Raw genomic sequence first — 144,179 nt, 5'->3', positions numbered from 1 at the left:
AGGTGCGGAGAGCAGTGACCCAGAAGTTATGGGGGCACAGGGGACGCAGGGCCTCTCCCTGGAGGAGCTTTGAGCTGAGCCTTGAAGTCGAGCAGGCACTGGGGTAGCACAGCCGAGGGCCTGACTTGGGGGCGCCCTCACACTCGCTCTCACACGTGCACACCACGAGTGGGCGCGAAGCTCGCATGGCTCACGGATCGGTACCGGGGGTGAGTGGGTGCCGCCGTTCGGGCGGGGGAGGAAGGCAGACAGCGAGGCGAGGGCTGTGCCCGCGGCCCGGCAGAGCTGGCAGGATCCCAAGCCCCTCCAGGCTCCCAAGGCTGGGGCCTCGCCAGCCCCTGTAGCTCCAGGAACCAGGAGCTCCCCTCCTTCCAAGGTCAACTCAGCCTGACTTTCTCTCCTGCCAGGCTCCAGGGACAGGGGGTGGGTGGGGCTGATGGGGAGAGAGGTGGGAGCGTGGCCCGGGGCGCCTCTGCACCTGTTCAAAACTGCCTTCTCTCCCAGATGCTGTTTGGAGGTCTGCCTACCAGCAGTGTCTAACCTAGGAGGGGTGAGACCAGCCTCCTCGAGGCCCAGCTCTGGGACTACTGTCCCTTCTGCCCCTGTTAGACCCCACCCTTGACTGCCAGCTCCGAGGACAACCTCATCACAGGTGCCTTTTCCCTCGGGCTCCGTGTGAAAGTGGAAGAGCAAGGTGGCGCCCGGCGAGGTGGAGACACGCCTCGCAGGTCCTGCCAGTTTTACTTCTTACCAAGCTCTCCAGTCCAGCCCCTCCTCCCCAGCCCTCCCCACCTCAGCCCTCCTCTGTCCCCGGGCTTCCGTCGCCACCCAACCCCCATCCCTCCGCAATTCCTAATCTTTCCTGCATCCGCTCTGCAGCCCTCGGGAGAGGTCACTGCCACCTTCTCACCACATTCCAGCCCCCTCTCTTCTCACACCTGCTTTCAATCCACATCCAGCAAGAAGCCTCTCGAGTCCTTATGTTTGCTGAAGCTGTGCCTTCTGCCTGGAATGCCTTCTCCCCCTTGTCTGAGAGGCTGATTTGAATATGTCCTTCAAGACTCAGATCAAGTGCCACCTCTGGGAACCGAGGTGCCCTGACTCCCCCTCCAGCCCGCACCAAGCTCTACCACTGAAACCACTGCCCCTGGACCCCAACCTCCCTGAGAGCAGGGCTGCGCATCTTTGTTCTCTAAGTGAAAACACAGTGCTCGCTCTCCAGGGCAAAACCCAAGAGGCAAGCAAGGCAGAAAACGCAATTTCAAGCAGAAACTGGCTGCAAATTAAGAAGGCAACGCAATCAATCTAAGAGAAGATGGCTCATTAGTTTAGAAAATAACTTGAGGGCTTCCCTGGTGGCGCAGTGGTTGAGAGTCCGCCTGCCGATACAGGGGACACGGGTTCGTGCCCCGGTCCGGGAAGATCCCACATGCCGCGGAGCGGCTGGGCCCGTGAGCCATGGCCGCTGAGCCTGCGCATCCGGAGCCTGTGCTCCGCAACGGGAGAGGCCACAGCAGTGAGAGGCCCGCGTACCGCAAAAAAAAAAAAAAAAGAAAAAAGAAAAGAACTTGAAAGAACTCAGTGGAAATGCAGCAAGTCCCCCATCCCCATACAATGTACAAACTGGCATACGCGGACGTGGACACACACACACACAGGCCACATGGGCGTGATCTAAAGGTGAGGGGAAAATGAAATAGTGCTCAATTGCTCCGTTCTCAGGCATGGCGGGGGTGGGGTGGGGTGGGCGGGAGGGCAGGATCTTGGGAAAGCAGAAAAGAGAGCAGGAGAAGGGGGTCAAGGTCGTGGCAAGTAGGGCAGCAAGCTGACCTCTGAGGAGAGACGGGCGGAGAGAAACTGCTTGAGGCCAGGACGCTAGAGGAGCCCTTCACATTGTCATTTCTTCACTGTTCGTCTCAAACACTCAGGAAAGCCTGTTTTACGGCACCACCCTGTGCTGGCGGTGCCCTGGGATGGGGGTGATCCGGGGCAAGCACAGAGCAGTAGGGTTATCAGCAGAGTGAGGGGAGAGTGGTAGGCGGGGCGCGGTTTAGCCCATATGAATACGAGGAAAGCAAGTGGCCCAGGACGCTGGGGTCTTGGGACTGTGCAGGTCCCACATTGCGGGGACGTCCTCCCCAGTCCTACTGTCACCCAGGGTCACCATTGTGGGCTCCACTGCTCACTGGCATGCAATCATGGGCAGGGTACTTACCCTCCATACTGCAGGTTTTGCCTGCAAAGCGAGGATAAGTCACAGAAGTGTGTCTCCAACACGGTTTTTCCTAGTGAATGAAATCACCCAGGTGCCATGTCTAGCAGCGTCCAGCCCACAGTGAAAGTATTAATATTCAGGTGGCCAGTTCTGCAACTGTGCCCTCACTGTCCAGTCCAGGGACAGGCAGAAAATAGACACAGTGTTTGTTGAATGAATGATCTGAGGACTTCGTCTCTGCCTCTGAATCCTTCAAGCACAATGTGTCGGGGAGAACAGAACTCACTCTGCAAAGCCACCCTGAACCCGCAGTGCCCAACCCACCAGCAGGTGCAGGGCCCTGGGAGCAACAGTCCCTCCCGCTCTGTGTTCCCAGGACACACTCGGGCTCTGGTGTCAGGGGCTGGCCTGCACCCAGGACCAGAGAGCAGGTCTGGTGCCAAGGGCCCCAGGTGGGGAGACCTGCCATGGAGGGGCACCTGAGGGGCTGGGAGGGGGTCAGCAGCCTGGACGAGACTTAAGGGGAGGGTGGCTAGATGCCCTTAGAACACTAGGGTTCCTGCAGTGCACTGCGTTTTCTCAACCCCCCAAATTTTCATTTTAGTTTTCCCGTAATGTGCAGACTTTTTTAGACCTTTGGCCCTGAGACCGTTTGCTCGTGAGTTTCCAGGAGTTGTACGACAATGAGCAAACAGAATAGGTAGCAAACTTTGAGTCAGCAGGGAGCCTTGTGTCCTCGGGGAAGGGGATGATCTAGAAGGAGAGGCTGGGCAGAACAGAGTAAGGCAGAGAGTAAGACCTAGGAAGAGGTGAGATGAAGGTCTGACACAGGGCTTGGGGGAGGGGGCAGAGGTGGACACGGATTCCCTTACAGCAAACGGGACTGGCCCCCATCCTGCCACAGCACAGAGCCAGGCTCCCCACAAGAAGGTGACGGGCAAGGACATCACCAGGCAAGAGGAGATTCAACCACCACCACAGCCCGAATGACAAGTACCGTTTATTAGCTACATGAATGGGCCCAGCCATGGGTTGAGCGCCGTCCCATGGACCAGCAGAGATGAGCACAGTCACAGCCCCTTCTCCACCCGGGAGTCGTGTCCCGTCACACACTCCGGCAGAAAGTCTCTGTATGGAACACACCACACAAGTTCCCTTCGTTGGGCAGGGCGTCTCTCCGAATCACAGACGGTCCCCCCTCGGAGTGGCCAACAGAGCAGCTGGAATGCTGTCAAATTAAATAAGCAACCACAGGAGTTCCCAGGAGCCAGGGCTGGGGGTCTCTGGTCCCAACAAAGGTGTCTGAGAGGCAGGCCTTGGCCCCAGGCCTCCATGGGGCACATGGCCTCGGATCAAACTGGACTGGGGCTGACACAGCTTCATCACCATTTAGGAGACTGTCCTTTGAACTTGGCAACACGGAAATTTACATCAGGCCTTGTATAACCGTGCATGAACCTACCAATCTCCAGAATAATTTCAGCAAAGACAAAAAACAAAAAACCAAACAAACCAGAGGGACTCTGGCCCCAGAATCCCTCCCCACGAGAAAGATGAAGGCACAGAGCTTTTAGCCAAGTTTCCCAATATCGTTGGCGTTTAGCGAAAAGGCTGGTCACGGCCACAAGACCAGCACAGAAAGAAGCAAAGGCAGTAGAGTTCACATGGCTACTTTATATTAAAGTTTATTACATTTGGAAAATCTACTGTACAGGGAAAAACCCATTGGATTAAGCAGAGTTTTGCCAAAAGCAAAAGACTATCAACTCTTTGGAACATTCCTGATTCCAGCCCAGAGTTGGGCCACAGGAGCTAATCAAAGTGAACCTGGTCCTTCGTGGGGCAGCTCAGTGGCAGGTAGGGCCAAGACCCCTCTCGTCACCTTCCAGGAGAAAGTGTGCCCCAGAGATGGCATCAAAGGAAGGGCTTGGTCCTCTCTCCTCGATCCCCAAGCCTGAGGCTCCAGGATTCAATTCTCACACAGGCTCCCCAGCATCCCAGCCACTTGGGCCATGGCCCTGGCCCCGAGTTCATGGACACAGGCATGACTGCTCAAAGAGGTGACCACCCACGGCAGCCGGGATGGGCCAGCCCACCAACAGGGCCACCCAACAGACATTCCATACCCTGTTGCACACGTGAGTGACAAACTCAAGAGACAACACAGAACTAAGCCTATATGTTGGCTTCTGGATTTGGTTCTCCTAGTCCCCCCCCCAAAAAAAAAAAGTCTTCTTAACCCTGATGCTGTCTCCTGACCATAGATTAGGGAAGCAGGATGGGGGTAACCAAATCAATTTACTTAACTTACCTCTGAAGTAACAAAGTCTACTGGGCTATAAACAAAGAAACTAGAGGAAACATGTGCAAAAACAAATTGACACCTAACTTAGACCTCTCCACAAAACAAAGTGAATTCCGACAGAGCCCTGACCTCCGGTCCCCACCACTCAGCGGGACACACCCCCAGCCAGGCCCGCTGGTCTCTACCAGTAAGTGCTACAGACGTGTCAGCCCTCAGCCACAGCATCTTCCAGCCATCCGGGTCCCGAGCAGCGGGGTCCCCTTCTCTCCAGAGTTGGGCCTGGGGACGGGCTGCTCCGGTTTGGAGAAACTGAGTCAGCGTGGTGGGCTGCCAGGTGCCGGCTGTGATGGAAAGGTCGGTCATATGCGAGAAAGCCCTTGTGCCCAAGTCTCCAGGCGGAAGTCAGAGAAGCGGAGACGAGCCCTCTCCCGGGCACGCCCAGGACTCGGCGGGGAGGGAGCCGCCGGCGGGGCTGGGTGCGCCAGGAAGGAGGCGTGGTGGAGGAGCGCAGGGTCTGCAGTTCTTCACAGAAAAGGCAAGTGGGGGCCTAGCGAGTGGCAGGAGGAGGGGAGGGGTACCCCCCCATCAGGCGTAGAACTCCTCCTGTTTGCTGGGCTTCTGGTAGGCCCCGCCGTTGGCTTGTTTCGGCTCCTCCAAGGAGTAGCTCCCCTCGTCTTTCTTCTTCATCCGGTACAGCATGAAACCCACCAGGCACACAGCAAAGATGAGTCCCACGAGGCCTCCGGCAATGACCCCTGGGCGGGCGGGAAGGACAGAGGCCAGGTGAGCTCAGCTGCGCCTTGGGCTGAGTGGCGGCCCCGCCAGGGCTGAAGACAGCCCCCCGCCCCCAGAGCAGCAGTCTGTCCCCCATGCTACCCTTCGGAGAGAAAACTCACCTCCCAGCACCTCCTTCCTGTCCAGGAAGCCCTGCGAGGCCCCCGCGTCCCCGGGATCCCCTGGGGGCCCATTCCGCTGGTCAGGTTCCACCGTGGCCCCGGCTGAGTTCTCCACGGACACGTCAAAGGTGAAGTCCTAGGGGAGGGCAGGTGTGGGGTCAGGTTTGGGCGACCACAGCGAAGGCTGCGTCCAGGTCCGCTCCCAGCTTCCCTGGTCACCTCTGCCATCGGCTCAGACACACCCCAACCCAGGCCCCTCTTGCCACATCGCACTGGGCCCTGCTGGACTGTGGCCAAGGTACCCCATCAAGTGATAGAAAGCCCACTTTTTTTTTTTTTTTTGCGGTATGCGGGCCTCTCACTGTTGTGGCCTCTCCCGTTGCGGAGCACAGGCTCCGGACGCGCAGGCTCAGCGGCCATGGCTCACGGGCCCAGCCGCTCCGTGGCAGGTGGGATCTTCCCGGACCGGGGCACGAACCCGCGTCCCCTGCATCGGCAGGCGGACTCTCAACCGCTGCGCCACCAGGGAAGCCCAAGCCCACGTTTTTATGTGAAAATAAATAGGCTCATTTTAGTGTAAAGTGTAACATGACCACGATGCTATGAGACGAAAAGTAAGACCTGGTAGAACTTTCACACTTGCCGCAGAGGCGTGAGTTTTAGGACGCCCTCTCTTCGGGGATCCTGAGGGGCCCTTTTGCACTGGTCTCGTACTTAGTCTATCCCGCCCTGGGCTCAGCCCTGGGGGCGGGGCGGAGGATGGGCCCTCGGGACCCTGCCTTCACTGTGGGGATTACGACGTGCTCACAGGGCGTAGGGGGTTGGCTGTGCCGGGTGTCCAGGCCAGTGCCCCCCACCCAATGCACTGTGCCCCACCAGGCACTAAGGGCCACCCTACCCACTGGCCACCCGGCATCCCAGGAAATGCAGAGGACGACAGTGGGCCGACACCCACCTGCTCGCCAGAGCCCTCTCCTTCTGGGAGCTGGGTGGGGGCTTCATCCTCAGCAGCCTTCTCGGTGGCAGCAGAACCTCCATCCTCCACGCTGGGAGCCTGAGGCTCGAGCTGACCGTGACCTGTGGGAGCTGAGGTCTCATGGTGGTCAGGCTGCATGTCCCTGTGGGGATGGGAGGTGGCAGGCCCCTGGGCCGTGGTGGCTCTGGCTGTTGATGCCCGCTGGGTGGTTGGGTGCAGCGTGGTCCCACTGGGTGGGTGGGTGGCCTCCTTCTCCTGGGCGGTGAGGCTAGGTTCCAGCTCTGCTAGGAGCACCAGCTCTCCCTCCTCAGGCTGCTCTGCAGTCGGCAGGATGGAGGTGGACGTGGAGGTGACGGTGGTATCCGGGCGGCTGGGCTTTGGAGCCGTGGGCGTGGCCGTCAGGAGCCCCTTGTCCTTCCAGGTGGAGGGGGTCTGCTGTGACAAGGTGATATCTGGCAGAGCGCCTGCAGGGCCAGAAGCAGAGCGTGTGGGGTGAGGGAGGCCCCTGAACATCAAGACCCGCCAAGCTCAGGCCATGAGGAAGGCCTGGCTGAGGACCCGAGGCTTTGATTTCCAGGCCAGCACAGCAAACCCTTTCTTCCGTGAGAAGCTGTGTTTCCCGGGGCAGAGCGAGCTAAGGCGAAACTCAACTTTGGAAAATGAACCAGCAAAGCTGCCCTTTTCTGCTGCACGTGCCTGGGGACAGCTTGGTCTCTGGAGCCATCTGGGAAGGGATCTTTCCTGCGGCCGCTGAAGCCCGCGCCCTGGGTGGGGGCATCCTTAGGGGCCTGAACGCCATATCCCCATACACACACCTCTCTGGCCCCCTCCCTGATCCACCTGTCCTCTCCCCAGCCTCCCAAGTACAGAGGCCTGTGTCTTACGTCCTAGCTCCTGGGCCCCTGCCTAGGCCACTTTCCCCAGGGATGACCGTAGCCCTCCCTCTTCTGAGGTCTAGTTCAAGAGCACCTCCTCAGAGAGCCTCCCTGACCACCTCTAGGCTCAAGGATTTCATTCCCCCAGGGAAAGGGGAAATAGGGAAGATAAAGGAACATTTATACTCCAGTAGGCTCTGCGCCGCCTAATAGCTCCCAACAGCCTTATGAAGTCAGGATGTTATTCCCATTGTACAGATGAGGAAATAGAGGCTCGGAGAAGTCAAATCACCTTCCAAAGATTGCCCAGTGAGTTAAAAATAAGAACACGAGCCCAAGTCTGTCTGCAGCAGGCAGCCCCCAGGACCTCATGGAATCCACATCCTTCCCACCTCAACCCACACACGTTTTCTCCTTGCAGCACGGTCCCCATTCTCTTCCCTAGCATCACCCTTCTGGCCCAGCTAGGAGGGCTGTCTGACCACCATCCCCAGCCCACGGCCTGCTGCCATCTTGGGGTGGAGCCCTCATGCCCACTTACCTGCGCCCGAGCCAGAGAAGTTGTCAGAGTCATCTCCAGAGCCATCCTGATCTTCGGGGGGCACATTTATAGCCACAGTTTGCTGGAAAATAATCAGAAAAGGATATGAGTGGAGGTTTGGCTGGGGCCCTGCTATTCTGGGGTCCCCATCCTAGGTAGTTGGGTAAATCATGCACCCCCCTGCTCCCAAAACACACACACCACTACACACAGCACAGGAAGGAAGCCCTCGTGTGTGGCTCTGGAACCCTCGGTTCCCCGCCAACACACACACACACACACCCTAGAAGCTCAGTCTGCTCAGGGCGTCCCAGGCCTCTCAGAGGAGCAGACAGACAACACCATTGGTGGGAACAGAGACTGTGGCCCCCCTGGGACCAAAGCCCACCCTACACTGAGAACCAGGTCCCGGGGGCCACTGACCAGGGAGCTTCAGGGTCCAAGAGTGGGGCTTTCAAGGACCCCCCGGAACAACATCACAACCACCTGGCTCCAGGGAGGCCGCCTCCCGGCATGCTGAGCACCAGGGTGCAGGGCCCCATGGCAGGGAGGGGCAGGGATGAGCGCAGGGTGAGTTGTCTGTGCCGAGGCGGGCCTGGCCACAGTGCTCCTTCCCACACTCAGCCTGTTTTCTCATCCACTGGAAAAACTGGGTCCAGACCCACTTGGGGAAGGAAGGACAGGACATCCATCAGCCTGGGGATAGATGAGGCTGATCTAGAAGGGACCCTGCACTGAGGAGGCAAGTGGTCTGTGAGCCTGGGATGGGCCCTGTGTGCCAAGAGCCGCCCCAGGAATGCTGCCTGCCTGGCCGAGCCTAAGAGGCTGCAGGTGCCGGAGTGCAAACATATACCCAGGCCCTGAAGCAGGGGCTGTGCCAGCAGGGCCAGGGAGTGGGACCAGGCGGAGGCAGGACACACCACACACAGCCGAGCTGGCCTGCGCGGAAACCCGGCGGCCGGGGGAACCACCCCCACCCCTAACACTGGCTCCAGGACAGCAGATGGGGAAGGGAGGACCCAGCAGCCAGGTGGCAGGAAGAGTAGCCGTAAGTATCCTGTTCAGCAACAAGACTTTGACCCAAATGACCCTGTGCTGCAGTCCCAATGTCAAGGGCCAGAACAAAGAACGAATGAAGAAGCAGAACAGCCTAGTTCAGAGCACATGGGCTCTGCAAGCCCCCCTGACCTCTTCCACTTCCTAGCTGGATGGCCCTGAGGACATCTTGGAACCTCCTACGACCTCAGTCTTCCCATCTGTAAAATGGGGACGGCAGTAATATCTACATCCCAGGACTGCTGCAGAAGTTTAATGAGGTTATTATGCATGAAGAGACCCTAACAGAGCCTGGTTCACAGTAAGGGTCCCACCAACAGTGGTGGCTGCTCTAAGTTGGGGGAGCAAGAGCCACGCAGCCTGGGGAACAGGATTCTGGGGCCTGTCTAGGAAGAGGGCGGGTGGAGGTTGGTAGGGTTTCAGGAGAAGAGGGGCAGAAGGGAGCCAGTTCACGGGCAGCTCTGTGCAGACTCGTCACAGGGCAGGCCCTGCCCAAGGCTGGGCTCCAGGGAATGGGCCTCCTCAGCCCAAGAGGCCTCGCCAGGTCCTGGCCACGGGCCACGGGGCCTCCCTCTTGAGTGGCGCAGGGCAGGGAGGGAGAGGCAAGACCTTTGGCCTCCTGAGGCAGAGCTGGATCGGGGGAGGCTCCATCCCAGGGCCCAGGTCAGGGGGAAGCTCCAGAAACGTGTAGAAACCGTGAGGCTCGAAATACCACTGAGCTTCCTTTGAAAGTACAAAACCCACACTGTACCTCCTCCCCTCTCCACCGGCCCCCCGCCCCCCAAGAGAAACGTTTTGGCCGCAGCAGGGCCTGTATGAGCTGCCACGGCCTATCCACAATGCACAGTCACAGTCCCTGGCCTCCACCTGCACCTCAGGCCACATCCTGTCTGTACTGTCCCCAGGTGGCACTTCAAACACCTGTCCTGCCTCCACGGAGCTTCGGTCGAAGCTGACCCTCGCCTCCCCAAAGCTCACCCCCTCCAGTAACAAAGAACACTGTCCCCCAGGCAGGCGCAGAGTGGGTACCCACACCCTAACATACCCGCGCCCCAGGCCCACGGCAGATGCTCCCAACAGGGCAGCTTGAGGGGGACAAGCATTCAGGGGTCACGCCCCACCCACACGCACCAAGACCCCCTTTCACTTCGCCCAACACCCTCGCAGCTCTGGAGGAGACCCTAGGCGGCAGTGCTCCAATTCCCAGCCTTGGGCAGGAAGCTGGACCTGGAGCAGGGGGCCAGGGCCGCAGCCATACCAGCCTCGGCCGTACACTGTGAAGCAGAAGCCAGGGTCCCCGGGCCCAGGCCCTGTTTCACAGACAGGGGCACTGAGGCCTGCAGAGAACACAACGCACCAGGACCCCGTCCACCTTGGAGGCACCGTCCAAGATGCAGGCAAAACCAGGGAGGCCCGGCCTCTCACCTACACAGAGAGGCCCCAACAGGTTAGCAGTTTCCCAGGAGAAGGGCTTCTCTCAGGACTAGGTAAGACTTTGGATATGCCCAGTCCCTAAAACAATTTGTCCCCTCATCTTATCGCGATCTTGTTTATACTAACACGCTCTTAAGCAAACACTTTCTCCCCTGAAACCAGCTCCCAGGCCTCAGGGCAGCCTCTCCTTTGGGGCTGGGTCTCCACCAAGGGGATAGGCTGTAGTGATCTCCCAGACCTCCAGCTTGAACCTCCAGTGACAGCCTCAGCTCTCTGGGGAGGAAGTTAGCAGAAACTGCTGAGGGTGAACTTGGATCACCAGGTGCCAGCTGACTCTGGAGTTTGGGGTGAGACTTCCGGTTTCACCAGCAGGCCTGCTGTGCTAAGAGCCTGTGGTCAGCTGCCTCCAAGGCCCCATATGGGGCTCTCCTCGGCACGGCCTCTGACACTGTTCTGAGACCACACTGGCCACAACTCGGGGATGCCAGGGGTGGGTTGGCCCAGTTTGGAACCCACTTCAAAGAGCCTGGGAAGACAAAGGCGAGCCAGCTGTACCTTTAATGGGGCCCTTTAACCTCTGTAAGGCCCAGGAAAATCAGTTCTTTGTACAACAAATCAAAAGCCATATGAGGAGGTCTAGATGTTCACACCTTGGGTCTGCTCAGGGCAAAGGCCAATTTGGTCCTTCCCACACACAGCACGGACCCTGGAAGCCCAGGGCCTGAAAGGCCAAAGCCAAATTGCCCCAAATTGTTTTTAGGGACTGGGCATATCCAAAGTCTTACCTAGTCCCGAGAGAAGCCCTTCTCCTGGGAAACTGCTAACCTGTTGGGGCCTCTCTGTGTAGGCGAGAGCCTGGGCCTCCCCGGTTTTGCCGGCATCTTTCGCTCAGGTCGGGGGGCAGACACGTGGAGGCTGGGGGACAAGGAACACGGGGAACACAAGGAACACAAGGCCAGCCCATCTCATCTCAGCCACACTGGTCTCCGGACCACACCTGGGGTGGCGTGAGGAGGACACCCCGAGAGAGGACCTGGGCTCAGGGGTCTGGCGGAGCAGGAAAGGGAGTGTGAGCGGAGGGAGGCCTTCTCTGACACTGGAAGCATTTTCCATCCCTTTCCTACCATTATCCTCTGATTTGAGGCAGGCAGGGCTGAGATCAGCATCTCCCAGAGATAAGGGTGAGGGTCTTGCCAAGGGTCACCGGGCAGTGAAGTATCTGCAGACTTGCAGGCAGTGTTTGCTCCCTTCACCTGCCATTTCTCTCCCTCCCCTGCCCCGAAGGACCACCTTCCCTGATGGTCCAGCTGTTTTAAGGGAAACTTGCCTAAATCTCCTCAATGCACCGCAGTCCCCAGGAGCCATGGGATGAGCATGTCATCCTCACCAAGTAAGAGTTCCTGGGCTTCCCTGGTGGCGCAGCGGTTAAGAATCCACCTGCCAATGCAGGGGACACAGGTTCGAGCCCTGGTCCGGGAAGATCCCATACGCCACGGAGCAACTAAGCCCGTGCTCCACAACTACCGAGTCTGTGCTCTAGAGCCCACGAGCCACAACTACCGAAGCCCGTGCGCCTAGAGCCCGTGCTCTACAACGAGAAGCCACCCACGCACCACAACGAAGGGTGGCCCCCACTCAGCGCAACTCGAGAAAGGCCCGCGCACGGCAACGAAGACCCAATGAAGCCCAAAATAAATAAATAAAATAAATAAATGTTTTAAAAAGGCAAACCACTAAAAAGAAAAAAAGAGTTCCTGACCCCTGCCAGCAGCTGAGACCAAGATGCCAGCCCAGCTTCAGAGGTGGAGACAGGAGGGTATGGACAAGCAGGGTCAGGGCTACCAGGGGGCTAAGGGTGTCCATCACCAGGTTGTCAGCCATTCCCAAGAGCATGTCGGTAGTCTGCGGGCAGAGGGCTGGCAGAGGAAGCTTCAAGAAGGCAGCCTCAAGCCCACTCCTGCCATCTCTCACCCCACACTGGCCATAGGAGGGCCACCTCCATCTGAGCAGACCTCTGCCCAGGCTGGCCCAGGGGGCCTGGGGCTGTGTTGCAGCATCCCTCCAAGACACCTTAGGCATAAGCATGAAAGTTCCTTGGGAGGGTCACAAGTCAGGATACCAAGTGGGCATCTCAGAGATGTTCAGGTGAGGGGCTTCTAACTCCAGGCTGACTGAAGAGGTTGCCTGTCTGACCCCTGACCCCAGCACCCCATCAACCCGCAGCCATCAGATCCAAAGACCTGTGGTTTCCAACCCACACCCTGAATCACTGATGTGTTACCAGCTGCTTGATCTAAGTGATGGATAAACACAAATCCTTTCAAAAGCATTACTGAAGGGACTTCCCTGGTGGCGAAGTGGCTAACAGTCTGCGCTTCCAATGCAGGGGGCCTGGGTTCGATCTCTGGTCAGGGAACTAGATCCCACATGCTTGTCGCGCCTAACAGTTCACATGCCACAACGAAGACCACCTGACACAACTAAGACCTGGCACAACCAAATAAATTAATTAAAAAAAAAAAAAAAGCATTACTGAGGTCACATGCCGAAAGTACAATATCATGCAAGGTCCTTTGATAGTAAAGAGGGTCTTCAACTTCAAAACTCAGGGGACCATCATCCAGGGGTTTTGGGGAGAAGAGCGGGTAAGAAATGCTCTTGTCTTGGCCTTGGTGAGCTCCCAGGTATAGCCCCCACTCCAGGACGCTTCTGGAAGGGGGAGCTGCACAGGATGGGGTACAGAGGGTCACCCTACTGGGGACGCTAGGGCCGGCAGATGAAGCCTCCAGCCAGACCCCGGAGAGGTTAGAACAACGTTCGGCCCTGAGTCACAGCGTCGGCGACGCTGGGGCCTCACTGGTGTGGCGGCCTCCGCAGCAAAGTGGGAAAGGGAGGTTTAGGTATCTGTTGGTTGGAAGGCTTGGGTGTGGCGATAGAAGCCCTGGCTGCCGTGGTGGGAGCTCAGTCGCTGAACCCACAAGGATAAAGAGCTGCCCCTTGTCACAGTGCCCAGGTCAAAGCCTTTCCCAAGCAGCCAGCCTTGGTGCCCGTGCTGGGGCTGAAGACAGCGGGTGGAGGGTAGGGGCCCAACTTGTTCCATGAGCCCAGGCTGAGGAGTCTAAAGGCAGGCGGGCCACACAATCACACCAGGATAAACACCCCTCGTTCCCATCCCACCAAAATCTCACCCAACAGCAGGCATCCTCGGGAGGCTGAAATGAGATTCATGGTTTTTTGACATCTTTTTTACCCGCCTCGGTTTCCTGGCCAGATCTACGGATCTAAGGGAAAAGAGCTGATTCCCCCAACCCCACACAACTCTCGGGGGCTGAGGTGTCTGGGCTACAGGACCTCAGCCTTTGCCCCTGACCTGTGTATCAAGATGCCAAACTGGCCAGGGTGACATTCACACCATCACCTGCCTCCAGGCCAGGGGCTCTCTTCTTTGGGGTCCCTAAGCATCACCAGGAGACTGTTGGAGATGAAGTCTTCCAAGCTCCATCCCTGAGGCTGATTCAGTGGGTTTGGGGCAAAGGCCTTGGACTCTGCACGTTGCAAGCTCCAGCTCCTGTAGGTGGTCTGCAGACTGCATGTGGAGAACGACAGTCTGGACAGGAGAAGGCGTCGCCCAGAGTGGCCTGGGGGCTGGGGGAGGCAAGACCCCCCTCCCAGACCCACTCAGGTCCAGTGTTCAAAGAAGAGGTACCAAGTAGCCCCGAAAACAAGGCCTAGGGACAAAGTGATCCGAGAAAGTTCTAGAACATTCTCTCTACATTTCTGATACATCCACTCTCTATAGTCAGTACACTGTGGTGCCTGCCCGGTCTGAGGAAGAGGCCTCGCCGCAGAGCTGGGAGAACCCCTCAATTCCCAGTAGTGCTAGAAACAGGAAACAAAGAAAAGCAACACTCGACTGTCCTGAAGCTGAGCTGAGCCTGCATCCTGCCTGCCCGGGGCTGAGCAGGACCTCCTCGATTCTCCGGGCAACTCTCATCCCGTCAGCTGGCCTGATGCAGTGACCAGGCTGAAACCAACAGGAGCCGCGCAGAGCCGCTGATGCCCTCTCTGGGGTGGGGGTGGGGGCACCACCAACAAGGCCAAGGAGCAGAGAGGGGATGGGGAGCTGCAGAGCCTCGGTGCCGTTGGCCCGGGGTACCTGCCCGCCTAGGGGTGGCAGGGGAAGAGAATGTTACAAATACCCAGCCCCCTCCCGTGGCCCACCAAACGCCCTGGTGCCCGGCAGCAGTGGGGTTTGTGACTCTTGCTTTCCCTCATCGGGGGGATCATTTGTACTCCCTCCCTCAGCCCTTGCTAACACGGCCTAAGCACGGACCTGAGGGGCCAAGCGGGCCAAAGCATCTTGGATCAAGGGTCTCCAGGAAAGGACCAGAGCTAAGGATGCCGGGGGAAGAGAGCCCTGACCAGGGGGGCCCACCCCAGGCGGAGGTCCTGCTCTACTGTTCCCTTGCTGGGGGACCTGGTTCCCGCCTGGACAACACAAGGGGCTTGGCTGAAGAGCCCTAAACCCTCTCAGGGTTCTGACAGGCTAGGCTGGGCCCTGCGGCCCCAATCCCTTACCAGTGAGGCCAGAGTGGCGTGGTGGGGGTGATACACTGGCCATGGACGGCCATGGCGGGGTGGGAGGGAGGGCAGGACCGCAGCCCAGGGCCCAGGAAGACGCTGGGCTCCCCCCGGCCCAGGAGGTCACGGTGGTGACTGGAGAAATCACCTCCTCTCTGAATGCTGCTTTCCTCACTTGGGAGCTGCCAGGGAGGCCTGCCGAGGCCACCGAGGAGGCCCGGATCTCCCGGCTTTGGCCTCAAGACCCTGAAATCTTCCCCCCACCCCGCTCTACTTCCAGGAGGGAGGGGCCCCACCGGTGCCTCGGGGCAGCATCAGCATTTCCTGGCCTGACAGGCATGGTGATTTATCAGCTCACCAAGAACTAAGTCAGGCTGGGACCTGCAGAGGGGTGACGGGTACAGCTCAAGGCGGGAGGGGCCCGGGAACAGACAGGCAGGGGGGAGGGGGCTTCTTCTGCCCTCACCCTGAGAACGAGCATCGGTGAGGGCCCCCGCAGGGCCCCTGAGGAGGAAGGCCTTGCAGGGGACCTCCTGGGCACGCACCTTTCCCCCCCATACACACACACCACCCCACCGCAGCTGTTCCCACCCTGCCCCTAGGAGACAGACTTCACCGCTCTGGGGGATTCCAGGACAGGGCCGGGGTGCAGGGCGCCATCCACACTTGGCTTAAAGACCCTTTGCAGTAGCATTTCCCAGGGCACTGCACGTCAGGGCTTTCACAAGGGAAACCCGAGGTCAAGGTCATAGAGCCTTTCTTCCTTGGAGTACCCCAGGGGTCAGGCTTGTGTTGAAGGAGGGGGGATCCTGGCAGCCAGCTCCAGCCCCGATGCCCAAGCCAGGTCACAGCTGCCACCAGCACCCCCTACCCACCCCTCCGGAGAGCTGGCGCCTGCCTCACTGCCCGCATGCCGAGGCTCGTCTTAGAACAGGCCCAGCTGAGGGCTGGGTGTGAGGCCAGGAGCTGGAAGACCAGTTCCTCTGCTTTTCCCCACCTGCCAGAACCTGGGCCAGGCAGGGTAGGATTCCACTTGGGCGTTCAGCAAGGCCGCCTGGCCCGGCCCAGCCAGCCTCTGTGCCCAGCACTGTCCTGGGAGCCAGACAAGGGCTGGCCAGGTTAGAGTGACTAGACCTGGTACTGGAAAACCTGGGCTCTACTTCCAACTTACTGGATGACCTTGAAGAGACTTTGCCTCAGGCTGCCTTTCTGCACGACAGAGGCTTGGCCAAGAGGTTGCAATGGGGGTCCAAGTCCCAAGTCTGTGGGTGGCGACTCAAGGCCCGCCCTGGAGGGGCAGCCAACCACCAACATGGCACTCAGCAGGGGGAGGACCCGCAATGGCAAGTGGGGGGAGGGGTACTTGATCACAGTGACTCGGGATCACCGCTCTCCGCTTCCCAAGGGCATGATGGCCTAGGCAGGATGCTGGAGATGTCCCACATCAGTGACTCTGGAGATGGCAACTGTCAACCCACGGGGACAGAACGAGCAGCCAAAGCCCCCCGAGCCTCTCCCCCCCTCCCCCAGCCCTGGCTGTCCCAACGAGACAGCTAAGGCCAGAAGCTCATGGCAGGATCCCCCAGTCGGACCCCATGAGGGCCGCTGGAGCTGCTCTCTAGCTGATTAATCCCCAAACTCCGCCTGGCTTGGGGGCCTGACCCCCAAGGGGGCATATGGGCTTCTAGAGACATCCTCCCCCAGATCTGGCTAAATAAAGTGTCTTCAAGTTTCAAGGAGGCAGAAACTTGCAGCTTTTGACACACCTGCAGCCGCTGGTCAGGGCGCCAGCTGTGTGTATGTGGAGGGAGGGGGCGAACTTTATCCTCCAGATCTCCCCGGTGGTGTCCCTGCAGTTAGAGTATCCCTTTTAAGATGAAAATGCCTCTGGGAGGGCTAAGGGGAGCTAGTCACTCACACTAGAGCAGAAACTAGCTCCATGGGGGAAGGGTAGTTTTGGAACTGGGGCACTGGGGATGTGTAGGGGCTTTGGAAGATGGGAAAGGATTGCAAAAAGGAGGCTGAAAGATGCCAAGAGCAAAGTTTTTAACCGGTGTCAGAACGTGGCTGCCAGCCAACCCCATACCCAAGAACGAACGACGAAATTCCCTTTGCTCCTGCTTAAGCCACAGGTGTACACGGCTTCTCCTCCCACGTCCAGAAGAATAATGGGCTAGTCTGGGAACCTGCCTCTGGGATAAAGTACGATTCAGACCAAGTAGGCACTGAGGCTGCTGGAGCCCAAAGAAAAAGGTCAGAGTGTCCTTGAAGGGGTCCAGTGGCAGAGCAGAGCTGGTACTTTCCGGCCTGAGTGCTGGGAGGCAGGATTTCCTGTGAAGGCCAGATCTCAATAGGCTGGGCCTGTTCCCCAGATTACTGGTGGGACCCCCGCCAATAAGGAGCAAAGCAGCCTGGGCCCCTTCACTGTCAGGATGCCCTCCTCCAGTGGCTCCCTGATGGCTACAAGGTTCGCACAGCTTCAAATGCCCGGCACTGAGTTCCCAGGCCCTGGCAGCCTCTGTACACAGTAGGTGCTAAGGCAGTTAAAAGGAGGACTGTGGATGCAGCCCCAGTCTTATGAACTCAGAGAAACCTCAGAAAGGGGAGGAAGCCCTAACACCTGCCCAGGACTCAGGACAGTCGTGGGGCGGAAGGAAGAACCCAAGGATCTGACCTGGGCTGGAGGGTTGGGGGGGTCACTTGAAACATAGAAATATCGGAACTAGGTCTTGGGGGGAAAAATAGTAATCGCGGCTAGTATGTCTTGAGTACTACGTGCTAGGCACTAATCCAGGCACTTTACCTGAATGAATTCATTTACACCTCATGATAACCTTAGAGTCTAGTACCAAACCCATCTTACAGACGAGAAAATTGAGGCAAAGGAGACGAGTCATCTGTCCCAGGGCACACAGCCACTGAAGTGCTTAGAGAGGGGGTCTGGGGCCAGGCAGTCTTGCTCCAGGCATGCAGTCAGCCACCCCATCACACGGAGGACTGCGGGCTCTCTGACCCTCAGGGAGAAAACAGCCCTCATTTCCACTGGAGGCGGCACAGGAGAAAGTGCAGAAGGAAGGAGGACCCAGGGGTGGGGCCCCCTCCCCCTCCCTCCCCCTCCCTCCCCCTCCCCCCTGCAGCCTAGCCCCGCTCCCACTCCAGGGCACCCCTCAGTCAGCAGTTCTGGGCACAGGCCATGGGTCCCCCACAGCCAGGGGGGCCTGCTCAGCTGGCCTGAGACCCCCACCAGGTACCCAGGCATCTGGCTTCACCGGGCCTCTTCCCACTGCCTACCAACCTAGCCCACACCTCCTCGGGGCAGGAGCCGGCCCCTGGCAAAGGCTCAGGCAGAGGCGAGCAAAGTCTGGCCTGACAGGGAAGGCTCCTATTTCTGAGAAGGGGCAAAAGCCGTGTTTGTAGGTCCTGCTACATCAGTACCCTGGGGTAAGACCAGCTGGCCATTCACACTGAGTGCTGACTACACAGGTCAGGTCAGACTGTGCCCCTCCCCCCAGTCACAGCCACAGGGGGCTCTCCCCAGGGGACTCCCTAAGCAGCGGCAGCCCCAAAGCTCTCCCAGACTTGCTCCTCTGAGCCCAGACAAGGAAGAGGTTCCCAATCACACCACACAGGTTATTTCACAGGATCTTTTCAAAAGCCCTCCGAAGCAGGACTTAAAAAATCCCATTTTACGTGTAAAGAAACTGAAGCTTCGAGGCAGGGGATGAAACCTGCCCAGGATGCTCCGGGGAGGAAGCGGTGGAGCCTGGTAATGATGTGGGCTGGCCAGACTCCACGTCCTGTGCTCTTCCGGCCTCTGCACAGCACCTCTCTCTGCGCCAGCCCCAGGTGGGACTAACCAAGGCAGACTGACCAGTCAGTTCTGGGTCCCACCTCACCTGCCCAGGCCCAAGGTTTCAGGACCCCAGACGGGGCCGCAAATCCACTCCACAGGCAGGCAGACTCAGACATTCAGGCTCAGGCTGCCGCCACTACCCTGGGAAGAGAGCTGGACCAGGTGGACGCCCAGCCCCTAGATGAGGCTCTGGAAGGATGATCTTGTTCCACAGAGGGGTGGAAGGGAGAAGGGGTTAGGCTGGGGGCTTTCTGCTATTCACACAATTCCCAGAACCCAGGTGGCCTCAGCCACTCCTTCAGAGTTACCATGAAGACCTCAGGTCCGACTTCCTGGCCTGAGCCCTCCCGGGACTTCACAACAACCAGGCCTGCCCCAGGGAAACTCGGCACCTATGCTCACCCTCCGACCCCTGTCCCCTGCTCCCCAGTGCCTGTGGGGGGCAGGGAGGAGAGGCAGGGGCAGCACCCGAGGATCTCAGCTCAGCCCCAGGGGGCCCGTTCTCCCAGCCCGGGAGGCCCTGGCCAGCCTGGAGGTCGTGCTGCCCAGGCCCTTCCCCTACGGCATCCTGGAGGAGTGTGGTCACCAGCGACAGCAGTATGGCCCCCAGCGGTTTTCTCCGGGAGAAGCTGGAGTGACCGCAGCCTTTACTATAGTCTCAGAGGTTCCTGAAACACCCTGCGAGCCCAAACCTGACCACATGTCCATCCGGGACACTCCCCAGAGATGGGACTCCAAGGCCCCAGACAGTGTTGTGGGCAGCAGGGGTGTTGAGAAGCTACTGGAAAGAAGAGCCAATGCACTCTGTGCCCCTGCCACGGGACTGACACAGTCAAGTCCCCAAACAGGTCAGACGCGGCCAGGGCATCAGCCGTGACATGGGAACAGCAGTGCGGGTCCTCAGGTCCTCCTGAGGCCTCCCGGGGCCCAGCACGTGCTAGGAGCTGGGGTGGACAAGCCACCTCGGCCCTCCAGAAGTTCCCCCCCACCTCCCCACGCCCCACCCACCCTGGGCCAGGCCCCAGAACCCCGTCTCCTAAGCCTGCTGGAGGCAGAAGGCACCCAACAAGGGCCAGCGTGGCCACAGGAAGCGTCAGGTAGCCCAAGCGGGAAAGGTTGTGAATTCAACGTCCCGTGGTGGGACAAGTCTCTGCACTGCTCCGGAGACGAAGGGAGCCCAAGAGGGGTCCCAGAGCAGGACTGGCAGTCTCCGCCACTCCCGCTGCCTCCATCGGGGGGCCCCCTGTCCTAACACAGAAAATGCCCTGCCTTATGGCCTGAGCTCCTGATGTGAGGGGCTCTGGGATGAACCCTTTCTCAGGCTGAAAGACCTTTGGTTGTCACTGCCCCCCTGGCCTGTCTGCACAGACCGACCCTGCCGTCTGGTCTGGTCCCAGTAATGGCCACCCTCTCTTACACGCAACCCCGGGCCAGGCGTGGACCCTTCTCCACCTGCTCAGGGCTGTGCGCACGGCAGGCAGCCAGGCTCTGGGCTTTAGATCTGGTCAAGCCAGGTAGGCTTCCCAACAACCCACGCTTGCGGCAGAACTCTCCTGAGGCAGCAGGAGCAGAGGCAGGCCCCACCCAGACGCCACCAGCCCTGTGACACAGCCACAAGACGTCACCAACATCCAAATGCGTGACCTCACCTCCGCCTCTCAGCTGCACTCCCATTTCACACGTGGACTCACTGAGCCCAAGAGAGGCCCGTGCCCAGAGTCACTCAGCGGTAAAAAGGATGGGGCTGGAAGCCAGGCCCCCGAGCCCTAGTCTTGCCTCACACACGGTGGGCTCAGGGACAAGCTGGTTGGATGAGTCTCAGGGGAGGATCTGTGGGCCTGGCACCATGATTCAGCCGATGAGTGGAGCGATAAGCACGCCTCCCTGCCCCACTGCCACAACCTGCCCGCCGCGGCTTCCGTTCCTGCGGATGAGCGGACCTGGGGTGGGTGGCCAGGAGGCCTGGGCGTGTGCAGAGAACATCACCCGGCCCTCACCCCCAGCCTGACCTTGCCCAGGGGCCTCCATCCACCTCTGGTTCCCACACTGAGCCCTAAGTCCACCTCTTCCAAGAGCAGCCTGCCGTGACTTCCACCCCACAGGTGAGCCCTCAGGCAGGCAGTGCCCCCTCGAGTCCCCAGAGGAATAATGTTGGGGGATTCTGAGCCCCCGCTAGGTCCCCCCAGTGCCACCTTCACCTTCCCCAGGACAAGGTCTCTTTGCAGCCACATGGCTGTTAGAGCTGAAGCAGGTAAGAGGGGCCCCTTGAGTGCACAGGGGAACTGAGATGCAGAGGGGCGCGGACCTGCCCAAGTCATACCATGGAGGATTAAACTGAGACTAGGCAGGACAGGGGTCCTGGCCACCCTTGTCTGTAGGAGTAACTTCCGCAGACTTTTCTAAAGCCTGGGATAGAGGAAGAGCTGCAGTTAAAAAGAGAGGGCCCTCCTCCCTGGTGGCACAGTGGTTGAGAGTCTGCCTGCCGATGCAGGGGACACGGGTTCGTGCCCTGGTCCGGGAGGATCCCACATGCTGCGGAGCAGCTGGGCCCGTGATCCATGGCCGCTGAGCCTGCGCGTCCGGAGCCTGTGCTCCGCAACGGGAGAGGCCACAGCAGTGAGAGGCCCGTGTACCAGGAAAAAAAGAAAAAAAAAAAAAAAAGGGAGGGAGGGAGGAAGACAGCTTCCTGGTTTCTGAGGAGGAAGTGGCAGACAGGTGGTGACCAGGTTTCCCAAAATCTCAGACTGCAGCCTAACCTGTGGGGAAGCCCAGTGGGGAAATCGACGGGCCAAGCAAAGCCCAGCCATAGCTGCAACCCATGCAGCGTGCGCACGCACACACGGCCTCTCGTGGGGCTGCAACCCTCACGTGAGTCACTGGGCAGAGGAGTTTCTTCCCAGGGCTGAAGGCCAGAGGAAGAGCAGCCTCTCCATATAATTAGGCAGCACCACAGAGCCATAAACGTGGGAGGGAGCCCCTCGAGCCTACCCCCTCCTGACCCGACGGCCCCGAGCCCCACGACTGCCCAGTGCCTCCACAGCCTTGAGGCCCTGCCAGACCCCCTGGCTCCCCAAACCCACAATGGCATGACAGGCTGCTGGACCCTTTCCAGAAAAAGCTTAGACCACCCTGGCCCGTGCCACCCCTCCTCTGCACCGCTCCCCCGCAGGGTACCAAGCCCCAGGGAGCTGACCAGGTGCCCCTGCCTTGGACCTGGAAATGCAGGGGACTTTCTAGTGCTGACTCCCCACCCAATGTCAGCATCTCAAGGACAGGCAGAGGTGGTAACACCACACAGACAAAGCTAGCCCTTCTGGGGGGCAGTGGAGGGGGCTCCGCACATCCACCTGGAGCTGGAAGTTGCACAGTTGCTGAAGTGACCCCGAGCGCAGGGTCGTGCCTCCGTGGGTGGGGGGATGCCCACACGCCTGCCCTCTCTCCGCACTGCCAGGGCGCTCATGGCCGCTCAGAGGGAGGTTCCAGAACGCACGCCCAACCTCTGCCGGAACAGCTGAGAGGGAAATGACACCGCACTGAATCTGTTCCAGGGTGCAGGATCCTGGCGCCAAAAGCCCTCTTTCCACAGACTCCGTTAATCCCCTTCCGTCTCTCTAGACACACTTACGCAGGCCCTCAAGGGGCGGCTTTCAACCCAAGACTCCAAAATTCGTTGTTGAAAAGAAGGAGGAAATCAGGAAATCGTTTGTTCTGTAAAAATCCCAGGGTTCCAGCACTAGAAATCATTTAATGACAATTCCTCATGTGGCTGCTCTAGCAGCGGCGGCGGGACCTGGCATTGAAGGGGCCGGGAGGTGAGCCCAGCACAGGAGCCATGAGTCCTGGGTTCTGGTTGCCCCACAGGGGCCACGGTGCCCGGCTTCGAGGCTTAAAAAAAGATCTACTAATTCCACAAATGTCTCCCCAGTGTCCATGATGAAAGTCACTGCAGGCTGGTTGTTGCCCTGAGGACAAGCACGAGGGCAAACCTTGCTGGTTTCAGCTAGTCTCCTATGCTGGGCTTGTGGGGGAGACTTGCCAGTTCTTCAATTTCTTCACGCCATACACATATGCACACACGTATGTACAAATCCTGGTTCTCCCACGTCGGCCCCTTGTAGGGGCTCACCTCTGCAGGCCTCATCCACAAAATGGGGACAGTGACATACATGGTAAAGGTTTGGGGTAGATATGAAATAGGGATGCAGGAAAAGCATCGAGCACCCAATAGCAGGCACTCAATTAAAGGTGATCCTAATTCTATCGACAGCTAACTTTCCTCTGGCGTTTTCATTACCAAACACTTTCACACCTTCATTATGAAGTGAATACGCAAATGCCAGAACGAGGACAAGAACAGGTATGATGTTCTCTTTACACAGGACATCAAGACTTGGCTGTGAAGTGACTCGCCTGAGACTACGTGGTAAATTAGTGGCGGAGCAGAGATCCAATACCGGGGGTCTACCTCATCCAAAGCTGTTTCTGGCCAGCCAAACAGTACGGGTGCACTGCCACCCGAATAAAACACAGTGTGAAAAATAGAGATAGGGCCCAAGCTAAGAAAGAGGGCCCTTCGCAGTGGTTGAGAATCTGCCTGCCAATGCAGGGGACACGGGTTCGAGCCCTGGTCCGGGAAGATCCCACATGCCGCGGAGCAAATAAGCCCGTGTGCCACAACTACTGAGCCTGCGCTCTAAAGCCCACGAGCCACAACTACTGAGCCCACATGCCACAACTACTGAAGCCTGCGTGCCTAGAGCCCGTGTTCCGCAACAAGACAAGCCACTGCAATGAGAAGCCCGCGCACCGCAACGAAGAGTAGCCCCCGCTCGCCGCAACTAGAGAAAGCCCGCGCGCAGCAACGAAGACCCAACGCAGCCAAAAATAAATTAATTAAATAAATAATTTTTTTAAAAAAAGGAGTGAGGGCCCTTGCCAACCAGGATTTAGACAGAGTTAGCCTTACTGGGTCCAGGCTACCCATGACTGGCAAGTCATTTACAACTTCAGCCAGGTGGAAGAACTTGGAATATGGGGTCATCATCAGGTGCTTACTCCAGAGGTCACTGACATCTGTTCCCCCAGGGAGCCCATAAGCACCTCCCTTGACAGCTTCTTTGTTATTCTAGGTACTATCAGGACACCACAGAGGTCATTGCTCACAGGTGAGACCCTTACTCAGCGCTGAAAACTCTTGTCTTAGAAATAATTCTAACAAATCTGACTAGTTTCTTAGTACTGCTGGAGAAAAGTGCCAGTTAGAACTGAACTGAAAAGCCGCTTGCTATACTTAGGCCCACAAGTGTCACTTTTGGCTGCTATCAGACAGGGATGGAAGAGGAAAAAGAGCAAACCAGAATTCCAAGTGCACCAACAGAAAGGCACCAGGCCCAGGGGCAAAGTGCTCTTCAGAGCTCAATAAACCCGGGAGACAAAAGCCATAACCTAACATGGTGACAGCTATGAGGACCCTGGCATCCAGAGATTAAACTATGCTTAGTACTCTTTTGTTAATAAAGGAAGGGAAATAAATATTTCAGAGTCCCGCCCAAAGTAAGAATATTTTTGAGGGTAATAAGGATTCTTAGCTTCCTGAAAAAACCTGGACACCAAGGATACCTCATTCTCAAGTGACTTCAGAATCCAAAATTCTGCGGCAATAAAAAAGATTCCTCTATAAACTACTCCAAAATTCAAGCTTTTCATTAATTCTTTCCAGGCTCCTCTCCCTCCCTTTCTTATCCCTCTCCCCACGAATCTGGGTTAATGAGGTTTTATTGAAACCCACTATGAGCCACAGGTAGAGACTTAAACCAGCCCCACCCTCCCTGTGGAGCTCAAGCCAGGAGTGACATCACCTCCAGAAGGCTCTGAGCCCAGGCGGAGGAAGTTAATGCCTCCCCCAGCCCCACCCACTCCGCCAGGCCGTCGGGAAATGTCTCTACTAGCCCCCATAATTAAGGCAAAAAGGGATTTTCTGCCTTTCAAGAAAGAGAAGAGAGAAAGAGAGGAAACAGCAAATAACTTTCCAGAACAAGCAATTTTTCTTGCATGGCAGAAACAAAAGACCATGGGAATCTCACACACACACAACCACGCGGAAACCTTTTTAGACAAACCTGTTCTCGTCTCTTGGGAGTGGTTTTGAGCAACCTCCTGCCCTAGCAGCCTTCCCTTGTCCAAAGTCAGGCGCCCAGGATCATACCCTACCTCACTGATCCCCAGGGGATTCTGACCTGCTTCCCACTGGGGCCAAAGTGAACCCCGGGAGAAGCCAGATCTCTGCAACCAGTGGACACCTTCTCCTATTTCAGCAAATCCCACTGCCTTATTTCTTTTAGTAAGAGGGTAGAAGAGGGCTCTGGGAAGGTACTTCGTGCCCCCACTTTGAACCAAATATGGACAGCCACTATAAAAGGGAGAGGAGAGGGCTGGGAAAGAGAAAACAAACTAAACTTAATAAACAAACAAACAAAAACCTAAGTTCTGAGCCGGTGTCTGACCCCAAAGCTTAGTGCTTTCAGGCTCAGCTCAAACACCCCCAGGAAGCCCTCCCACCACTGCAGCTCTAATGAGCCTCCCTCCCTTCCTCGTTTCCCCCTTGAAACTCAACTGCCCTGCCTTTCCATAATGTATCACATTTTCTAGGGTAGAAAAAAAAATGCAGCATCTGCTCCTTCCCAGCACACAGAAAAAGTCCGGGAAACGTGGCCCCCAGAGAATTTCTAATCCCATCTGCCTCCCCGTGTTAAAAGGCGCTCTGGGATCCCCGCTCAGGAATGCCAGCTTCACCTAAGGCAAGCAAAGGAACAACCACCAGCACTCCCGATTCTGGCTGGAAATAGGTGGAGTACTGCTGAGGCCCCATCTTGTGCCTGGAGGGAGGGGGGCAGCCAGGAAAGGCCAGGTGGGCCAGGGAGGTAAGCCAAACACCTTCACCTTCTTCTCCAGAGTATTAACTGTTGGTTCAAGGTGCAGTCTGAATCCCACAGAAGCCATGCTCTTCAAGAGTGAAGGAGAAGCCAGATGCCAACTTCTTGGACCTAAAAGCCAGGCGTGCTATGGAGACCCAGCTCAGAAATCCTGTCCTTCCCCATGGCTCCCCCAGATAGGGCACCCCACATGAACACTCCAACTCATCAGCAATTCAAGCGGCATTAGGGACCCTTTCCTGGACTCCAAACTGTTTCCAAGCGTAAGAGTCACCTGGGAAACAAGGAGGGCACTTCACAGATCAGCCTGAAAAGCACCTCACCTGAGCCAGACCCTGCAAAATACCGCAAGGCTCTCAATAACTGGGAGTTACTATTAATTATGGAGGGACCCGCTTTCAGAGGGTTGGCGTTGCTGAGGGACTTGTCCAGATAATACATTGTAAGTGGAGGACCGGAGTACCCACTCCCGGCAGCCGCTCCTTCCTCTCCCACGTGCCTCCTTTTGCCAGAGCTAGGGAAGTCGAGCCGTCCAGATGTGGTGGCCAGAGACGGCCACTTCCGGCACGGGAAGAGCCCCTCGGTCCGCACCTCCCCTCTCCATCCTGGGGGATGGCCGACCCGGCCCGCGGGGAGGACCCCGGGACTCTAGCAATGGGTGTGGGGACTGGGGTTGGGGGGGTGGGTGGACATGACCACCCGGCGGCCAGGGCTGACACCTGGCGGCAGCCCAGGTCCCAGCCCATATTAGGGACGGCGCTGCGGGGCGGTTCCCAGGAAAGGGTTACAGGGGCCGAGAACAAAGCGCCCCCTTTGGGGAAGGCGGGCCAGCGGACTGCGGCTGAGGCGGGAGATCACTTTCTGGGGACCCTCGGGATGCTCTTTGTCGGCCAGGTCCCTCTTCAGAGGGGACTCACCCCTCGCCAAAGGTGGATGCTGGAGTCCTACCCAAAGGCCGCCCCCCCAGCCTCGGGCTCCACATTTGTCCCCCTTTTCCTCCAGCTCCACTGGGCGGGCCAAGGGACCCGCCTTCCCTCGGCGCGGCTCCAGCACAAAGCCAGGCCGGGGGAGGGGAAGAGCCATTCGCGGGTCCACTCTCGGGGAAGCAGCCCGCGCGCCGCGGCTGTGCCCAGCGCCGGCTCGCGTCCCTCCCCGGGCAGCACAACTTCAGCAGCCCAGAAGTTGGGTTCTTGCGGGTCTCTAGCATTCCGGGCCAACTTCCCGGAACCTCCCTCTACCAGCTCGGCCCGGCTCCTCTCGGGCAGCCAACGGACAGCCGAAGACCCCGCCTCCGCCCGCCCGCCCGCCCCAGTCCCCCTCGCAGCCCTGGCTGGGGCTCCTTAGCGAACACGCCCGCCTGCTCCCGCGCCGACACCGCTGCGCCCAAACTTGCCTCCGCCCGAGAGGCCAGGAGCCGGGGCTCGGCGAGTCTGGTTTGAATTAGGGTCCGCGGACGGGGCGTAGTTGCCGCGATCACCGCATCCTCCCGGGTCACAGGCGGGGGAGCCGGCGCCGCGGCGCCCGGGGTGACCGGGTGGGAGCCGGCGACCCCAGGCGCCGCCGCAGGCTGGCGGGCCCCTTCGCCCGTGGAACCGTTTTACCTAATTGAGCGCGGAGCCCCGGCGCAGGTTCCGCTCCGCTGGGCGCCGCGGACCCCGGGTCCCCGCCCCGAACGGCGGAACTCGTGCGGCGACCCCCGACGGCGGAGGTAATTGGGGCAGGAGCCCTGATTTCGGGGCTCCGGGTACCGGGGCCCGCCGGGCTAGCGCGGGAAGAAGGGAAGTCCCCGCTTCCCCTCCCCCTCCACGTGCAGCCGCCGACATCGGCGGCTCTGCCAACCCCGGCTTCCCGCCGCCTCACAGCCCGGCCCCGGGCCACACTCACCGGGAGGGCCGGCTGCAGGCGCAGCGCCAGCGCGCAGAGCCAGAGCCAGAGCGCCGGGCGCCTCATGCTGCCCGGACCGGCGGCTGGAGCGCGGCGAGCTGCGCGGGTCAGGGCTGCGCTGCGCTACCCGGACTGCACGGGGCTCCGGGTCGGCTCCGCGGGTTGCGCTGCGCGCAGCTCCTTCGAGCGATGTCCAGCCCGCGGCTGGCTGTCCTAGGCGAGGGCTGCGGGGTCCGCCGGCTGCAATCCGCTTTCTACGGCTGGATTCCTCCCCGCTCAGCTCGGCTCCCGCCTGCACCTCTCCCGCCGAGCTCCGCCTTATAATAAAGCCGCAGGCCCGTAGCCGTTGCAAAAACTAGCCCCCCACCCCCGGCTCTCCAGGTCCTGGGGCCAGCCCCAGTCCCCACCCCCTAGGACCCCGCCCCCTGAATGGCCCGGCCCCTCAGGATCGCCCCGCCCCCGGCCCGCGGTGCGTGGGCAGAGCCTCGCCTACCTCCGGAGCCACCTTCCCAGCTGGCCGTGGTTCCGGCGTTGCAGCTCAGCTGCTCCTAGGTTCCCGGGTGGTGGGGGCCGAGCGCACTCCTTTGCGCCCCGGCCCAGGGTATTGAGGCTCCGCCCGGGAGCGTGGCGGGAGGGGCGGCAGTTGGTTGTCGACTGTGGGCGACGGTCTGCAGCGCCCTCTGGGAGTGGACACCGAGCGCCCTCCAGGTGCGTGGGACCCCCAGATCCGGGCAGGAACACTTCGAGGCTGTGCGGGGCCCCGAGGTGATGGGGCCTTAAACGGATGGACCCTTCCCTGGCTGCGGATGGGGCTGTCAGCGCCCCCCCTCCGTCCCCCCAGCACAGGTTCCCACATGCGCTCGCCTTCTGCCAGTATTGGGAACGCGGGGCCTTACTTTAAACAGCTGGACACGCTCAGGAGGGGCTGTTAAAAAATAAAAAAATTTAAGAATCTCTGGTCACCTCCGCCTGTCGAGGCGGGGTGGGGAATTAAGAAAGGACTTTTCGGTGTCTGTGTAGAAAACAGTGCTCTCTCCCTTCATCCTCCGAGCTAAAAGGAAAAATAAACGGCTTTGTGTCCAGGTGGTCTCCGGCCTGCAGGTCTGAGAAGCACCACTGAGGTTTCTGCTCCTTCACGGTTCCCGGAGAGGCCCCAGACCTCAGTCTTCCCATCACCAATCTGGAACCTCGGTGCAAAAAGACTATGGAAGACCTGCGGGTGTAGTGCAAAAGGCCCCGAAAGAAAAGGGGGGAAGAATTCCCTGGCGGTCCAGTGGTTAAGACTCCATGCTTCCACTGCAGGGAAAGAAAAGGGGAAGAACCAGCGGAGCCCTGCCGGGAATCTGGTAGGCGGGAGAGAAGGTGCCAAACGACCTTGGACCTGGAGACCAAAGATGGCGTCTTCCCCAGCCGCCCTCCCCAGGCAGAGGACAAGGCCCGCCCGGTTGGCCGGAACTAGGAACCAAAAAGCCTCCTGAGGCATCTTGGCCTCTTGGGCAGTCTCCCGTGTTTGTCTTTAAACGGATTAAACGTTCCTGGGTCCTGGGTTTTGCAAGTAGGGACAGTTGGCTGCGGGCCCCTGGATTCTTCTCCACCCACCCTGCAGGTTTGCGGTGAGCTAAGCCACCTCCTGCGTCCCCATCTTAGCCGCTCCTCCATCAGGCCACTAAAAAGTGATGCCCCACCCCCACCCCCACCCAGCACTCAGCCCTGGTTTTGCCTCTGCTCCTGTATACTTGTTTGACCTCAGGCAGCTCTCCCTTCCGGGGTCTCAGTGTCCCCGGATCTGTCTATGAGGGACGACAGATCCTCATCCGGGTTCTTGAGGCCTGATGCAGGGTCTCTTAGTGCCTCGGTTTCAAGGATCGTCCAACGGCATGGCACCAAGCAGGGCTCCTCCAAGGAGCTCAGGGGGTCCTGGTGGGGTGAAATGCCCTTTTGGTAGAAGACCATGAGTGTGTCTGCCAGGGGGTGGCTCATGGTCTGAAGTCAGCTCTCTAGCCCTTTCAACCCAATATGGAGGAAAAGTAGGTACGTTTGAAATCTTGCCTTTCTCTAATGCACAAAATAAAGAAAATTGAGGTCAGGGAGCATTTGATGGAGTCTTTTTATATTAGAAAAATGACCAGTTCACTGTTTCTTTCAAACTGAGTAAATTGGCCCCAGATCAATGTATATTTCTTTGGGCAGATTAGGAAGAGGAGGGGACTCAAGGAGGACACTTAAACAGAGAAAGGAAGTGGAGGGTCAGGGCTTGCCTTCACCCAGCTGATTCCTGGCCTGTTTGCTTCTCCTCCCAACCCAAATTCTGCAAGAAAATCTTCCTCCCAGAAGCTCTCTCAGAGTCCCATAGTACCCAGGACATGTGCCTCCTCAGATCCCCTACGACCCCTTGGAATGCCACAGGGACGTCAGCCCATATGCACTGCTGTGGCCACCCTGTCTGCACTCTCATCAGCCCCTTCCTTGGGATTCCCCCAGACCTTTATAGATCTGACAACTAAAGGGTTAATGTCTGGCTGAGCAGAGGGCCTCTAGCCTCCCATCTGGAGGCACTAAGGCAAGGCCTCCTCCTGGTTTGTGTTCCTAATAGGGGATATTAAATATTTTTAATATCATCCCTGTTGAGTCACTAACTGCCTTCAGTGTTGCCTCCTTCTCCCATGAGACAAAAGAAGTTCCTGGAAGGCAGGGCCAGTGTCCCCTCCCCTCGTTTCTGTCGTTCTTCCCACGTACACACAGGGCTTCCTTCTGGGAGAAAGGCTTGCTGTTGCCACTGGGGTGGCAGCTGGAGGCGAGAGGGTAGGAAGAGGCCGGCAGCTGTGTGTGTAGGTGGGGGCAGGGTGAACCTTGGGCACGGGGGCCGCCCCTTTGATGCATTAGTCACCTACATTGGCACAAGGATTCTCTGGGCAAAATGACATCTATCAAATCTTAAAATGCATTTATCCATTAACTCAGGAATTCTGCTTCAGTGAATTCACTCTTCATAAGTATTTTCACCAGTGCCCAAAGAGGCATGTCTAAATGTTCACTGATAAAGGAGCAGTGAAATAAATGTGGGTATTCCCACACCATGGAATACTATACAACACTTTTTTAAATTAAGAAAATGGTATGGAACATTTTTCAAAACCTATTTTTAGGTAAAAAAAGTGATGTAAACAATGATCTATATGTAGTATAGCCAACATTTTCTTAAAACAAAAACGTGTGTTTTAAAGACACAGACCTACTAGAGAATGGACTTGAGGATATGGGGAGGGGGAAGGGTAAGCTGTGACAAAGCGAAAGAGCGGCATGGACATATACACACTACCAAACATAAGGTAGGTAGCTAGTGGGAAGCAGCCGCATAGCACAGGGAGATCAGCTCGGTGCTTTGTGACCACCTAGAGGGGTGGGATAGGGAGGATGGGAGGGAGATGCAAAAGGGAGGGGATATGGGAACATATGTATATGTATAACTGATTAAATGTGTTATAAAGCAGAAACTAAAAAAAAAAAGTGTGTAAACATAGACTGCATATGTATATAGTAAAAAAGGTCTAGGGAAGGAAAATGGGATGGGGAAAGTGAAGGAGAACTTTAAAATTTTCTCAGTATTATTAAGTGTTTATAATTAGAATATATATATTACTTATCTAATTTTTTAAATTAGAAGTATTTACTCAATCAGTGAAGATGCTTTCAACCTCAACTAATAGCTTCCACTCAAGTCTCTTGAACAATAGGACATTTATTGCATGTACCTATACCTGTATTACCCACTCAACAGCCAAAAACTCCACAGCACTGGAACTTAAGCCCCTCCTACCCTTCGGCTCTGCCTTCTCCTCTGTGGTCCACCTTCAAGATGGTGGCAGAATGGCAGCGTTACAGCCACGCCCAGAACCGAGGCCACCTTCTCCTAGTGTCTTTCTTAGGAGTAAGGAAATAGTTCCTGAAGTTCACTCCCCACCACACACACACTTCTTTTCCCATCTCACTGACCTGAAGTGTGTCCCATGCCTTCATGAAGCCAGCACTAGCAAGGGGAGCTTGAATACCAGTGTGGGTGTAGCTTAACCTTCTAGGGGCTTTGATTTGGCGGAGCCAATGCCACATCCACTAAATATTTCGAGTTCTTAGAGAGTATTAGACGCATGTAAGGGCATTCTTCCAGACGATGCGTTTTCAGAGTAACTTCTTCCCATTATGAAGCATTTTAAAATACCGTTTATCGTTTTACTGTGAACCATTTCAAACATATAATAAAAAATAAGGTTCCCTTATATGTAGAATCTAAAAAAATGGTACAAATGAACTTATTTACAAAACAGAAATAGAGTCACAGATGCAGAAAACAAACTTATGGTTACCAAAGGGGGAGAGGGGTGAGGAGGGATAAACTGGGAGATTGCGATTGACATACACACACTACTATATATGGAATAGATAACTAATAAGGACCCTACTGTATAACACAGGGAACTCTACTCAATACTCTGTAATGGCCTATATGGGAAAAGTATCTAAAAAAGAGTGGATACGTGTATACGTACAACTGATTCACTTTGCTGTACAGCAGAAACTAACACAACATTGTAAATCAACTATACTGCAATAAAAATTTTTAAAAAAGAAAAATAATAATGTTCCTCAGAAAATTAAAAATAGAATTACCATATGATCTAGAAATTCCACTTCCGGATATATACCCAAAAGAATTTAAAGCAGGGACTAGAACAGATATTTGTACACCCATGTTCATGGCAGCATTATTCCCAACAGCCAAAAGGTGGAAGTAACCCAAGTGCCCACTGACAGATGTATGGATAAATAAAAGGTGGTATATAAATACAATGGAATATTATTCAGCCCTAAAAGGGAAGGAAAATCTGGTACATGCCCTAACACTGATGAACCTGGAAGATTTTCTGCTCAGTTAAATAAGCCAGTCACAAAAGGAGAAATACTGTATGATGCCACTTACATGAGGTTCCTAGGGTAGTCAGACTCATAGAGACAGAGAATAGAGTAGTGGTTGCCAGGGGCTGGAGAGGGGATAATGAGGCATTATTGTTGTTGTATTTTTTTTTTTTTTTTCTTGGCCGTACCGTGCGGCATGTGGGATCTTAGTTCCCTGAACAGGGATCAAACCCATGCCCCCTGCGGTGGAAGCACAGAGTCTTAACCACTGGATGGCCAGGGAAGTCCCCATTTTAACCATTTTAAGTGTACAGTTCAGTGGCATTAAGCACATTCACATTGTTGTGCAACCATCACCATGTATATACAGTATAGATCTTCTTTCATCTTCCCAAAATGAAACTCCATATCTATTAAACAATAATGCCTTGGACTGCTCTGGCGGTCCAGTGGTTAAGACTCTGAGCTTCCCTGGGACGAAGTGAGAGGGTGGCATGGACATATACACACTACCAAATGTAAAATAGATAGCTAGTGGGAAGCAGCCACATAGCACAGGGAGATCAGCTGGATGCTTTGTGGCCATCTAGAGGGGTGGGATAGGGAGGGTGGGAGGGAGAGGCAAGAGGGAGGAGATATGGGAGTATATGTATACGTACAGCTGATTCACTTTGTTATACAGCAGAAACTAACACACCATTGTAAAGCAATTATACTCCAATATAGATGTTAAAAAAAAAAATGACTCCACGCTTCCACTGCAGGGGGCACGGGGTTTCATCCCTTGTAGGGAACTGAAATCCCGCGCCGTCAAAAAAAAAAAAAAAAAAAGTTGTAAATTTTGTTATGTATATTTTACAGTAAAAAAGAATACAAAAAAAGAACCTTCAACTGCAATCCCGAAAAAAGAATACTATAATGAACACCTGTACAATAATAATATGATGATGAACACCCAGTTGGTCAAATCTTCACATGATGTCTTTTTCTTTTTTTATGAAACGAAACATCATAGATTCAACTGAGTCTTCTCAATTTATATTTTGAAATGTATCCATGTTGATACATGTGGTGCTGGGTCATTTATCTTAATTGCTGTATTATAATTCGTTGCATGCATATGCCACAATTTATTCATCCATGGACATGTGGTTGTTTCCAGTTTTTCAAAATTACACACAGTGCTGCAGTCAATTCTTTTTTTTTTTTACATCTTTATTGGAGTATAATTGCTTTACAATGGTGTGTTAGTTTCTGCTGTATAACAATGTGAATCAGCTATACATATACATATATCCCCATATCTCTTCCCTCTTGCGTCTCCCTCCCTCCCACTCTCCCTATCCCACCCCTCTAGGTGGTCACAAAGCACCCATCTGATCTCCCTGTGCTATATGGCTGCTTCCCACTAGCTATTTTACACTTGGTACTGTATATATGTCCATACCACTCTCTCACTTCGTCCCGGCTTACCCTTCCCCCTCCCCATGTCCTCAAGTCCATTCTCTACGTCTGCATCTTTATTCCTGTCTGCAGTCAATTCTTTTACCTTTCTCCTTGAGTGCATGTGAGGTTTTCTCTAGAAGTAGATAGAGCTCCTGGGCTATAGGTATAAATATCTTTGGTTTTCTTAGGAATTGCTCTAAGCAATTTCTCTAAACAAATCTCTAAAGCTCTCCAAAGGGCTTACAGCAATTTACACTCCCAGCAGCAATTATGAGAGTTCCCATTTTTCTACATTCTACGTCACCTGACACTTATTGGACCTTTTGTACTGTGCCAATCTGATGCATGTAAAATGATATCTCATCGCCATTTTGGTTTTGAATGGCTCTCTTGTTATGAAACATTTTGCTGAGGCCTTTTGTTGCTGACTGGACAGATGCTACTGGTTGCTTCCCACATCTGTTTTACTCCGCATTTTCAGTAAAAGAACCCCTAAGTTTCAGCTGGGCTCATGGCCCCTTGTGATAAAAACTACCTTTCCCAGCATCTCTTACAACTAGGTGTAGCCACATGATCAGTGTTTTGCTGATTAGACGTGAACAGAAGTGGTGCACCTTCAGGGAAGCGTCAAAGGGAGGAGGCATGACCTTCTCCTTCCCTTTTCCCTTTCCTTTTGGCTGGCATGCAGATATGATGGCTGCAGCTGGAGCAGTTATCTTGGACCACGAATTGAACTTGGGAACCAAAGCATGCATGGCAGAAGAACAGGTTAGAAGGAGCATGGGTCCCTGACCCATGAAGCACCACGCCAACCCTGGACTGCCCACCAAACATACTCATGATGGAGAAATAGACTTCTGCTTTGCTTCAGACACTGTTATCCTGTATTTTCTATCCCTCACCAGCTAATCCAATCTAACCATATACTGATCAATTCAGTCTTCTACACAGGACCGAAGGGAGTGTGGGAGGACGGTTGTCCCTGGGGAGGACGGAGAGAGGAATGGCTCTGAGGATGCCACCAATACGTCCCTATAGGAGGAAACCCAGCCAGTTTCCTGGTCCTGGACTGTGAGTTAAATTCTGGATTTGACTTGAGTCACCTAACAACATCCGTCCCCAAAAGAAGTATAGACAAGAAATATCTTGTTGGAGTGAGGGGGTTCTTTCAGAGTCTGAAGGGTGTTCAGACCCTTTGCTCCTCTTGGGGACTGCTCTGACAGGGTGGCAGGCAGGCATGGGGCACAGGGGCAAGTTCCTTAAGTATTCTGAACTCCAGCTGTTGTGAAGTTGAATGAGAAAATGCACATAACGACCATTAGCACCTTACCCAGTTCCAGGCCAGGTAAATAGAAATAATTTTTAGAGAAGTTAAGCATTCTAAAGCCCCCCAGGGGAGACCCTGAGGTGGGCTCTGAAGAGATTCCTGAACTCACAGCAGTTGGGCTGTAGAAAACATGGTGTTATGTGGGTGCAGGTACCTGTGTGTACACACGTGTGCGCATCTGCACACACACGTGAGCCTCACGTCCAGCCCCAGGATACATACGCAGATTCACTCCACAGACTGTGACTTTGAATTCCATCTGTTGACTGAAAAAAAGTGCACAACCTAAGAGTTGTGAGTTATGTTTCATTCGGCAGACTCACTGAGGACTTAAGCCCAGGATACACCTCTCAGATGGCTCCGATAGACAGTTCCAAGGGGGTAAGGGAGGAGCCAGGATATATAAGTTTCTGCTGAAGAAAACAAACAAACAAACAAACATGTTGTTGGACTTCAAAAGATTACTGCCAATCATAAAAAACCAGACATCTCAAGTTAAAGCTTTTAGTGCTTTTCCAGGTATGAGAAGATGCAAGAGTCTGGGCTCATTGAAATTGTTCCTTTGATCTGCATCTTAACTACCTAGGGTTAGCATCCTGTTTCTCTGAATTCCCTTCAGGGTACACCATGGGGAGGGTGGGGGAATGGCTCCCGTGGCTGATGGCTTGGTGGCTGTAACATCCTTTGTTTACCGAAATGGCAGGTGACATTCTCTGTCCACACTTTACAGAGACTGTATGAGGCAGAGGTTGCAAACTGATAGCTTCTAGGGCTGCATTTGGCCTGTAAAAGTGTTTTGCCCTCACAGTGTTTTACTTTTTGGTGGGGGAGAGGTGGCACATCACACGGCTTTCAGGATCTTAGTTCCCTGATCAGGGACTGAACCCGGGCCCCTGCAGTGAAAGCGCCGAGTCCTAACCACTGGACCGCCAGGTAATTCCCACCCTCACAGTATTTTAAAAGAGATTTCCATAAGTGATTACACATAAGAATCCAGATTTCTGCTTTCCTAGAAGAATGAGAAGAGCTAGTAACAACGGACCCACATCCCTTCATGGCAAGGACCAGCCGAAGCCTCGAGTCATGAAGTATGTGCATTTCCAGCTCATCCACCAGCTCCTGGGCCTTGCGGGGGTCTGAGTTCCAGACTCTGCCATCAGATTGGATTTGAACTCTGGCCCTGCCTCCCTGGACAAATCATACAACCTCTCTAAGCCTCAGTTTCTTCATCTGTAGAATGGGTATAATAATTGTACCTTTGTCATGCATTGTGATGAAAGTGAAATGAGATATTATATGTAAAGCACTTAGCACCTGGCCCTTAGGAAGCATGCTATACTTTCCACCTATTGCTGTTATTATTGCTTCTGGTACCAGCCCATGATTTTGGGATCAAAGCTGATCTTTATGAAGACTGGGAGGAAATTTCCCTAATTTGGTTAGCTTGTTTTCCCTGGTCTCACCCCTGCCGGTTGATAATCCCTGGGGACCGCACTGTAGGAACCAGAACTCTCTCCCCAGACCTGATGTTTCCACATGTGTACATGTTGACCACCCAATATTGTCCCCCCACATTGCCCAGACTTTTTAGGCCTAATCAGGAAAGACACTTATTGTTGACACAGAACCCCTGTGAGTTCTCATGGGGTACCATATTTGTTCATCTCCCTATCCTCCTTTTGGAATCCCAGGGTATGGAATGTTGGTGACACTGAAAAGAAATTCCTTTAAGTGAATATCAGGACTAAGCTGTGGGGTCAGTGGAGGAGGAGATGCTGTTTGCTCTCTGAGACAGATGGACATGCAGGCAGACAGACACTTATTCAGGATACTCGGCCCAATAGGAGCCAGGCAGTGAGGCCAGGCGAGTTCAGAGGAGGCCCCTGAGATGGTGGGAGCTTCTAATGACAAGTAGGCCTTGTCTCTGCAGAGCAGAAAGGGAAGGGCCCTCCAGGCAGAGGACACAGAGTGAGCAAAGTGGGAGGGGCTGGAAAGTTCCTTGTTTTACTGGAAACCAGATCACTGGGCTTATGCTGGGAAGGTGCAGTGGGCTGGGGTCGTGGAGGGCTGTGAATGCCAACGCTGGGTGGTGGTCCTGCACCTGCAGGTGGTGGAGAGCCCTCTGATGAGAAGGCAATTTTCCCACACTACTCCTGGCCTGACGGGGAGGGTCTGGGCCACCCTCCAGTCCTCTAGATGAGCCCTCTTTGGGGAGGAGACAGGCTAGGAGTGAGAGCCTGAACTTCCTGCCAAAGGGTCTCTTAATTTACCCATCTTGTTGATCCATTCAATCGCTCAGTTATTCATTCATCAAACCCTTCCTTAGAAAATGGGCTTTATTGTTATTTTAAAGTTTGCTGGTCATAATAAATTCAAACAGTGTCAAAGCAAACAACAAAACTTGAGAAGTTCCTTTAGCCCACTCCTCGAGGTAACCACTGTTAAAAGTTTGTTATGGATCCTTCCAGGTTTTTTCCTATGTATACACAGTTGCATGTGTGTGTTAATATTTAGGTTAACAATATATATTGGGCCTATTTCCAAGTCAACATATATAGATCCATCCCATTTTTAAAAAATACAAGTAACCCAAGTATATATTCAGGCTATCAAAAATTCAAACAAATTCAAACGCTACGAGAAGGGTGGGGTTTATTCAGACCTTTTCCTCTGCATTTACACACATAAATGGTACTTACACAAACATCTGCAACTCGCCTTTTTGACTTAACATGTCTTAGAAATGTCAGTATCTATAACCAGACTCAGTCTTGTGGCGATTCCCTGGTTTGGCTCTATGTTGATCTTTAACCATCTCCCTTCTGATGGGTGGTGTTGTTAAGACTTTGCTATCAAAAAATGCTGCTGAAAGGCTTCCCTGGTGGCTCAGTGGTTGAGAGTCCGCCTGCCGATGCAGGGGACACAGGTTCGTGCCCCGGTCCGGGAAGATCCCACATGCCGCGGAGCGGCTGGGCCCGTGAGCCATGGCCGCTGAGCCTGCGCGTCCGGAGCCTGTGCTCTGCAACGGGAGAGGCCGTGACGGTGAGAGGCCCGCGTACCGCAAAAACAAACAAACAAACAAACAAAGAAAACGCTGCCGAATATCCTCACATGAGCTTCTTCATGCAGGGAATAAACCTTCCTAGGATGGCAGTGGATGGGCTGCATGGAAGGAGATTCTGAGAACTCTGCTGAATTGGTCCCCCTGCAGGCTGGGCTTCCACATCCCTTCCCAGGGCTGTTAAAATGGCATTGAACACCTGTCCTGACCCAGGTCCTGGCACAGCTCTTGGCAGGGATACAGTCTTAGGGTCCTGTGATGGGGTGATTCAGGAGCCATGGCGGCCCAGAACTGAACAGGGAAGGCTTCCCAAGAGTAGAGTTTTGCTGGGCAGAGCAGCAAGCAGGAAGGTCTGTTCCAGGTGGACGAGGGCTTGCCTGCCAGGCCTGGAAGAGCCAGGGCCACCCGTGCCCTGGTGAGTATCGCTGTCCCCTTAGTGTTCAGGGCCACGGAGGAGGGGAGGGGCAGAGGTGGAGCCAAGCTAGGGAGTGTGACTGTCACCGAGGACGGTCACAGAGGGGCGTAAGCAGAGGCGCTTCAGCCCCCTTTCTCCCCCACCCACGCCTGTCGCGCCCAAGCACACGGTCAAGGCCGACCCAGGAGAGTGGGAAGGGAAAGAGGCGGGGCACTCCCGTCTGCTAAGAGCCCACAGCGCAGCAGGCCCTGTGCCAACCCCTCCTTCCTTGCTTTTGTCTAATTAATAGACTTTTTTTTTTTTTCGCGGTACGCGGGCCTCTCACCGCTGCGGCCTCTCCCGTTGCGGAGCACAGGCTCCGGACACGCAGGCTCAGCGGCCACGGCTCACGGGTCCAGCCGCCCCGCGGCATGTGGGATCTTCCCGGACCGGGGCACGAACCCGTGTCCCCTGCATCGGCAGGCAGACTCTCAACCACTGCGCCACCAGGGAAACCCAATTAATAGACTTTTAAAGAGCAGTTTTAGGTTTACAGAAAAATTGAGGAGAGAGTACAGAGAGTTCCCATATACAAGCCGCCCATAGTTTCCCCATTACTAACACCCTGCTTTACTGGGCGGGGGCGGGTTACATCTGTAACAATTGATGAACCAATATTGATACATTATTATTAACTAAAGTTCACAGTTTACATTAGGATTCATTCTTGGTGTTGTACATTCGATGAGTTCTGACAAATATATACGGTCACGTACCCACCATTATAATATCACACAGGGTAGTTCCACTGCCCTAAAAATCCCGTCTGCTCCACCTAGTCATCTCTCCCCACCACACAACCCCTAGTAAACCCTGAGCTTCTTACTGTCTCCATAGATTGACCTTTTCTAGAATGTCATATTGTTGGAATCACACAGCAGGTAGCCTTTTTTTTTTCACAGCAGCATTATTTACAATAGCCAAGACATGGAAGCAACCTAAATGTCCATCGATAGATGAATGGACAAAGAAGATGTGGTACATATATACAGTGGAATATTACTCAAGCCATTGAAAAGCATGAAATAATGCCATTTGCAGCAACATGGATGGACCTAGAGATTATCATACTAAGTGAAGTCAGACAAACTTCATGATGACGCGCATACGTGGAATCTTAAAAAAGAATACAAATGGGGCTTCCCTGGTGGCACAGTCGTTGAGAATCTGCCTGCTAATGCAGGGGACACGGGTTCGAACCCTGGTCTGGGAAGATCCCACATGCCGCAAAGCAACTGGGCCCGTGAGCCACAACTACTGAGCCTGCATGTCTGGAACCCGTGCTCCGCAACAGGAGCTCCCTAACCCTAGCCCTAAACCTAACCCTAACCCCATCCCTACACCCTACCCTAACCCGTACCCTAATCCTATCCCGTACACTAACACTAACCCGTGCCCTAACACATGCTCCTGTGCTCCACAACAGGAGAGGCCGCGATAGTGAGAGGCCCGCGCACCGCGATGAAGAGTGGCCCCTGCTCGCCACAACTGGAGAAAGCCCTTGCACAGAAAGGAAGACCCAACACAGCCAAAATAAATAAATTAATTAATAAACTCCTACCCCCCAACATCTAAAAAAAAAAACAAAAAAACAAATGAACTTATTTACAAAACAGAAACAGACTAACAGACATAGAAAACAAACTTATGGTTACCAAAGGGGAACAGGGGATAGAGGGATAAATTAGGAATTTGGGATTCACAGACATACATTACTGTATATAAAATGGATAAACAACAGAGGCCTAATGTATAGCACAGGGAACTATATTTAATATCTTGTAATAATCTATAATGGAAAAGAATATGAAAAAGAATAACTGAGTCAGTCACTTTGCTGTACACCTGAAACATTGTAAATCAACTGTACTTCAATTTTTAAAAAATTAAAAATAAAATAAAAAAATTTTAAAAATTTGTGGTAGAACCACAAGGGATTTCTTTGTGAAATAAGGTGATCAGACACCTTATCTGATCTTCCCACTTATTCTCTAATAAACATCATAAATGAACAAAGGGATGGATGAATGAATGATGTCCATCGTGATGGATTTGGCCAATGCTTGGAGAAATGTGCACATCGAGATTGTTCTTTGGCAGGTAACCCCAGGCCTAGCCCCTTTAGCCACTCAACCACACCCAAATGAAGGCAAATATTCTCTTCCTTGTTGGAAAAGACCAGAACCCACCCCCAAGCCCCCCTTAGGACAACTTGTGCACTTACCAGCATCAAATATTCTCATCCCGGCTCCACACATGACCCTGGGTTCCCACATGTTCTTCCAAAGGCAGGATTCTCCCACCACCACCCTGCCCTGCTGCTCTGGCTTGAGAATTTTTGCAGAAGAGAACCAGAATTGCCCACAAACGGCTTTGTCTTTTCTTCCCAAATCCCAGAATTGTTAGGGATTTGCCCTGGGCTACACTTGTTAGTGAAAGATTAACGAATAAGAGAAATCTCCAAAATTAACACCAACTCACCCCATTCCCCTTTTCTCATTAGACAGCGCACTTTTCTTAGAAAATAAAGTGAACATAAAGATGAGGGTGGGAAAATTCCTTCTCTCTTTTCTGTCCCAACCCAACTGGGTCTCATCTGGAAAATCACGCGTCTCCTGGAAATATCATTGGCCTCCTTTGTAAGTGAATTGATGCTCATACACCTGCAGAGACCTGTGTCTTTCCAGTTGCCAAGGGTCTCCTAGAGGCCTTGCTCTGTTCTTGCAGTTTTATTGACTTAGTCTGTTTAACCCACAATCATCTTGCAAAAAAGGGACAGTTACGGTCTGTGTTTTACCAATGAGGACACTGAGCTCACAGCACTTTGGGACTAACTTGCTCACAGTGCTGGAAGGGGCAAGGCCAGGGCTCATGGCAGGTAACCAGGCCAAATGCAGCAAACAAGGGAATGCACGAGTGTACGCTTGAAGGCCTGGATGCACACACAGCAGCCACTCGCTGAGTGCCCACCCACACCAGGTGCTGAGAATCCACAAAAGGCAGCAGGAATGTTCAACGTCCACCACGGGCCTTGCATCCAACCTCAAGTCCTGGATGTCACAGCTGGTGCTTCTCCTGGAGCCGCTGGGATGTTGTGAGGTCTGCTGAACTCTGCCTCCACAAAAACCCAGCACTCACAGGGACATCCTGATGCCATCCAGGCATCCGAAAGCCCTGATCCCCTGGAGCAGCCAGTGCCCGTTGAGCGCATCCACTCTCCAACGTTCCGGAAAGAGAAGCCAAGTTCGGTTGTGGATGATGTGGGCTCTGTCATGTGGACCTGCATGGTTTTCTAGCTTACTATCCACTCAATGAAGGAGCCGGGGCACCGGTGCTTTGCCCCTTGCTCACGGCCGTCTCCGCAGAACCATGGTAGGTGTTTAGTGCAAAGCTTCTTTTCTCCTTTCTGCTTCATCCGGTGTCACTGTCTCACACGGTGCCGCATGCAGAGGACGTAGCCTTTTCATATTGGCTTCTTTCACCAAGTAACATGCATTTCATGTTCCTCCCTGTCTTTTCATAACTTGATGGCTCATTTCTCTTTATCTTTGAAAAACATTCCATTGTCTGGATGCATTCATTTGTGTATCCATTCACCTACTGAAGGATATCTTTGTTGCTTCCAAGTTTTGGCAGAGTACAAGCTGCCATCAACATCTGTGTGCAGTTTTTTGCATGGACATCCATTTTCAGCTCATTTGGGTAAATACTTAGGAGCACCATTGCCGGGTCATGTGGTAAGACTTTATTTTCATAATAACAAATACAGTCACATAATAAAACTATCATCAAAAATCGAACAGTACTATATATAACATGAAGGTTGCACCTTGGCCCCAGCCCTGATCCTGTGCTTACCTTATTTTACAAATGAGGAAAGCGTGTCCCTGGGATGTAAGTTACTTGCTCTGGAGTCCACACCACTAAGCTGTGGGACAAACGCTTGCCCTGCAGGCCGTTGGAAGAGAGTCAAGGGTACTGGCCTGACTGCAGGTGTGAGGCTGATGGAGGTGGGGGGCTTTGCTTACCCCCTTCCCCTCCCCTTGATGCGCCCTTTAGAGCCCAGTCACCACAAAGTGAGAAAACCAGGCTGTGGGAAGAGGCCTCCGTGTGTGGCTGACAGCTGGCATCAACTGCCAGACATGTGAGAGAATTCACTGTCTTATGATTCTAGCCCCCAGCCTTCAGGCCGCCCCAGCTGACAGCAAATGCAGCAGACATGCTGCCCTGCTGATTCTGGCCCACACTGCTAATCTATGAGTGTTTTGTTTTTTTTTTTTTTGGCTGCACTGCTCAGCTTGTGGGAACTTAGTTCCCCGACCAGGGATTGAACCGGGCGGGCCTTGGCTGTGAAAACCTGGAGTCCTAACCACTGGACCACCAGGGAATTCCCCAACTAATCTATGAATTAAAAAAAAGAAGAAGAAGAAGAATTGCTGTTCTTTTAAGCTGCTGGATTTGGGGGTGGTTTATTTCACAGCAAAAATAAGCAAAATGTATTAGAATATGACAGAATATTGCAGGCTCATCTTGGACACTTCCTACTCTAGACCTGTAATTAGCCAATGAGAAATGGCACTTGAAGAGCATAGTCTGAACTCTTTGGGTGAATTGAATTTATAAATTAATTTGAGGAGAAATAACAATTTGCAACATCAAATCTTCTTATCCAGGAATATGCTGTCGCTATTTTAATCCATTCTTCTTTACCATCTTTCAATGAAAATTATTTTCTTCACATTGAAAATTTCTTATTTGCTTTTTTTCATGGTTACTTCAGAGCTTTAGGTACTATCATGAATTTTAAAAAAATTTAGCTCTTTTTGGTGGATAGAAAAGCTATAGCTATTATTAGTTGTTGTATATTAATCTTGTATCTGGCCAACTGCTTGAACTCTTAATAGTTCTAAAACTTTTTCAGTTGATTCTCTTGGATTTTTTAGGTAAACCATTCTATCATTTTTTTCCTTTCTAAAACTTATACCTCTTATGCTTTTCTTTCTTTTCTTTTTTTTAAAAAAATATTTATTTGGCTGTGTCGGGTCTTAGTTGCGGCATACAGGATCTTTAGTTGCAGCATGTGGAATCTAGTTCCCTGACCAGGGATCAAACCCAGGCCCCCTGCATTGGGAGCACAGAGTCTTAACCACTGGACCACCAGGGAAGTCCCTCTAATGCTTTTCTTAATGCATTGTCTAGGGCCCCCCCGCTTCGTGTTGAATAGCAGTGGTGATTGTGGACTTCCTTATTTGCTTCTGTCTTTAATGGGATTACTTCTAATGTTTCAACATTAAGCTTGCTGTTTGCTTTATTTATTTATAATACAAACACCAAGCCATTTTATTTTATTTTTTAATTAATTAATTAATTAATTTTTGGCTGCGTTGGATCCTCACTGCTGCATGCGGGCTTTCTCTAGCTGCAGCGAGCAGGGGCTACTCTTCACTGTGGTGCTCAGGCTTCTCATTGCGGTGGCTTCTCTTGTTGCGGAGCACAGGCTCTAGGCACACGGGATTCAGTAGCTGTGGCACACAGGCTCAGTAGTTGTGGCGCACAGGCTTAGTTGCTCCAGGCATTTGGGATCTTCCTGGACCAGGGCTCGAACCTGTGTTCCCTGCATTGGCGGACGGATTCTTAACCACTGTGTCACCAGTGAAGTCCCACTATTTGCTTTAAATTTTTGATAGATACTACTTTTTTGGTTAAGGAAGTTTCTCAACATTGTTAGCTTGTTATGAGTTTTTATCAGCAATGGGTATTGAGCTAGACACCTGAAACTAACACAACATTGTAAATCAACTATACTTCAATAAAAACTTTAAAAAAAGAAATGGGTATTGAAATTTATCAGTTGCTTTTCTTACTGATATGATGTTTTCCCTTATGTATTAATGTACTAAATTACATTAATCAAATTTCTAATGTTCAACTATCCTGAATTCCTGTGATAAAATTCTGCTTGGTCATGAAATATGACTCTGCTGGATGTGATTGGTTTACATATTACTTAAGAGTTTTGTATCTATACGCGTAAATGAAAATAGCCCACGGTTATTGTTTGTGTGCGTACTATCATTCTGTGTTGTTTTCCAGGTTATCATAGTTTTATAGAATAAGCTGGGAAACTTTCATTATTCTCCATGCTCTGTAAAGTTTATATAAACTAGGAATTACATGCTCCTTGAAGATTTACAGTAGGCTCACTGCCCAGACAGTCTGGGTTTGTGCCTTTATTTTTGGGGTATATCTTTGATACCTTCTTTTTTCTTTCTTTCTTTCCTTCCTTCTTAAACATTTTTAAGTGTACAGCTCAGTAGTGTTAAATATACTCACATTGTTGTGGAACAGATCTCTAGAGCTTTTTCATCTTGCAAAACTCAAATTCTATATTCACTTAACAGCGACTCTCCACTTCCTCCTCACCCCCCCAGTTCCTGGCAACCACTATTCTGTTTCTATGAATTTAACTATTTAAAATTCCTCATTTAAGTGGAATCATACAGTATGTCTTTTTGTGACTAGCTATTTCACTTAGCATAATGTCCTCAAGGTTTATTCATGTTGTAGCATGTGTCAAAATTTCCTTCTTTATTAAGGCTGAATAATATTCCATTGTATGTATATACCACATTTTTTTATCCATTCATCCATCATCAATGGACACTTGGATTGTTTCTGCCTTTTGGCTATTGTGAATAATGCTGCTATAAACATGGGTGTGCAAATGTCTCTTTGAGATCCTACTTTCTTTCGGATATATACCCAGAAGTGGGATTGCTGGATCATATGGTAATTCTATTTTTAATTTTTTGAGGAACCGCCGTACTGTTTTCCATAGCAGCTGCACCATTTTACATTCCCACCAGCAGTGCACAGGGCTCCAGTTTTTGTACATCCTCACTAACACTTGCTATTTTCTGTTTGATAACAGCCATTCTGATGAGCAAGGGGTAATATCTCATTGTGGTTTTGATTGGCAGTTACCTAATGGTTAGTGATGTTGAGCATTTTTTCATATGCTTGTTGGCCATTTGTATATCATCTTTGGAGAAACGTTTCTTCATGTCCTTCACCCATTTTTTAATAGGGTTGTGTTTTTTCTTCTTGAGTTGTAGTTCTTTATATATATATATATTTTTTTTTTTAAGATTTTTTTTTGATGTGGACCATTTTGAAAGTCTTTATTGAATTTGTTACAACATTGCTTCTGTTTTATGTTTTGGTTTTTTTGGCCAAGAGGCAGGTGGGCTCTTAGCTCCCCGACCAGGGATGGAACCCGCAACCCCTGCCTTGGAAGGCAAAGTCTTAACCACTGGACCACCAGGGAAGTCCCATGTATTTTGGATATTAACCCCTTATCAGATACATGGCTTGCAAATATTTTCTCCCATCCTGTAGGTTGCTTTTTCACTCTGTTGATTGTTCCCTTTGATGCAGGCATTTTAAAGTTTGATACAGTCCCATTTATCTACTTTGCTTTTGTTGCATGTACTTTTGGTGTTACATGCAAGGAATCATTGCCAAATCCAATGTCTTGAAGCTTTTCCCATATGTTTTCTTCTAGGAGTTTTATAGTTTTAGGTCTTGCATTTAGGTCTTTAATCCATGTTGAGTTAATTTTTGTACATGCTGTAAGGTAAGGTCCAACTTCATTATTTAGCATGAGGATATATCCTCTTTTCCCAACACCATTTGTTGAAAAGACTGTTCTTTCCTCTATCGAACGTTCTTGGCACTCGTGTTGAAGATAATTTGACCATATATGTGAGGCTTTATTTCTGCACTCTCTCTTCTATTCTGTTGGTTTATATGTTTGTCTTTATGCTAGTCCCACACTGTTTCTGTTTGTTTTGTCTTGTTTTGATTTTTTAAGATATAATTGACCTATAACATATTAGTTTCAGGTGTACAACATAATGATATGGTATTTGTATGTATTGCAAAATGATCACCACAATAATTCTAGTTAACATCCAAACACTGTTTTTTGCTTGCTGTAGCTTTATAAAAAGTTTTGAAATCAGGACATGTGAGACCTTCCTTCAACTTTGTTCTTTTGACCACCTTCTTAATTTCTTTTATGATTATTTGTCTGTTCAAGTTTTCTACTCTTCTTGAATCAATTCTTTTTTTATTGAAGTATAGTTGATTTACAATATTGTGTTAGTTAGCAAAGTGATTCATATATATATACACACATATATACACATATACATATATATATATTTCAGATTCTTTTCCATTATAGGTTATTACAAGATACTGTTTCCTGTGCTATACAGTAAATCCTTATTGCTTATCTATTTTATGCATAGTACTTTGTATCTGTTAATCCCATACTCCTAATTTATCCATCCCCTGCTCCCTTTCCCCTTTGGTAACCATAAGTTTGTTTCCTATGTCTGTGAGTCCGTTTCTGTTTTGTATCTCGATTCATTTCCATTATTTTTTAGATTCTACATGTAAGTGGTATCATATTTGTCTTTCTCTTGAATCAATTCTTGAACTTTATATTGCCCTAGAGAATTATCCATTTCATTTGATTTTTAATTTACAGGTAGACTTTTAATATAAAGGGTCTCCTATAATTAAAAAAAAATTTTATATCTGATTACTAATGTTTGCATCTTCCATCTTTTTTCATAACTCAAATTTGCCAAAAGCATGTCGAGTTCATTATTGTTTTTAACTGAGTCTGTTCTTTTATGTGGGGTTTATTATTAATTCCTTCTACTTATTTTTTGGTAATTATTTTATTTTACTAAATTATTAAATTATCTTCAGATATTTTTTGCTAAGCATTTTCTCTGAATAGGCTTTGGCTCGAATCCCCCAGGTTTTTTACAGCACTCTCACTATAATTAATTTTGAAGTTAGCCCAAATAGTTTATCCTAGATTAGATTAGGTCTTTTACCTAGGAGTTATTAAGAATGAACAGTATTTTAAAGATTCCTAAGATATATTTCTAGTAATAGATATATTTCTAAGAAATACTTTCAGCCTCCTTGTTAAATTCTATTCAGTGACTCCTACCGCATTCCATTCAATGAATGTGCCCTGTATGATTTCAGAACTGAGTTTCAAAGACGTAGGGGCAGGGAGGGCTCCCAAACATCCCTCCTCTCCTCTGGGTGATCCACATGCTTTCTTCCTAACCTTTGGTGTAAGATGGGCCCACCAGATGTTGAGATCCCTTGATTTTTCAAGGCTCCTTCTCATGAAAGGCCTGGGTGAGACTGAGGGGAGAGATGGGAGCTGGCAGTTGTAACGGGAATTCTTTAGCTCTGTAACTCGCAGAGCTAACTTCACCCTCCCTCCAGTTTCTCCCTACATGTGAGGCTTTGCCTATCATGTAGGTGGGTCCTTTCCAGCACTGCACTTGTCACTCCCTGCTCAAGGATTTATGACGATTTCCTATTGTTAACCACAGCATTGCTTCAAGGACCTCATTCTTTGAGGTGCTCATCAAATACAACTGTAAGAAAACATGGTAGCTGATGCCACAGCCTCAACCCCAACCTCCCACGTCCTCCTACTCATGCTAGTGTAAGTCTATTCACCTCTCCTTCCCTTTACCCGCCCAAGGCACTGCGTCCAGTGCTGTGCTTTTCACTGGTATTTACCTTTGAAATCTTGATTTCTGTCTAGATTTAAAGCTACTGAGGTAGAAACTATTTTTTTCTCAGGCTTACTCTCTTTCCAAACCATATATGGAACATAATGTTTTCTCAGCATGATCTTACTTGATCATGGAATAGATTAGTGGTGTATTCTTCTCCACTGTTTACCATTCTTTCCATAAGCCCTGTCTGGCCGTGACCTAGGTTCTGGATACACAGTAAAGACCTGGTCCTGAACTTGAAGGGAATCTCCTACTCAACTGCATGGGCACCAGCACTACTCCTAAAATGTCTGCTGAGGTGGGAAAATCACAATCTTCTCAAGCAGCCCTTGACTTGCCTAGGAAGTCAGACGGCCATGTCCATGAGGAGTTATCGGGCAGACTCTGAAGGCTGAATTCTGTGATTGGTATCAGGAGTTGGGTGAGACCCTCTGGGTTTTGGATTTCTAAATACCTACTTTGAGGAGACTTCAGCTTGTCTTAACATTGTTGTGCAGGCAGATGCCAGAGGGGTTGATTTAGAAGGCCAACAGGCATTATTGTCTCAATTAAATGCTTTCCTTGCTATAATAAGCCAAGTTGGCAGAAATTACTGAGGAGTGTTACTGTGGCTTCAAGTCACATCAGTCGGATGGACCCATACAGAATGCTTTTCCTCACTTGGCTACCACTAGAGCTCACCTCTCAAAGCAAGCAGATACCCATAAATGATCCAAAGCAGCTCTTTAATCTTACACTCAGCAAAACATCAATATAGGGCTTCCCTGGTGGCGCAGTGATTTGAGAATCTGCCTGCCAATGCAGGGGACGCGGGTTTGAGCCCTGGTCCAGGAAGATCCCACATGCCGTGGAGCAACTAAGCCCGTGCACCACAACTACTGAGCCTGCACTCTAGAGCCCGTGAGCCACAACTACTGGCCTGCGCTCTAGAGCCTTCGAGCCACAGCTACTGAAGCCCGCGCACCTAGAGCCCGTGCTCCGCAACAAGAGAAGCCACCGCAGTGAGAGGCCTGCGCACGACAATGAAGAGTAGCCCCCGGGGTTCCCTGGTGGCGCAGTGGTTGAGAGTCTGCCTGCCGATGCAGGGGACATGGGTTCGTGTCCCGGTCCCGGAGGATCCCACATGCTGCGGAGCGGCTGGGCCCCTGAGCCATGGCCGCTGAGCCTGCGCGTCCGGAGCCTGTGCTCCGCAATGGGAGAGGCCACAACAGTGAGAGGCCCGCGTACCGCAAAAAAAAAAAAAAAAAGAGTAGCCCCCGCTCGCCGCAACTAGAGAAAGCCCGCATGCAGCAATGAAGACACAACACAGCCAAAAATAAATAAAATAAATAAATTTTAAAAAGGAATCAATATATTGGCAGACCACTCATTTTACTGAAGCATAATCCCAGAACCAAGGGCTCCCAAACTACTCAGTGAAAATGATGCAAGGGATGGGTGTGAGGAATGGCAGAGACCAAAAACCTCAGTGGCTTCTGAGCCTCTAATATGCTTTCCTAGGTGTGTGTTTTTGTGAGATAGATTTTCCCACCACATTGCCTTTGATTTCCTCACGTTGGCTCCATCCTGGCAGCCATACACATCAGGGCAAAGTACCAAAAAAAAAAAAAAACAAAAACTAACTGTACCAAGAAAAAGAATTAAAGTGCTGTAAAGTTCCTTACTCATATTTTCAGTAGTTTTCCTACTTAGTGATTTATCTGCAGCTTGAATCGAGAGCTCATTTGCAGAAACGTGAGCTCCACGCCAAATGTTCTGAGGTTGTATGTAGGCAAATTAAAAACAAAAATCCCTTTTCAGTTAACTGTAACAGGAGGCACCGAGTACTCACTGCCCCTGCATATCACACATATTTTCATTTAATCCTCACAATTTTAGGAGGCAGGTATTTCTTCCCTTGCCTACACATGAGGAAATTAAGGCTTAAAAGATGAAAGTGCTTGCCTAACCATGTAAAACTAAAGGTACCTGGGCAGTCTAGTTCCAGAATCCAAACTGAACCATTACAAGCTAATGCCCAGGAAAATTTGAATCTTAAGGTAGCCAATTTCTTTCTTAAACTATCAAATAGAATACAGAGCTATTTCACTTAAGGTCCTGGTAAATATTTAGAAAAGAAAGTTGTATGACTGGAACATAAACAAGAAATTATCTACAGGATGTGGAGGTAATAAAGTTCAACAAATACTCAACCTAATTTTGAGCTTCCCACAGGATCCATCCTGTAGTTGGAAGGTTCTTAGTATCGAAAGTACTCTCAGATCTGAGGTTCTGTGGGAAGTCAGGATATTATTCCTACTGTACAGATAGATAACTTAAAGGCCGAAAGGGTTACCACACAGACCACACGCCTCAGTGCCCAACCTAGGCCTGACCCACTCCTTTTCCCTCGGCAGTGCCTTCCAGAGGCCCACTGCAGCCTCTTCCAAGTGGGCACTGTGCCTTCTCACCTCTGTCTAGAGATGAATTTACTAAATGTCCGTAGCATCCAAATCCCATCAGATATATTAACCGATGGGTAAGGCAGACCGTGAACGCTGCTGCTCAGGGCTCTCTCTGCCCTCCCCTACTCGCCCACCCCCTTCTGAGAAACCACTGCCATTAGGGCAAATAGTAACTACCCAGGTCACTTTAGGAAACTACTTTTCTGAAGTGGATAAGCTAGGGTGGGAGGACACGACATTTATTTCCTTTTTAGGATCTTTAATTTCATCACTACACGTGGCGCAAGTCAACAACTCCGGAGGGGCTTTCAGTTTGGAATAGAACCAAACCAGGATAAAATTAAAATGGAGGATAAACAATGTGTACGATGCAAACTCCTTTTCCCATTTAGTTTTATAAGATCACCATTTTGGATTCTACTGAATTATCTGTATAGATTAAAAAAAAATTAGCTATAGAAGGGACAGGAAAATGGGAACAGTATTAGCAGCGGTTGAGAATTAGGTTCTAGGTATCTTTTAATATATATTCTCAATTCTTAAAACCATGGATTTAAAAATAGTTCCATCTCATAGTAAAGATGAAGGCACTGAGGCTGAGATAACACACCCAAGTTCACAAGGTTTGTAAACAGTGAGGTTAACTTTAAATCCATGCCTGAACCCAAACTGTACTTAGTCTCCTGAAGTGCATGTGAAAAGGAAACAAACACGTGTGGGTAAAGATATGTGATTTAATTTGATCCTCAAAAACCATCATTTTATCAGTATCATCTTATCAGTAAGGAAACAGGCTTAAAGTTTCATCATATGAGGTGTGTAATCACGCTATGTAATTAGATTATGAATATTAAAAGACAGAATTAATACCATCAGTGTAATCAGTGGCCCTAGACTAGCATCCATGTGATAAAGATATTTTTGTTTTCCTTCAATCAGAGTAAACCTGAATGGTCAATGGAACTGTAATTGAGGTACAGAGGGGTATTTTATCTAGAGAAAAACACAAGACCAGGTTTATTTCATACAATGTTATTCACACATTTTTCATTTTCTAATTTATACATAATATACAAAGAAGTGAAGATAACATTATTTCATATGAACCAATAAGAGCCAGGACTTAAGACAAACTGGTCCAGAAACAACCCATATCAAGACACCCAAGAGTAAAGCCTAAGTGGTTCTGCCCAATTAAGTTTATTCTGAAATGTCATTTTCAGAGTATACCAAAACTCCATGCCAATTTATTAAAAGGTGGAATTAGAGAGGTGGGCACCAAAAATAGCAGACCGCAAAATTTCTAGAAAATAAAATAAACCCTAAAATACTGGGGAGATTGGTTGTCAACACTGGGATACATGGGAACATCAGGAACCCAAGACAACTGTTCAGTTTCCCAATGTGCCATTCTCTAGGACTTTCTAAATTTGCAGAAATAATCTGCCTGTGTGAACAGAAGATAAGGATAAAGGAAAACCAGGAATTCAACTGTGCAAATCCAGGAAAGTCACCACCAATCCGCAACAAGGACAACTTTGATCCTGAAACCATGAGCTGATACTGGGAACAAAAGTTCAACACAGGTCCAAGACATTCTGAGGCTGGCAAAACAAAGTGGGGAAGAGTGGCAGAGAGCAGTTCTGTACGGAGGGAAAAAAGCTCTGTTACTGTGACTGGGACATGCTGATGAACTAGTGTGAGTATGAGAAGGGACCGTGACAGTGATAAGTGGTTAAATTTTATGGCCTCAACATGGAATGTTGGGTTAGAAAACTAGAAGAACTCAACATCAAACAGGAAGAAGTACGCCTGGCGCCCAAACTCCATGCCGCTAGTCTTAGGTTCATGATAGGAACAGCTATGTGAAAAAACCTTTATATTCAATATTGTGCTCAGAAGATTGCTTTTCTTCTGCAGACTTCTAATAAAAAAATCCCTCACATGTTCAAATTGAAAGAGATAGCATGGTTCATTAGTTTTTAGCATTAAACATAAGTGGGTCAACATAAAAGTTTTATACAAAATACTGACTTCAACAAAATACAAAGCACTTTCTTTATCTTTCAGAAACTGAATATACAAAGCAAGTTTTTTTTCCAAAATATTTTCATAGGCAAAGGATTAAAAACGATTTTAATTATACACATATGGTCACAATTTTGCCTTAAAAAGATTGTTGGGAAATGTACATAAGGCCGCTTGTAAATGTACATCATGTTACTGTTATGTCTTATGTCCAGAGAAAAAATGTTATCATACAGATTTGCTATTACTTGGGAGTAGGCTATTCAAAAATACAGTACTCTTCTGTACAAAGAAAAAAGTCACATCACATTTAATAAGATGGAAAAAGCATTGGCCTCCATGGTAACCAAATATCTCAGTCCAATACTTTCTATTATGCACAGTACCCTGACTTCTTGAAAGTGATCCAAATCCTAGCATGTCCATATTAACAGAGTCAACAACTATGTTATAAAACAAAATGTTTTTCACAATAATAAAAAGAAAGCTGGTTCATACTTCTGAAACCATATAAAGATAAAAAATTTTTAAAAAATCACTCTTGATTTGGAGAAATAAATTTACATTATACAACACTATATGCCAGGTCAGAGGGCAGGGACATAAATGTACACTAAAATGCAAATGTTTCCCAAAGAGATAAAACAAATTCCATTTACAGCATTAAGGTTTACAAATGTACACCTGTACAGCCAAAGAAAACATCATTACTAAATTAGCAAGGCTTTTTATAATAAACATTGAAACAAGATTTGCTTTCAAAGTGTAAACTTACATCTATTACTACACACACACAATGCATATATTTATAGGAAGCAAAAAAAGCTATCTGAATATGTAATCATGCTTAAATGTTGAGCTATCAAATTCACTTTTCAGTGGCCCCTTTTCACCTCTATCTGGTTCCTACTTTCTGAATCTACTATGAAAAAGCAAAATTAATCTCAACACTTTTTCAACATGTCCTTGTAATTCTATAAGCAAAACAATATACAAATCTCCACTCTTTCTCATCACAAACCAAACTGAAAAGTTAAAATGGAACTTAACTTTTCGTTTAGCCTACTTTAACTGGATGGAAGTGTCACCATGATATTGTTTTTTCTACCTCTTACAACAATTACATATGTAAGTATATACAATACTTCTGTACATTGCCAGAGACATTTTGGGGCAGTATTTGTATTAAAACCACATCTACTGTAAATAATGTAAGTTCTTTTCATTTCAAATCATTTAATTCTTGTCTGTCTTGCCGAGTTTTTATTTGCATGATAGTTTGTGAATTACCAAAATACAACTTAACTTTCTTTTTAAAAATATTAATAATATTTATGCAGTTGATTGTTAATCTGTTATAAAAGGCTTCACACAAAGGACAAAAAAAAACCCATAAGGACTATATTTCTATATACATTTCTATAAACCTGTTGTGCTATGGGGTCCATAGACCTACCAGACTGCAAGCCAGTTTATTAAAAGAATACTGTACTTTTTCCTTTAAAAACTATTTTTGTGACTTTACAAGGTAAAAATTTACAAAATATGTGACAGCATTTTTTGATACAGTTACATCATATACAGGCATTCTGTGCTTTGCCAGCAATCCAATCTGATAGGTCTCCACTCAGGGCTGAATATAATTTATAACTCACCACCCCCCACCCCCAAATATACACAAGAACCTTAAAAAATTTACAAATGGATGAATAAAGTCAATAAATAGTTTCACTTTAAAAAAAATTTGAAGATTCATAGTTGAGTTGTGTTTTGATAATTCACAAAAGAAACATTCCTCTCACATGGTTACATCATCTTCTTTTTCCTTTACAGCATTCCATTTGGTGGTCCTCCAATAGGCCCTAGATCTGGGCTATTTTTCAAATAATATTTTTCCAACTTGGCCAGTATATGCTTCCCGTATGTGTATTTGCGCAAAGTAGTAATGTGAGGTCGAATCTGAAAAATAAATGATCTGCTTAGGAAATCTAAGTTATTTTAGTTTCTGATTCCTTAAAAAAGTGCCCCCAAATCTGGGTGATTTGGAAGAATAACTGAAATTTTAAATTTCAAATCCAAAGAAAGTTGTTTGCAAAAGCAGTTCTGTTCCACTCAATCTCTCCCAACTTCTACTCTCAAAATTGTTCAATGAATAAACAAACCACTATTCCTATAAACTACTACACGTGCAAACAGTAGAGGGGCTCCAAACAGCAGAGAAGTACCACTAATGAGCTATTATATTCTTATAAGGTTTACGAGGGCAAAATTCTATAACTCTATGCAACTGGACAAAAATTCAAAACAAAATGGAGCAAAAGACATGAACAAGCAATCAGACGTGTGATAGCTAATACATTTAACATGTTCAATATCTCCTTAATTGTTTCAAAAATGCAAATGAGAAGAAACATATCATTATCTTTCCATCCAGACTGGCAAAGATTTTATAAATAATAACTGGTACTGATGAGAAGAGTAAAACAGGCACTCTTCTCAAATACTAGATAGAAAAAAAAATACTAGATAGATCTGCAAACTTGTAAAAGATTTCTGGAGAGCTACTTGGCAGAAATCTATTAAAATGTAACATGTTCACATACTCTGTGCCAGCAATTCCACAGCTAGGGATTTACCTTACAAAAACACTTAATTATGCAAAGATGTTTATATAAACACTGCTAAGAACAGTTATTAAATAATCAAAATGCCCTAAATATGATATTAAGTAATGTAGTTGTTAAAAATAAGACTGAAAAAAATGTTATATATATTCTTAAGCAGAACTACTAAATTTTTAAAAACACAGAAAATCAAGAGGGCAAAAATACTACCAGTGTTCTTTTTAACAGTACGTTTTCCTGTGGAAATTAATGATTTCTTAAAGAATCATTTGATTCTAGCAGGACAGAGAGAGAAAACAGCTTAACTCATTAAAAAAAAAAATCAAACCGATATAAATTTTCTCTTTAAGAAAATTTACTAGGTTAGTGAGAAAATTTAGTCAGATTTTAAAATAAATGTTCAGCCAATGTATTATGGCAAATCAAATATACCTAAATAAGATGGTGAAGGGAAAAACAATGCTAACGGTAGGTAAATAGATGAGAAATGAATGGGATTTTACTGAGTTGATTACCTTAAGAATTTAATAAAGGGGTATATCATACCTACATCTGCCAACGGTTTTCCACGGATTTTAATTTTTTTTCTGCAGTTGTAACAATTCTGAGGAAATTAAAGCCTAGGGAAGTTAAATGAGTAGCCTGAGGTCACACAAACTGAATCACCTATTTTAAGTGCTACAAACTGTACTACCTTGTGCATGATTATCTTTCTCTGAGCAGGCTCAGCCATGTCAATCATCTTCTGAACTACATAGTTGGCATACTGGTCCTTCATCATGGTGTATAAGGCACTGTGAGGACCGTCATTCTGGCAGCAAACTTCATCGATCAGTAATGCTCTCTCAGCACGGGAGGCATGAGTGACACACTTTTCTACTACATTGCTAGAAAATTAAAGTACACACACAAAAAGTTATTTTGTTATTTTTTAGTAGAAAAATTTCCTTGGTTTTTGAAAGTACTTGCTCAATGCACTGGAAGACAGAAGAGTCAAAATAGGATTCTCTTGTAATTCTCTTACAGTTACTTTCAAAACAGAAATTAATATCATAGAAGAACCCATATTGGATATCTGCAAGTTTAATTACAGGCCTCAAAATTATAATTAAATAATAATTAAAACTGTAATTCAAGGGGGGGGGAGTAGGTCATTAATAAGGTCTGAGGCTTTCATGAACATGCACTAAATAAATTAGATTTGCATTTATGTACACATCTTGGGAAGAAATAATTTTCCAAATACAGATCTCAAAAATGGAATATACGAGGGCAAACCCATTTGTCGTGTAGATTCTATAAGAACAAAAGCAACATTCTATTATGTACCTTTTGCCTCTATTAAAAAAGACAATATTCCAACATTATATTCTATATGCATTTCTGTGCTTACTAATAAAAGCCAGAGAGTTGAAAGACTTGACCCCTGGGATTAGAAAATAACACAATACCTGGCAAATTTGTGTTGACTCAGGGCTAAGACCTTTCCTCTGATTTCAGAAACAATTTTGCTCTTGTCTTCAGGTCGACCATGTTCCAGTACATGCTGAATAACATAATTGCCATACTGATCCTAAGTGCAGATATTAAAAAATTACTTTCCTTAAGAATAATGGTAATTCTTCAAAAAGATGTTCATCAATTTTCCAAAAATCCAATAGTACAATCAGGAGAATACAACAGGCTTTTGTCTCACTGAGTGTTTCTATAATGTGCTAACAATAAATTATATTCCCTTTTTAAAAAATCAGAATATTTTCAAAAATATATAAACATTTCAAAATATTAGGGAGTTTATACCTGTACCAACTGCTCTGTATGTTGGTGAAGTTCTTCTAAGATAGGTAAGGTCTGTTCTGCAGTGCAGTGCTCTAGGATGCGCTGGATTACTCTGCAGCCGTAAGGATGAGTTGAAAGTACAAACACCTTAAGACAATTAGAAGAAATAAATTTCCATTTTGTGACATTTTTGGAAGGACATGTTTTTGATAACATGCTGAATTAATTTAAAATAGAATGGGAAATTCACATTTATTGATAATATGCCAACTGTCATGTGACAAAGGCTGGGAAGCAGGGTACTGAATTTAGGAGCTAACGGATATCCTTTTGGTTTGTTTTTATACTGATTTTTAAAAAACTCTCTGTTTTATACTGGAGTATAGCCGATTAACAATGGTGTGACAGTTTCAGGTACACAGCAAAGCAAATCAGCCATGATACGCATGTATCCGTTCTCCCCCAAACTTCCCTCCTATCCACGCTGCCACATACCATTAAGCAGAGTTCCCTGTGTTATACAGTAGGTCTTGGTTATCCATCTGATATACAGCAGTGTGTACATGTCAATCCCACGCTCCCTAACTATCCCTTCCCCCACCGCCGGTAACCATAAGTTCACTAACGGATATTTTGATCAAAAGGAACCTAATCAGAAGATGGAAGGCATGTAATAATGACAAAGAATGGATTGTGCAGTAGGGGTAGTGCATGTTGTAATTAGAAGCTATTAATTATTATGTAATTAATTACTGATATTTATTTTGCCTTTTATTATACAGTCCTAAGTCTTCTTCCCTCCTCTCCCTCTCCCAGAAAATTTGGAAAACACTGTTGGGTTTACAATAGTGGTAAGTAGTTGTCTTTACTTCTTAGAGTAATATAAATTAAACTCATATTTCTACATTTTTCAGCTGCAAAAAATGAAGCTATCTATTGACTCTATGAAAGAGGCAGAAATTAATGCACATTCAGTATTTATCTCCTATTTTTGTATGAAAGTACTGGGTATTATCTTTTGATTTATAAAAACTATGTCAGTTAACACTCAAATTCTAACTAATTAGAAGCCAAAAATCAATCTTACTTGTCCTTTGAAAGCATCAATGATGAACTGTAGTGACTGTGGCTGAACACATTCAATACATTTTTGTACAACATGGTTTCCATTTTGATCTTTCACACATTTGAGTACATGACCATCTAGCTCCTTTACCATTTCACTCTGCAAAAGAGAAGACATTTAAATTACCTCACCAAACAGCACAGAAGGATTTTACATAAAAGTACTGAGATAGGAACAAAAGTATACTCAAAAATTTGTTTGCAATTTTTTATATGTCAAAGTTTAAAATTCCCCAAAGTGTAATAAGCAGAAGCCACTGAGGGTGAGAATTACTAAAACATTTTACAGGATTATAATGTAAATGATATCTGCTGAAATATAACTTAGTGGTACTCAATTTGCTATATACTACTATCTTCACTGTGTACATCATCCACTTATCTTTCTCAACTGACAACTAATATAATGATTTTAGAATTCTACGTTTTTTTATCTACGTAGCATATCCCTTCCCCCAAATAATAATCATCATTATCATTTTTTGGCTGTGCCACACAGCATGCAGGATCTTAGTTCCCCGACCAGGGATTGAACCTGTGCCCCCTGCAGTGGAAGCAAGGAGTCCTAACCACTGAACTGCCAGGGAATGCCCCCAAGTAATTATTTGTGATGGCTCCTTGAGTTTATCAAGTGCCCGGAAAAGGGTAAGAAGCTGAGCGAGCACTGATGGGCTATGTGATTTTCACGTAATATTTCAATTATGAGAAGAAATTATTGTTGAGCACTTTTACTCTTCTTTTTAATAATCTTATAACAAAGAACTTGATTCAGGGAATTCCTTGGCAGTCGAGTCGTTAGGACTCCGAGCTTCCATTGCTGGGGCCTGTGTTTGATCCTTGGTTGGGGAAATAAGATCCTGCAAGCCGCTTGGTGTGGCCAAAAAAAAAAAAATAATAAGAACCTGACTCAATATAACTTTCCTTTATCATTTGATACCTTCTTCAGGGACAGATTCTCAGGCGATTTTAGATTTTTGCTCATTTAATGGGCAAAAATGACACCTTTCAATTTATATTTGATTACTAATAAGGTTAAACTTATTTACAGTAAGGTTTATTTACTAAGTGCATTTTCTTTTAACTAACAATCTTAATATTTTTCTCATAAGTTTGTAAGACTTCATTAAATAAACATCTTAATCCTTAGGGAAAAATATAGGTAGCCACACAATAACCTGCGTGCCTTATTAGTGCAGTAGGAAATAGCATTGTGAAGAAATGGAGTACACCTAGTGTAAACATATTCACAGTTTTTTTTTTTTGGCTGCGCCGTGCAGCATGCAGGGTTTTAGTTCCCTGACCAGGGATCGAACCCATGTCCCCTGCAGTGGAAGTGCAGAGCCCTAACCACTGGACCACCAGGGCATTCCCGGTATTCACATTTAAAATATCTCTCACCCAGGGACTTCCCTGGTGGCGGAGAGGTTAAGAATCCACCTGCCAATGCAGGGGACACGGGTTTTTGATCCCTCGTCTGGGAAGATCCCACATGCCACGGAGCAACTAAGCCTGTGCGCCACAACTACGGAGCCTGCGCTCTAGAGCCCACGAGACACAAATACGGAGCCCGCATGCCACGACTACTGAAGCTCACACGCTCTAGGGCCCGCATGCTGCAACTACCGAAGCCCGCACGCCTAGAGCCCGTGCTTGGCAACAAAGGAAGCCACTGCAATGAGAAGCCGCACACCACAACAAAGAGTAGCACCTGCTTACTGCAACCAGAGAAAGCCCACGCGCAGGAACGGAAACCCAACGCAGCCAAAAAAATCCCCACAACTCTCTCACCCAAAAAACTCTCAACTGTATTCTGACATAACTAGAGGAATCCTTGAAGTCAAGATATCACACAAATGTTAGTTATAAACTAAAAATATGGACTAAATTACAAAATCAAATGTACTTAAGAATCCAAACAGGAGGGAATTCCCTGGTGGTCCAGAGGTTAGGACCCTGCACTCTCACTGCTGAGGGCCTGGGTTCGATCCCTTGTCAAGGAACTAAAATCCCATAAGCCATGGAGAGCGGGGTGGGGGAAGAATCCAAATAGGAAATGTAATACCATTAATCATCTGAAGCTTACTCCCAATGCTTTATATTTTCAAATATTAAAGACACGTAACATATCGTTGTTTTTATTTATTTATTTATTTTGCGGTACGCGGGCCTCTCACTGCTGTGGCCTCTCCCGTTGCGGAGCACAAGCTCCGGACGCGCAGGCTCAGTGGCCATGGCTCACGGGCCCAGCCGCCCCGCGGCATGTGGGATCCTCCTGGACTGGGGCACGAACCCGTGTCCCCTGCATCGGCAGGCAGACTCTCAACCACTGCGCCACCAGGGAAGCCCTCGTTTTTTTTTTTTAAAAGAAAGAATTGGAAAATTTTACTCAAGCCAAACTTGAGGATTATAACCTGGGAAGGGAATCTCAGAAAGCTCTGAGAACTGTTCCCAAAATAAAGTATCTATACCAGTCTGAGAGTTAAGAGCAGAGAAGTTCTAAGTACCAATACAGTCAAACTGTTAATCTAATCTCTCTCCATTATGACACATCTTCAATGACTCCAAAACTCAGAATTTCCTCAAGAGGAACAATGCTATTTTCTCACAGATGTTCACTGCTGTGATTAATGTATATACATAACACATACATATCCATCCATATACATTATTGCCTTTAATTCTCGAATTTATCATATGAATGTAGGTTGAAAGTCAAAGCCAATCTCTTTCCAAACTAATTACCAATACCTTTTAAAAAATAATTATTTTCTTTACTCTTATTATATTTTATTGTAATATATAAACCAGTTATATACAGTATCTATGGGAGGTTATGAATTTCATTTTAAAAGTCTGTTTACCTCATGCGCAAACCATGCTAATTGATTAGTGGTGCTACACAGTTTCTTTTTTTTTTTTTTTTAAAGTAAGCACAATAGCTAACGTTTATTATGCTTTTATTTATTTATTTATTTAAATTAATTTATTTATTTATGGCTGTGTTGGGTCTTTGTTTCTGTGCGAGGGCTTTCTCTAGTTGTGGCAAGCGGGGGCCACTCTTCATCGCGGTGCGTGGGCCTCTCTCTATCGCAGCCTCTCTAGTTGCGGAGCACAAGCTCCAGACGAGCTCCAGTAGTTGTGGCTCACGGGCCTAATTGCTCCGTGGCATGTGGGATCTTCCCAGACCAGGGCTCGAACCCGTGTCCCCTGCATTAGCAGGCAGACTCTCAACCACTGCGCCACCAGGGAAGCCCAAGAATAGAGTTACTACTTTTTGTTGGTTTGTTTGTTTGTTTTTGCGGTACGCGGGCCTCTCACTGTTGTGGCCTCTCCCGTTGCGGAGCACAGGCTCCGGACACGCAGGCTCAGCAGCCATGGCTCACGGGCCCAGCCGCTCCTTGGCATGTGGGATCTTCCTGGACCGGGGCACGAACCCGTGTCCCCTGCATCAGCAGGCGGACTCTCAACCACTGCGCCACCAGGGAAGCCCGCTACACAGTTTCTTTAAAAAATCTAGTGGATAAGCAATTTTCCTCATCCCCTACTCTCCTTAATATCTTTGTCTATTTAAAATAATTTAAAAATTTATTTTGATCATTTACAAGAAAATTCCTATGAGTACATAATTGGAATTGTACTAATCTCTTTTTTACTTAAAATACTTAGAACTTTCCATCCAAGAACATGGTATACTTCCCAATTAATTTATATGTGCTCTCTTTTCTCTTAAAGAACTGTACATCTTGTTAAGAGGATGCTTAGGCTACTTTTCCTGTTGAATGAAATTTTTAAAACTTTGTATATACTTTTTTTTTTTTTGGCCACGTCGCACAGCTTGTGGGATCTTAGCTCCCCGACCAGGAACTGAACCAATCCCTCAGCAGTGAAAGCGCGGAGTCCTAACCACTGGACCACCAGGGAATTCCCTGTATATACATTTTTAACTGGCATATAGGAATGCAATTGGTTTTAAAATATTTATTCTTACGATAGAAGTTTAAGTGTAATCCAAATAAACACTGGGAATAGTAAAATGTATTCCTGATACTACAGAAAATCAAATGAGCAGTGGTAGCAGAAACACCCACCATCTAGCACTCTGCTTGACATACAGTAGGTACTCAAATACTTTCACTTAGAAATGAAAAGATGAAGAAAATGAACAGAGGACAGATCAAAGATGTGTTGTGTAACTTTCAATTAATTACATACTGTTTGAGATAGATTTTAAAAAATATTTTAGTCTGTGGAAATATTTAACATTTCACTCCAAGATTACTGTAAGATAAAAATTTAAAAATTGGATAAAATAATACAAAAATTTTGTCTTAACTTACAATTACCTGCTGGTCAGATGAAATAGACTCTAATGCTTTCTGAATAACACGGCAGCCATACATCTGCAATGCTAAGGGTAGAACATGACCACGAATACGAGTAGCCAGGGCTAATTTTTGATCCAAACTCCCAAACTGACAGAAAAAAAAATTAATAAAAATGACTATAATATTACTTTGTTAAACTTGAATAACCCACTGTTTGCACTCTATTTAATCTATTTATAAAATATCACATTTGGCAAGTATGTAGGGAGAAGGCATTTAGGTAAAAGCGAATTAAGATAGACCAAGAGATGCTTGAAATAATATCACTTTTTAGAGGGTAAGTCATTCTATCTACTATTTCCTTTTTACTAACATATTAACCACCTGTTATTCTTTTAAAGTAAACATCTTCACTCTTCATTTCAAACAAACACCCCCACTGTCTTTTAAAAAAACGAATTTCTGAGGCATACATTCAGACCAAATAATTCTCAACTATATTCTGACTGTGGAGGAAATCTGTTAAGTCAAGCTACAACATAGATGTTTAGTTATAAACTAAAAAATTTGCTGAATTACAAAATAAATGACACCTAACAAATCCACATAAAGACTGTACTACTATTCATTAATTGTTTCACGTAAGACTTACTCCTAATGCTTTATATTTTCAAATATATTTCAAATATTAATCAGGATTCGTATTAAACTTCTCATTTAATATAAGACCATACACTTAAAAAATATATACCATTAAAATATGACATTTTAACCATTTTTAATTCAGTGGCATTGACTATATTCTCACCATGTGCAATCACCACCACAATCTGATTCCAAATCTCTTCCATTGCCCCAAACAGAAACACTGTACTCTTTAAGCAATATCCCCCTATTCCCCCTCTTACCCCAACCGGTCTACTAGTAAGACTAGGAAACCCTAGTTGACTTTATGTCCTTATGAATTTGCTTTTTCTAGGTATTTCACATAAATGGAGCCCTGTAATGTTTGTTCTTTTGTACCTGGCTTATTTCACTTAGTTCCATCCATGTGTAAGCATGTATCAAAGCTTCATTCCTTCTTATGGCTGAACAATATTCTACTGCATGTATATACCACATTCTGTTTATACATTCATCTGCTGGATTGTTTCCACCTTTTGGCTATTATAAACAATGCTGAAATGAACACTGGTGTTTAAGTCCTTGTTTTCAATCCTTTTGGGTATATACCTAGGATGGAATTGCTGGGTTATATGGTAATTTTATGTTTAGTTTTTTGAGGAACTGCCAAACTTTTCCACAGTGGCTGCACCATTTTACATTCCCACCAACAATGTACAAGGGTTCTCATTTCTCCACATCTTCACCAACATTTGTTATTTTCTGTTTTTTAAATTACAGCCATCCCACTAGATGTAAAATAGACTCTCCTTGTGGTTTTCATTTGCATTTCCCTAATGACTAAGGGTGCTGAGCTTCTTTTCATGTGCTTACTGCACATTTGAATATCTCCTATGGAGAAATATCTATTCAAGCCCTTTGTCCATTTTTTAACTGAGCTGTCTTTCCGTTGTTGAGTTTCAGGAATTCTTCATATATTCTGGATATAAAATCTTTATCAGATTTTTGATCTGCAAATATTTTCTCCCAAGCTCACATATTTTTATATGAAAATAAACTCATCCAACTTTCAGAGCTTTTCTAAGCATTAAGCATATACAAACATGTATGTGTGCTTACCTCAAAAAATTTCTGTATAACATAGTTGCCAAAAACATCTGTCATTAATTGATAGGCTGCTTGTAGAATTTCATTAAATACCATCTGTCGCTCAGCTGGAGTAGCTCTCTCTAGCTTTTGCTGTATGAATCTATGTGGGAAATATTTTAATGCCATGACAGTATATTGATAATAAGCTCTGGCAATATCCAAATCTGACTCAAGTATTATACACCCCGATATATATTGGATATATACATATATATATGTGGATACATACATATCCACATAAATAAAATCATTTCCAGAAATAGTACTAATACATTTTATTCAATTTAAAATAAAAAGAACAAAGCATTTCTTTGTTAACACCTTAATTTAAAATAACTTCTAGTTAGACTGGCAAAAAATCTGGACATGAAGATGTTTAATGCCTCTTAAGTTAGTTCTGGTTGTATTATAATCAATGAAAAACTACAAAGATATTACTGGTATTCATTTATTTTTAATAATCATATTATTACTAAGTATTTTTAGAACATAATAAAAGAAACCTTTAGAAATAAAATTCATGAGACACAACTTAATTCCTAACTAAGCTAGCTACTGTGGACTTCCTTGGTGGTCCAGTGGTTAAGACTCCATGCTCCCAATGTAGGGGGCATGGGTTCGATCCCTGGTTGGGGAAGATCCCGCATGCCATGGCCAAAAAAAGAAGCTAGCCATTGTGAGTGACACATGGTCGATTTGCTACTCTTAAGGAACTTTAAGAACTTTCAACCATAGGGAGATAAAATTTGTATGCAACTATATAATCAAAAATGATTTTAAAAAATTTTAGATTTACTTTAAAAAGATACCTCAAATTTAATAAATGTGTTAGAATTCTACTACTATTTTCCTTTCTGTGTATTATCTTGAGAACACTAATTTGCATGTACCTCAAGCATTAGAGTACATGTGGTCTGTTTAATGTAAACTTTGTTTTAAATATTTTTTTAGACAAAGTATATATCAGGGACACAAGTCCATAAATGTAATTTGGAGCATTATTTTCAAAAGCAAATTTGAAGAAATTAAATGTATTCTGTCAATGTAATAAAGATAATCCAATAAAAGGACAGTGCTATACTTTTACTACAGAAAACTGAAGAACCATAAAAAATAAATTAAAAACCTGTATTTTTACAGTTCATCCTAACAGGAAAGAAAAATCCATATTGGATATTTATTTTTTAAACAATTCTAACTTTTATAAAGGTTAAATCATTCTAGTCAAGAAAAACTTTGGCTCTTTCAAAGCAAAAATGCAATAGAAAGTATCATAAATAATAATCACCTACCTAGAACCATGCTGGTCTTGAGAAAACTCAACTATGTGTCCAATCAAGTCTCTAAGTTGAAGGTTTGGGAAGCGGTTGTTTCTGAAATCTTCCAATAATCTACTTCGGCCAGAAGGCATAATATCAGACCTATTATACCGAAGCCGAGAAGGAGGAAAGAGCTGGCTGCTGGAGCTAAACAGACTGGAAGTGCCTGAAGCACTTCGATATTTTGCTTCTGCTCCAGGTGCTGCAGAGATATATCGACCACTACCATTTGTCAGTCCTCCTACAACAAAGCAGCTGTGGTCAGCAAATATTTCTGACAAAGTCATTCCTCAAATAAAAGTCATTTAAACCAAAAAGTCAGTCAATATAGAAATATTCACCCCACTAATTCCTATACGGTATAACAGAAAATTAAAGTTGAAGGAGAAACCTCACACATTTACTTAATGTGTCTGGCTATAATATGGGGGAAAAAGAGACTAGAAAACATGAGCAAAATAAACCTGTATTTGTTCTTGGCAGTTTAGTTTAAAAACGTCTAATGTCATACACAAAACCTGTATTTGTTCTTGGAAGCTTAGTTTAAAACATAATTATAACAACTAATGTCATACATACTAGCATCAATACCTGAATACTGAAACCACCAACAAAATTTTCAGTTACATTAACAAGCAAGTTACAAACAGCTAGCAAATTCAGATTTTAAGCCACTGAAAGTTTAATTGAAATTTTTTACTCACAGAGTTAATAGAACACCAACTAAATCTGTACTTTTTTGGAATATATACAAATTCATTAAGTCATATATACTTGTATGTAAAGAAAAATGATTTCTTAGTTAACCCGATTAAATTTCAAACTTAAAAACCCCACAATATCAGATAATAAAGCCAAATTACACACTATTTAAATTTTTTATTTAAAAAATACTCTCCATAAAATACTACTGTTTTACAGACAAGAAATAGTAGCAGTAAACATATTTATTATTCCTAGAGCTTTAATGTTGACCATTTAAAACAAATGAATACAAAGCCTTTTTAACTTATATCCTATTCCAAAGAATACTACTAAAGGGCAGTTGATAAAAACAAAAATAAATAGAAGCAGGTAATTGTTCTTATTACAAATAACCATTTAAAAGTACTTGACAGTGTCCTTTTAAAAAAGAAAAATGTATAGAAAATTGTAAAATGCAGATTTAGTAGTTCAGATAAACAAAACCCACCGCCAGCTTTCACTATTGTATATCACTTCTATTTAGAGTAGTGCTGTATGTACAATCCAGGCCACAAAGTATAGATGGTGCCAAGGACACACTGTCAGTGCAAAGTTATAGAGAGGCATTAAAGGCCAAAAAGAGTTACAGGGACAAGGAGCAGTAAAAGAGTTATAATCCTGGAGAGTGAAGCGGGTTACAATATCCCTCTTTTACTTTCAGTCCCCACTGCCCTAGCTTTATTTTTCTTCATTAAATTTCCCATCATCCAGTATATTATACATATTTATTATTTATTTGAATCCTCAGCCCCATTTCCAATGTAAGTGCCATAGAATTACATTCGCCTACGTGCATCTGATACGTGGTACCTAAAACGATGCCTCATAGACAGTGAGTACACAAATATTTATACATATTTAATGTAATATCAACTGCCTACGGTCTAGTTCTGTAATATCTTTCTTAAAAATGTGTAACTTTAACAAGCCATTTTATACACCAAAGTCACTGACATCAAATTCTCATGTTCATTCCAGTTCTACATAAACTCGTGCTCATGTGTGAAAAGTCTAAAAAGTAAAAGAATTCAGTTTTTTAATACTGTCTCGATCTCTTCACTATTAATCCTCCTAGCCCCCTATTTTTATTTCTGTTTATAGTACCATCAACCGTTCACAATAGTAACTGATCATTAGCCCATTCGAGTCTCGATAACAATTCTTTAACCTTTTTGTAGGGTAGGGGTGCTCTGCCTATCATTCCAATCTGTTTTCATAAACAACAATTATATCTTCCCATTCAAAGGCCACTTTGATGATGTCATTTTATACTAAAAACCTACAGCATCCTGCTAGAGTACCTTCTCTATATTCTTCAGCTTACTTTTCAAGTCATTATTCCAAACCTACTTTTCACATGAATTTCCTAATAGTACCCTAATTGTTCACTTCTCTCCTTCTTATTCATTACTATCTCTGTACCACTGCTTATCACTACCTGAAACAAGGCCTAATCCTACCTCTTTATTCTTAATGCACTAAAGATTTCAACACCAAATTCAAAATACATACTTACCCCAGAAAACGACAATTTTATTTGGTACCTTCCAAGTAGTCCTATCAATATCCAACAGGAATTCCTCCTGTGTCTAGATATTTCTTGATTATATTCTATCAGCTCCTAATACACCAAACTCGTGATGCACTTTAACAACTTAAAATGTCTAATGATGCCAAACTGCCTTGAGTTTTAAAAAATCTTGGAATTTCAGTTCTAGAAGCTTAATTATAATCAGCACTTTCATTTATAAAGCTGAAAAATTAATCTCACAAAGGGCCAGGATACCTTCGTTTCCTTACAAATTAATTAAATAAGCATTTCAACTCAATGTAAAATATATATTAAACATTTAAAATTTGGTTTTTTAGGGAATTCCCTGGCGGTCCAGTGGTTAGGACTCCTCACTTTCACTGCTGAGGGCCTGGGTTCAATCCCGGGTCAGGAAACTAAGATCCCACAAGCCACGTGGGAAAAAAAAAACCCAAAAACTGGTTGTTTTTAAACACTGAAAGCATGTCATCCAAAACTATTTTGGGATTGAGGAATATTTTTAAAAATTGGCCTATACCTTTCAAAAATGTTGAGGTCATAAAAGACTGAGAAATAGTTCAAGATTAGTAAGAGTCATGACAAATAAATGTCATGTGTGAGCCCCCAAATCAATCAATCGCCCTCTCCGCCCCAATGCCCCCCCGATCTTTCTTATGAAGGAAATCAATGAGACAACTGGCAAAGTGAATAAAGTCGGCTGATTTGATAGTAGTAGTGTTAAGTTCCTGACTTTGACAAAAGAGTGTCCTTACTTTCAGGACACACACACACACTGATATGTTCATGAGTAAGGGACACTGTGTCTACAACTTCCTTTCAAAAGTTATCAGGGAAAAAAATGGGTGTGAAGGGACAGGCAAATGCAGAGAGGGGAAGCGAGGAGAGGGAAACAACAATAAAGCAAATTCAGTTAAATAACATTTGGAGAATCGGGGGATAAGCTAGGTTTTTTTTTTTTAATTGTTAATGATTTCCTCTTAAGTCTGAAATTATTTCAAAATTAGTTAAAAACAAACATACAAATTGGTCATCTATATTCATACCATTGCTACTGGTGATCTAAAAGATGTGTTCTGCACCAAATGTGTTAAACGGTAACAGTCCCTTCAACTTATCACTGACCTCACCCCTATCATTTATCACTTCTTAATCACTAGCTTAATAAGAGTGTATGGGACATGGAGATCTGTACTATTATTTCACAGATGAAGTCACTATAGTTCAAAGGTGATGTGACATGCAGCTAGGCAACCAGGAGTCTTAGGCCAGAGTTCATCACACAGTAGTGTGCTGCCCCTTATACGCTATTTACATAGGTATCTATCAAGTTCATTCATGACAACTGAATGAAGGCAAACACCTCATAACTATCCTAGTAGAAATAATATGATTTTATAAGTTTTCATTAATTTCCTTGAGAAGTCCATTGTTTTAGAATCCTTCCCTATTTAATGCCAGAAATCAAAAAGATCTTAATACTGTGAAAAACACAGGGGAGAAAATATAAAACAACTGAAACCGCCACAAAATAAATCTCTCAAGTTTTTTCTTTTCATTATTTTCCACCTCCCTGGGATCTTGAATAACAACTCCTGAGCCTATTATTTATTTATTTTTTCTATTTTTTAAAAAATAAAGATTCTCAAATCTTTCCCAGTGGATAGTTTTTATTTTAAAAAAAAGAGTCTACCTGAAGATTATTCTGATAGAGGTTTGGAGGCCAATAAATTAGAATCAAGATAAATTAAGGTTTCATTTTAGAGCAAGTTGTCAACTACTAATTTCAAATAAAAATGGTAATCCAAGTAGATTCACAGTCCCGAAAAGGGTACAACTACATATAGGCTACTAGGCAGAGTCCCTTTCAGAAGGCGAGGCTCTGGAAAGCTCAAGAATGGTAAGATGATAATGAAAGATGACTAGTTAGTTGGAGTGGGCAAAGAATAAATGATAAAGAATGCACAGTTGGAAAAAGTCTAAAATGAGGATGACCTATTTCACTTTAAGGTATTACCTTCAGTTACTTCTAATCCAGAGCCCATACACTTAGTACTTTCAGTTCGTTATTTTTTTTCTCTGATTACTTTTCAAAAGAAATGTATGGAACATTCAGAGTAGACTGTAACAGCCATGTAACTCCTTTCTTCCTTCCAATTTCTGCCTTTTGCAAATGGGACTGTCTAACCTATGCCTGTCCCATGACTATATTTTGGAGGCAGATAACTTGTTTCCTAGGTTTCACAGACCCAAAGATGGAGAGGAATTTTGCCACAGGATGGACCACATTCAGAATCTCACCTGATTTAGAAAATAAGATTTGGGATTTTTGGAATGGTTCAAGACTCTTGGGGATGCTGGAATGGGGTGAATGTATTTTGCATGTGGGCTGAATGTGAATTTTGGGGGACCAGAGTTTAGACGGTACTGGGCTGAACTGGGCTTCCCCAAAAGATATGTTCAAGTCTTAACTCCTGGTACTTGTGGATTTGACTTTATTCGGAAATAGTATCTTTGCAAATGTAATCAAGTTAAAATGAGGTGTCATGCTGGAGTAGGTTGGGCTCTTATCCAATGACTGTTGTCCTTATAAGAGAAGGAAAATTAGGACAGACACATAGGGAGAATGCCAGGTAATGACGGAGGCGGAGACTGGCGTGCTGTGTCTACAAGCCAAAGAATGTTAAGTGTTATCAGCAACCATCAGAAGCCAGAAAAAGGCAAGGAAGGCTTGTGCTCACAGCCTTCAAGGGGAGTATGGCCCTGCTGACACCTTAATTTGACTTCTAACCTTCAGAACTGTGAGACAATAAATCTGTTTTAAGCCACTTAGTTGTAATTTTTAACAACAGCCTTAGAACATTAATATGTAATGCTATCTTAACAACACTCTGAGACAAGGATATTATCTCCATTTTACTTGTGACACAATAGGCTTAAAGAAGCTAAATCCTTAATAAATCCTTATTCAAGGATGCATAGCTAATAACTAGACTGAGGGTTTTTTTAAACTATTATATCTGAATAATTCCCTTAAAGCTTTCGGTTATATTCTGCTATACCTCATGAAGGACATTTAATGCCACATACCATACTTAAATGTGGGATATGCTTGAGGTTACATGGGAGAATAAACCATGTAAATTTTTTAACTATATATTTGCTATATAAAGACACAAAATTTTTACTCAGGAAAAACCAAGGCTTCAATGAATTAAAAAACCTACATAATTCTAGTTAAAAGTATAATCTTCCACATCACCTTAAAAGACTAATATAAAAAGCAAAAAGCATAAATATGTCAAGTGTGCTATCTTAAATTTGTACGTTTTATGACCATATGTAAGCAAACAATATCAGGTGCAAACTAAAACCAAAATAAAAATCTGTTGTCTCCATTTCAATTGCTCGTAATTCTTTTCTAAAAGCAACTAAGTAATTAATCTACCTTTTAGCATCTAGTGCTTCAACTTTTTAAAAATATAAAGGTAAGAGGGAGGCCATCTTCACAGAAGATACTTAATAATCTTCCCTCATTCATCAAAGAGCATTTAAACAGACTGAGTTTTTAACATATGAACTATGTAGTTAAGACTAGTATTATATCTCACTTCTACCTCTACTCACCTTGTCAATTTCCATTATTCCATCAAAAAAGGCTTGTATGATTTCAAGAACTGTCTGAATCTTACATCTTTACTGAAAACTAAACTACTTCTGTGATTACTGAACATGAGGACACTCTAAAAACCCACCCCTACCCCAAACCAAAGAACACACACAGGCAAAAATAAAAACTCACAACCGTCATAAAACTTCTCAAAGTGCACTACTCTACAGAGTATGATCTTAACACACTGATCAGAGAACACACTACCAGTCAAACAATGCTTTAATGTAGAAATCTATGTAGGATGTAAAATAATTTTTTTAAACAAGTAGCTAGTGTCCAAAAATAAATTCATCGATAAAACAGAAAGAAACAAAGCCACTCAAATTACTCCAACCATTTTGTTGAGATCTGAATACAGTTGACCCTTGAACAACACGGGGGTTAGGAGCATCGACTCCCACCCCACCGAAGTATATGTATAAACTGTGACTCCCCCCAGACTTAACTACTAGTAGCCAGCCTACTGTTGACCAGAAGCCTTACCAGTAACATACAGTCTATTAACACGTTATATGCTATATATATAATTATAATTTTATGCATTCATGAAATACCTAACTTTAAAATTTTTTTGATATTTCTATGCAGTCTGCGAATTTTTTCAAGTTGCAAATCTCCAAAAAAATTTCCCAATTTTCCCCATTTTTTGGGGGGAAAACAATCCATGTATAAGTGAACCTGGGCCATTCAAACCTGTGTTGTTCAAGGGTCAACTGTACTGTTAAAGCTGTGGAGAATGGTTTCAGCTTTCTTGTTTCTAATCTAGTAGGGAGAAAAAACCCAGAAACAACTCTAATATAATCTAGTCTGTGGTTAATTTGGTACAGAAAGGACAGATAATAATTCTAATGGAGAGAATCACTGTGTTAAATAAAGTGCAATAAGGCAATAGCATTACAATCATTATACTGTTGGTTTACTCATCTGTATTCACCACAAAAAATCAAACCTGATGATGGTGGGTAGAATGATGTTTTCTTCAACGGTGTCTCTCAAGTCAAGCACAGTCTGGCATATAGGGATTTGACATTGGTTGAATAAATTAAGTGAATTAATTAAGCAAAATAAATTAATTAAATAAAAACTTTCATGAGACCCCAGAATTCTTAAATTGGGGGCCAATAAAACTACACATAAAAGATAAACATAAAATAGGGATTAGTTTCAGTATAAATTAAGCTTATTACTATCCTATTTAGAATATCATGTAAAGACCCTTATCTGATCAGTTTTAATTTAAAAATTAGCAATAAAATATTATGAGATCCTTGAAGTAAGAATTATTTAATTTAGATTAAAAGTCAAATGCAGGGGGACTTCCCTGGTGATGCAGTGATTAAGAATCAATGCAGGGGACACGGGTTCAAGCCCTGGGCCAGGAAGATCCCACATGCCGACGCTGCGGAGCAGCTAAGCCCGTGCGCCACGTCTACTGGGCCTGCTCTCTAGAGCATGCGAGCCACAACTGCTGAGCCTGTGTGCTACAACTACTGAAGCCTGTGCGCCTAGAGCCTGTGCTCCACAAGTGAAGCCACCACAGTGAGAAGCCCGCGCACCACAAGGAAGAGGAGCCCCCGCTCGCCGCAACTAGAGAAAGCCCGCGCGCAGCAATGAAGACCCAAAGGAGCCAAAAAAAAAAAAGTCAATTGCAGGCAAGTGAAAAATGCCAATATACTGACACATTCAAACTCACTTTCCTCACCAACTCACAATAGGCTAAATTATATTTTACCACAATTTTATAAAAAGTTCACAAAAATTCTAAACTTAGGGAATAGGAAAAGATCCTTTATTTATTTAGGGCGATAGTAGACAGAAACAAAAGCATTCTTTGAGAAGCAGTGTGACACCCTGGAATGAACCAGGTAGACCTGGACTCAAAATTTTTGTTCCTTACTAACTTCATGACTACAAACAAGTTCCTTGATTGCTTTGAGAATGAAGTTGTGTGTGTGTGTGTGTGTGTGTGTGTGTTTGTGTGTGTGTAGTGTGAAAGAGGAGTCAAAGTTAATTTCTCCCCATTTGGATATTCAATTGCTCTACTTGAACTTATTGAAAAGACCATCCTTCCTAAATACACCAGAGTGGCACTGTGGCCACAAATCAGGTAACTAAACGAGCAGGTCTATTTCTGGATCCTCTATTCCACCAATCTATTTCTCTACCCTTGTGCCAATACCACAATTTTAGTAAAACTACCACTGCAGTTTTAATAAGTTTGATATCTGGCCAAGTTATTAAATTCTAAATTTGTTCTTCAAGACTGTCTTGACTACTCTTGGCTCTGTTTTTCCATTCATATTAAATAAATCAGCTTGTCAATTTCTTTTAAAAAGCCTGAAAAATTCTTATTGAGATCGTGCTAAATCTATACATCAATTAGAAGACAGTTGGTATCTTTATAATACTGAGTCTTTCAAGCCACAAACATGACATGTCCTTTCATTTATTTGCCTTCTTTAACTTCAGTCATTGCTTTTATGGTTTACAGTGTAAAGATTTTGCCCTTCCTCCAATGGACTTATTCCTGGTTAAGGAAACAGTCTCATGTAAAAATATGCTAAACATAAGTCAATTTTCAGTATTACCCCATGAGACCCATGCTGCATTCATTTTTAAAGGTTATTTGGCTAAAGCTGCAGATCTCTCATGAAGCACATCTGCCTATATTTTAAGAGTTAGTTTTTTGATCCTATGTCTACTTAATGTACATTATTTAGTGTATAAACAGTGCAATGATGTAAGTTCTTGGTGAATTCTTGATAGACTGTTTTTAAGGCACATGAAGACTTATTTGATATCAGTAAGAAGGAAAGGTAGAGAAACAATTGAGGGAGGAGCTGCAATGCAAATATGAAGGAAAGGTAGAGCCAGTGAATAAAAAGTAAAACAACCAAATGATAGTAAATATGATATACAGAATTACAGTCAACAACATTAAAGAAATGGCTCCAATTTGCAAAACACATATCAAGGAAAAAAGTATTTTAAAACATATTCAGTAAGAGACCAGACTTTTCTATTTTCTCTCATCCCATAAGCTTTTTTTCAAAAATTTAAAATATACAATGGCAAGCAGACTTCAGGTCAATAGAAGGAAACAAGGCAGGAAGAAAGAAATCCATTAGGGAGATGATGGGGGACAAGATCAAAGGCTCATATAACACACTAGAGATCCAGGAATTATGAGTTACAAAGAAGTGTGAACTGGAGTAACGCCTTATATAAACTATGAATTGTTCCAAGGTGTCTCTCTTCACCTGAGTGCTATTGGAAATTCCAGTGGGATAATCCTTTTTAAATGAAAAGTTTAGCATCTGGCTGCTGGGTATTTAATGTCCACAGAATCCCCACAGTCATGATGATAAGCAAGAACTGTTGCCACACATTTCCAAATCGTTCACCTCCTCATTCTAGGTATTTTAAACAAGCACTCCAAGTGATTCTGGTATGGTAAACCACTGAATCGAATCATCAAGTATTTTTCAGTCTCAAATCTGAGATTACCTTAACTGAATTAGCTGGTGAAAACATTCTCAGTCATTAGAAGCACAAAGTCATAGATAACATTATTAGAGGATAATGGATAAAACGTAAGGGCAAAAATTAATCATTGTGACCCCAAAGCAGGACTAAGACTAATGAATTTGTACACAGAAATGAAAAATAAGATAAAATAATAAATTCTTCCACACAAGTAATAATTTTAGAACTTTTCCACAACATATTTCATACTTTTCAACAAATAAATGACTTTTAGATGCACCAATGGGTTGAAGCAGTGATTTCATTTACACCACCATGAGAACCTGTAAATAATATTCTGTTGAGTGCTGAGTATGTTGTCCTATCTATTCAGTCCTGTTGTCCAACACATATTCAGTCCCTGAGTGGCCTGCCTTATGAGTAACACATATTCTTATTTCATACAGTAGATAAGAGCATCTCTATAAATCTCAAGAATAACTGAGAAAGGGATCTAGAAGTCTAGTAATCTTATATACACATTTTAAAAACACATAACCTACACCATTGTGAGGTTAAATTTGAGAGGCTGAGAATATTGTTATTGATATACTTTGTAAAATTGTTCAATTCATTATAGAATAGCAGAACAGAAAAAGAAAAGATAGTATCAGGAGTCAGAACAGTGTTCTAGCTTCAGTTCTGCCATTTACTGGTTTGGGCAAGTCTCTTGGGCTCATATGACCTATAACTGTCTCATCTTTAATGGGCAGATCACTCAGCCAGTTTATGTTAACAATTAGGATGAAATGAAATAATGAATATGAAAGTGCTTTACAAAACTATCAAATGCTATTCAGTTACAGGGAACTTGCTACTTAAAGGATAATAATACTTTCAATGAAAACTTCAAAATAATTTATATTGTTTTCTGCTTTAAGGACCATATATGAAACTCACAAAAACTGCACAAAGCCTTACAACCAATTTGGCCATACTTGTTTTAATTCTCAAACATCTCATTCTAAGAGAAGCGGATGACCAAATCTGCCAAAGGTCAGCAATTTCAACAGATTAACTACTACTGAACAGGGAAAATGACTCTAACAGTTAATATTACCATATCTATGTTTCATATAAAATTTTCTGTGATTAGGAGAGAAGATAGGTTATAAAGTTTTTTAATCTACTGCAAGTTAAAGCACTGTGTGACTACTGAATACATGACATTAAGGAATCTTCAAAACTGACAGCCACCTTTGAATTAACTGATTTCACTGAGTTCAAAGCTGGAATTAGACTTTTTATCACCCTTTTCTTAAGAAAAAACAAGCCAGTTTAAAAATGAAGAGGTACAAGGGAAGAAGCCATTAGTTTGTCAAACCCTAAGTTAAATAAAAACACAAAATGTTACTTTATACCCAAGAAGTTCCATATCAATCTATTATGAGCATAAAGATTAGAGTAAATAAGAAATCACTAACATATTTTAAACGTTTACTCAAAGAAGAAAAAGAAAACAAGGAAGGAAAGAACTAGTTAGCTAGCTCCAGGTAGATGAATAAAATAATACTTGAAATATTTCATCTTCTTTTACTGGGAGTAACGTATCTCAAAATAAGAGACTGACTTCTATCATAAAGAATTATAAAAAACAACTACAGGTAGAAGATTTTTTCCCCCCAACTCTATACATCAGTATAACATGAGAAAATAATTCACTTAATATTCAAGGCTGAACTTGAAGCCCAGAATTTTACATAGCTCTTTGCATTTCAAGATAAAAAACACTAATCTTAAAGTTGTTCCCCTTCCTTATTCTTTTCCACTTGTTTCTCTGATCAGTATTTTAAGCACTGCTTTTAACAAGCTGTAGTCAACGTGGGAACCAATCTGAAGGGACTCCAAATGGCCAAAGATAGTAATATTTTAGCATCAAGAAAAGGTATAAAAAGTGTTATCTCCCAGTCTGCAATGGACTGAAACATAACAACCATCCTAAAATCCATCAATTTACACTATAGGGAACAATGATGATTTAAACACAAAAACAAAAAAACCCTGCAAGTCACCTTTAGAAGTTGCTAGGGCATCAACTCATTCTCATTCTCAATTCTCATTTCCCAAGGTCAGAAAACAAAGGAAAAGAAATCAAGCATCATCCTGACTCCTATATGAACTATATATTTTAGGGTAACCTCACAATTGATGAAAGTTCTTTTCCATAGAAAAATTCCAGCTAACAAATGTAAAAGGAATGACAGAGCATCACCATTTTGCAACCTCTGAAGAAATACGTAGGTGATGATCAAAGGCTGCTAAGCCATTAGGTGGATTTGGCAGACAACCTGACAAAGGAAATAACCAGACATGTGTCTCCTGATACGGTGCAGCAGAAATACAGAACCAAATAGCAAAGCAAACAACCAACCAGATCAAACCCCTAAATTCCATTTTACAGGAAATTCAGAGAATAGAGGACATGTTAAATACCACCATGGAGAAGAAACCATCGAGGTCCAGAATGTGGGATATTCGACAGGACAAAGTTTCTTCAACAAATAAATGTGAAGGTAAAAAAAAAGAGGATGGGGAAATGGTTCCATATTAAAAGACATCAAACAAATGACGGACCTTATTTGGACCCTGATGGAAACACAACAACTGTCAAAAGACATTTAAGTCAATTAGGGAAATTAGAGTAATGAGAATTTATAAATTTTAAAAGGTATGATAATGATTTTGTGGCTATAATTGTTTTTAAAAAAGGAATCTCTATCTCTTAGAAATTTCATACTAGAATATGGCAAGATAAAATTACTTTTTCATGTTTCTGACTTCAATGTATTTAAAAAGCAACAAGGCTGCAAATCTTAAAAAGAATATTTTAGGTTATAAAAAAATGAACCACCAAAATTCATCAGTTGAAATACTTGTTCTTCAATCACAAAGTGACTACTGGTCATCCTGCTAAAAATACTTATGTTGATCAAATGACAACTATTTTTAAAAAATGAAACATCTTTTTTGGAAAGCCAGAAGTACACAATGTTGCTATTCACTTTTTCTGTGAATCAAGTAACTAGCATGAGCAAAGGCATAGGTGGTTAAAAAAAAAAAAAAGTTACCTGTTTCATCCAATATTTTAAGAATATCGATATCCAGACCTACCAATAACTATAATGGCTACGTATCTTAAAAAAATCTCATAAGAAAATCAGCTGGAACTAATTAATTCCAACCAATTCTAATGAAACTGAGAATTTATCCCTATTTTATGATATTATATTCTTAATATGTGAGCAGAGTAAGATTATTTTTTAAATGGCTATGCAAATTCATTTTCATAGGTATTTTATCAATTAGCAGCCTTGATAACTTGATTCATGAAGAAATCCACTTCAGGGATATACAATTTAAAATATATATTTTTTAGGGCTTCCTTGGTGGCGCACTGGTTGAGAGTCCACCTGCCGATGCAGGGGACACAGGTTCATGCCCCAGTCCGGGAAGATCCCACATGCCGCGGAGCGGCTGGGCCCGTGAGCCATGGACGCTGAGCCTGCGCGTCCGGAGCCTGTGCTCCGCAACGGGAAAGGCCATAACAGTGAGAGGCCCACATACCGCAAAAAAAAAAAAATATATATATATATATATATATATATATTTAGACCAGAGAGCATGTAAGTCTTGCATCGTGATTCAATGACATGAAAACGAAAGATAGATTATTTCCATGAACACTATACAAAGAGCAAACTCATGAAATCTACTTAATTATTTTCAACTTGGCAGGGTCTATTCCTTGTTAACAAACAAGGTTGCTAGTTATAATATGACTAAAGCTAAAAGAAACTGGGGAATCACAAAAGAAAATAATCTACAGACAATTTCAGTCAGAGGTGTGTTTAAATACTAGATTTCAAGGTGAAGCTAAACTAAGGAGTTCAGCTTAAACTATGGGTACAAAAGTATCAGGCTACAATGTAGAACTGCTGGCCCACACGATGATTACTTCTCATAATTGACTAGAATTCCTTCTAGAAGCATCTACATGCCTGGGTTCTTTATAGTCAAAAAAAATCTAGATTGCTATTTAATTAGAGACATCTAAAAAGTCATTTATAATCCAATTTCTAAGCCAGCTATGTAGAATAATTAATGCCATTTACACAGGCACTAAAGCACAACGTAAGCAGTAACAGCTGACAGAAATCTGATCTGAAACTTATCTATGAAAAAAATGACAGGACGTGACAAATATAATCTTAACGAATAAAACACAAAACTATTACGAAAGGTCTATTTTTAGGTTTGCTTTGTTCCAAATTTTGGTGTCAATTTCAAAGTCTCAAAGGCATGTTTTATATGGGAGTGGTAGGAGTGGGTCAATAGAAATAATAAAAATCAGGAATTGAGAAGCTCCTATGACTAAGAAAAGATAAATGAAGGAAAGTGGTAGGCTAAAAACGGATAAGTTTACACAAACAGTGCTGCAAAGCAGATCTTAGGACCCCACTCAGATAAATTAATTGGTTGTATACAGTCAATATCCCCAAAAAGAGCAAAGGCCAGAATTTGGGGTGGAGGACCAGTCTTTAAAAAAGAAATCTAGCCCACTTTGTAATAACATAAATCTAAATGATGATCACTGTAAAATATTCCTTTGTTACGTGGAAACTTACTATATTACTGAGCTTTAGGAAAAAATAACTGTAGCCTTATGATGGGGGTGGCGGGGTCAAACATAATCACTAATTTATAATATATCTGCTTACAAAAGCAACATTACTTTTTAAATCACAAGCTGATTTAAATCTTCCTAAGCACATAAGAATCAGCAATAGAATCTCTCAGTTTTAGCTGAAATGACTAGAATTATAAAAATCCAGAATCTAATTTTAATAAAATACTTTCTTTGAAAGACAGGGAGGGATTCATACACAGCCTCTGATATCCAAAAACCCTTCAAAATATACTGTTAACTACATGGCTAAATACTTCCTGGAGTGGGAAAAAGGTAACCACCAATTCAAATAATCTTGGGGTGGGGGCGATTTTAATATACAGATATAAACCAAAGTTCTAAATGTTCCGATTTCAAGGGTACAGCAAGCCTAGAACATTTTTTTTCTTAAACAATGTGTTCAAAAGTAAGAGAACTACATGGACCAAACCCATACATAATAAGATTCTCTAACTCACAAACATACTCAATTCATATACCCTGATATAACCCTGTGGTAAAATGGCCAGGCATTCATTCAAAGGCCAAAGGAAAAACCATTATACTAAACTAAATTATTTAAAGTTCAATAACTTTGTGACTAATGATTGCTTTTGGTGTGCACAAACTTTTTTTTTGAATTTTATTTTATTTTTTTATACAGCAGGTTCTTATTACTTATCCATTTTATATGGTGTGCACAAACTTTTGATCGTGAAATTTCTTTCACTATCACGTATAAATAATTGACTTTTCAGATGATCTAAAACACACACAAATCAAAAGCACAGACGAGAAAAAAAAACACACCACTGTATTTCATAAAAGGAACACAAGATACAATAGGGGTCTTTACCTTACTGTACATTAGACCCTCACTTTCAATTTTCACAAAAGTAGAACTTTTTCAAAAGGCTAATATCCACAAGCAAAAGCAATTTGGCATGTTTTATCCAACATTAAATATTTTACACATATTATAAAACACACACACAAACACACTCACATGTATACATACAAATAAAAAGGGTTTTGGTTTTTTTTTTTTACCTAAATGCAAACTGGATGAGGATCCATGTGATGAAAGTGATGGCGGTGGCGTAAGTGAATGTCCTGGAGTTTGGCTTGGCAGAGGCATGCCTATTGGACTTGGAGAGGAGGAAAATCCCAGACTATTGTAAAATGGTTGCCCTATGGGTGCTAGGCTGCTACTAGATCTTTTGTACAAGTCAGAGCTAGTAGATAGAGACTCTCTCCTTGTGGCACTACTACTTGCAGAACTGCCAACTGAAGAAGAAATAAAAAAAACCCTAATTACATACAGTGTTAACTGAATAAAACCTATCCCCAACTCTTGCTGGGAAATAACAGAAGTGATCACAATAATTATTTTTAGAAACATTATAGAGAAGATAATTACTGTGATAACTATACATACTAACTTATTAATCATAAAAGGGTATAAATGCACCCCAAGAAAATAACCAAATATTTAAGAGCGGTCACTCATATGTTCATTATTTCACACATATTTACCATTGACACATATGATTACTGTGCTTTAATACCCTGGTATGATTTATAAACCCTGAAATTGTAAGTTGTCTGCTTTAGGATATGCTAGAGATTAAATTCCAATAAGGTTAAATTTTGGTAGTATCCTAATCTCTGGAACCAAGTTCTTAAACTTCAACCCAATGCCAAGAAAAGATTATACTGATAAACAGAATATTAATACATTTCCCTCACCATTCACATTTGATTTGGCTTCCAGCTTGTGTTCAAATCATAGTCCTTTAAAGTCCATATTGGCCCGAATATTAGTCAGCTGTGAAGTATAGATGGCAGCTAACTCCTCAGTACTTTTCACACTACACATCCTCCCTATCCTTCAGCAACTAAATTACAAAATACATATGGAAAAATCAAACTTTCTCTTAGAAAACTGATAGCTCTCATTACTGTTATCAACCAAAGACATGTGTTCACTTACCCCTCAGGATCTTCCATTCCTAAGATTCTATTTCTGGCCTCATGAGCCCCTTACTCAGGTAAAGACTGATCAGCCTTTGTTTTCTTATATGGTATACAATTATATCACATCCCTTATTGTACTACATACCAATTTTTTTTGTTTTTCACTTAATCCCCAATTCAACTATTAACCTTCTAGTTTTCTTTTGTACTTCATAAAATCATAAAAAAATGGTAGGTTCACATTACCATGTAGCTATGCATGCTCAGAAAAGCAACAAGATCTGGCTGTTAATCAACATATATTTGGATAATCAAATTCTTTACTAAGTGTTTAAAAGGATTGTCCAAAACTCCCAATTCATAAGTCTCACTTAGAGCCCATATTTTCAAGTATGTTTTTTTACTGTTTCTAAGCCTTTTTAAACTGAAGCCTTTTACATCCAAAATAATTTCATAATACATTTCTTAACCTATCAAGTGTTTTAAGGACAAGCTCTATATTCGGACCAATATGGTAATTCTTTTCAAGAGAATTTTAAAGTTTCTATTAGGTTGTGGTTTTCTAATAGCAAGTCAATTATAAATAGATCATAAGGGTACAGATTAAAGAGAAAAATTAAGCAGAGCACATGATGGTAGACCAAGTTAAGCTTATTAATACAGATAGGAAACTTAATTACATTGGTTTTACCAAATTTAAAATTCTATAAAGGAAAAATACCAGGCTCACACTACTGTATTAAGCAAAATATTATATAAACAGTATTCAACCTTTTAAACCAGTGAGTGCAGTTTCTGGAAGACTGATCATGTTTTATTGAAATTCTCACTTTTTAAGATATATTACAGGGAAATACTGGTAACTATATGCATTTTTAATAGCAAAAAATAAACACTATTGTAAGAATGGTTTTGGCAAAATTGTCAATGTATGCTATATTAACTATGCTAATTTAAAAGGACACTGTCAAAGTGATTTTTCTAAAACATGGCTACATTTAAAATTCCTATTTATTTCAGAAAACAATTTATATGACAAGGAAAAAGACAACAGCTCTCTAATGAGAGCAGCAGCACTATCATTCCCCTGGCAAATAATCAAAGAAACCATAGTTTTGACACATGCGATATTATTTTCCTCTAAAAAGGAGAAGCCAAGCCGAACATTTAAAAGTAATTCAGAAATAGCTTTACTTTAAACCTAACAAGCTGGCTCCTTAAATTTTACTATATGCCTAAATTATCTGCAACAGTATGACTACAAAATATAAAACAAAGTATACCTAAAATATCTAAGTGGCTAGACAGTGGAGTCACTAATCATTTATCAACTGTGGATAAAATGTTAAATTACAAACTTTCAATTGTAAAAGAACGTTCTAATGGGTCACAGAAATGGTGATTTAATTACTTTATTACAATGGCTAAGCTTCCTGGTGAGCTGAGTTATAAACTGGGGTATTTAACACTACTAAGCATTAATAATTTCATTATATGGGTAAAAGAATGATTGTGTATATGTTACTGTGTGTGTACATGAGCACATAAACACATTATATTTTAGATTTCATATAGGTATGGAATTGCCATAATGTAAAAAGGCAATGCGTAGACTTCGAAGAGTACCTAAGTGTAGCACTTGAATGAATGCTCATGAAATGTCCAAGAGGAGGGAGATGACAGGTTATTTACTGGTATTTAGGGGTGGCAACTGTTAATGTCCTCTGAAGCAAGGTAAAACAGAGGTACCCCAAACTGGAAATCAGAATGGAGTAAGCAATGCTCATAAATAAGGGAGGAATGAAGATGATCAGTTTTTGGGAAAGAGGCATCTGCAGGGGACATGTGTAGAGAACAGAATGTTGATGGCTCACCAGTTCCTGAAGGCAGGGGGAAGGCTCTTAACAACTAAGAGACAAATGGGAATTTGGAGTTCTTACAAATCTATACCAGACCATCAGTGACATTTTATTAGAAAAGGGAACATGAGATTTATCAGGTCTTTTCTCTATTTTTCCTGGATTATTTAGGGTCTACAATCTATAGAAACTAGTTATTTCCACACAAAAATTTTTTTTAATAAAGTTATATGTTCTTTTGATTTTCTCCAGCAATCTAGGATTATTTGTGGAAAATGCTTTTCAATTGTGTTAGAAACAAAAAAATGAGTCTATGGGAGCACTTGGGCGAGAGATAAAAAGACTAAGCTCCAAAAGGAATGAAAAAAAATCAAACAGGAAAATTAAGACTAAACAGTCTCTATGTTCACTAGACTTTTCCTCGGAAGTTCCCATGCCCATTTCTTTAGGTAATTTTGTATTAGGCAAGTATATTTCCCTTTTGAATTTCATTGCAACAAAAAAGCATTCTGCACCTAAAAGTTTATAGTTGTTCTAGACCATCATATTTATAAATATGAATGTTCAAGAAGTTCAGAAGATATTGTCTTAGAAAATTGGCAAGCACAGTTAGTAATGACTGGCATGTGTTAGTTTTGCCATTTTTCACACCAGAAAAGAATATAATTTAATGTGGTGGGAAAACAGAGAACCAGATTTTAAGATTCAAGGACACGAGAGGAATAAAAATCCTCTTGAGGTGTGAATAAATGGCCCTGCCCCTCATAAAGAAAAGGCTGTCAACTGTACCAAGAGAATGAGAGTAAGCTGTTTTTTCCCTGTTTCCTGAATACTCTGGCAACACCAGAGACTGATAATACAATGTGTGTCAACAGGGTGTCAGTGTGGGCCTCTTCTGATTTCAGCTCTTCCTCAGTTACAAAATCAGTTTGTGTGGGTAAATTATTTATTTTGTGAAGCTATTTAAAATTTGGATTTCTTAAGGATTATATATAAAACTGGGATATGGGGAAAAAAAGTCCTTTTAAATGAACTTTTAGTGATAAAGGCTAAGTTGTTTAATATAAAGATAGGCATATTTATCTTAGGGGCTTCTGTTTAGAACATTACATCATAATTTATTTTTATATATTATACCAAATAAAGATCATTAACAACCATTAGCATTTAATAAGAATAAATCATCTGATGAGCATACAAAGATTATTTTAAAACACCAGAAACTTAAGATGGCAAAAATATTTACTTCCTCGAACATTAATATTATAGAGCAAAGGGAAGAGCTAGTAATTAGCATAATATATATTATCCCAAACAAACCTTACTAAAACAAAAATTACAGTAATATAATTCTTAAAGCCAGGGGAAAATATATTATATCTGAGTAAAGCATGGGCTGCTTGAAATGAGTTAAGCATTCCTAAATGTTATAGGAGGTGGTTTTTCAGCTACCAAACTAAACCAATAAACCAGTACCTTATTCCTGTCCTTTCTATACCACAAGCTATTACTGTTTATATTAATATTAAAAACAAATACATATACCTCATGTCCACTTAGCAGAGTACACTCATCTTAAAAAGAAACTTACCTGATGAACCAAATCCACTGAGGGCTGAGCCTATAGCAGCACCCAAAGAGCTACTGCTTCCAAAGCCAAGAGATGTACTTCCAGGTTGGCCAGGTCCGTGAGAAAATAAAGAACTGCTCTGGGAACTATTAGTCAAAGAAGTGCTCCCATAAAATGAATTAGACTGCAGATTAGTGCTTGGCTGCTGTGGCTGCTGCTGCTGCGGTGGTGGCTGAGTGCCAAGTGGCCGGAAGAGGCCATTTGTGCTGCCTGTGAGACTATTTGCAGTTCCTCCAGCTGCTGCTGCCGCTGCTGTAAATTAAATTTCAGACACTTCTTAAAACTACTCAGAAAACCATTTTCTATTTTTGAAACATCTCAAACAACACCAGAAAAATATTATCCCTGAAAATGTCAGTTACACTTACCAGCTTGTGCTGCTGCTGAACTAATTAAAACAGGTGTTGGAGCCATTAATCGAACTGGAGCTCCAAGGCCAGTTCTCGCTCCAGGGCCAACCACTAAGGCACCAGTCTGATCATAATAGGCAGTTGGAGTTAGTACTTGATAGCCTAGATAATATTAAAATAAATGTTTACCAATGAAAACATTTATTATAGAAAACATGTATTTATTTTCCCCCACATTTGTGTTTTTATCAACCAGAAAACACAGCTATTTATACTGTATTACTAAATACATGAAAATGTACTAAAGCACAAGTAAATATTTTTCCTAAATTTTAACAGAGATGCCTCTCACTTATGGACAACAAAATGATGAGATATATTCCTTGATATTGAAACCATAGGTAATCAAGGGCTGATGCTTGAAAGTTATTACCATTTAGTCAGTTGTCCTGAGAGGAGAATGGATAGAAAGACTAAGGGAAGTGAGGGAGAACACTGTACGATTTATTATGCAATTTTAGTAAATTTCTAAACCAAGTGCCTCATTACCAGCATTCCCTTAGATTTTCATTTGTAAGCAGCCCTTTCAAAATTAAATCATGATATAAACAGATAACTCAAAATCATAAGGTCTAACAGTCAATTTGTAAAGGTTCTCAAGCTGGAGTCTGAATAAAAACCACATAGGCATTAGTTTTATTACAGCCTTGACCACAAGGCAGGTGACAATTTGCATTATTCACAATGACAGGTGAGTGAAGTTTATCTCTTCATAGACCTTCTCAGTAGGGACTCCTCATCTGAACCACAGAACAGAAAATGACTATTTGAACAGAAAAGTGACTATTTTGCCAATTCTCTCAAGGATGGTGCATAGTAAGTACCACTCAAGATGCATGGGAGAGAAGTTAACTATATATATATATATACATATATATATATATATGTATATATATATATATATACACACAGTGGATACTTCAAGGCAATAGGGCTTATTCTCTCCCAGAACGCAGGTTGAGAAAGGCTGTCTTATACAGCAACAGAGACTCAGGCTCAAAAGTCTGAGGATCACTTGCAAAACTGCACTGGCAGCCTTGGATACTTTTAAATTTAAACACTACTTTCCCTACTAAGACCAAAACTTTCACATGCAAAGGCTGTTTTAATTAAATACAGTAGTTCTGCTTCGCAAATACCATTTTACTAATACAATGGATATGAATTAGGAGGACCAGCCAAATGAAGAGAAGCATCCGGCAAAACCTAGGAGGGAATGTAGAGCTTTCAAGCCCTCTCCTCATGGAGTGAACATGATGAATGAGAAGATTATTAGATATCTAACTGTAACTGTCACATAGGATATGCAAGTCTAGAGTTCAGGAGAGCGGTTCAGGCTGGAATTATAAATATGGGAGTGGTCAAGATACGGATGGTATAAGCTAAAAAGGACAAAATCACCAAGAAAATAAAAGGGCAGGGCTTACGGCCTGAGGGTACTTTACATTAAGAGGTTGGAGAGAGCAGGAACAGGGGAAGAGACTGAGAGGAAACAGCCAGTAAAGAAAGAAAATTCAAACAATTTGGTCAAAGAAAAAAGAATTTGAACGAAGACTGAGTGATTAACAATGTCAAACGCTGCTAAAAGCCATTAAGAGTTGAGAACCTGACCAATGAACTTAGCAACATGGAAGTCATTCTGGTAAGGATAAAAGCCAAACTGTAGTGAATTCAGTAAAGAATGGAAGAACCATAAACAAGTACAGAAATGCTTTTGAGGAGTTTTGCTGTTAAAAAAAAAAAAAAAAAAAAAGGACCAGAGGCGAGCTACAGAAAGGGGGCTGAGAGTAATTTTTTTCTTAACCAGAAAATGTACTTGATTAGCAGAGCATGATACTTAGGTGTTTAAAATTTTTATTGTTATTGTGAAACAGAACACATAAAAAGTACAAAAAACAGTATATTATAATGACTACAACACAAAAAAGTATAACTACCATCCAAGCCAAGAAACAGAAAACTGCCCAGCATCCCACCTCTCGAAAGTCCCTGCTCTACCAGTCTTCTCTTTCCCTTAGAGTTACACATTCTACTTCCCATAAATGCTTCTCTCTAAACAATCATTTGGTTTGAATTATTTTAAAAATTTTAGGTACGATTCATCCATGTGGTTATACACAGACCTTCTAGTTTCCATCTTCATTATTGTATAGCACCTCACTGGACAAACACCACAATGAATTTATCCATTCTACACTTACACGGTTGCCAGTTTGGGGCCACTGCCGACAGTACTGCCATAAACATTTTTGTATATGTATGCTGGTGTGTTATGTGTACATATTTCTCTAATCTAAGGTATATATCTAGTAGTTGACACCCTGGGCCAAAGGGCATGTGTATTTTCAAACTTTGGCAAATAATGCCAAGCTGCCTTCAAAGTGGTTGTGCAAATTTACACGCTTACCACCTTGGTATTAGAGTTCCCATTGCTCCATGACTTCAGCAATACTTGATAATGTCAGACTTTTAAAAACTGGCCAATCTGAAAGATAGGCAGAAGCATTCTGTTGTGGTTTTGATTTTCTTTCCCCATAAGGAGGCTGAGCATCTTTTCATATGCTAATTAGGCACTGGGATTTCCTCTGGGGAAAGAGCTGTTCGAGTCTCTGTCACCCATTTTCCCATTGGTCTGCATTTTCTTATTGATTTATAATTCTTTATGTATGCTGAATTCAGGTGTTTCACCATTTTAATGTATTGCAAATATCTTCTTCCATTCTTAGCCTGACCTGTGTGATTCTCTTTATGGTGACTTTTTAAGTAATGGGTTCAAATTTATTATTTCCTTTATTTTCATAAAAAAATTTCCCTATATTATCTTCTAATAGCTTTAAAATTCCACTTTTCCACACCTAGGTCTAAAATCCAAGTGGAGCTGAGTACTGAACACAGGATAAGGCAGCGGTTCAATTTGTTGCCCAAATCATCAATTTTCTTTATTTCATTTTATTTATAAAACAAGTCATTCATTCCTCCCTACTGCCTTTTGCTGCTTTCTTTGCTATTAATTAGGTGGCCATTTCTTTTGGGAATCTCACTTTTGGGGTCTCTACTTTGTTCCACTGGTCTGTTTGTCCATGCAGTAATTCAACTGCAGCTTTAGAGTAAATCTTACTCTGTAAGTTAGAACAGAGCAAGCCCTTCTACTTACTTTTGTTCTTTAAGAATGTTTTGGGGGCTTCCCTGGTGGCGCAGTGGTTGAGAGTCCGCCTGCCGATGCAGGGGACACGGGTTCGTGCCCTGGTCTGGGAGGATCCCACATGCCGCGGAGCGGCTGGGCCCGTGAGCCATGGCCGCTGAGCCTGCGCGTCCGGAGCCTGTGCTCCGCAATGGGAGAGGCCACAGCAGTGAGAGGCCCGCATACCACAAAAAAAAAAAAAAAAGAAAAAGAATGTTTTGGCTAATCTTGACTCTTTGCATTTTCATTAAATTTTAGTATCAGCTGTCAAAAAGAACCACCAAAAGAACCCATTGGGATTTTTGATTGGAAATGCACTGAAACTACAGGTTAATATGGGGAGAACTGGCATGTTTAAAATATTGAGTTGCCCAATGGTTTGTTTATTTAGGTCTCCTTTAATGTCTAAACAAAGCTGCTTTCCATAGAAACTGGGCACATTTTTTGTTAGACTTATTCCTAGGTACTTCTGACTACTGTAAATAATAACCTTCAATTTTTTCATTTCAAAACATTATGGTGTTGGGAGTTCCCTTGCAGTCCAGTGGTTAGGACTCAGTGCTTTTACTGCTGTGGGCCTGGGTTCGATCACTGGTTGGGGAGCTAAGACCCCACAAGCAGCGCAGCATGTCAGAAAAAAAAAAAGAAAAAGAAAAAGAAAAAGAAAAGGCTGTTGGTTAACAGAAAAAGATTTTAAACCTGATTTTTATATCCAAAAGCCTTAACAAAAACACGTTAACTCTAATACTTTATCTGCAGATTCAGTTAATACAATCATATTTTCTGCAAATGACAGTTGTGTTTTTCTATTTACAGAACTTTTTCATTTTACTAGAATTTCTCTCATGTTATATACTGGCTAGGCTCTTTTGAAGAGAAGTATCGTTAGCAGAAATCCTTGTCTTATTCCCAGTCTTAGATGGAACACTTTCAAGTATTTCCTATAAATAGGAAAGTCTATCATCCTTGGGAAGTGGAGTAGGGTGTTTAATTCCCTCCTGACTCTCCAACATATTAAAGACGTTATCTTCTGGTTCATAATTGTTAAAGAGGTCTTTTTTTTTAAAAGTCAATATATAAATTTATTATGCTTTTCCTGCATCTTTTGAGAAGTTCTTATGATTATTATCTTTTAATGTGGTGAATTACACTGTGATTTGCTAATGCTCATCTTGCATTCTTGGGATAAAACCAACTTGTTCATGATATATTATCCTGCCTTATATTGCTACATCTGGTTTGCTAATATTTGAGGATTTCTAAATCCATGTTCGTAAGTCTGATGAGCCTACAATTTTCCTTTTCTGCACTGTTTGACGGGTTTTAATATCAAGACTATGCTAGTACCATAACATGGCATGGGAAGCACACCCTCTTTTTCTGTTCTCTGGAATTTTAAAAATTGGAATTGTTGGAATTATTTCTTCCTTGAATGCCTGATTATCATTCACCACTGAAGTTGTGCTGGCCTGGAATTTTCTTGGAATATTTTTGATTACTCAATTGATTTAATGGTAATGAACTTTAGATTTTCTATATATCCTTGAGTGTGTTTGGTTACACTGTTCTAGTTATTTGTCCATTTTGTCTACAATTTCCAATTTCTGTTAACATGAGACTGGTTCCTAATACCCTCTTATGATTATTTTATTTTTCTGATATTGGTTATTATGTCTTCTCTCTTTACCTTTTTTTTTTGATGAACCTCTCAGAGGTTTATCAATTTTATTAGTCTTTTCAAAGACGTAAATTTTGGGATAACCTGACTCTTTTAACTATATGCTTGTAGTCTATTTCATCCACATCAGTTTCTATCTTTATTATCTGGCTTCCTTCTACAATTCTTTGGGTATATTCTCTTCCTTTCATGGTTCCCAGATAGAAACTTATTTTCTAATGTATGCATTGAAGCCTATATACTCCAATCGCAGCAACATGGATGAACCTAGAGATTATCATACTAAGTGAAGTAAGCCACACAGAGAAAGACAACTATGATATTGCTTATATGCGGAATCTAAAAAAAAAAAAAAAAAAAAAACGATACAAATGAACTTATGCACAAAACAGAAATAGACCCACGGACATAGGAAACAAACTTATGGTTACTAAAAGGGAAGGGGGGGGATTAGAGAAGTTTCGGATTAACATATACACACTATTATATATAAAACAGATAACCAACAAGGACCTACTGTATAGCACAGGGAACTATACTCAATATTTTATAATAAGCTATAAGGAAAAAGAGCCTGAAAAATAATATATATATATAAATATAACTGTATCACTGTTGTACACCTGAAACTAACAACATTGTAAATCAACTATACTTCAATTTAAAAAAAAAAAAGCTTATATACCCCTCTTCTATGTTTTTTTTTTTTTTTTTTTTTTTTTTGCAGTACGCGGGCCTCTCACTGTTGTGGCCTCTCCCGTTGCGGAGCACAGGCTCCGGTCGCGCAGGCTCAGCGGCCATGGCTCACGGGCCCAGCCGCTCCGTGGCATGTGGGATCTTCCTGGACCGGGGCAGGAACCCGTGTCCCCTGCATCGGCAGGCGGACTCTCAACCACTGCGCCACCAGGGAAGCCCTATGTTTTGTTTTTAAGTGTAGTCCACAACTTTAAATATGTATAGCATTTTCATAATCATTCAGTTCAAAAGTTTCTAATTTCTATTGTATTATCTTTCTGTTACTTTAAAAAGACATGGTCCCCACACTCAAGAATCATACAATTTGTAGCGAAGATAATGTACTATATTCTTAATTCTAAGATGCCACTTATTTTCAGACATGACATTGATCAAATAACTTTCCTTAGGGAGAAATACATAACTCTTCCACTTTAATTTTAAGACACTTTACACCTCCAAACATGGTAAAGTAATTAAATTAAGAAAACAAACCACAAATAGCTAAATGAAATGCAAGGCAAACAGAAGTAGTAAAGAAAGGAGCAAGTTATGTGCCACAAGAATGGCAAAAAGAATGATTATTATTATTTTTCTTTTTTTTGGCTGTGCCACACGGCCTGTGGGATCTTAGTTCCCTGACCAGGGATCGAACCCACACCCCCTGCGCTGGGAGCGCTGTGTCTTAACCACTGGACTGCCAGGGAAGTCCCAGGAGAAATAAGTATTAATGAACAAGCACTGGGAAAGATTTGGGAAGGCTTCATGGAAAGGATCATATTAAACGATGAGAAGGAAAGTTAATCACAAAGTATAAAGCAAGGCTTTAAAAAGGAAAATGTGAAAGTATATGTCCCAATTTTGCTTAAAATTTATAAAAGTGTATTCTAAACTAAAAGTATTAGCTAGGGCTAAAGGCATAAAAGGATGTTTGTGGAACAGTATGTGGTCTAGTGTGTTAAAGCATAGGATCAGGACAGTACTGATTAGTTTAAAAGGTATCAATAGTTTGGAGCTATATTAATGAAAATTTTAAGAACCAGAATGGTATAAACTAACCTGTATTTTTGAAGGGTAACTGAGAGGAGAATAAAAAGATGAAATAAACAGAAGAGATTAGAGGCAGACAGAGTTAGTGGGAGAATATAGGAGAAGCTGAACAAGAATAGCAGAGATGAAAAGAAGTGAACATGAGAGAATAAACAACTGGCAAGTCACTGAATGTGGAGCACAGCAGAAAACCAAGAGTTAAAGATGACTCTGAGAATGAAGCCAAAAATTTCTAGCTCAAGGGGATAGCGGGGTTAATAGTGAAATAGGGTAAACAATAAGATAAGCAAATTTGGGAGAGGTGAGTTCATTTTTGGACATTTTCAAGTTTAAGGAGTGGCAGGAACATATACATGGTAATACCTTGTACAAATGTAGAAATGTGTTAAGTGTTCAGAAAAGAATCCAAGATGCAGACATAAACTCACTGGTTTACTGGTATAGGAATGACAGGTGAAAAGATGAAAGTAGTTAAGACTCTTCCACAGAAAAAATATAAAGTGTCTCTATTTTTCCAATATTGAAACTAAGGTTCAAAGAGGAAAGTAACATGGCCAAGGTCACACAATTAACTGGCAGAGCAATATGGCAGATCTGACTCCAAAGCATCTAGTCACTAAAGCCAGAATGTCTTTTACATTTAAGTGATATACAGAGGAAAGGGAGACTGACAAAAAGCAATGAGAAAGATGGGAGAGCCAGGAGAGTAAAATATCACACAAATGTAGTGGAGAGGAGCTGCAGAAAGTTGGACATACAACAAAGTTGTGTAATACAACAAAGAACTGAGAAACGTAGGGATGGAGGAGAGGAAGTCATACTTTGGCACTGAGTTACATTAGAGCTACCGAAAAGGAATCGTGGAGGCGGGGCTTAAAAGAAGTGTGGGGTAGAATTTAAATTCTGAAAGGTAGTATAAGAGGGAAGCACAAGAGAGAGAAAGCTTTTTAGGATGAAGAGGCAGACTAGCATCGTGGTTATGGAAAAGGAGGTGGCAGAGGGAGAAAGACTGAAAATCCAAGACTAAAAAACAGCGATGGCATATAGAATCAAGCAGAAGGACTGAAAGTCTATAATCAACATAGTACAAGGAACAGGGATGTGACGGATGAGAAGTGAAGGACAGAAGGTGGAAAAGCTACGAACTGCATGAGATTTGAAGAAATAAACAATTTTCTAAGCAAGCTTGTGTATGAGCTTTATATCTTTAAAACATATAAAGATATAACACATAAAACATTATATCTATGTAACTATTTGAATAAGGGACAATTATTTCATCATAGTCCTGGGCAGAATAAAGTACAGAAGGTATTAGAGAAAAGTTTTACAGTGAGGGAATCATATGAACAGTCAACAAGTCACTTAGGCACACAAATATTATTTCTAGTAAAGCCCTTTTTGTGAAAATGATTTTTACATTTACAGTTGTAAAAGGACTAAATGTTGTGGCTTAGAAGGTTAGGTAAAATAATCTGGTTTTTTTCCCTAAAAGTTTTCCCTGCTTTTAATTTTCTCATCACTCCGAAGACAGTCAATGGTTTTTAGACAAATATCGTGTAAAAAGTGGTTTTCTTTTAGGAGTACCAAGATAGAGTTCACTGATGAACCAAACAAAACAAAAAAAGCAATAAAGAGCTTTCTTATAGAATGGAAAGACGTGAACATAAAAATAAATTTTGAGAAGACCAAAGTTGATAAAATTAATAGCAAAATACCTTGATGTTTTTAGTAAATAAGAACATGAGCTGAATATGAGGAAGAGAAGCAAAGGCATTTATAAGAAATGGATAATAGGACCAGCACCAAAAGTCTAAAACAATAAGCAATAAGTTAAAGGGAGAAGCAAATAAACACAGGTCAGAAGCATTCTCTTAAATCAAAATCCTACTTAGAATCTAGTAAGACAGGACTGTTATACTCCATGACTCTTCTCCCTTTTCTATTTATAGCTAAAACCCAAGAGGAATCCAGAATGGTCTTAGCAGTGGCTTTCATAAACTCCCAGCTCAGTTCTTTTTAGCCCTGTTCCATGTCTCTCCACGTGCCTACAACTTCTGCTTCACAGTCCATTTCACTAAGGGCTGCTTTTGCCAGGGTCTCTAATCTACAGCAGCTCTGGGACAGCAGCTTCCATGAAGCAAGTATACAGCTGGGTAAAAAAGGAAAATAATGAGAATGCCCCCATTCTATTATCATTTGTACTCCAGGGACAGCAATATTAACATCCTTTTCTTCATTCAGTAGGCTAAACAAGATGATAAACTCAGACCTTAGAATTTCAGAGAGAACAGAATGAATGTAATTGATACAGAACTCCTCAAAATAATATACAGAAATATTTAGCAGCATGTAAAAAAAACCCCTCAATCATGTAAGTCAGGATCGTTTCCAATGCATTAAACACATCTCCTAAATGACCTGAATAGAAAATTTATCTACAGTACAATTAATGAAAACTGGAACACATATTTCATTAATCAGTATAGTTGACTCTTAATGCAGGGGTTGGGACACCAACCCTCTGTGCAACTGAAAATATGCAAATAACTTTACAGTTAACCCTCCATATCCACTATTTTGCACCCACAGGATTGAAACAACCAGATTGTGTAGTACTATAGTACATATTTATGGAAAAAGATCCACATATAAGTGGACCCACGCAGTTCAAACCCATGGTTGTTCAAGGGTTAGCTGTAATCTACAGCTGAAGGAGTAACTACTCATATACTAAAAGTGAAAAAATGGAATGCTTGAAAGTGAATCTTTAGGAATGAAGAGAAATGAAGGAATAGAATGGGAAGTGATGCATTATCTACGGACATTCAAATGTAGCCTTTAAAAACATAACAAGTGCTAACAGATAACTAATAAGAACCTGCTGTATAAAAATAAAATAAAATTCAAAAGAACCAAACATAACAAGTGCTGCTTCATTAGCTTAAGAAAAATACCTTCCTTCTATCTTCCACTATTATTAAAGTACTAATTTTGTATTTACTTTCACAAATTTACTTCACAAAAAATGTATTTTGTTGGCCTTTTCTAAAAGTTGTACTGTGGCAATGGGCAGAAAACTTTAGTAAATACTGATGCCATCAGGTTATAAAAACCAACAGGTTAAAATACTATAAATGTGCTAAACAAGGCTGCGCAATGTTCTAAGTGGAAAATGTTAGCTGTACACTTTTCAACATTAACTAATTAAATGACTAACTATCCCTGTAAGGCAGAAATGGCAAATAGGTTTTGTCTGACATGCCACCTAATGGATTTATTACTTAAAGCACTGCATTAAGAATTCTGGGCTGAGGGCTTCCCTGGTGGCGCAGTGGTTGAGAATCTGCCTGCTAATGCAGGGGACACGGGTTCGAGCCCTGGTCTGGGAGGATCCCACATGCCGCGGAGCAACTAGGCCCGTGAGCCACAACTACTGAGCCTGTGCGTCTGGAGCCTGTGCTCCGCAACAAGAGAAGCCGCAATAGTGAGAGGCCCCCGCTTGCCACAACTAGAGAAAGCCCTCGCACAGAAACAAAGACCCAACACTGCAAAAATAAATAAATAAATAAATAAACTCCTACCCCCAACATCTTAAAAAAAAAAAAAAAAGAATTCTGGGCTATACTCCACTGGAAAGACGCTATGATTTACGCCATAGACTTAAGAAAAAAAGGTTTTTGAGAATTCTAACACATATTTGCCATCCCTGTCATTAAGTCTCACAAACAATACTGATTTCAACTATTGGCACCTGAGTTGTAAATAATGCATTGCAGGGTAGGCAAGATTTAAAGACATTTCTTTTTTTTTTTTTTTTTGTGGTACGCAGGCCTCTCACTGTTTTGGCCTCCCCCGTTGCGAAACACAGGCTCCGGACGCGCAGGCTCAGAGGTCATGGCTCACGGGCCTAGCCGCTCCGTGGCATGTGGGATCTTCCCGGACCGGGGCACGAACCCATGTCCCCAGCATTGGCAGGCGGACTCTCAACCACTGTGCCACCAGAGAAGCCCCTAAAGACATTTCTTGATTTTTCTCACTCCTCAGTGTGAGAATCTACATTTAGCATTTTAAATCTATTCAAGTTTCCACAATTAACCAACTATATACCTGGCATGCCTGTAGCAAGACCCTGACCAAAAGCCAAAGTTGGATTTGCTGCTGCAAGTGATTCAGCTTGCTGCCCTTGCTGGCCCTGATTGGGAGTAAGAGGGCGCTGACCTGCTCCAGCACGAAGAACCTACAAAGGACAAACAATTTCCTTAAAAACGAAATTATAAAATAACAAAGTTATCTCAGACAACTCCGTATATATCACAGATAGCCTTTGGATATTCTTTAAACATATTTACATTCAATGAAATATCAGTTTACCCTTAAAAAATACAAATAACGTAACACCAAAAACATAATCTATTAAGTAACATGGTAGAGGGTCTTCAGGAACAATTATTTCTAGTATTTGTGCTCTTTAACCTACCAAAGTAGTATTAAAATGAGAGACAGATATTTGGGCGGTGAGAGGGGAATGGCAAAATCTTAGATGAAGACAAAAGTTTAAATTTTATTATTTTCTAAGACTGAAAACTATAAATTAAGTATGATTATTCAATTAGTCTGGTATGAGATTGTGGTGCAGAGTGAAAACTTCAAATTGAACCAAGTTTTCAGAATTCAGAAGCTTTAATTAAAGTGAGTAAAAAGCTGCTTTTTACTGTAAACCCTTAGGGTTAAAAAAGGAACACAAGATTTCATCAAAAAATGTGAAAACTCTTAAGGCTGGTCAAACTTTACTGCTTCATAATACATAGTTGTTGTAGTGAATATACACAAGCATGATACACATTAATTTCACAAAGGTAAATACTTAAACAATTCAGGACAAGGGGGATTCATCTTAAGTCCATCCGTGTAAGCAAGCATCACGCACAGGTATATGTAATGTTTAAGCAAGGTGATATTTTTATCTGCCCAAAGAAGACACAGATTTAAAAAGAATTTATTAAATGGTGCTGTGGTATAATCTCCAAGGACTGAGCTAAAGGATAGCTTTAACAGAACATCAATATAGTTTAAAAGAAAATTCAACTGCCAAGTAACAAACACTATACTTGTCATTAAGTTGCTTCTTTGGTATAAATATGATAAATTTGACAAACAGAATTCTGGAATTTTTATCAGAATTTTTCTTTTACATTTATTTATAAAAATAGCTCCAGAAAATTGGCTGAAATTAAAAAAAGAAATCTTAAAAATAAAGATTTTCTGTTTTAAGAAATTAAATCTAACCTTTAGTGAAAATATTTCACCTTTCCTCGCTTAAAAACAAAGTACTCAGTAATCTCCTTTTTCTGGTCAGAAATATATTAAGTTAATATTTAAAATAGTAATTTAAATACCCAGAAGAAAATGAAATGACAATTACTTTGATAGAAACATTATGAGCACACTTTAAGAGTGATGAAAAGAAAATTAAAAATTGCTAGAGATTTCAAGACAGTTTCAATAACAGAAATGTTGAAGTAGAATACAACCAAATCTTTAAGTTCATATATATGACTACTGGAGAAAAAAAACCACATAATCAATATTTGTATACCAACTATATGATAAGTACTGTGCTACATACTGGGGAAAAGAAAAAGAAAAAAACACAGATCTTGAATGCAGGGAGCTCATGAAATTTCCAAGACTCTTCAGGTAGTATTTAATGAAGGCAGGCCTATACCTGTTGCTGTCCAGGCTGAGCTTGTGATGCTGCTTGCTGATTTGCTGTGTTGTTTGCCGCAGCTGCAGCCTGCTGCTGAAATAAATTGGCTGGATACACCCCCCACGGAACACCATAATACTGAGGTGGAACCACTGCCGGACCTAAACCCCACATCCCACCCCCCCAAAAAAAATAAAAAAAGTCACTACATTTTGTAGATAAATAAGGTTACCATTAGATCATAAAAAAGGGACAGTGCATAAGACTTAGAGCAGATGTCCTTACAATCCTCTACCCACATAAAACTGTCTTCCCCTTTCTCTTTTTCCCAATTTTACTAGAGAGAAAGTCTCACTGAGGTATGGATTATTAAAAAAGAAAGTATTCAGAGGTGACAGCAGTTGTCTTAATGAAAAGATGTGAACTAAACTCAAGAAGACCAATGAATTGACAGGACACTGAACCATCTATTCAACACCTATTGAATTCTAGTTTATGCATTTGATACTGGCAAATAGGATCATTAAACACCATAAAACTGTTAGATTTCCTATACTCAATTCAGTATTTTCTTTAAAAAGGAATTTTTAAAATTGAAAACAAAACATTTTTGGCTTTTAATTTGTAATCTATAACAAAACTAGGGAACACGTTGGTACTAAGCTTGCTACAACTGTATTTTAATTGTAAACTGTGAATTTTAAAATATTTTTCATATCTGAAACAGAATTAGTTACAATTCTCACAAAACAATTGAAAATCACATAAAAACAAATGAAACATCAGTGTCTTTATGGTTAGGAAGATGGAACTAGTAAGTTAAGACAAGAAAGAACTATGAAATATAATCAAGGACATAGACATAAAAAAGCAAACCAGGAAAAATAGAATAAATTCTTGCTCTATTCTACTTTATTCAAGATAAAATTTGATTTCTGGACTGTAAATAGTATCACACAATAAGCCCTGCCATTAAACTAATGATTACGATGTCATGTTTCCTGACTGATACATGTCCCTAAATCCCACTGATATGATTTTAGTATATCTAATGTGTATACTTTAGAAAGTCAAACTCTTGGTTTCACTTTGTTTTGGAAGAAAATAAAGCCCAGTGTAACTGACTGAATCACTAAAATGAAAAGTTTTAAACAGTTTAAAGGCAAAGTATATTTCTAAAGATAGTTTAAGCACAATCTACAATGAAGACTCTTAAAATACAGAGAAGGATTTATGAAGAAAGGATACACTGTCAAAACAAAACAAAAGAATCAGACATCCATCTAGAACCTCTCTGTCCAAAAGTAGCCAGAAGTCATTTGTGGCTAAACAATTAAAAGCTGGAGAGCCTGAATTAAGATGTGCTGTAAGTATGGAATACACACAGGATTTTGAAGACTTAGCATTAAAAATAAAATATCTATTAATAATTTTAAAAATATTGATTACATGATATACTGGGCTAAATCAAATATACTGAAATTAATTTCATCTGTGGTTTACTTTCATAATGTGGTTACTAGAAAAATCTAAGTTACATTATCTGGCTCACGTTCTATTTCTACTGAAAAGTGCTGATCTTAGAAAGCCTAAGTAAGTTCAGAATGCCAGGCATCCTTATCTCAAAACTAATGACCTCTTAAAGTTGCTTCCTTCAGTTCCACAGATTAATGATTTTATGTATGTATGATATACTAGCACTTTACATACTAACATCCAGTTAAATAGTACCAGGAAAGCTCACATCTTTATGGAATCACATGCAGATCTATACCAAAAACTACTGAATGTGACAGGTTAGTTTCAGTCTGCTAAGATATCAAACAAGAATTTGAAATTAACATTTTTTTCACATCTTAAAGTCTTGAGTATGAAAAAAAACGCCTATGAAAAGACTAACTGTTCTGCAGTCACAATAATAAATAACTACCAGAAGTGGATTTAAAATTAATTGATCAGCGATAATTCAGTGAACTTATCAGTGACAGCTTAAAGTTATGAAAAGTTAGCCAATCAACAGACTCAACCCAAGGAACACACTTCTATGGTTGACATCTCCCTCCTCCTGCCTTGGTAACCAACATAAATCATGCTTAGACAAATTCATTCCTGTCTCTGTAACTAACTCAACATAAAACCACCTTCCCCCAAAACCCTATAGAAGATCAGCAAATCACTCTGCTCAGTAAGACTGTGCCTAACCGGTACACAACTCTCCCTTACTTAAATAAGACATAAATACAGTTCGGTTTAAAAAAAATTTTTTTTCCAGCTTCACTGCCATACAACTGACATGTGACACTGTGTACTTTTGGTTTTTCCTTCAGATTTTGAGTGGTGCTTATCAGGCTTTGACAGTTAATAAGTTCTTTCCACCTCAATCCCACCTTTTCGTCCCTCAGCTTGCCTGCACATTTTAACATTGCTAATTTAACTTTACTTTTTAGATACTCATTCTCTTAAGATCAGTGAACCTCTTTACCTTGTACTATCCCTGACCTGGTTATTTATAGCAGCTACCCCCAGTTTATTTTCTGAGAAGTAACTTTATTTGCACTGTCTCTGTGGGTAATGGGATCAGTCACAAGAATAAAGATTTGTGGCTGCTAATGTAAGATTTCTGAGACTATAAAACTAAAATGTAAAACAACTATGTACAGGAGGAAACGAGTTATCAGACTTAGGTTTTCTCCTGTAGCATTACAGTCGAAAAATAAACTAACTCTCTGGAGACTTCAGTTCATTCTGGATAAATGTTTCAGTTTTTCCTAGAAACTTCAAATTGCCCAAATAGACAAAAATAAAGCTTATCCCAAAATTAAAACTAAATCCATAACAAGCAACAAGTATGAACAGTAAGTTACCTGCTAATGTTGCTGCTGCAGCCAATCCTGCTGCAGTATACGGATCAGTCCCTGGAGGAGCAGCACTAATAATATATGGATTTGGCACAAATGCAGCTGGAGCAAGGCCTGCTGAGAATACACCAGCTGTATTTTAAAGGGGGAGAAATAATAAATAAAACAATATGTATGATTTTCTTCATCAGGTTAAAAAAAAATTTCTTCTGAAATTAGGGTTGGTGGGGGAGGAGAGGGTGTATAATGATTCTAATTCTTATTAACTAAGTGACCTTGGGCACGTAATACAACCTGACTCTGGGGTTCTTTGTTTATGAAACTGGTTTCAAAAACCACCAGTGATTTTTGTTAGAATTAAATATACATGACTGTATAGTACTAGCATATACACACAATAAATGTTTAGAGCTAGAACTGCTATTGTTCAATAGTGGTTTTTCATTCAATCCTTATTAAGCCATACTGTGAGCTAGGGATTCAACACTGAGAGAGACAGATATGATCTGCACTCACGAATCACTCCAGCTAGTGAGAAAAACAAACAAATAAGGTGGCAATTAGAATACAGTGTAAGTGCTATATGAGCACAGAAAGTAGGGGTATCCAAGAAGCTTTTGGTAGGATGGAGTGGGGTTGTAGTGTGTAAGGTAAGACTGGAGTTATAATCAGAATGAAGACTCATGAAGAGTTTCCTGGGTCATGCTAAGTAGTTTGGACTTTATCCTGAAAATAAAACAATGAAGAGTTTTAAGCAGGAGCGTAAACCCACTTCTGAGTCTAATATATGCCAATATAGATTTGGTTAAGGCTAAGAAAGATTTTAAAATATTCATTTGCAGTACTTATTAAAGAAAGGAGAAAACCGCTGGTATTGAGCAGGAATCAGTATGTAGACCTTTTATCATAAGGTACTAAAAAATTACTGTGAAAATGTACTGCGACTTACTTCACTCTGTATGACAGACTCTAGGTCTATCCACCTCATTACAAATAGCTCAATTTCATTTCTTTTTATGGCTGAGTAATATTCCATTGTATACCATATGCTAACACATATATATGGAATTTAAGAAAAAAAAATGTCATGAAGAACCTAGGGGTAAAACAGGAATAAAGACACAGACCTACTTGAGAATGGACTTGAGGATATGGGGAGGGGGAAGGGTAAGCTGTGACAAAGCGAGAGAGAGGCATGGACATATATATGCTACCAAACATAAGGTAGATAGCTAGTGGGAAGCAGCCACATAGCACAGGGAGATCAGCTCGGTGCTTTGTGACCGACTGGAGGGGTGGGATAGGGAGGGTGGGAGGGAGGGAGGGAGACGCAAGAGGGAAGGGATATGGAAACAGATGTATATGTATAACTGATTCACTTTGTTATAAGGCAGAAACTAATAAAAAAAAAGAAAATGTACTGAGAGTTTCCTCTTCTGGAAATTAACTGTGACAAGTACAAGGTAGGGAAATAATTAAAGAGAATGTGTTTAAAGTTAAAGGAGCTCAAAAAGGTTCAAGTTAAAAGATGATGGTGGGGAGATATGGGCATAAAGCAGGTGGACATAAAACGATTTTTAAAAAAGTATTCAAGAGGTACATTTATCTTAAAATCTAGGTCTTAAAATCAAGATTCAGAAACCTAATTCTAACTATATTATAGTGGCTTTCACATTTTTTGACTATGACCCACAATGTAAAATATATTTCCCTAGTGTCCATATACACACACGCCACAAACAAAAATCTCAAAAAGATATTTATCCTTATGAGGTTCCAATGCACTCTACTTTCTATTTAATTTTTCTCTTCATTGATTTCTAAATTACTTAATTTTAAGAAATACTGGCCACAAGCTACAATACTGATTTCATGCCCAGGCATAGCATGGCCATTTGAAAAATATGCTTTTAATATAAGAAATAAGAATTAAACAGAGGGTTCAACAAAATCCTTGCACTATTTAAAAAATCATTTGCGGGCTTCCCTGGTGGCGCAGTGGTTGAGAGTCCGTCTGCTGATGCAGGGGACATGGGTTCGTGCCCCGGTCCGGGAAGATCCCACATGCCGTGGAGCGGCTGGGCCCGTGAGCCATGGCCGCTGAGCCTGCGCATCCGGAGCCTGTGCTCCGCAACGGGAGAGGCCACAACAGTGACAGGCCCGCGTACACTAAGTAAGTAAGTAAGTAAGTAAGTAAAGTAAGTAAAGTAAGTAAGTAAGTAAGTAAGTAAGTAAGTAAGTAAGTAAAAGTAAGTAAGTAAGTAAGTAAGTAAGTAAGTAAATAAATAAATAAATAAATAATCATTTGCTCAAAGTTGCATTCTTAGCTATGCCCTAGGTCGAAGGTTTCAAGATTTCCTTCTGGTTCCTCTACCATGATTATGACAAGAATAGAGATGTATTGATATCCATGTTCTACTCCTATAACTACAAATCGAAAAGTCAGGGCCTAATTTTATATTCTATATTTTTATGATTAAAAAAGACTGCTTTTAAAAAATGAAATACTATTGAAGTATATAACGTGGAAAGCCAAAGTCCTCATGTAACCTTTATTGGCAGGTGGTTTACAGCCTTCTAAAACTTTTTTTTTCAATTTCAGACATGATTTTAACATAGCTCTCTCCATATTTATATTACAAAGCAGATAGAAAGCAGGAAGGTTTCAAATATTTGAAAAGCAAGGAATTAGTGTGACCTAACAGATATATATTGAACCTTCTGCCAAAAAAATGAAAACTTATTTTAAGCTCACATGATTCACTGAGAAATATTTGCAACACATTAGACATCAAACCATATGCTTGTTTGTGTACATATAAATATGTATATGTTTGCATGTATATATACATGTTTTTGAATCTGTGTTTACATATGCACATATGTATAAATGTATACCCTTCTAAATTTTTATATTTATATATACACACACACTCTCATACATTTTATATTACAGGGTATAACGGTACTTTAATATGCTTTTTTCACTTGCCAATTAACCACAGATCCCTTTCTATGTCAACAGATACCTATCTAATTCATTTTGGGGGGGTGGGGGGAGGTGGGGGTGCTGCGTGGCTTGTTGATCTTAGTTCCCCAACCAGGGATGGAACCCTAGCCCTTGGCAGTGAAAGCACGAGTCCTAATCACTAGACCACCAGGGAATTCCCTAGTTCATTTTTTTTTTATAGCTTCATAGTTTTGTATCCCACTACACAGAAGAAACATGATTTAACCAGTCTACTACAGATATATATTTAGATGAGTCACAAGTTTTTGCTATAAATAATGCTATTATTCTTTAAGTATAATACAGTATCATCATATCCTCATGAAAATTCACGTAAATGGACAAATATATATACTTTTTTTTTTTTTTCTTTTTGCGGTACTCGGGCCTCTCACTGTTGTGGCCTCTCCCGTTGCGGAGCACAGGCTCCAGATGCGCAGGCTCAGCGGCCATGGCTCACGGGCCTAGCTGCTCCGCGGCATGTGGGATCTTCCCGGACCGGGGCACGAACCCGTGTCCCCTGCATCGGCAGGTGGACCCTCAACCACCGCGCCACCAGGGAAGCCCTATATATAAATTTTTGATCCACATTTCCAGATTACCCTCCAGGAAAGTTGTACCAATTTACATTACTACCATAAGTATATGAGAATACCACTTACACTCGCACTGAAATAGGATATTATCAAACTTTTTAAAAGTTGTCAACGTCAGAAGTAAAATAAAGCATTCAAATTTTTTGGTTTTAATCTATAGTTCTTTGGCTATCAAAAAGAAAAAAACATATCAAATCTTTTATACCTTTATTTTTTCTCATTAAAATTTTTAATCCATCAGGAATATGACCCAATTATCTCCAACTTATTCTCCAAAGATATTCTTTTATAATTAGTTTGCAATGTCAAGGTTAAAATTACCCTACCACTGCACCCAAACACACACACACACCCATTTCAGAGTGTTCTTGTTTACTGATCGACTTGTATATTTCTAGGCCAGTGCCACACCGTTTTAATCACTGTGGATAATAATTGTTTTGAAATATAGTTGAGTACGTCCACCTCTCATTTTAGTGTTCTATTAATTTTCCGGTTTCATTTTTCCAAGATAAACATCAAAAGCAAACTTTCAAGTTCAAAAAAAAAAATCCTGTTGGGATTCCAATCAATATATTAAATTCACAACTTAATTTAAGGAGAATTGACCTCTTTACAGTAATGAGTTTCCCCCAAAGGGCATGTGTCCCCATTTATTTAAGCCTTCAGAAAAAGTTTACAGTTTTCTTTACATACACCCTGCACTGACTTAGTTACTCCCTACTCCACCCCACATCTTGATTACTATGTGCTATATTTCAGTGTTCGTAAGTTTTATCTTCTGCTTCATTTCCTCCTAGGTGATAGCTAGTTAATTATGCAACCCACCTATGTCTTTTTTTTTTTTTTACAAGGTTCTGAAATGGTCTGTTTTCACATCATTTTGTTGTTTCAAGACCTCCGATCTTCGATGACTTAAGTCCTTTATCTCTTAATATTCTAAATAAACACTTTAAAGTTCTTTTCAGAACTTTAAAGTTCTCTTATTTCTACATCTTGGGTGTAAATTCTACTATATGTTATATGACTGCCTTCTGACTGCTCTTTCTTGTTTGCATTGTAATTTCTGTTTTAGATACTATCTTATATGAGAGAGTCTCTTACACTTACTCATCCCAATTGCCAACTACACACCATAAGGTGAAGTCTCCAAACCAAGTCTTTATTAGTGACTTGGGGGTCTAACCCTCCAACCCCAATCCTGGCACGGTGCAGGCCTTCTGCTTATTTATCCCTCTTGCAGCCCGTTACAGGCCTCATAGATTTATTTCCAGTTTGCTCCTATGGATCACCTCTCAATTTCCTATCCTACAGAAATTCTCCAGCCATCAAAACAACCCCACGTTTTTCTTTTCTCTCTCTCTCCCCCTTTTGAGTGTGGCTCTATATTTTAAAACATACAATGTATTGTATCTATACCTCTTTCTGGTCCAGTCCATGGGCCAAGTTCTAGCCTGCTACCTATTTTTGTATGAATTAGTTAAGAATAAACATTCTAAAATGGTTGAAAATAATAATTTGTAACAAATGAAAATTATACAAAATTCATATAACAGTGCCCATAGTAAAGTTTTATAGAACACAGTTGTACTCATTTATGTATTGTCTACGACTGCTTTGTGCTATAACAGCAGGGTTGAGTAGCTGTGACTGAAACCATATGGCTTGCAAAATTTAAATATTTACTATCTGGGACTTTACAGAAAAAGTTTGTCAACCCCATTCTAGAATATGCACTGTCTGTTATGGTAGTTATTACCATATATAGCTACTGAGCATTTAAAATGTGACTAGTCTAAACTGAGATCTGCTCAAAGTGGGAAAATGCATACCTGATTTCAAAGACTTCATATGAAGAAGAGAATTTTAAATTTCTTATTAGTGTTATATTGATTATACTTGAAATATTTTGGATATAATGGATTAAATATTATTCAAACTAATTTCACCTACTTTTTACATTTTAAAATGTAGCTACTAAATAATTTTAAATTCTATGTGGCACATATTATATTTCTCTTGGGACAGTGCTGTTCTAAATGAACTATCAGCCAGCTAAGAGATGACTGAGCAAACCTGGATAAAAGGACTATGATCAACACTCTCTCTCTTTCTATTTAACTATGGAACAAAGATGAAAAGATGGGATCAATTTTGCTAAGTTATGCTTTCTTAGAAATTTCCATTTTATTCAGGTTTTCAAATTTATTTGCATAGTTTCCCAGATGGCTTCACAAAGTTGTTCTAAGTTGTGCCAAATCTTTAAAGATCATGTAAGACAGAATGTAAATGAAAATACTCCAAGGCATTAAAAAAAGGAACATTTCTAAATTATTTTTATGAAGCAAGTATATTGATATCAAAACCTAACAAAAAATGCAAAAATGCACACACACAAACTTAAAGACTAACTTCATTATATGTTGATTAAAAAAAAATCCTAAATAAAACATTAGCAAATTAAAAGAGCTCATTAAAATAATTATATACAATTCTTCCAAATTCTAAGAACACAGGAATTATTCAATTATTAGAATATATCATTCATAAAGTTAATAAATACTAATTAAGAGCTTTCATAGATACCAATTTAAAGACCTAATGAAAGACAGGAAGGCATTTACAGTGATAGCAAAAGATAAAATACCAAAGAACAAACTTACTGAGAAATATGCAAACTTACATGAGAAAAACTTTAAAGCAATCATAAACAACACAGAAGCAGACTTGAACAAAATTAAAGATACACTATGTACTGGATAAGAATACTTAATGTCATAAAGATGTTGATCTTCCTAAGTTAAGATTTTAACCTGATCTGGAAGTAAATAAAAGGATTCTAAAGTTCATATGAAAAAGCAAATAAGAACCAAAAATTTAAAACTCCCAAAAGGAAGAGCAATAATGGGTGTCCTAGCCTGCCACATATAAATCACACCACAAAGCTTCAAGAAATAAAAAGTGTTGTACTGGCCCACGAGTAGACAGGAGTCAGTACGTTTCTAACAACGAGTAAGAAGTAATGAAGGACAGGGATACAGAAGGCTGAAGAAAACTGGAAAAAACAGGTCCAGAGTGCATGCTGCTACTAGAAGTCATCTAGAAATGTGTGGTCATCTTTGATTAAAACCAAAAATAAAATTTTGGACCTGGAAAGACTTCTTGGATTGACATAGAACAATACACAGTTAAGGGAACAGAACCAACTTAGTATATCCCACCCCCTGCCCCCAAACATACTGATGTTGAGAGAGTTCACAACTTTCCCAACCAGGAAATAAATCAAGGTCAGCCAAAATCAGGTGTAAAAACGGTTCCACGAACATGATAAAATAACATAAATCTATACACACACATTTACCAACGTCATATACCTGGTTTTGGTACTGTACTATAATTATGTAAGATGTAGTCATTTAGGGAAAACTGGGTGGGGAATCTCTTTGTACTCTCCTTGCAACCTCATGTGAATCAGTAATTATTTCAAAATAACAACAACAACAAAAAGCCCAAGACACAAAAACACATACTAATGCCTGAATTCTACCAGTAACACATATGTAATTGTAATAATTCACATTATACTAAAGACTATAAAGGTCAAAGACTAAATAGCTTAATGAATTAAGGAAGAAAATAATCAAAGAAATTTTCTTGGGATTCCTATTTCCAACCCATTTTAAAAATAAACATTCTGGGCTTCCCTGGTGGCGCAGTGGCTGAGTCCGCCTGCCGATGCGGGGGACACGGGTTCGTGCCCCGGTCCGGGAGTATCCCACATGCCGCGGAGCGGCTGGGCCTGTGGGCCATGGCCACTGGGCCTGCGCGTCCGGAGCCTGTGCTCCGCGGCGGGAGAGGCCACGACAGTGAGAGGCCCGTGTACCGCAAATAAATAAATAAATAAATAAACATTCTGACTTGATATGAACACCCATAACTACACTTGAATTTCCAAGTGTTTGATGCTCTCGACTTCACACTGAGAAAAAAACTTATGTGCTCGGACTTCCCAGGCGGTCCAGTGGTTAGGACTCTGCCTTCCAGTGCCGGGGGTGTGGGTTCAATCCCTGGTTGGGGAGCTAAGATCCCACATGCTTCATGGCCAACAAAAACCCCAAAACATAAAACAGAAGCAATACTGTAACTAATTCAAGAAAGACTTTAAAAATGGTCCACATTAAAAAAAAATGTTTAAAAACAAACTTATGTGCTGACAGTTTTTATCAAGTTATAGATTTTTATTTCACCAAGGATACAAATAAAAGCCAAACTGTTCTTCCCTAATCTTCTAATCTTTTACTCTTGCCATGTAATCTACTACTGTTTTATCTCAATGAGATGTTTCAAAAGTAATTAAATAACACCATTCAATAAATACGAAAGGAACATTCTAAACACTTTAACACAAGATTTTCTAACATTGTAATCAAAATGGTAACTTATAAAGGCTCACCTATATGTGGCTGCTGAGCTGTGGCTAATGCATATTGCTGCTGTTGAGCTGCAGTTAACTGCTGAACTGTCAGTGCATTAGTCCTCTGAAAGAGCTATTAAGAAAAATATTAAATACAAAGATGAGTCTCAGAGCATTTCATTTTTGTTTAGAAAGCTAAGAATAGAATATTACAAATACATATTTGAATCACTTTTTCAACTACAAGGACATTTTATTCAATAAAACACTAAATGTTCAAGAATACCCCTATTATTTATGTCAGTGTCTCACAGCACTTCAGGCTATACTAGTACATAGTTAAGAGGAACTTCTTTAAAGGAGTGGCATGCTTTACCTGCTGCTGGGAGTTGTAGTCGAAAAGGCCTACAGTAGCTCCTGAAGAGTCCATTGGTACCTGATTACCAGGATAGTCAAACTGTAAGGAATCCAGACCAACTTGTTCCATGGCATCTATATTCTGAGTTTCAGGATTTGAAAATTCTTCAACAAGTGGTTTATTAGCTGTAGGATTAGGAAGAGGCCCCAATCCTTCTGGGGGATTAGTATTGGGGCCCAGGCGCTCAACTACTTCAGTTGGAGAGGCTTGACGACTTCCAGGAGTACGACTATGTAAACAAAACAGAAATGAGTAAAAGTAACAAGTATGTCAAAAGGTGAAATGGGAAAGTAGGAAAATCAAGAAAAAACAAATGGTTGTAAAACACAGAGGGCAAATTAGGCACCCTAGGTCACTAACCATTCCACTTTATCACATTTTTTGGTTTAATCTAGCTTCCTCTTAAGAGCTGACATGGTTTCATTATTTAAATCTCATTAGTGACCACTGTCCCCGATTTGAATAGCATAAAGATATAACTCAATTTTACAGATAAGGAAATTTGCCAATACCACAATTTAAGCTTAGACTACCCAAAACTTTTGTTTCAAATCAGACAAAATGAATTGTAGGTATGAACAGCAGATTATCAAGTGACAAATAAATATGGGAAGGCTCAAAACCAAAACCCACGTACCATACTCCCATCCTGTCCACCAGCACATAATTTCCCTAACATCTTGCTTAATATTTCAGAAAAAAAACTGGCCATAAAGAATCATATGGCCTTCATGGCTTAAGGGTGTAAAATATGCAATACGACAGAAAAGGGCAGTGAACCAAGACAGAAAGCTGACTCCTGATTCTATCTTTAAGTATTATTTTGAGCAAATCATTTCATCTTCCAGGCCTCAGTTTCCTTTCTGAGACTGAAGAGGTGACCTTGTGGTTCCAAATAACAAGAACAAAAAGACTATTTGTGAAAACCTTCTATGAGCTCTCCAAAAACCATCTTTATCATACCAAATTGTTTCAGTTTAAATCATGAGAATAGAAATGTATAGCATATTAATCAAAAATTAAGTATGCACATCAATGAAAAATATAATCCTACACACACAAAAAGCAACTTTCCCCACTGACTAGCCTTCTTAATTTTCTGAAGAAATTTATTAACATTGGACTAAATTTTAAGCACTGACTCTTCTCTTTTTATCAACATCCTTCACAGTCTAAACTTTATTTTCACTTTATTTCTTGACATAATTAATTCTCATTTACAGTCTCTTTCCTTCTACAGAAATATTTTATATCAGATCCTTTCCCTCACAAGAAACAAGTCTGTTCTGGAACCATCAGTTCATAGTATATTCAAATATAAGTACATTAAATAAATGGCAGTAACTATTTTACCTGGCTTTCAACGTCAGTTGTTACACCTATGTAACTGACCCCAACTTCAGGTGCTTCACATTGGGATAAATTTGCTAACATGTACAGAACATTTCACAAAGCAACTGCTTAATTACAAGAATTGTTTTCCAGATATTTAGGCAGACTTACATTTTATTTCAAAATTAACCATTGTCCTTGCAACATCAGAAGAAATTTCAAACTCCTTTCCCCTTTATCCGCACCTAATTTTTCATATGAATAATCCCAAGGCTTGTTTTTCATTCAGAATATAGGGGAAGAAAAAAATAAAACTGAAAGGGTCCTCTTTAAAATCAGCCAATTAAAAAAAAGAAAGAAAGCCTGCTATAGTTCTTTCATTCCTTTCAGTTCTACTCCAATAATATATGTATGTTGATGATGTATCAGTTAATGTACATAATAATGTGTTGCCATAATGACCATATGACCACAGCTATTAGTTTGAAATGGTTTTATATTGTTGAAGACAATATTGTATCTGAAACATTTTATAAGCAATTTTAAATACATACCCCAAACTTAAACAGAATAAAATTAGAATGCTATTGAATGTAAAGTTCATATTAATATGAAGAAGTATAGCCTCTCATACAAAACAACTTTAATAACAAAAAGTAGAGAATAGAAAAGTCATTATGCTATGAGTGGTGCTATTTTCTTGCTATAGTTAATGGTGTATTAACACTTCAATTATAAATGTATACTCTGCAGGTTTATAGTCAACTCAGTTTTAAATGCATACCCTTGACTAAAACATAGATTAAGTAATAGCAGAAGCACAAAATCAGAATGAGGTCCTAAAACAAATTGAATAGCATTAATTTCTTGTCAAAAGAGGTTTACTGGTTTTGGATGCTTTTTTGCATTTAAAACAGATAGAAATGGCAGTTTTTAAGAAGCGTTGTTAGTCTGCTTTTGATAATTAAAGGCAATAAACGTAAACATGTACCTACAACTAACTGATATTCCATGGTTCACAAGATCGCAAAGAAACAGCTTATTTTCAGGTACAGGCCCCAAAGCATCTGACTACTGAAGTATAAAGTATAGGAAATCAGTATGAAGAAACAACTCCCTGTATGAAGAAACAACACCCTAATATTTAAATAAATGTGCATTGTCTCATCCAAATCCAAAGCTTAGAAGAAAAGAAACAATTACCTGTCATAAAGAGACAATAAAAAATCTGCAACTGAACTTAAATTCTGAACTTAAAAACTAACTTTGGAAGTCTCTAATATGTTCCCCCCCTTCCTAATTTCAGCAAGATTAAGTATTAGCACAAACTCAGAGTAAAAGGGGGGATAGGAGATACAATACAGGGATAGAAGGAAGAGGAAACTCTACAGAAAGGTGCTCAAGAGCAAACCCAAGAAGAGTTTGCCAAGAAAAATCACAGATTAAACCTAAAATTCACTAAATTTTAGCAGGGAGAAAACAGTTAAAATTTAGACTACCATATTAGCAGAAAGGTAACGGCAGCTTCTAACATTATTCCTTCAATGGAATGCATTGTTTTAGACTTTTAAAGAATTGTTTTTTAAAAAAATGGCACATAATCATTAACTAATATTCCTTACAAAAAATTTTAAATCTTCCTCCAGATTAATACAAGGTACAAAGGGAAATAAAAAAAACCAAAATTGGAAAAATGTCTACATCAGTCACATCAGCTAGTAGCAATAATCCCTAAAGAGATATGCTTTTCTTCTTGAGAAAGTTAAAATCTTACTTAAAATCTTTGCAATCGGCATCCATTCCATTTGGCAAACCTCTGCCATTTATTTTAGAATCATCATCATCTCCTTGTTTAAGATCTCTGTTTTGGTCCTCCTCAAATGGAGAAGCCTTGCCTTTTTGATCTCCTTTCTCAGGTCCATCTGTTTCAGCATCTCTAGTGCCCTGAGGAAAAAGAATCTGTTTGATTCTGAATATTTAATAGAACACAAAAAAAGGCACCATGAGGTGACCTAAAACTATACTATAGTGCATGTAAACAATAAAAACATTGAATCTTATTTTAATTTCGTAGTCAACTAATTTACAAAAGGCCAAAAAAATTGAGTACAAACCAGTGATTTATAACAGAAGGGCTAAGGCAACCTTAACTATAGCGGTGCTGGAAAAGCAGTAACACCACAAATGAGATTAAAAATTCTACTTAATGCATAGATGATTTTGTTTTTTTACTTTCATATCAAGTACTACCATGAATATGCAATTTTAATCTTACAAATTTTGTTTTTTAATTAATATGGTTTTTTTGGTAACACGGTTAAGATTAGAAATATTCCCAGTGGTTATGTATTTCAAGTGGCCAAGACAAGAAAATAAGAGCACCAATAGCTATGAAATTTCCTTTAGTTCTAGGAAGGGCCAGAAAAAGGAACTGGCTTAAAGACAACCAAATAACCATCAAGCAATTTAAAAACCTTTCTTTACTCAAAATACTTACAAAAGTTCCCTTCCTAAATCGAGAATCCAATTTATCAGCAGGAGAAGAACTTAATACATATTCTACCATGCTCACACCAAGGCCTCCACTTTCTGATCGCGGAGACAATATTGCATTTACTTCACTGTTTCCATGAAAACCCTGTCCAGATCTTCTCTGTACCATAATAGGCTGGGACATTGAATGGTCTGTTTGGAAGAAAGAACTCAATTACAAATTCATACTTTTAAGCTAACAAAATGTATTTACATGAATTAATATACTAAAGTAAGAAAAATCAGCATATTGTTTTATTTTGAATATTACTGTAATCTTTATAAAAAGATCTTCAGTCTGTTGAGACTCACTGGCCCGCGCACATTTCTTGAGAATACAGATTAAGAAAGCCATTTGCTAAAAAGCAGGTAAAAGCCTCTGTGAAGAACAGTCAAACCCAAAGGTCAATGGAGATAGAAACTAACTTGACATCTCCACTGCCTGTAAGCATCTTATTAAAAAGTTCTAAACAATTCAAAACAAAAAACTTTAGAGATAAAACCTGAAATAAAAGTAACTTCTAAACTGGCAGAGGCACTTCTCAAGCTCACAGTTACGTACTGGACAGATTCAGAACACACGGCTGTACTGCTATAAACACAAATGACTAAGTTTAGAAAAACCAGTAATATCACAGAATTTTCTATTCTTGGTGTAAAAAATTAAGTATCACTTAAGATTTTTAAAAAAACACCTTCTAGTCTAAAAGTTTTCCATTTATTTTTAACAAAAAATTCATCCATATGCTACGAATACATTTTCTACATATTTTTGTGACAAAAAGAAAAAGCAATACTTAAGATCTGAAAGCAAAGAAGATACAAACATAATAAAACATTTGAGGAAGAGTCACATAGATTTGCAGAAAAGAATTTTAAAAAGGAACCAATAAGCCACTATTTATATCTGGCTCATATGTGAACACGTACCATACTAAATATTAGGCATCATCCTTAAAGGGCTGAACTATCATAGAGGTATACTCACTCATCATTTTATTAACTGCAATAATTTTTAAATGACTGGTACTTTTGTTAAACCATATTAAAACACTTCCATGTCAGTACCTTTATCCATGAGAGATTAGTCATTATATTTTTCATTCAGTCATTCACCCATTCATTCACAGTTTAAATGTTGATTTACTGTCTCTCCTATGCTGGGCACTGTGCTATGTATAGGGAATCCAAGAACAAACAGTCCCTGACTTCAAAAGAGATGATAGGTGTAACAAGAGGCAATCATAAGAGAGTAAAAAGCACTTCAATAAAAATAATCCAGGATACTATGGGGAACAGAAAGAAAGGGCATCTATCAATTCTTCCCAGTCTTAGGGTGAATCCCAAAGGAAGTGATATGAACAGTAGAGAACAAAAAACAGGTGAAAATGGGGGTGGAAAGAGCATTTCGGTTTGAACATCCTGGTTTCTCTAAGGCCTAAAAGTGCAGGAGAACACAACGAAATTAACAATCACAAGTAACTCAGTTCAGCTGAGAAGGAAATATGTGTATGATAAAATCTCCTGTACTCATGGAAAGAATCGCAGAATGACAATTCTTTTAGGACAAGGAATGTGTTATTCGTATTTGTACATGCTTGGCATTCAATAAATGCTTGTTCAGTAAACAAAATAATCCATTCATTTCTATTTTTCTCATTTCTCCTGGTAAAGACTAATACTCATCTTCAAAACTTTATCCATACAACTAAAAAAGTTAAGTTGGAAGAGGGAGTGGTACAAGGAATTAACTAAAATTATAAACTTGATGCTAAAAAGATACATCAGGAATATATAAACAGTTGCTTAAATGTTTTATTGCTGGTACTAGTTGTCCTCCAAATATAACATACCAAAGATATTTCCCTACCATCCATCTTGAAAATATCTCTCATTACCATGTTGTGCTCGAGATGTTTTGCTTTGGAATGCTTTAAAAATTTTTGGTTCTGGTAAATAGAGCAATTAACCATTCAACTGTCAAAATAAAAAACCAAACATGTCTATCAACCAAGTTTTCAAGCACATTATTTTAGCAAAGAAAGTGCCTTTTGTGGGAAAAATGTATCCTAGTCCTTATGAGTGCAATCTATATAGGTTAATACAAATCCAGAAAAAAAAATTCCTTGAGGATGGGGATCATATATCTCATTTATCTTTGTATTCTCCAAACCTGGAATATTATATTACATATTGTTTGAAACCAAAGAAAATTCCCAGTATTTTAGTCTAATTTAGTAGTTAGCAAAGTTTTCAATCTTTTTCAGTTTTGACTATAAAACAGTATTAATCACTAAAATTTTCCAGCTTTTCCTAACTTAAAAAAAATTATTTTACCCTTAAAAACAAAATTTAAGACTATACAGGACTTAAAAATCTTTTTAATAATTTGGAGGATAAAAAAGTACCTGGTAATTTACACCCAAAATATAAGGTTAAGTTGATAATTATCATCCAGAAATTTGTTTTTATATCACTTTGATCATTTTGTATAGCTTTAGTAAGCTGCATTAAACTTAGTTACAAAGAGAAAACTTATTTGTAAAACACATGTTCAAAGTTCCATGTGTATATCTCAAATTTTACTAGTCAGAAACATTTAAAAATATAATCAGTACTATTTTAAGAATATAATTATGCTCTTTAATTTACCAATAGATACTGTCACCCCTGTGAGTTATACTCCTTACACCCCAGTTCCTTTTCCCTTAAGAGTTTCTTGGACCTATGTCTCTCTTCACTACTTACGGATATCAAAAACATTCAAAGTCTGCTCCCTTTCTGGGAATTCTACCTTACTAAGGGGGTTTACTTCCTTTGTGGGTGTGGCTGACGTCTAATAAAGCTTGACTGAGCTGCAATTAAATAAATCAGTCACTGTCCATTAATACAACTCAAGCTTAAAAATTCCTATGGTTAATGTGTCCTCTATTTTAACTGACATTCAGAATTTTATAATCAGAGTTTAACCTCAGATAAAACTTCTTAATAAAATCTTATTGTGACAAACATTCCTAATCAATAAGTGGACCATTAGATATGAGTTACTTTATATAAGAAAATGTGCATTATAAGGATATATGAAATCCTCACAGATATTGCAAAGTTTCTCCAAATACTGTCTGGGGGGCAGAGTTAAAAGAAAATTCAAGTATTCAACAAATTCAGAACTCTCACACATACACCAATAACTTACGAGAAGTTCCCCATGCAGTCTCTCTCCATTCATCATCTCCAAGAAATATGCCTTTTTGTCCATCTTTTGTTGAATCATCAGGTTCCCAAAATTTTTTGGTAGGCAAAAGCTATTTGGAAGGGAAAAAAATATTGTATTTAAATTTTATTCTAATTACAAAGAGCTAAAACATAGAGGAAAGTAAACTTACCACCAATAGGCACAAGTTAATTTTCAATGCTAATGAAAATTCAGATGACCTATTTCTTAATTTGTCCAGTTAACAATAACTCCCCACTTATGCTTAGCTACTGGCTCTAATAATTCTAGACCTGAAAAGTCGACTTCAGACTTTTCTACATTTTTCAAATGGTTTTACTGTCATGTGATATTTTTTATAATTTTTTTCAAAAGACTTACTAAATTTCTTAATACAGTAATACAATAAAAATATCTAAACAAATGATTAAAATTTTTCCTTTACTTCCAAGTATTGCCCTTGGATCACCTCCTATCCTACAGCTTCAATGATAGAAAATTTTCATTCTTACTTCACAATGCAATGGAGGTGAACTTCACAATTCTTCCTAGGTCCTCAACACTAACAATCTATTGATCCTAAATCAGGAAGCTATGGGATGGCAGAAGAGACACATAGAAAAGACCCTTAAATACTTTTTGAGGTAACAATGTCAAAGCCCTGTGCCCTATCCTATACTGTTAACATACACAAGCGTATAAAAATTGTGTTGATATAAGCATTCAATGATGATTCAAAATGTACATTTAGCCAATTCCTAATGAGACTTTAACGTTCATCCAGGTCTCCCCTCTCTACCTTTCCTGACACTCAGAGAAGGCAAACTGAGGATATGTTTGTTTGAAAAGAACAGACTGGTTTCTAAAACACGCATTTGACATTTAAATAAGCATTTGTAAGACACCCATCCCTCTCAGCCCATAATTAGGTCCTCATAATCAAACCTGTATATACTTCTATTACTACACTTATCACACTAAATTACCTGTGTTTGCCTCCTTAAGGGCCTGGTGACCTTATCTTCAGAGAGCTCACAGAGAGCTCACAAATATAAACTAACCATAATAAAATGAACTTAGTGAAACCTGAATTGGGTCTGAGAGATAAGACTGTATGTGTGTTGGGGGTTTAAAGTGTGAATGGAAGGTGGGGAGGACACAAGAAATTATGAACAGAGGCACAACTTGAGAAAATGTACAGTTTGTAGAATAGGGTGTGAGATGGAGGAACAGATGTGGAAGCTGATGTTGTTAAAGCTATCTAGGCAGACTATGAGGAACCTCAAAGACATGCTAAAGAAATATCAATTGTATATTACATTGAAGCAACAGGGACTCAAGAGAGGATGGCAAGAGTGACACTGTTTCAGAAAACAATTCAAGTTGTAAGTTCTAAGAATGATGGATATTCTAGACTAGAGGCAAAGAAATCGTTAAGGAGAATTACAACAGAGCCAAGACAACAAGAACTGAAACAAGGTACTGGCAGAAAGAACTGAGAAAATAAAATGGATTTCAGAAACATTCAGGAGAGTCAACAGAATATGAATAAAAATAAGGGAAGGTCTGGGACTCCCCTGGTGGTCCAGCAGCTACAGCTCCAAGATCCCAATGCAAGGGGCCTGGGTTCGATCCCTGGTCAGGGAACTAGATCCCACATGCTGCAACTAAGAGTTTGCATGCTGCAACTAAAAAGTCCCACACACGGCAACGAAGATCCTGCATGCTGCAACTAAGACCTGACACAGCCAAATAAACAAATAAATAAATATTAAAAAAAATAAGAATAAAAGTTTAAAATGTGGGTAACGAGGTAAATGATACTACTGACCAAAACAGAAAAAAAAAAACAAACAGGATAAGCGGCTTTGGAGGGAGGAGGGAAAATTCAATTTGGGCATATATCCCTAGGATCTTTTGCTAAACTAAATACTGTTAATTTTACTGCTATTTTAAGAAAGAAAACTTTTTGCATGTTAGGATCTTCCTGAGCTGCAAATGATTTGTATTATAGACATTTTATTTACTTATTTTTATTATTTTCAAAGATTTTATTTATTTATTTTGGCCATGCTACATGGCTTGAGGGATCCTAGTTCCATGACCAGGGATCTAACTTGTGCCCCTGCAGTGGAAGGGTGGAGCCTTAACCACTAGACCACCAGGGAATTCCCTAAAGTACAGACATTTAAAACAATAATCTGCTCTAATAAAGATCCCGGTAAAATACAACCTCTGTTGCTACGATTTTTAAAAATCTCACTATAAAAATTTCATGAAAATATTCAAACAAAATGTAAATCTGATAATACAGTACTAAAACACTGCACTTGATATACTTAAATAATTGAACATTTATTCATAGTAAAACCCAAGTTAATCCCTTTGAAGTACTGTATAAATAAGCCATTTCAGGCAGAAGGAAATGGCTCCTGAGCAAATAATGCTTTTATCCCATACTTCATAAAGAAAAATGTTTTAATAGCAAAATAAGGATAACAAATAAGAAATCAGAAATGAAGTTATAACAACTTAGTAGAAGCATTTATTACAGACATAGAAGTGGCTGAAACAAACTAACCTTCTGAGGTAAGAGAAATAATAGAATCTTTTTGAGGAGCCTATTCCAGTCTTTTGGGATAAGATTCCATGTAGTACGGTAGTACTTCATAGATCACTGCTTTGACACCCAAACTATAAAACTGGGGGCGGGGGGAGTCTATGTCCAGCACTTACCCAGTGTGCTTACTTTCTGCCAGGCACTGGGCTATGAATGTCTCTTCATTTTGCAAACATTTATAAGTTATCACGGACCGGCAAACAATTTAGTAGTTAATAAAATTAACACTTTTCCTAACAAAGGCCCTTATCACCATTCTAGAAACAGCTGTGACAGTACAGACACTGATTTCAAATATTTTTAGAGAAACTACTGGCTTGTGACCAAGAATTAAGTTAAAATGGACTAAATATAGGGGGAGGCAACAATTCAGGATATCCAGGATAGAACAGTTAAAAAAAAAAAAGAAAGAAAAGAAAAGATTAAGTGGTACAGAGGTTGGAATAGCAATAAAAGTAGTGTTTTGCCCCTGGAGACTCTTTTACTATAGTAGAAATGGGAGAGCACAAAAACAAGGGCTAAGAGATCTTGAAGATCTGTAAAACATATTATCCAAATACTGTTTCATATTAGTTCCCTAATTCACAAAAGCTCTAAACCAAGGTCAAGCAACTCAGTATTTCTTGTCAACCTATTCCTCCATCCTTCCAACTCAGAAATGACTGGGTGGACATACAAATTCATCCCTCCACTAGCCACCATTTTATTAGTTCTTTCCTTCAAGAAGCACTTATAGCTTGCCCTTTTCCATCTCCAAAGAAATCAGTCAACACCATAGTATACTACCGCAAAATAAATAATTATTAAAATTCCTGCTAGAATTTATACTATGAGGTGCACTTACACTTCAGATTTTTCTAATACAAATTATTACGCAAGGGCTTCCCTGGTGGCGCAGTGGTTGAGAGTCCACCTGCCAATGCAGGGGACACGGGTTCGTGCCCCGGTCCGGGAAGATCCCACATGCCACGGAGCGGCTAGGCCCGTGAGCCGTGGCCGCTGGGCCTGCGCGTCTGGAGCCTGTGCTCCGCAACGGGAGAGGCCACAGCAGTGAGAGGCCCGCGTACCGCAAAAAAAAAAAATAATAATAATATTGTTATGTAAAATCACCAAGCCAACCAAATTAATATAATCCTAAGGATTAAAAGAACTTGAAGGCTTTATGTCTACATTATAGTGTTTATATAACATCTAAACTGGGACACTTCTGAGAAAGGGAGTGCTATTAACAATTATGCCACGAAAACACATATCTGGACAGTCTGGGCAAATTAGGATGTAAGGTGACTCTATTTACAATGGAAGGTCATAAAAGATAGGCGGGCATAGATGCTAATAACCAAGTGTGTAGAACAACAGCCACAAGGGAACTCCAGAATGGTGCTTTTCCAGACTTTAATCTTTTCCATTAATGAAAGATATCAATACTTAATGTTTTCAAATCATACTACTTCCCCAAATCTTCTACATTCCCAATATCCCTTAATATCAGCAGCAAATGTTATTAGATGTCATCACTTCCAATGGGAAGCAGTACTGTAAACAGTCAAGGCACTCAAGAGTTCAAACTGCTGTTCAAGCTCTGTTACTTGGTATTGGGCCAGTTAAGTAACTGTTCTGAGCCTCAGTTTCTTCATCTGTGAAGTAAGGATAATAATAAAGCTACTGTTACAGAGTTTTCTATGAGGCAATAATGAAATAATATAAGTAAACTACTTAGAACAGCATCTAGCACGTGGCAAACGTACATATTATGTACCTTCACTACGAAAAGTATGAATCCTTTAAGATTCTAAAACATGAGTAACACACTGGCCAGCAACATTTAACTGGCTGATTATTTTAAATGATTATAAGAGTATTCATTACAAAAATCTTGTCTATAGCTGTTTGCCTTCTTTTTTAGTTTGAGTATCCTGGAGGATCATGAAACTACACTACTTACATCAATAAAAAACAGTTGCCTAATAAAGTCACATTTTGCATAAGGAAACAGAATCAGAAGTTAAATAAACTATCCAAGATTACATATAAGATTACATATATAGCTAGTAAGTGGCAGCATTAGGAGCTGAAACCATAACTGTTTAATTCTAAAGCCCATTTTCTTTACACTTAACTACCACAGAAGATGGTCCTTTCCAATCATAGTCTAACTCATCAATATTTCTAAAAATATTCAGTTATTAGGCCACGACTAGCCACAATGAAAAAAATAAAACAGTTCAAGATGTTATCAGGATATTCAGACTATATAATGTGGGAATTCATTAGAGTGGATAAAGTTTATGATAGAATGTCTAAGATAGGGATTTATAGACATTAATGATAATCAGCTATTTAAAACAGCTGGTTTCCATTCCAGTTATCCCTAACAGCTCAGATCAGAGCTAGAGCATTTGGGAGATATATGTGATTCATACAAAAGGCTATTCTTATTACTACCTTCAAAGAAGTCAGTCTTTCTCACTAGTGATATAGCACTAGTGATAGATCTGAGAGAAATATATAGCACTAGTGATAGATCTGAGAGAAAACAGGAGTCTCCTTACTCTTCTCTCCAGTACATTTCCCACTTCACCATACTACCTGGGATCTTAGTACATAAATTTTCTCTAATGTCTTCTTTAAATATTACTGTGTCAGAAAACAAAGGAGGGAACTTTATCATACTAAGCTATGAAAATACTCCCCCCAAACACATTAACTCAGTGATTTAAAGTTAAATTCTGGGTTCCCTAAAGAATTTCAGGCAGGAGCCTCTTTTTCCATACACACATACACACACACACGAAGTTCCTGTTTAATTTTTATATATAAAAATAAATAGGTATGTGTCTCTGCAGTATAGTTTTAAAACACCATACTAATGAAGCTGAGTTCAACCGCCTGTGGGTTAGCTTTGCTCTTTTTTTTTTTTTTTTTTTTTTTTTTTTTTTTTTTTTTTTTTTTTTTTGCGGTAGGCGGGCCTCTCACTGTTGTGGCCTCTCCCCTTGCGGAGCACAGGCTCCGGAGCACAGGCTCAGCGGCCACGGCTCACGGGCCCAGCCGCTCCGCGGCATGTGGGATCCTCCCAGACCGGGGCACGAACCCGCGTCCCCTGCATCGGCAGGTGGACTCTCAACCACTGCGCCACCAGGGAAGCCCCTAGCTTTGCTCTTTTTAAGCCATGTGACATATGCAAACTGTTAGGCCTTTTGACAAAAATGTGCTATGGAAAAAATTGGAAAGGATGAGTTTATGAATGGATGAATACAAATCTGTTCCTACTCTGGATGAACAACTAGAAGAAACCGCCCTTCTGATGATGAGTCAGTAAAAGCTATCATGATCTACATAACCCAGTACATTTGAAAATAACCCTGTATGTAATGCAGTGCTTTGTACATTATAGATTTACAGCAACTTAAGACATAATAAGTAAAGCTTTATTTTTAAAGAAAAAGATAGGGCAATATATTAGAAAAGGATGTCACATTAAAAAAATAAACAAGCAATTTTAGAAAACTCAAGAGCCAGAAACTCAAGGCTGCTTTTAGGTTATTAAAATGAATGAATTCTGGGATAAAACAAAAAACCTCACCTGTCAGGAAAGGAGGAGAAGACTGGTGAGAGAGAGACAGGCAAAGAAGGAAATCCCAGAAGGTTCCCTGCTGCCTGCGAGATGAGGAAAGATAGAAAGGCTTGTGGGAGAGAGAACCCAGAGACAGAAACCTCAATAGGTTTCTTAGCTATCTCTTAGAGGTAACAGAATTAGTTGGTAAACTGTTAAGAAAAAAACTTAATTAGTGAATAACAGCTTATTTAAAAATACATTTTTAATAGATGAAGGTCACAGAAGCACTGACCTGCTGCTACCTGCCAAAAAACCAGACAGCCTAACCCTAGCCATTTTTACTCTGCATATCTGACATTTCCATTAAGAAAAGCCTAGATTTAAGCTTAGATAATTTAACATGCTATTAAAACCAGCCTCTCTTCTCCAAAAACCTCAGATACCCCTCCCTCCACCCCCCAAATACCTAAACTCTCTCAACTACTGTTTCTGATCATGACATTTTTTTTTAAAACTGCCAACATGTCTTTGGGTTTATCAAATACTACTTAAAAAGGGAGGGGGAAAAAGAGCCAATTTGTAAGTACATACACAATGTAGATCTGCAAAGTAAAGTGTCATGGGGTCTAAACAGAATCAAGGTAAGGGTGTGACTTTATCTGGTCTTTAAGAAAATCAAGTTCAAGTTTGTCACAGACTAGGCTAAAGCACTGTTCAAACCTGCTTTTAGGATATGTTATTCTGCTTTCTAAAGACCAAAGAAAACAAGTAACAGGGAAAAAAACAAAAGCCCTTTTCAACTGCTTCTTTTTATTCACCCATAGTGTAAATAATGCCTAAGCCGCCTCTGCACCGCAGTGAAGCTGCAAGGTTCTTTTTTAACTAAAAAATTATTCCCTCTCTCAAATTTTCTTAGGGCCCAGAGTTTTACCTTAAGCGCTGGACTAACAAGTTTACTTTGGCAATACTTATGCTTAAGCACCTTAACTCACCCTTAAATCAGTCCTCTGAAAATGACAAACTCTTTGGAAAACGCTGTTCTGAAGAGGGGGAGGGTTAGCTAGCTGCAGGGTGCCCTCTTGTGGCCCAGAAGAGTGACTGGACTCTTTTTCTGCATCTGAAGAGCACAGCATTGGATGGAGTGAGTCTCATGAAGGTCTACCAAAGTAAAATAATCTCCAGGAGCAAGCGGTTAATTACACATCTCAGGACTGTTCATGGTTATTTTCTATTACCAAAGTCCACACTATGTTAGTACTACAGAACATGACAAAACAAAAATGTGACCGCAAGGGTTTTCATAATCAATTAAAGTTTTCTAAATATTCATTAGGTATATGGAAAACTAAGTAGTTTTGATGTCTTAAATTATGTAGTGGTGAGGTTAAATGGGATGCCCCAATGAAAATCACAGATTAACAGGACTGATAAAAGCCAAAATTTTAGAGTGCCCACTGTGCCCTAGTCATTCAAAGCTAACAACCTACAGAGAAGACTAATATAAAACAAATAAACTGTAACCAGTAATATAATAAAAGTATGTACAAAGATCCATGAGAATTCAGATGAGGAAGTAATTAATTTTACTGCAGATATCAATGGGACAATAAACAGTCTTTTTCAGTAGAGTCCTGCAGAGGATTAGAAGTCTATTAAGCAAACAATGAACAAGGAGAAATTTTTGTAAGAAAGAACAGTGAACAATTAAGTGTGGCTAAAGCAAACATAGCATACATATATAAAACAGCAGGACAAAGATCAAGGAAGGCTCTTTTCTGATCAAAGTAATTATGGTCCATTACCAAAATAGAAGACATTATCAGGTCAATCAAATCAACTAGACACAAATAACCTCACTAAAATTACTGCTAAAAGTTAAAAAAAAAAAAGCTGAAAATCTCACAACTACAGATTTTAAAAGCCCACATCATTTGAAAGATATAACCACTATTTTCAAGGAGATTTATGGTTAAAAAACAAGTCTCAATGGCTCAAATAATCAAAGTGAGGTATACATTCTTAGTATTCGTAAATATTTACCTCTCCCATTCCCCGAGATTCTAATGCAAGAGCTTGAAAATCATGATTCATTTCATCCACAGATCAAACCTGTTGAATAACAAAAAGAGACATTAGTAGAAAGAAAAATTTGAACAACAGACCACATCAACTATTTTTATATTACATTGCTGCTATTACTGATGTTATAGCATGAGCTGAGATGGACAAGAATCCATTTCTCTATAAAGACAGGTTTTCCTAAATAGAACACCATAGCAATCTACACTAAAATTTGTGGGAAACCTGGTGTCAACGGTTCTTGGATTATTCTGTGTGCCAAAAGAAACCCCTACTAGTTTCCTGCGCAAAAGAAAAGAAGTGAGCTCACGTACTAAAATACAGTTACCTTTTTTTTTTTTTTGGCCATGCTGCGCCGCATGTGGGATCTTAGTTCCCGGACTAGGGATTGGATGCCTGCCCCCTGCCATGGAAGCGTGGAGTCTTAACCACTGGACCTCCAGGGAAATCCCCAGTTATCTTCTTGTAAAAAAAAAAAGTGTTGTAATTCCTATTAAAAAATTATTACTTTGCACTACTTCTTTAAGATTTCTCAAAATTTCTCAGAATTTCATTATTTGTAGATCTTATACCAATGATAAAAAAATTTTTTTAAGTGGTGATCCAGTTCTACCTCAAAGCAACATATAATCTGCTGTGAGAGTAATTATAAAATTCAGAGGTTTCCTTAAGAATAATTCCTTTCCCTACAATAATCAAAACAGCATGCAAATGGCACAAACACATACATCAATGGAACAGAAGAGAGCCCAGAAATAAACCCATGCACTTATGGTCAATTAATCTGTATAACAAAGGAGGCAAGAGTATACATGGAAAGAAGACAGTCTCTTCAACAAGTGGTGCTGGGAAAACTGGACAGCTACATGTATTATAAAACAATGAGATTAGAACATTATCTCATACCATATTAAAAAAAAACTCAAAATGGATTAAAGACCTAAATGTAAGACTTGAAATCATAAAACTCTTGGAAGAGAACAGAGGCAGAACACTTCTGACATAAATCACAGCAATATTTTTTGGATCTGTCTCCTGAGACAAAGTAAAAGCAAAAATAAACAAATGGGACCTAATTAAACTTAAAAGCTTTTGCATAGCAAAAGAAATCATCAATAAACTGAAAAGACAACCAACAGAATGGGAGAAAGTAATTGCAAATGATATGACTGACAAGGAGTTAATATCCAAAATAAACAGCCGATACAACTCAATTAAAAAAAAAAAAATGCACCCCCAGCCAAAAAAAAAACACACACCCCAATCAAAAAATGGGCAGAAGACCGGAACAGACATTTTTCCAGAGAAGAAACACAAATGTCTAACAGGCACATGAAAAGATGCTCAACATCACTAATTATTAGAAAAATGCAAATCAAAACAACAGAGATATCACCTCACAACTATCAGAATGGCTGTCATCAAAAAAATCTACAAATAACACAGGACTTCCATGGTGGTGCAGTGGTTGGGAATCTGCCTGCCAATGCAGGAGACAAGGGTTCGATCCCTGGTCCGGGAAGATCCCAAATGCAGCGGAGCAACTAAGCCCATGCGCCACAGCTCCTTAGCCTGTGCTCTAGAGTCTGCGAGCCACAATTACCGAAGCCCGTGTGCCTAGAGCCTGTGCTCCGCAACGAGAGAAGCCACCGCAATGAGAAGCCTGCCACCACAACAAAGAGTAGCCCCCGCTTGCTGCAACTAGAGAAAGCCAGCGCGCAGCAACGAAGACCCAACGCCGCAATCAATTAATAAAAACAAGGGCCAGAAATTCCTCTAAACTTGATGAAAGCAAAATTTACGGATTCAAGATGCTCAGTGAGGGGCTTCCCTGGTGGCGCAGTGGTTGAGAGTCTGCCTGCCAATGCAGGGGACGCGGGTTCGTGCCCCGGTCTGGGAAGATCCCACATGCCGCGGAGCGGCTAGGCCCGTGAGCCGTGGCTGCTGGGCCTGCACGTCCGGAGCTTGTGCGAGGCCGCAACAGTGAGAGGCCCGCATACCGCCAAAAAAAAAAAAAAAAAAGATGCTCAGTGAACCCCAGGAAAGATAAACAGGAAAAACAAAAACGAGACCCCACATCCACGCACATCATAAAAGTGCTGAAAATCAAAGAGAAATCCTGAAAGCAGCAAGAGGAAAAACATTACAAAAAGGGGAAAAATGATGAGTGACCACTGACTTCGCACTAGAAACAATGGGGACCAGAATAAAAAGGACAGACTTTCGAAGGCTGAAAGAAGAAAAATGCTAACCTAGAATTTTTATCTGATGGAAATCTCCTTCAAGAATAAAGGCTAGGGCTTCCCTGGTGGCGCAGTGGTTGAGAGTCCGCCTGCCGATGCAGGGGACGTGGGTTCGTGCCCCGGTCCGGGAAGATCCCGCGTGCCGCGGAGCGGCTGGGCCCGTGAGCCATGGCCTCGGAGCCTGTGCTCCGCAATGAGAGAGAGGCCACAGCAGTGAGAGGCCCGCATACCCCACCCCCCCAAAAAAAAGAATAAAGGCTAAAAGACATTTTTAGATAAAAAGAAAATAAAATTTGTTAAACAGACTTCCACCTCAGAAAATCCCTTAAAAAAATTCTTAGGCTAAAGGGAAAGGGTACCAGATGGAAACTCAAATCAGGAAGGAATTAAGAGCACCAGAAATGCTAAGTATGTACATAAGTACAAAGGACTAGTTTTTCCTCTCAATTTCTTCAAAACACATATGCCCATGTAAAGCAAAAATTTCATTATGGGTTTGATAACATATGTAGATGAACCAATTTACATGTACAACCAATACCTACTACAAAAAATATCTCTAGCCATACCATCATGACACCTAGTGATTTAAAGCAAAACCCAGTTTGAGATCAAAATACTCTTTTATCACACAACATTATACAGTTGGCCCTCTATATCCATGAGTTCCACATCTGCAGGTTTTACCAATCAGGGATTAAAAGTATTAAAAAAAAAAAATTCCAGCAAGTTCCAAAAAGTAGGGAATTAAATTCCCTGAGGGCTGGCAATTATTTATCAATACATAGCACTGACATTGTATTTACAACTATTTACAAGGCATTTACATTGTATTAGGTATTATAAGTAATCTAGAAATAATTTAAAGTATACCCTAGTATGCACACAGGTTATATGCAAATGCTACACCATTTTATACAAGGATGGTGAACATCCTCAGATTTTGGTATTGGGCTGGGGAGGCACCTGGAACCAATACCCTGCAGATACCGAGGAACAACTGTACATCCTTAAATACATATATAGTTTGGAGGGGCCCCCAATTATCTGATAAGTAAAAGAATCTTAGTCCAAATGTGTCCTACACTTCTCAGTCACGCAATCAAAGTTCTACACCTCACATGACACAATTCATTCTCATGTCTAGTATGGTCTGCTCAAACCATCTTTGATTTCCCTTGTTTCTTTAAAATTTCCTAAATTTGGGCAGCGTCCATTTTATTTTTCTATTTAAATACTTCCTAGGGTCTCCATATTGCCCTAGACTCAATGTCCTTTATATTCTTTTTCTTAAGACAATTTACATTTGTGATTTCACTTTCTTTAAACGTTACATTTTATAGACCTTGTATTCTAGATTTCCCATCCCATTACAGCCTCAACTTCTTCCAAGCATCAACTGTTTCCCAAACCTAATGGCCAATCATTTGAAATCTTTGAGATACTGCTGACATGTTATCAGGAATCACGTATTGATATTTTCAATCACCTAAAGAGGTGTTCTAATTTCTTAAGAATGCTTCAAATTTAAATCCTACCAACTTGACAATGCAGCCATATAATTCTGAGTTCATAATTCAATTTATGAACACACACTAAATGATATTAAGCCCTGAAATCTGGGCTCAACATACAAAGATCACACCAATTACAGTCATTAAAAAAAAAATCTCCCATGTGACATCTTATTTACCTGTATCCTCTGAGGACAGACTGTCCTTATTAAGATAATTATTCCACTAGGGCCAAAAACATAAGATTCTTATTATTTAGGATGGAAATAGTTCTAAAATTGATTCATTATTCTGCAATCCTGAAGAAAGAATAATGGACAAATTTTATATTTAAGATAATGTGGTAGAGTACAAATAGTATGTGATTTTGATTCAGAATATAAGAGTTCGAGTTTTAACTTTTGCCCGTTGTCTAACCTCTAAATCTTACTTATCTGTTGTGAAGATCAAACTAGATAATGTATCCAAAAGTGTTTTGTGAGCAATTAATAAAAAGTGCTCAACAAATAACTAGTTATTATTAAGACCATTATTACATACTACTCGAGAAAGAACTGATACTTCCTGAGACTCTTGGGGTGCTTAATGTTTTGTGTTTCTTGTATGCTTCTGTTAGTGTTTCAGCCTCCTGCCTTGTTGTCAGGTTAAATATCACTTGACTTGAACATACAGTATCCCTTCTGACCTTTCTAATTAGGTTGCTTTTAATTTGTAGTAATCTGTAGCCTCAGATGAGTGTGGTAGACTTGTAAGAGTAAACAAGCTCTAAGAAGGAAACTACCTCCAACAAACACAAAAACACATTCTAAAGTTACAATCCTTTCTTAGGAAAGCAATTTGGCATCATATATACAGGTTCGTGTATCTTGAGCCCGTCTCCCCAACTTTGAAAATCAATCCTAAAAAGAAAACCTAAATACAAAGAAGTTTTATGCAGAAAGATGTTTGTAGCAGTGTTGCTTGCAGATTCTGAAATTATAAGCTGCATAACTGTCTCACAATAGTTAAGTGATATAACACATCTATAAAGTATCGTGTAGCTATTAAAAATATTAAAAATATATTTTTTATTTTATTACAATAAATCTGTACAATCTATGAATGAAAGAAAGGAGAATTTATTAGGAAAAAAGGAGTAGACTTAAGAAATCTTCTCAGGTGGCAGTGTCTTATTTAGTTAAACATGCACTTACCATGTGATCAAGCTATGCGCATCCAAGGTATTTATTTACCTAAGAGAAATGAAGACTATGCCCACATAAAGTCCTGTACCTATTCAGAGCATCTTTATAATGGAAATGACGGAAACGCCTCTAAACAGATGACTGGATAAACACAGTTATGCCATACAATGGTGTACTGCTCATTGATAAAAAGGAGCGAACAGTGCCACAACAGGGATGAATCTTCAAATGTGGAATAAAAAGCTTCACACAAAAGAATGCATACTGTGTGATTCCAAAATGAATCAGTAGCATCAAAAAGCAAATCAGTGGTTACTTGGGGTTGGGAAGAAGAGAGAGGATTACCTGAAAAGAAGTACTTCTGTATATTAATTCTGGGGTTGTTACATTAGTGTATAGATTGATTGGTATTGGTGAGCCATATACTTTTTAGTGTATGTAAATTAGACCTCGATAAAGTTGATGTTTTAAAAGATGACTGTATAACATGAATTGAAATTATGATAAAACTAAAGAGATCAAAATAATATGGTATTGGTACAAAGAGAGACAAAGAGAGGGACAGAACGATAAATTCGAGAAACTGAAAAAAAAAAAAAAGATATCTTCTCAAGAGTAAGTAAAAGCATCAGAGCTTTACCAAAGCCCCTTCTTTGCTTACTTCTACATTTTCATCCATGGTCCAAACAGATAAGGTAATAAGTTAAAGAAACTCTGGATAAATGCGAGAGGTCTCTTAGCTATATGGATCCACATACTTTTGTGGTGAATCATGCTCTAGTGCAGGGGTCAACAAACTTTTTCTGTAAAGAGCCGGACAGTATACATTTTAGGTTTTACAGGCCATATGGTCCCTCAACTTCTCAACTATGCATCTGTAGCACAAAAGCAGCCATAGACAATAAGAAAATGAATGAGTACGAATGTGTCCTAATAAAACTTTATTTATGAACAGTGAAGTCTGAATTCCATAATTTTTCATGTGTCACAAAATATTATTTTTCTTTTGATTTTTTCCCCCAACCATTAAAAATTCTAAAAGTCAATTCTAGAGAGCAGTTCAAACAAAAACAGGTCGTGGGCCAGATCTGGCCTATAGGCCAAAGTTTGCTGACCTCTGCTCTAGTGCATTTACTCTCGACTGTTCCACAAAACATCAAATGCAGATAATTCACTCTCAAACTCGAGCAGACCCAAAGTTAAGCATCAGGGTTTTGCTTTCAACCTTTTCATTTATACTCTCACCGTGTACATTTTTTATTTTAATAATGAATGGGAATTTCAGATTATGTTTAATGGAGGTTATTTTATTATTCTCTTTCAATGACCAGGGTGGGTTATGGGGAAAAGACTTTAAAAACAAGACAGGAGCTTCCCTGGTGGCACAGTGGTTGAGAGTCCGCCTGCCGATGCAGGGGACACGGGTTCGTGCCCCGGTCCGGGAAGATCCCACATAGTGCGGAGCGGCTGGGCCCGTGAGCCATGGCCGCTGAGCCTGCGCCCGGAGCCTGTGCTCCGCAACGGGAGAGGCCACAACAGTGAGAGGCCCGCGTACTGGAAAAAAAAAAAAAAAAAATACAAAACTCACAAAGCAAGCCTCAAGCTCAGCTTTTTAGTTTAAGGTGTTACCATTTATTTCAACTATGAGAACGCAAATGGAGGAGAAAGTGGGCAAAACAATGAGATACAAAGAAAATAAACACTTTCGATTCTTCTGCAATGACCTTCATATTAACCATAATGAAACTGCAGGGGTGGGGGTCACACATATGCCAGTAAGGACTCTTAAAATTTCTGCGCTGGTGTCACCTGATGGCAAGGGAAAAGAATCTGGACATAATTTAACAACTCTCCCCTGCGTGGTTAGACCTAAGGGAGAAAGAGAACAATCTCTTCTTTCAACAAGCAATGGAGTATCTAGCTATCAGTTATATAATACTGACCTGACTAGTTCCCTTGAAGAAAATGTATCCCAGAATTACAGTACACACTATACTGCTTGGGGGTGTAAAGTCTGTCTTCATTGTTTTGTTTTTTTTTTGGCCTGCATTATTAAGCCATGAAGTTTTCCAATATTATTTCCTTAAACAATTAGAATTTGCTAATACAGAAAATACATAATAGAAACTTTTCTATGGACAAGACAATGTGTAATCTTTTTTTTTTTTTAGGTACGTGGGCCTCTTACTGTTGTGGCCTCTCCCGTTGCGGAGCACAGGCTCCGGATGCACAGGTGCTGTCAGCGGCCATGGCTCACGGGCCCAGCCGCTCTGCGGCATGTGGGATCCTCCGGGATCGGGGCAAGAACCCACGTCCCCTGCATCAGCAGGCGGACTCTCGACCACTGCGCCACCAGGGAAGCCCGACAATGTGTAATCTTGAGGTAAATTTAAATTAAAAAGTTAACAGTTTTTGAGGTTATGATGTTTCCTAGCAAAAGAAGGGTGTCTTATTAAGTTCTAAAATTTAACAGTACTAGCTAATTTTTCTGTAGACAACATTATTACTAATTATGTGAGAAAAACAGATAAAGTACTTCAAATAACAACTTGGTTACGTTTTGTGGGTTTTCATATTTACTAATGCATACGCCAAAAGGTTTACAAATAGTTGGTGTAATGAACCAAGAATATGCATTATTTTCTTAGGTAACACCTGATCCAATTCCTTACCATATGCCTACCATAAAAAATAGGCTGGGGGGGCTTCCCTGGTGGCGCAGTGGTTGAGAGTCCGCCTGCCGATGCAGGGGACACGGGTTCGTGCCCCAGTCTGGGAAGATCCCACATGCCACGGAGCGGCTGGGCCCGTGAGCCATGGCCGCTGAGCCTGCGCATCCGGAGCCTGTGCTCCTCAAGGGGAGAGGCCACAACAGTGAGAGGCCTGCGTATGGCCAAAAAAAAAAAAAAAGGTTAGGGGGCAAAAACCATTTAAAGCTACAATAAATGGTATTAAAGCACCAGCATATATGACCAATTACATTTTCATAGTTTTATAATTAGTTCTATTTTAAAGCCATAGTAGTAATTAAACTCTGGAGTTAAAGGGGCTAGGAACTGTGTCTTAGCCACCAAAATGCTCAATATATACTGAATGAAAAAAATCATTCTATATTTTATGAAATGTAAATTCAGATCATGAAATCATCTAATATCTGGATAGAGACTGTTTATAAATGCCTTCATATATATGAATACACAATGCTCATTTTAATAGAGACATAAACAAGACTTTTCCTCAGACTTTTTGTACAACTGAAAACATTTACCAAACATAAAACAAGTACAACTTCCCATTGGCACTACTTCTCCAAACTAGTCCTCTAATACCTAGAGGCTGCTGCTACCTCATGCATCCATTACAAAAACAACAAAATTACATGAAAACTGGGACTTCCCTGCTGGTCCACTGGATAAGACTCCGTGCTCCCAATGCAGGGGGCCTGGGTTCAATCCCTGGTCTGGGAACTAGATCCCTCAAGCGTGCCACAACTGAAGAGTCTGCATGCTGTAACTAAGAAGCCTGCATGTCCCAACTAAAAGATCCCACATGCAGCAACAAAGACCTGGCGCACCCTAATAAATAAATAAATTTTTTAAAATTACATGAAAACTTAATTGATTCACATAAGTCAATACACACAAAGAGTAACTTAAGCTGCTTATAACATATTCTTAGTAGTCATACTCCTTGGACTGTTTTTAATGAACATAATCATTGAGCATTAGTGGTATCCACTGAAAACAGGTACTAAAGTCCTTACAAATACCTTAGTCTCTTCAGCATAGTAAATCACTTACACAAATTTTCCAACAAAATTCATTTGTTTAGCAATGCCTTTTCTTATCCATATGACAAAGGTAGACGTAAATCCAGGTTTAAGTATTTCTGGTAGACTATTAGCCTTCACAGACTTAATATTAGAAGTCTCTAGGAACCACCATCAACACCTAGTAATCTGCTATTTATCTGGGGGTACAAATTGAATCACACACTTTTCTAGTGGTGTTGGACAAGTCACTCAGGTGGTAGCTAAGCCAGGAGCCATAAATATTTTTTTGATATTTGCTACTCATTTGTCCATGTACTTCACGGGGGAATTACATACTTGTTTTACCAGCATTAAGAACAGTACTGTGTAACTGACTTGACTATATGAAGGAAAAGTCAAATTTTACATTTTGAATAAAACTTGGCAAAAAAATGTGTTATCAATATACAGACTCCCAGAAACTAGAAATCTTCAAAGACCCTAGCTCAAATCTTCTAACTAAGATCAGAAATTAAGATTGTTTCAGCACCGGCATTAAGACATTAAATAAAAGTTTACCAAATTATTTATGTGCAAGAATACTTTAGCTCTTTGAGGATCAATCTCATATATCATATTTCTCAAGGAGACTAAATAGGGTAAATATATACTTAATGCAAATATAAGACAAGGCATTTTTTTTTCCCTTAGAATTCTCTCAAAGGTGAATCACCATGTATTTGAGTCCTTACAAAGTCTCTTATATTACAAGGCAGTCTCTCAATTGGTTGAGTTTAAGAAATAAAATACTGCTTATGGAAATTCATTTTTTCCTTTGAAAAACAAAATACTGTTTAGAGAAGATCTACACACTAAAACAACCTCAATCAATTCTAGTTTTTCATGCTTTTACATATCACCGGAGAGAAGTAGGTCAAATAACTTAGATGGAAATGAAGATAATTATTATTTAATTATTATTTAACGCAAAGTGGCTCTAATGAGTCCAAGATACATGTGAAATGTCCAAGATATATTATGAAGTGAGTCCCCCAAAAGCAGTATTTCTAAATTAATGCTCTTATATGTAATTTAATATGCCATCACCCTAAAAGTGGAACAAGCAGACATTATATGCCTCATGACATAATGTAATACAAAACAGTACCACCAATGAAGAATTACTGCCTAAAAAAACCCACCCCAGTAAACATCAATCTAATAATAAAGCTGCTAGATCTAAATACTGATTTATCAGAAATATGAGAGAGAGAGAGAGAGAGCAAAGCCAATAGATAACACAAGGAAGCAATCGCCCCATCTAGAATACGGAAAAAAGAAAAAATTCACCTCATTTCACTATCAATGAAATTTTAAAAGAGAAGGAGAGGGAGGACTATTATATACACTAAAAGACTTAAAAGTCAAATACATTGTATAAACCTTGCTTGAATCCTGATTCTAACAAACCAACTATAAAAAAAACTTTTGAGAAAATCAGGGAAATCTAGATATAGAATGGGTATTAGATGATATTAAGGAATTTTGTTAGCTGTGATAATAGCAAGAAGATTGCATCTTTTAATAAGTTCTCATCAGTAAGAGAATTTATGCTTAAACTGGCTACTGTCTGGGATTTGTTTTGAAATATTCAAAAAAGTAAAATATGGGTATAAAGATTTCACACAACATTGAATATGGATGATAGATCTCCAAGGGTGTACTGTACTATTCTACTTGTGCTTGAAAATTTCCATAATAAGTTTAACAAAATAACAATACGACAAGCAGCCATGTGAAGCAGGTGGTATTTAAGCTGGGCCCTGAAGGACAGGTACAATTTGGACACCCCCCCCACCACACACACACACACACACACACACACACACACACACACACACACACTTTTAAACAAAACATTTATAAACTGCAGCTTGTACAGGGGGTTACTCTCCAGAAAGTTAACTGACTTACAGTCCAAGCTGTTGTTTAAACCTAACATCACTTATTATTTCAACCATATTTTTGACTAGTATATGAAATTAAAACAAAAAACAAAACTGATTTCCAAATGAGCATAAACCTCTTTGCACTAATTTCTATCAGACACCATCCCCCAAAGCGAACAAGAGAATGTACTGAGCACTTGATTTTACGCCAGAGATGACACTAGACACATTATATTTAATTCTCATTACAATCCAGCAAAGTAGGTATTGTATTCCTACTTTACAAATAAGGAAATTGTGGTCAATTTCCCTACCCTAATAGACAAAGCTACTAAAATGGCAAAGGATTCAACACCATCAAGACTTCAAAAGCTCCATGCTCTTTACCATACCAACCAAGCATAAACCATCACTCTGTTCCCCAACCTTCCTTTTGCTAAACTATTCCAGTCCTCTGGACAGCTCTTTGCCATTTATCTCTTCATGTGCAGATCCTACAGATCCCTTAAAGTTTGGCTCAAATGCCACTTTCTCCATTAAAACCTCCCCCAAGTCATCTTCTTCTAAATTCTCATGGCATTTAATTTGTATTTTTCAATGTATTAATATCATCTTATCCATTAGACTTTAAAACTTCTCTCAATCAGAATTATGACAGAAAAAACATGTACCACAATTTTGCACTTTCTGGTTATGCCAGTGTTCTGTGAAATATTAACAGTCATGAGGAAGGAGACCAAAAGAAGGATACTAAATACTGTAATAGGGAGAGAGGGAAAATGATAATATTATCAACTATACACCCATTAAAAAGCATGAAATGGATATATTTATGCATACATGGAAAAAATTCTAGGATACTAAGTGAAAAGGCAAGGTGAAAACAGTGTTTCTATCATTCCACTTTTGTAAAAACAGAAAACAATCAGAAAGAGTGACACAACCGTTAACAGTGGTCACATCAGGAAAAGGGTATGCATGATTTTTATTTTACATTTTATATTTCTATACTCTGAATATTTGCCATTTGTTACTTATATTTTTAAAATATTTAAAATATATACATGTTAAAAATCACTAAACAGGTTAACTTGGAAATCAAGTTATATGGTAGAACTCAAATATACATACACCTATACATAAGAGAGGTATCATGACTTATCAACAAACAACAGAAAAATATCTTCAATAAATTAAGCATCACTTAAAAATATTCTCTTGAATTCCTTGGCGGTCCAGTGGTTAGGACTCAGTGCTTTCACTGCCATGGGCCCAGGTTCAATCCCGCCCCTTATCTGTAAACTTCTAAGGGTTTTTAAGATGATATAAAGGAATTTACACATATACCCAATACCTACTATAGTAACTATCTCTAGCCACACTTTCATGAGACTTTGAGTTTAAAAAAAATCAAAATCCAATTTGTAGATCTAAATATTCTATCATCACCTGATTTAAAGGAATTACACTTGTGGTCAGCACTTAGTTTTTTAAATCTAAGTTAGTTCTACCCTACTCTTTGATATATTTCTGCAAAGTGTTAAAAAAAAAATGGAGCCAACCAAATCATAATTTAAACACAATATATTTGATAGTATGCTATAATAAACATGATTTACGTATTTCTAGCTTTCAAAGTATTTCATAGTATTGTTCTTTGTAAGTATTCTTTGACAAAAAGTTAGGAAAGAAGAGGTGAACTGGTTTAAAAACAATTTGCCATTATTCCCTACCACTCAAGACTATCACTGACCCGAATTCAGAAAATCCCAATGGAAGCCAAAATACTCCAGTTCTAGGCTATATTTCATTCCTAACAGCAATGTGAATACATAAGATTAATCACTACAGGAAGCTAACTCCAAGTCTGGTGCCCTGAAGGTTTAATTATCCGGGGTAAAATACACCACATTAAAATCTGGGATGGATCAAAGATGTGCCTTTCTCAGTACACATAGTGAGGATCTGTAAATTGATCCTCAGGAAACTAAACGTGCTACTACCATTTTGGAAACACTTCATGTACTCCTCAGGGACATTAGCACCTCAATTTTAAGGTCACTGGTTCTCAAATCCTCACAGTGCATTAGAATCTAGACAGAAGGTTTGAAAACTACTAACACTCAGACCCCACCTATCTAAGACTTATCTGAATTAGTGTGGGCAGGGAGAAAAGCACAAATTTTTATTAGTATTTTTAAGCTCTCCAGGCAATGCTTCCCTGTGCAGATAGAACTGAAAGTCTTACATACACCATACCACCTACAGCTAAGGGATATATTCACAAGCACCCTAATGGTTTTCCAATTAAAAAATTTTGTGTCATTCATCGTGGTGTAACAGAAACAGAAACCAGAACCAAAAGATCTAGAATATGGTACCATGTTTGCCTCTAACTAGCTGAATGAACTCAGACCACTTGAACTCTCTGGTTCTGTTTCCGCATTTACAAATGAGGATAACGATGCTTCCTCATAAGGTTATTGTGAAAACTAAATTAGATAATATGTGAAATTGAAATATAAGTCCTTTCTAGAATATTAACTCAGCATAATGACTGAACATATTTTTTTCTGTTTAAGACTCAATATATAACCCTTTGACACAGTAATTTCTCTTCTGGTAATTTAACTTACATAAACAACAGCAACAACATAAAAGGATGGACTGAATAAAGGTATTTGCTGCAGCACTGCTTGCAGTGGTTCAAAAACAGAAGATGAACAACCTAAACTCGACAAAAATGGGTTAGCAAAATAAAAAGCCATACACTAAGTATTACAAGTTATTAAAGTTATATGTACTAATACAATAAAATATCCATGATATTAAATAAAAACACCAAGTTGCCTAAGGTGTGTAACCTGATCCCAGTTTTGTTTAACAAAAGAGGGGCAATGTATATGTTTGTGTGGAGTATGAAAAAAGTAAACACCTAACTTTGGTAGGAGAGGGGGTACTGTTGGCTTTATCTTTTTGTATTTCTGTGTTGTAAGGCTCGTTGACGTTAGCAAATTAAAGTATTTTTTTAAAAGGTCCTATATTAATACAGTTTAAACACATTATAATTTAGAAGCTTTACCACAGTCAACAGAGTACAAGCAATCTTGTGCTATTTTCAGTTCATTTTAGTACTAGGCTGAATGCCCAACGGAAGACTTGTCTGAATGGCTACCTAGTAATTTTCAATTGTTACACAGTATCAATAGAATCAGTATGGCACCAAGGAGAAATAACTTAAGAAATGTTAATTAGGTTGTAACAGAGAACTAAAGGAAATCATTTGAGTTCGTGGTCTGAGACAACTGGAAAAAATAAAAACCACTTTAAGCAGCAGACTTTAGTGCAGTTTTTAGAAGATTTTTTCTTCAGACAAAAAATTTCCATAATCACCAACGCACAGTGTTCTTTAAAATAAGAGGTTCCTCGTCCAATACATTTAAGATATGCTGCTCCCCAGCACCCACTTGTTCTTTTGCAAGCTGAGTACATGGTCATTCTGGAATTCATTCTCTGTGATAACAGCATAGTAAAGGCTCTGAGAAGTCCCACAATTAAAACTGTTTAACTGGGAATTTCCTGACAGTCCGGTGGTTATGACTCCGCGCTTACACTGCTGAGGGCCTGGGTTCCATCCCTGGTTGAGGAACTAAGATCCTACAAGCAGCACAGTGCAACATGCATGCATGAATGCATAAATACATAAATCTGCTTAACTTTAACCCAGTATTATTGTAACTTTCTGTAAGCATGTTAACACAACGCTGATTATTTTGAGAAGCAGCTATTTCTAGTCATTTCCAAGAAAAAAATGAACGAGTTATCTATTTCAACTTTCTTGAACTTTTGTCTAGGAAAAGTCATAACCTATGACGGTTAAAAGGTTTTAAAATGTTTAGTTCATGAGAGGCATAATAAACAGTCTAAGAAAAATATTAGCGGTACAAATCTTTGAATTAAACAAATATGAGGAAATCTTTTGGGTGATGAATATGAATTGTGATTTTTTTAAAAGTTCCTCAAATATCCAAGAACAAGCCTTGAATTGGTGATCTGTTTCCCAATGACTTTAAAGTGATATGATCAAACCAATTTCCTAAAGACATAAAAGTTAAAAAAAAAATTCTAAGTTGTTGCTTAGAAAACAACAAAAAACCAAACACCTAGACTGCAGTGTCTGAAAAGAGAAACCAAATCTATATCAGTTTCAAGGAGTACTAAGTTTATGCCATAAAAAGTGTCTGTGGTAGAAATAGTCTTGAGTATAATCTAAATGAAATTTACTCTATATTCATTTAAATAAAAATTTTTGGAAGAAGGCACACCAAGTAACTCATAGGAAATGTACACAAAACAAAAACTAATCTTAGGAAAGTAACTAAGCAAATACTAAATAACAAAAACAGTAAGAACTTTAACTTCTGAAAGACACAAAGATGGGGGAGTGACACAGCACATTACAAAAAATTTTCATTATCCAATTCCTTGGAGACAACCTTATTTCTAACACTAAGCTTTAAAAGAAATCTCTTATATGGGGTATTATAGAGAACACAGAGCTGTAATAGAAAATATGCTCAACAACTCTCTTTGCAGATGCAAGGTTTCAGAATCTCATTTTTTTAGAGTCAATCCCTGAAGGAAAGTCATGTGTCTAACTCCTAACACAATCCAGGGAAAGCGATTCACAGTAATTATGTTAAGGGTTCCTGGAAAATATAGTCTGAATCTTCCCAAGATATAATCTTGGATCTCTGAAGTCTTCTTCAGAATTATTCAAATTAAAAAAGGCCCTGGATTTCCCTGGTGGCGCAGTGGTTAAGAATCCGCCTGCCAATGCAGGGGACACGGGTTTGATCCCTGCTCTGGGAAGATCCCACATGCCGCAAAGCAACTAAGCCGTTGCGCCACAACTACTGAGCCCACGTGCCACAACTACTGAAGCCCTCGCACCTAGAGCCCGGGCTCCTCAACAAGAGAAGCCACGACAATGAGAAGCCCACGCATTGCAATGAAGAGTAGCCCCCGCTCACCGCAACTAGAGAAAGCCGGCGCACAGCAACGAAGACCCAACGCATCCAAATAAATAAATACGTTAAAAAAAAAAAAAAGGCCCTTTAATCTAGTGTGCTGCTACCTGTATCTCTAATCAAATCTTTTCAATTCTCCTCCTTACCTCCACTTTAAGCTCTGCCATTCTCCCCTATCTGGGTCACTACACATACTAAACCCTCTGGCTAAATGCTACTACTTCACCCATCTCTTGACTAAATTAACTTTTCTAAGTCTTTTTATAGTTAACTTCCCCTCTTCTGGAAAGCTTTTCCTGACCCCCTGCAGTGTCTACCTGAGTCCAGAGCACTTTTGCAACACCACCTCCAGTGGCACTTAGTGTACTGCACTGTGACAGCACTTAGTGTACTGCACTGTGTAAACATGAGTTTAATCATCTTCCCCTCCACTGTAAACATAAGCTTATAGTTACAGTAAAACTATAAGAACAGGGATCACTGTACCACAAACATCTAAGGACAATCTGGCACATGATAGGCCTGCAAACCTCAAAAAATGAATGCAAGTTTCTGGTAGTCTAGCTTGATGAAATGATACAACTTAGAATATCCAGAGTAACAAATGGGGACAAACTCAAGTAATACTCCATGAGTATCTTCTCAACCAGACTTACCATAAAAATTAGTAACAATTTTATCTTTGGCAAGATCCTTGAATACTCCTATTTTTGCCAGTGTAGGAGCCAAATAATTTAGAGACTAAATGAAGGCACCTTTGGATGAAAAGCAATCAATTATATTTCAACTGCAAGGTGGTCCAAGAAAACATCTGTAGGCAAAACCTGGAGCTATCACCTTCTCTGAACTCCATATCTTAATTGTTTGTTAAATTGGTTTCAAATGACTCAGGTTTTGCCACAGAAAGTATAACCTTTTGCATTAAATCATGCTAAAAGTGCTAATACTACATAGATGTTAAATAAATGGCCTGGTCACCAAAATGGAAGACACAAGTAGCTCCTTCCTGTATACAATTCTTTGTTGGTATGTAACAAAGTCATACCATAGTCCATATTTTTCTCTACCAACAATTTGCCTCATTTGACTGCTTAGCAAAGACCTGGACTTAGAGTCAGCCTGCCTCCGCCATTTATTTACCTTTTTTTAACCTCAGAATGAATAAAACCATCTTATACATTAGTGAAGACTATCTGCTGCTGATCTCTTTCAGAAACAGTGCCTAAAATCAGAGATTACCACCTTGAGATCTAGAACTTGCTACTCTTGACATAAAATGTCCAGTAAAACTGAAACCACAAAGATTTCTCTAAAACTAGTCTCTCTACACACTTTTTTTCTGGGGGACTAAAGGAAAAAAGAAAAAAGTTAACCCCCTCCCCATACTATTTTCTATGTACTCTGGCGGTTTTATTTTCCTAGACAGGTATCAAATAGGTGGTTTTATAATGTCACTTTACAGTCAATTTCACCAAATCCCTTCCAGGAAGCAGATTTTTGGAGATTTTTATGGTCCAAATATACATATCGCCCTAGGCAGGTGAAAATGACTGCCTTCTTTTGCTGTCCCGTTTGCAGTCAAAGTATTCTGACACCCTAACTACCCCTTCTCCCTTCACACTTCTTCCCCCTTTTTGTATTTGGTAGCTACAGTGAAATTCTGGAATATATAGATAAGGTGTACACAATCTAGATGTTTTCTAGTACTCTAAAATCTTTTCTCGCTCCATAAGAGAATAGTAAGAGAATAAGAAGTGAAAATCTGTGATATGTAAACTGAAAATGGATGGGATTACAAAAGCTATATTTGCAGAGGTGGTATATACTAAAGAAACTATCTTTTTGCCAACATGCTTAAATAACCATCCCTTTTAACTTCTTTTTTTGAATTTTATTTATTTTTTTATACAGCAGGTTCTTATCCCTTTTTAATTCTTTAATGCACTTTAGAAAAATGAGTCAGGCAAGGGCCAAATACAACTTTTCATTTTAAGAAAAATGAGGGACTTCCCTGGTGGCGCAGTGGTTAAGAATCCTCCCGCCAATGCAGGGGACACAGGTTCGATCGCTGGTCTGGGAAGATCCCACATGCCGTGGAGCAACTAAGGCCCTGCGCCACAATTACTGAGCCTGTGCTCTAAAGCCCGTGTGCCACAACTACGTGCCTAGAGCCCGTGCTCCGCAACGAGAAGCCACTGCAATGAGAAGTATGCGCACCACAACGAAGAGTAGCCCCCCCCCGCCGCAACTAGAGAAAGCCTGTGCGCAGCAACGAAGACCCAATGCAGCCAAAAATAAATAAATAAGATAAAATAAAATAAATTTAAAAAGTCAATGAAACAAAACCTTCTGCAATTTCAATAAGAATTAAAATGACCCTCTGTGGGAATTCCCTGGCAGTCCAGTGGTTAGGACTGAGCGCTTTCACTGCCGTGGGCCGGGATTCAATCCCTGGTTGGGGAACTAAGACCCCGCAAGCCTCGCGGCATGGCCAAAAAAAAAAAGACACTTTGGAAGCTGACACTTGTGTTCAATTAGGCAAGCTTTAATTTCTCATTTATAAATAAGTAGGATCTTTTGAGTTACTGAAAGGAAAAGTCACTAGGGAAAAAATATTATTAAGCTTATGTCTCTAAGCATACTGCTACATGAAAATCTGAGAAGAGAAAGCATACGCCATGCACCTACCTACCCATGCAATAATTCTATACAATGTTTCACTGGAAAAGCATGAAAATAATATTTCTCTGTAAATTCACTTTTCCACTGCAAAAGCAACTTTAAAAAATGTCTTCTATCTATATTGCTAAATATAAAAATCACTATTTAAACGTTAGCTTCTAAATGATAGGGCTTGAAGAAACCTTTTTCCCACCACATCAGAATTCAGGAGTGAGAGACATTAGGAATTAGGCTGATGGTAATCCAAATAGCTCCCTTATTACTGAAAAGCTACACTGGAAAGCATAATCTAAACCTAGACCAACAGGGCTTCCTAACACCACACCCCATAATTATCCTAACCCAGTCACAGGTAGCACCGGACAACCATGGTCCTCCTCCAGAAAGGGACAGAGTCTATCCCTGGTGGCCTCCAGAAAAAGCAAAGTGCTTTCTGCAGGGGGCAAGCTCCCAAAGAGAAAGAGGAAAGGGGCTGAGCCGTACTTGATCAGTTCCTTCTTACAAACTCATCAAAGGGAAGAGTGAGAAGGTGGGACAATAGGAGCAAGTCAGACTATTTTTATGCTTTCTTAAGAACAGCAAAAAACTCTCTAATATGTCACAAACCAATTTACACTATTATAAGTACAATTATTATCTTAATCACACCTGTCAGTAAAAATGGCCTTAAACTGTGAATGTAAGCTAGACGAAGCCATATGTGGTACAAACATTCAGATGTTTAAAATATGTATCCACAAGTCTTAAAAACATGAGAAAATACAGAATATTTTCCTATCTTAGAAACCCAACGAATTCAAAGGTTGTTAAATTAGAAACTACAGAGAACTTGAGTCCAGGAGACAGAACCAACCTCCACTTAAAATTATGAAGATCCTATCAGTATCTATAAAAAGGGGACCGTCTGGTCACTGAGAAGATTGGCTTTGGATGTCACACCTGGCCCAAATCTCTAATAATTACTTCTGTAAATAGGATAATAAGTACCTGCACAAGAAAATAAATTATCTTTCAACACCAGAA

General features: G+C 41.5%; 2 protein-coding genes across 9 annotated transcripts; both read right to left on the bottom strand.

Moving 5' to 3' along the window:
- Positions 1-3,882: 3,882 nt before the first annotated feature.
- Positions 3,883-27,667, bottom strand: SDC1 (syndecan 1). Its single transcript, XM_079721292.1, has 5 exons — positions 27,549-27,667; positions 7,809-7,890; positions 6,372-6,856; positions 5,417-5,552; positions 3,883-5,275 (listed from the first exon to the last, which is right to left on the bottom strand). The coding sequence occupies exons 1-5, from the start codon at positions 27,612-27,614 to the stop codon at positions 5,106-5,108; spliced, it is 939 nt and encodes a 312-aa protein (XP_079577418.1). The 5' UTR covers positions 27,615-27,667; the 3' UTR covers positions 3,883-5,105.
- Positions 27,668-54,669: 27,002 nt separating this feature from the next.
- Positions 54,670-124,815, bottom strand: PUM2 (pumilio RNA binding family member 2; the record flags this gene model as incomplete). 8 transcript variants are annotated; one of them, XM_079720798.1, is made up of 20 exons in its annotated part: positions 54,670-54,801; positions 56,161-56,353; positions 56,918-57,039; positions 57,267-57,392; positions 58,333-58,470; positions 62,708-62,842; positions 64,439-64,568; positions 65,761-66,028; positions 80,995-81,231; positions 85,372-85,659; positions 85,773-85,922; positions 96,575-96,704; positions 98,193-98,335; positions 101,039-101,164; positions 109,092-109,185; positions 109,429-109,699; positions 112,577-112,746; positions 113,300-113,487; positions 116,531-116,639; positions 124,765-124,815. In XM_079720798.1, the coding sequence occupies 20 exons, from the start codon at positions 124,813-124,815 to the stop codon at positions 54,670-54,672; spliced, it is 3,201 nt and encodes a 1,066-aa protein (XP_079576924.1). The 8 variants fall into 8 exon arrangements, with proteins under 8 accessions (XP_079576924.1, XP_079576926.1, XP_079576925.1 ...); XM_079720800.1 differs by having other exon boundaries at positions 62,714-62,842; XM_079720799.1 differs by having other exon boundaries at positions 85,372-85,662; positions 85,779-85,922.
- Between the last annotated feature and the right edge of the window lie 19,364 nt (positions 124,816-144,179).

The sequence above is a fragment of the Hyperoodon ampullatus genome (assembly GCF_949752795.1).
Source record: "Hyperoodon ampullatus genome assembly, chromosome: 15".
In the NCBI taxonomy this organism is placed as follows: domain Eukaryota; kingdom Metazoa; phylum Chordata; class Mammalia; order Artiodactyla; family Ziphiidae; genus Hyperoodon; species Hyperoodon ampullatus.
Note: the sequence above shows the minus strand (reverse complement) of the source record. Positions and strands in the feature narration are given on the sequence as shown.

Bases quoted from the DNA above. Each gene is read 5' to 3' on its own strand.
- SDC1 (XM_079721292.1), bottom strand. From the start codon at position 27,614: ATGAGGCGCCCGGCGCTCTGGCTCTGGCTCTGCGCGCTGGCGCTGCGC. The intron at 7,891-27,548 runs GTGAGTGTGGCC...ATTATTTTCCAG, and splicing joins GCCTGCAGCCGGCCCTCCCG to CAAACTGTGGCTATAAATGT. The intron at 5,553-6,371 runs GTGGGTGTCGGC...GCCCTCCCCTAG, and splicing joins GAGAGGGCTCTGGCGAGCAG to GACTTCACCTTTGACGTGTC.